At 45.9% G+C, this 144,179-nt stretch overlaps 1 pseudogene; it reads right to left on the reverse strand.

Moving 5' to 3' along the window:
* Positions 1–5,344: 5,344 nt before the first annotated feature.
* On the reverse strand, positions 5,345–120,581 carry LOC109759590 (chaperone protein dnaJ C76, chloroplastic-like; annotated as a pseudogene).
* Positions 120,582–144,179: the final 23,598 nt, after the last annotated feature.

Here is a 144,179-nt window from a genome sequence, read left to right on the forward strand (position 1 = left end):
GGTTGTGTTGTCTTGTAAGTTCACTGGTTTATGCCGCAAGCTAGGTGCCGCCCACACTGGGCTTCCTCTAGACTTCACTCTACTCCTGCCGGCGGCGAATGCAACAACGAGGTGGACATTCTTAGGTGCAACGGCGGGCAGTTAACGGCCCACCAGGGGTGGAACAAGTCATCACCATGGAGGTCGGCATGGCGCCAACATGGCATGTCACTGATGATGAAATATTACTGTTGGCGTCGGACACATGGCACGCCATCAATATTTGTATTACGAGTGGCTTGGGTTACCAACGTCACCACTGTTTTTATCAATGGCACCATATTGATAGTGTGGGGTGTCCATGCCACCAAGTCATTTTTTGCCACGCCACCAATGGGCTTTTCTGTACTTGTGTCATAAAGTGAAAACTAAACGTAACATAGATGGTTATGTTCCTTGTGGTCGAACTGGACCATCAGCGTTCAAGTCTTAGACTTGACACTCGTGGTCGCACTATTCTGAATTTATTTCAAACCTTTCGGCGATGTGTATTCATTGGGGGGGGGGGGGGGGGGCAGTTCCCGTCGACTATGTAGGCATCTTTGGCGAATTCATCAATCTCAAGATGTTATTCCGTCTCGGTATTTTAGAGGTGCTCAAAGGAATATTGTGTGTGTGTGTGCGTACATTCGTATGGTCGAGTATATGTGTGTGTTGTGTGAGCATCTGCGTGTTACGTACCGCTCTAAGATGATTCAATTATCTCTCTCATGATACAAATCTGAAGAAGTTTGGGGCGAGGACAGGAAGAATAGAGGGGGAGGCCAGGCGAAAGGAAGATTGGGAAGGGGAAAGAGCATTTCAGTCTTTACATCACCGTAACCCCACACACAAGAGCGTAGCTCCCAGGTGGCTAGGTCGAACCCGGAGCTGAACCTTCTCTCCTCTTAGGCCGTGCCACACCGGTAGTTACTAATGGGTCTTCATGTGTAGCCAGGGTCGTGACACTACGTTCGTAATGTGTTAAAAAATAAATTCATCGACTGTGACTCCATGCATGATGCTGGCGGATGAACACGTATAAATGTCGAAGAAGAAAAAAAATGGTGCGACCGAATCAAAGAACGAGGACAAGTCTGTGCGCGCGAGAGAGGAGGGTCAATACGTGCAGGGAACCAAAAGCCAGCCCGCGGAAACATGCTCTCGGATATCCAATGGAACAATAATTTCCTTTCTTTGTCACAGATCGCATCATCTTCCGCCTTTCCGCGATTCGGTTCCATCTTTATGCCATCAAAGGTATGTAGAGTGGTTGATAAGACATTCTTGTCTTAAGCCTTGCATATAATTTAGAGATGACAACAAAAGCATGTCTACAATGGTTATCTCTTAGCTTTATCTTAAATAACTAATTATTCCTAAAATCATGGTGAGACATGTTGTGCTATGAGATCATCTCTTAAATAAGAGAAGACAAGTTTTTTCTTATGATTTCTCTCTCCTTCGCCCTAACACCCTAATATTTATCCTACTTGATACTCATAAGATAACATCATTGTATGCCCTAACAAATCCGCGGGGCTTGTCTCTCTAAATTCGCTGGTCCAGAGAGGTGTTTGCGACAGAACAGTGACACGTCAAGATCCCCCTAAAAAAAGGCATGTCCAGCTTTGGATCACCGGCTCTCTTCTCATAATTGTTGTTGTTTACTTTGTTTTTTTATAGAGAGAGCGAGAGAAAGAAACAGGGTCCATTGAAATTGTCCAATATGCCCTGGCGCACACCAACTGGTGCATGGGCAAAACAACGGCCGAGCGCGTCCAGATGATCATCGACGGAGCAACTCCAGGCACAAGGAAGGGAACCAGATCGATGCTCTCCTTGGTGGCCTGGCACATTTGGCTCGAGCACAACGCATGCACCTTCAGGGGGAAGACTCCAAGCGTGAGAAACATCACTGAAGCGCGCTGCTGGGATATGGACTAATGGAGCATAGCCGGAGCAAAATGCATCGAGCACCCCTTCAGGGACGTACCATGAGAAATCGCGATCAGACAAAATCGCTAGCTTAGGAGCCCGTGAAGCTGGCAATGTACTTTTCTTTTTCAACCCACTGATCTCTTGATCAACACTTGTTTTCTGCTCTCTTCATGCTAATGAAATGAAAGCCAGCAATGGCCCTTTCAAAAAAAGTGTATTACATATTTTTAGGGATGAGACCGGATTGGATTCGGACAGGTAATCCTTTTACCGTATCATACTTCATATTTATTTTTGAATTTGGAAGCTGAATGAACGCGGATTCCAATACTGGATTACGTTGATTAACGCATCGTGCAGTAACGGAACAGTGTCAGATCGGAAATAATCATTTACCATATTCATATACAAGGAATACATAAATGCTTCTAATAAAATTATACATAAACACTAGATGGTATTAAAGTAAACCAAATAAATCACTAACAATCATTTGTCTTGTATCATAAACAGCATTCATGTATTGCTAGCTAATACTAAAAACTTCACCCATGAATCGGTTTAGGAATTTAAAAGGTTGATTACCCGGCTAGAAAAAAGGATTATCCTACTGCATCGTATATTAGCAAGAACATATCCTATACCGTATCCAGATCAGAATGTTGTCGGATGTCAAAATCTCTTACCGTATCCTATAAAAACGGATCCGGAACAGTTTCGAGCGAAAATTATCCTAATCACTTTGGAGTTGTGCCAAATAATAGTTGATTTTGCCATCACAACTGTTTTGTTGTTGTTGTGCTAAATCATACTTGAATTTGGTCTTTTATTTTATTAGATTAGTTTAAGAAAACATTTACAATATATTTATAGCATTAGTTCATAAATTATTTATACATCTGGATTTATTTATGTGCCCTTGTCCATAGTATTTGGTAGAGCATAATAGATTGCACAAATCAAATACATTGTTTGATACAAGTTTCTAGTGCAAGAGTATCAAATTTAGGAGTAACTAATAATGAATTCTAGTTCACTGCAACAAAAATTAATGAACTCTAGAGTGTATATGAGTTGCCAATATTAGGTTTCCCCTCAAGCTCCTTCTACGATCTCGCTCATTGGTGGTACTCCTTTGTACATCCAATTGCTTAATTAGGGGTCAACAGTTACTCATGGTCACATGCCTATTGTCCATTGTGTTTGTATGAAAATCTTTTTTTTGTAATAGGCCCATATATTTAGAATTGGAACAATAAATTATTGTAAGCTACCTACAATGTGTGGGGAATAATAAAGGCACGCGCTAGGTGCCGGTCATCCCTCGACCGTGCGATTAGCGCATCTTGTGTCGTTCAAATCTTACCCCCTCGCGCCCTGTTTTCCTCCTCGCGCCTTCTGTATACCCCGCTTCGCGCAGCAAACTCAATGTGGCACACCGCTCCTCTACACGCTCCCCTCGCCACTTGTGAGACCACCGCGGACCTCCACCCCTTGTCTTCGTAGGTCGTGATGGTCACGGCACCACACCGTCGTCGTTGGAGCACCAGCAGACCAAAATAAGTAAAATCTTCATACGTAGCTTAAAACAGACTAGCTTATGATATTTCTTGAGATGTTATCACTGTAATACTACACTTTGTACTATCACCTTCATTACTAAGTGTTTGACTATCAAGTATAGTAAATAAACATGTTATTGTTGTCACTTTTTAGTGTACTGCGAAAAACATTTTTTTTCGTAAGAGTGTTTTGTGTAGTGCAACTAAAATGTCACATAGGGGTGCGTTTCTCTATTTGAGATGCACAACACAAAAGGTTTCAACCAAATCACACAACCTGCGGTTTGAGTTAGGCCCTTGGCAATTTTTAAAGAAATTATAAGTTTGCCATTTACTCTATTTTCTCTACTTCTATCAAGTTGCTATTTATTATGCATTGCCTATTACCCACTTGAAACCAACCCAATCCTCCAGAAACCCAAGCGAGGGGGGGGGGTGTACGCATGGCCCAGTGGGACCCACTCAAATTTCACTAGAGTTAGCTTGTATTTCAAAGAAAATCGGAACTCAATATGGGTCTTAGGTCCACATGCTCCCATTACCTGAGCTTGAACTGTTGACATGTCATAGTTCTTTTTTGCAAGGAGATTTGTACAAGTAGTTGTCTCCACCAAAAACATACGAGTCCAAATGGCTTTCACTTTAAATTTAAGAAATATTTCAGCAACAACTGAATCACCGTAGTGAAATGAGTGATCTCCATTTGCATTTTGTCCAAAGGGCCAAAACATTCACTTGAATTCAACCAAATATTTGGAATTTCTTAAAAATATCTTGAAAAATATTGAAATTCCTGTGCACTACTGACATTTTTGGAATATTTTAACCGAAAAAGTGTTTTGTGTACTACCCATAATTAGATTGATACACAGAATTAGAGCTCGCATATCCTGCAAAAAGAAATAAAGCCAGGATCGCAAAGCTCTGGCTCATTGTGTTTTTGTACATTAGGTCGTCAAGCTTTCTGCAGGATGTTAGATTAGGACGCCGAATTAGAGACTAGCTTTTACGATTGTACTTAATGAAGCAGATCGACCAACGATATGCCATAACCTGATTTCTTAGCAGGTATCCAATTCTTCTTTACAAGAAATGAGGTTGACTTGCAATGCCCTCTCCTATTCAGCCTTGTATGAAGCATCATCCAGTCTAGGCCTGGCATTGTCCTAGAGTATATCCTCAGTTCGATCCTCATTGTGCTTTTGCAGCCAGAGCTGAGAAAGGTTGCAAAGGACGTTGTTGCCTTTCACCATGCAAGGCAAGAACGGGTATATATAAATGCCCCTGCTGCAGGGATCCCTAACCCTGTGTCCTCCCCATATGAAATAGAGTGCCACACGAGGGGGAGCAGGGATAGTTGGCAGTGAACCTGTGATCAAGATTGTGTAGATTGTAGAAGATGTGCAGCTGAATTGCTGGGCAGGGTCTCCTTTGGCAGATGTTGGCGCCGTCCGATACCTGTGTGTGTCAGGGGTTGCCGGTCGGGGATCTGCCAAAGGAAATTTGCCCCGGAATTCATCTGCACAAGCACAGACTGGAGAAGAGAAGATGGGTCTCAAGTTGCCTATGTGCGAATGTACATTATATATACTTGGTGTTACATTCTGAATGTATAACAGTTTGGTCCGTGTACTCTACAGGTCGTCAACATCAGCTACATCATCATTTACAGATGAAAAATGAGAAGCTTGGTAAAAAGAAAAAGGGAGCTACATCTTCTTGGTTATCTCTCTCTACGCACCATTAGACTATACTATGCAGGTAGCTAAATGTGATGAAACGGTATAAGTAGGAATCAGAATAAATATTCCTCTGTTCTGTTTTTACTCTTTGTTGCCTACGGCATCTGGAAGTTTGTATCTCGGAGGCCTGTCGGAACCTTTCCTTGAGTACTCTCTCCATCGCCTTGCAGCTGCTGCCGCGCTCCTTGCTCTCTCTGAAGCTTCTTCTTCATCTATTAGGTTTGGTTAATCAGAATCAGCAATATAAACCATATAGCAATAGACCGACAGTAAAGGGAACACGTTTGTTTTGAGGAAATATTAACCCATCTACTTCGTTGGGAAGGTGATGCGAATTTATCATGGTGTCGAGGTGTTGCTGCAATATATGTTATTTTCAGAAACATTACCGTTGCTTTGGTATCATGTTGGGGATCCCCACATATCACTCCAAGGGCTAGTCATGTCTGAATTATTTTGGTTCATCATCCGTGTTCTGATTTTTTCCTGTAAAAACACACAGGTTAACATACAAAACTTGTTTTAGCTCCCTTGCACTTCTTCAGTTCTGATCATACAATGAAAGTGGGAAATAATCATGAAATTCTCAAGAGCATATGGCATTATAAATATGAAAAAAATGGAAAGGAATTATACCAAAACTTTCGCTTGTCGCTTTTCCCAACTCGCACTTGCCTGCCAGGTAAAAGGTATATTAATAGCAAGTAACAACATATTAAAGCAGGCAGTATCTGCAGAACCCCAGATATTGAACAGAAGTAAACGGCATTTGTATTCAGGTAGCCTGAAGCCCTCGACATTGAGAAGGAATACATAATTTTGGGAGGATGCCTAAAGAGTAAATTTGATAAGAAAATAAAGTCACATGAATGAAGAGACTATTACCATACGAAATACGTTGGCTGAAACTCCCATCCCAGCATTCATCAGCCCAATCTGCCCAAATACGATACACACTTTGCATATTAGCGATTAAAAAATCATTTTCCCAATGCTGCTCATCCCTTTGTTATGGTCATGCCAAAATAGCTATGGGAGCAGGATTTTTTTTCTCAACTGACGTATGAAGCTTGGAGATAAATGAATAGAGATAGTTTGCATATTTATTTGCTTAGCTACATGCATGGATCACGGCATCACTCACACATCTAGCATATGTAAAGAGAGGACAGAGATATATATAATGGTAGACTAGCAGGTGCGGCTCTACACTCATTGTACAAAAATATTGAAGGGCAAAATAGTCATTGATTTTCATGTTTTCAAGTACAAGTACAGTGGTTGGCGTACCAGGCTCTCATCATGCAAGTGTTAAACATACCCATCGGCAATTCCCTCTGTCTCCGTCACATGCATCATCCTTAATTTGAGTTGCCTTCTTCAGCATATGCTAGTGGACGTCGAGCATATTCAAGATCAGTGATCGATTACAAGTTCACCAACACGAATGCTTGTAGAACGATCGAGCCCAGAATCGACAGCTAGCGGACCCAATCTCCTGGTCCGACGAACACTGCCTATATATTTGTCGGTCGAGAAGGAGAAACCTCGGACTTGAAGAGTAGGTGGCGTGAGTCTAACATGTGCAAGCCACGGCAAAGGGCCCAACGACCAATGTACGAGGCCATGCATTCCTGGGCGGGTCTCCTTTGGGAGTAGCCTGATCAAAAATCCAGCCACTGCCAAAGGAGACTTGCCCAGCGATGCAGCTTTTGCGCCCCCATATGGAAACATCATGCACGGTGTCTGGTTTGCATAGCCACGTAGTTGCTTCCTTCACTAGTAGAAAAAGGGCCTATTGTCCAGGTTCGTAAGGCCCATTTGTCCCGGTTGTTGAACCGGGACTAAAGGATCGTTACTAAAGTCCTAGGCCTTTAGTCCCGGTTCTTACACGAACCGGACAGATGGGCCTCCACGTGGCCGGTGCGGCAAGCCCAGGCAGGAGGGCCTTTGGTCCCGGTTGGTGGCACCAACTGTGGACCAATAGGCATCCACGCATCAACAGCTGTCAGGAGCTGAGTTTTTTTTGAAAGGGGGTGGGTTTAGGGGGTTTGGGGGGGGGGGGGGGGGGGGTAATAGGCGTCCACGCATTATTGTTTACGCACTTCATATTGTTCGTTAGAGTAGCCCTGCTCACAGGTTGTGTGGCGGATGGACTCGCAAACGTAGTATCCACAGTAATTATTCCCAGCTTCCTGCCACAACCACCTTACAAGAAATAGAGGTCAATCAAACTGATAAGCAAGCATGCTATAAATGGTATTGATGAAACTAGCGCTTGAATCACTAGGAGATGCGCAGAACATGCTAGTAGTACTTACTTTCGGGTGTCTAAATTGCAGCTTCTTCGGCAGTCTCGGAGCTTTTGAGGTGAATTTTGTCCAAACCCTGCCAGACAAAGAAACAATTACTTGATATCAGGAAATGAACAAAGTTGCCGATATAGTGCGATAATGATTGATTTAACTTACTTCTCGAGCATTTCAGTCATGTCCGCATACTCCTGGGGATCTTTTCGTCTCGAGTCTAAGACGGTTACTAGTCCCTGCTCAAGCTTAATCTCTAGGAGAATATAGTGGAACCTGCGCACGCATGCATAACTCATCAATTACATTACTATAACCTGGACTAATAAGGGAAACCGAATATGCACAAGACAGTAACACTCACTTGAAGTTGTAAGGAAAGAGTATTGTATCTTTGTTTTCATTTATTACCAACGATCGTAGCAAGTTGGCCTCGGTTTCTCTGGCCTTAAATTTAACCGTATATGCATCTATGAGATTTGTGTTAATGAACCCAATATCACCGATTTATCTTTTCTTCAATTCGGCGAACTTCAATCTGCATAATATAGTGAGGATAATTATATATACATGCAATGAAAGAGCTGACCTATATATAGAGACTTAATGACTGAAGTAGTACTTATAGACAATAGCAAGCGACCATTAATTTATCTAGGGCCTTTTGATTGAAAAACTGGAAAAACTCCTCAAATGGAACATTCAACAGATCAATTCCAACGAGGTCATGCTCCCCTTTAACTATCAGCGTCAAAATATTCATCCCCCAGGCTCTCTGCAGGTTTTCATGTACCAATCATGGAATCTTCGCATCATCGTTGTTAGAGATCTTTCATCTTTGACGAGAGGCTTTCCGTAATGGTATCTGTGTTCGTCCACCTCCAAGAAATCATAATGTACATCGTCGGGCAGGTAATCTTCAAGATTGGTATAACCGGGCACCATCCTCGGATCATTAGCGACGATATCGCTAGACACCTTCAGCGGGGGGCACGATTGGTTCGCTTGTTCGCCGAGCTGGGCAATTTTATTCCCAGCTCGTCGTTCTGCTAACCTTTAATCACTGATAGTACTTCCCGACCGCTCCGCTTCGATAAATGACTTTTCAATAATGCGCTCATAGTTGCCTTTCGGCGGAGACTTTGGTGGTTTCTTCAGGGCAGCCAGAGTGCGCTTCGCTTTCACCGGATCTATCTTCTCCTCCGGAGGTGGATGTTTCTTCGCTTTCACCCCTTCAAAGAAGTTCGTCACTTCGGCTTGCACGATCTTCGCGTTTTACGCCACGCTCCTCTCGTATGGTAACTTCTCCAGAGGCTTGAGAGATGGACCGAATCTGTATTGCCTTCCGCCTCTGGCTGTACTGCTAGACGCCGGAGCAGACGGAGCGGCTGCGGCTGTCTTCTTTCCTTGCTTACTTGGCGGAGGAGAAGGACTACGACGCGCCGGAGCGTGCATCGGTGTCACGTTGTTGTGTGTAACATGCATGCATGTAGTTGGCTGGTCATAGGTGGTTGCCGAGTCACTTGGATCAAGGAGTGAGTTTAGGCCGTTGCTAGTAGTGCATGCCGTGGGTTGTTAGGATAAGTGGTGCGTCCAAGTTGTTAGCTGGATGTGGATGTGGTTAGTTAGTTAGTGCGTGGAGTTGGGGCCGGCTCGCGTGTGTGTGCACCGGGTATAAAGACCATACCATGTACTCATCGAGGCGCTGTGGTGTGTTGCCGAGCCGGGGTATGTGTCCAATCTAAAGAAAAGTGAGGCCGTTCGTGCGGTCGAGGCGCCGTTTATCAGGGTGGTGCCGTTTGTGCGGCATTGTTGTTTGTCGCCTGGAAAATTCAGTGTGCTTCTCTTCTTTCTCCTACCTCCGTTCGAGCGTGAGTGCAACGCAAGAGAGAGAGCTAGAGTTCATCCCGGGTTTGTTCCCACACGTGCCTCGTCCAGAGCGCTGGGCCAATGTAAGCTTCTTCCTCGTGCACAATCTGAACAGCTCAGGGAAGAGCACGTCCAAGCTGGCATGAAGAAGCGGAGGTTCTTTCCACAAGCTGATCCGCTGCCCATTACCCAGATCTGAACAGCCAATGTCCTGATCCAAGGTGTGAGAAGCACTGATATGCATGCTATGCACCTACGTACGCCGGCTATCGGCCGGCACGCTTGCGAATGATATCAGTGGCTTGGACAGTTGACAGAGTGTTGCAATCATGTCCCAATTCGCATGCTGTCTGTATTCTGCACTGGTGGAAATTGTATGTTTTGCGATCTTTTTTGGCACATTTCTTATGGCACAAAATTAACCATCCTGATAAGTATGATTCACAAATGGGACATAATTGATGGAGCTCTGGCATAACTTCATGTCGTCTCCTTGGGCCGATGAGATTAGCATCTCTCATCATGCGTGCACGACGATGAGATTTGGTGGCATACACTATGGATCATTTAAGGGGTTCAACGACAACGACTACAACTCTGGTGTGCTGGTCCTTGGGGACACATGCATGAAGACCTCACGGTTGTCGTCAACAATGTCATGTTGGCTCCTGTAAGGGAGCAGCGACTGTGTCAACTCGACGGTTCATTTTGACAGGCAGTGCTTGTTGGTGGCCTGAAGATCTCGATGTAATTCTTATTATGTTTTGGTGCTTTCTACTTCCGATGAACCTTTATAATAGATCCGTGTCTTTGTTGCAAAAAACAAATATAATGATAATATAGAAACCCCAAAACTTTAGTCTAATAAAAATTGACACATACGAACACATCTATATATGATTGTGGAGTTTTCTTCTTTAGTTTTTGCACTTTTAATTGTGAATCTAGGGGGGGGGGGCTCTAGATCTCGGGCTCAAAACCATTTCTGCCTATAAATTTTTATTGAAAAATGTGACTAGTTGTGGTCTACATAGAAAAAACAAGTTTTAACTAAATAAACAGCACCATTTAAAGTGTTCCAGGAGCTAGATGGTAGTATTAAATTTGGTTTAGACTTTAAAAACTCGTATGGTACATGACAAAGCAAAATCATAAACGTTTTTCATAGTTTCTAAAAACTTCGACATGCCTCCACTGATATCCGGTCTATACAAGTTCGAAAATCTGCATTCCACAAAAATAAAAGTTCAAAAATCTACACACTCTGAAAGTTAACTTCGATGAAGCCCATGCGAGTGCGACCCCTCTCGTCCGTGCTCGGGGAGCAAGTCACGACCGTCAGATCGGAGAGACCGCAGACGAGTCTCCTCGAAATTGACGAAACAAGAACCACCGGGGGACATGCTCTGAGATATCCTACGAATCACCCGCCTTTCTTGCTAGTGCTATATTTCGCCTTTATTTATTCCAGTGGTCTCAGTCGGGAGGAATAAATATGCATAATCACTGGTAGAAAAAAGGCCTTTAGTCCCGGTTCGCAAAGGCCTTTAGTCCCGGCTGTGCAACCGGGACTAAATATGCGCGACTAAAGACCCCCCCTTTAGTCGCGCCTCTTACGAACCGCGACTAAAGGCTTTAGTCCCGGTTCTCGTGGCTAACCGGGACTAAAGGCCTCCTCCGCAGGTTTAAACCTGGTTGCGAATTTTTTTAATTTTTTTTATTTTCAAATTTCTGAATTATTTTAACCTCTAATCACTGCTCAATTTATCCTCTAATCTCTAATCACCCCTCATCACTGCTCAATTTATCCTCTAATCTCTAATCACCCCTCATCATTCCAAATCATCTAATTCTCCCTCGTTTCCAAGTCTACACTTGTTGTTTTCCTGACAATAGTAGGATGTCAATTCTATTAACCCTCAGGAATTTAGCTTGAGCATGAAGTGACACATTTCACTGTTTGAGTTTGAAACTATTGTTTTAAAAAACAATGATTATTTAGTAACACTAATATTTTTGGAATAATTAGTTTGACCATTGTTTGACCACTGTTTGACCAGATTTGACCAAAATTTAAAAAAACTGAAATAATTATTTAGTAACACTAATATTCTAGAATAATTAGTTTGACCATTGTTTGACCACAGTTTGACCACAATTTGAAATTTTTTTATTTTTTTGCCTCTCCAGATCTTAAAAGCCCCGTATCTTTTTTTCTGTTAGATTTTTGAGGATTTTGAAAATGTTTAACGGGGTTCCCCCGTTTAAATTCGGATGTAACTTCTCGAGTAGATGATTTTTCATATAAAAAACTTTTTCATCTGAGTTCGTATGCAAAAGTTATGCCCATTTTAAGAAATTCCAGAGAGATTTTGCAAATAAAGTCGAAATTCATATTTGTTAATTTTCCCAACAACTAGACCACATATCACATGGGAAACTTATTTTATTTTATTTTTTTGACATTTTCATCATTTTCTTTTGTTTTTTCTAAAACTGAAAAGGCGATCCACGGGGGGGAGGGGGGTAGAGTTTGAAAATGAGGCATTTAGTCCCGGTTGGTCTGGCCAACCGCGACTAAAGGACTAACCTTTAGTCCCGGTTGGTCTGGCCAACCGCGACTAAAGGACTAACCTTGGTCTGGCTAACCGCGACTAAAGGACTAACCTTTAGTCCCGGTTGGTCTGGCCAACCGCGACTAAAGGCCTTCGGGCCAGCCTGAGGACCTTTAGTCCCGGTTGGCCAGGCCAACCGCGACTAAAGCCCCTCCCGTCCGCCAGCCGTCGATCGAGCGCGCTGGGCCCAGGTAGTTGGTCGCGGGTCTCCTCCCGAACCGCGACTAAAGACCCCTTTGGTCACGGTTCGATTATTTTGGGGACTAATGGGGCGTATGGAAGCCTCTTTTTCTACTAGTGAATCTACCCCAGAAAGTAGCTAGCGTGGCTTAGGGATCAGTCTACTGCTAGATCCCGTTTACTTTGGTCCAAATCTGAATGTTAATCTTCAATGAAGTCTTTGGAGTAGTTCGCAGTATATCACTAAGAGCAAAGTTGCAGCGACCAAACCGAAGAGTGCACACGAGTCTCCACGCGCGAGATCGAGTAGGGTCCATCCAAAGAACATGCTCTTGGATGTCCAATTTCCTTTCTCGCTACCAGATCTTGTCGCCTTTCCGCGATTCCGTTCCAACTTTATGCGGTGTCTATGATATGGTGTCTATGATAACATAGAACAAATACAATGATACAATGATAATATAGAACCCACCCCCCCCCCCCTCTCCCCCAAAAAATGGTCAAATAGAAATTGAAAGATACATATAACGCATCTATATATGATGTGGTGTTTTTTTCCTCTAGCTTTTGCACTTTTAAATATATATCTAAAAAAAGGGCTCTAGAGCTCGGGCTCAAAAATATTTGTGCCTACAAATTGTTATTGAAAAATATGACTAGTTGTAGTCTGCATAGAAAAAACAAGTTTTAACTAAATAAATATCACCATTTGAAGTGTTCCAGGAGGTAGATGGTAGTATTAAATTTGGTTTAGACTTTAAAAACTCATATGTTACATCACAAGCAAAATCATAAAAGTTTTTTTAATTTTTAAAACTTCAACGTGCCTCCACTAATACCCGGTCTATGCAATTTCAAAAATCTGCATTCCCACAAGAACAAAAGTTCGAAAATCTGCACGCTGTGAAAGTTAACTTCGATGAAGCCCGTGCAAATGCGACCCTCTCTCGTCCGTGCTCTCCGTGCTCAGGAAGCAAATCACGACCGTCAGATCGTAGAGAACGCAAATGAGTCTCTACGAAACTGAGGAACCAAGAGCCACCGGGGGACATGCTCTCGGATATCCTAACCTATCACCTGCCTTTCTTGCTCGCGCTATATTCCGTCCTTATTAATTCCAGCGGTCTCAGTTCAGAGGAATAAATCTACAGAATCTACCTCAGAAAGTTGCTAGCGTGGCTTAGGGATCAGTCTGCTGCTAGATCCCGTTTACTTCGGTCCAAATCTGGATTAAATATTGCATTATGACAGAGTAAAGTCCAAATCTGAAAGTTAAAAGTCGATGAAGTCTATGGAGTATAGTTTGCAGTATATCACTAACACTCCTAAAAAAAGAAGTATATCATTAACCTGTAGTGTGAGCCAGGTCTGAACGCCGGAGCAAAGTTGCAGCAACCGAAGAGGGTGAACGAGTCTCCGCGCACGAGATCGAGCAGGGTCCATCCAAAGAACATGCTCTTGGATATCCAATTTCCTTTCTTGCTTCGCCTTTTCGCGATTCTGTTCCAACTTTATGCCGGTGAGGTGATCTAGGGAAAATAATAAAGGCACGCTAGGCGCCGGTCAACCGGCCCAAAATTCGTCCGGCCACCCCTCGGCCGTGCGATTAGCGCATCCTGTACCATTCAGATCTTACCCCCTCGCACCTTCTGTATCCCTTGTGCCGCACAGCAAACTCAGCGTGCCGCTCCTCCTCGCGCTCCCCTCGCCACTCATCATATCACCATGGACCTCCACCCCTTGTCTGCGTAGGTTGCGATAGTCACGGCACCACACCGTCATCGTTGGAGCACCAGCAGACCGAAATACATAAAACCTCCATACATAGCTTAAAACAGACTAGCTTATGATATTTCTTGTGATGTTATCACTGTAATACTACACTTTGTACTATCACTTTCATTACTAAGTGTTTGACTATCAAGTAGAGTAAATAAACATGTTCTATGTTTTGTGCCAACATGCTTATGGATAAACATCGTTATTGATGTGACTTTTTAGTGTAACGCATAAAACACTTTTCTGGTCATGTGGGGGCGCGCCGGAGGGTGGTGGTGTGGGGGTGGGGGTGCGCATTTCTCTGTTTGAGATGCGCTACGCAAAAAGTTTCAACCAAATCACACAACCACTGCTGTTTGAGTTAGGCCTTCTTGGTGATTTTTAAAAGCAATTGCAAATTTGACATTTACTCTGGTTTCTCTATTTTATCAAGTTGCTATTTCTTATGCATTGCCAATTACCCACTTGAAACCAACCCAATCCGCCTGAAACCCGAACCGGGGGGGGGGGGGGGTCTACGCAGAGCTTGCTTGTAATTCAAAGAAAATCGGAACTCAATATGGGGCTTTGGTCCACATGCTCCCATTAGCTGAGCTTGAGCTGTTGAAATGTCACGGGTACTTAATATCTTTAGATTTATACAGTTCTTTTTTGCAAGGAGATTTGTACAAGTAACTGTCTCCACTAAAAACAAATGTGTCCATATTGTTTTCACTTTCAATTTCAGAAATATTTCAGCAACAACCGAAATCACCGCAGTGAATTTAGTGATCTCCGTTTTGCATTTTGTCCAAAGAGCTAAAACATTCACTTGAATTCAACCAAATATTTGGAATTTCTTAAAATATTTTGACAAATATTGAAATTCATGTGCACTTCCGACATTTTTGAAATATTTTAACCAAAAGGTAAATATTATAGTGTCTACTCAAGTTCAGTGAACTTCATTGACATCTCGCTGGAAGTGAAAACCATTTTGCATATTCACAGGCTACCAAAAATCAAACATCACCCCTTACATTATAGATGTACAATCCTGCTATATTGCTTGGACTTACTATTGATGTGCTAATAGTCATGGCCAGCCCTTTAATGATAACTAGCATAGTGTTTGCAAAATTGTGAGGAAAACTGTTCTAATTACCTTTGAACGAAGGTCTGGCATATTTACTTATTTGTGATTTTTGATAATCATGTGCAATAATAATTTATGGGAGACTACACATCATTAAAGTTAGCCCATGGAATTTACAGGATACTACCCATAATTAGATCGATACACAGAATTAGAGCTCGCATGTCCCGCAAAAAGAAATAGAGCAAGGGTCACAAAGCTCTAGCTGAATGTGTTTTCGTACATTATGTCGTCAAGCTTTCTACATGATGTTATATTAGGACGTTGCATTAGAGACTAGCTTTTACTATTATACTTAGCGAAGCAGATCGATCGAGGAGATGCCCAAAACCTGATTCCTTAGCAGGTATATGATTCTTCTTTACAGGAGATGAGCTTGACCACAGACCACCCATGCGTTGCAATTCCTTCTCCTATTCAGCCTTGTATGAAGCATCATTCAATCTAGGCTGGCGTTATAATAGAGTACGTTAGGTCGTCAAGCTGCTCCAAAGGACGTTGCTGCCTTGCACCATGCAAGACAAGAACGGGTATAAATGCCCCTGCTGCAGGGTGATCACTAACCATGTGTGCTCCCCAGATGAAACAGAGTGCCACACCAGGGGATAGGGGAGAGTTGGCTGGGATCATGATCAGGTAGAAGATGTGCAGCTGAATTGCTGGCCAGGGTCACCTTTGGCAGATGTTTGCACCATCTCATACTAGTGTGTGTGTTGGGGGTTGCCGGTCGGGGGTCTGCCAAACGAAAATTTCCCTGAAATTCATCTTCACAAGCACAGACTGGAGAAGAGAAGATGGGTCTCAAGTTGCCTATGTGTGAATGTACACTATATATACTTGGTGTTACATTCTGAATGTTTTACAGTTGAGTTCGGTTTGTGTGCTCTACAGGCCGTCAACATCATTATTGATAACTTGCCCAGAACCCTGACAAAACAAACTTAGTGTGGTTTATCCTTGTTGATAACTTGCCCATAACCCTGACAGAGCAACCTCATTATTGATTTCCAGTTTCAACTTGATGCATTGCTTCACACCTTCAGGACAATGGTTCACAAAAAATAGAGGATTTATCCTTTTTGATAACTTGCCTAGAAACCTGACAGAACAAACTTAGTGTGGAATCCAATGTAGCCATACTACGAGTATCACTTCTAGAAAATAAGATGTTGTCATCTACGAAAAAAGATGTGAAATAGGTGGACCAAAATGCCATTCCGGATACCATGTAGCTCACCACAACTCTCTTTACTAAATAACAAACTTGACAGACATTGCATAGAAGGAACTAGTAGGGACTTATAGGATCACCTTGCCGGATGCCCCGAGAAGGAACCACAGGATTAGTCAACTCACCATTAACTCTGACAATATATCAGACATTAGTGACAAATATCGTCATAGATTGAATCCATACCGAGGCAAAGCCAAGCTTGCAAAGACATATATGAAGATAATCTCATTCGACGCAATCATACGCCTTTATCATATCAATCTTCCGAGCAAAGAAAGGTTGTTTCGCATGTTGCCGACGAATACTGTGTAAGATCATTTTAGTGCAAAAGCAACCATCTTCGTCAGTGCGAAAACAACAAGTTTAAGTAAACATGGTGTATGTTAAAATCAACAGTTTGAAGAGATTTATACTGATTTTTTGTACTTCACTATAACCTATATTGTCACTAAATATATGTCATGTTCTATTGATTTTCATTCGGTTATCCATAAACATTTGTCACAAGCATAACTAATAGGAGTAACATTGCAATCACATTTTTTTAATATGAAGTTGTGTATTTTTCATACAATACTAGTAATATTTTTCATACAAATGTTCTATTGTTATTGTGCTAAATCAAAGTTGTATTTTGTATTTTATTTTATTTTTTAGTTAGTGTTAGAAAAAACATTTACAATCTATTTATGGCATTACATCATAAAATATTTATACATCTGAATTATTTATATGTGCCCTTGTCCATAGTATTTGGTAGAACATACTAGATTGTACTAATCTAATACATTGTTTGATACAAGTTTCTAGAGTGCAAGAGTATCAAGTTTAGGAGTAACAAAATAATAAATTCTAGTTCACTCCAACAACCATAAAATGAATTCTAGAGTGTGTATGAGTTGTCCATAGTAGATTCGTCTCAATCCCCTTATACGATCTTGGTCATTTGTGGTACTCCTTTGTTTGTCGAATTGTATATTTAGGGATGAATAGTTAGCCATGGGCACATGCCTATTGTCCATTGTGTTTGTATCGAAATCATAACTTTTTGTTATAGGCATGAGTATTTAGAACTTCATTACGATGTTATGTTCTCCACTTGATTTCTATTTTTTTGCACGGACAAATTATTGTAAGCTCCCCATGATGTGTACTCAGTCTAGAGATACCAGCAATTTTAGAATACCCACTTGAAATCAGGACATTCCTCCTGAAACCTAGGAGGGAGACAGGAGTCTATGCCTTCCCCAGCGGGATCCACTAAAATTTCACTAGAATTGGCTTGTATAAAGAGTACTTAATATCGTTAGATGTGTATAGTTATTTTTTTGTAGGGAGATTTATGCAAGTAGTTATCTCAACTACAAAAATCTAGTTCCATATGGTTTTCACTTTCAGTTTCAGAAATATTTCGGAAACAGCCAAAACCACGGTGATTTTTGTTTGCATTTCGGCCAAAGGGTCAAACATTCTCTTGAATTCAACCAAATGTTTGAAATTTTGTGAAAAATGTTTTGGAAAGTTATTTAAATTCCACTACAAAAATCTAGGTCCATATGGTGTACTACTGAATTTGTTGAAATATTTTAACCGAGGGTTAAATATTTTAGTGTCTATTGAAATTCAGTGAATTTCATTGACATTGCACTAGAAGTGAAAACCATCTGATGAAACCAACACACTAAGATTCTTATTCATAAGCTATACTAATATTGCTTGGACTTGCTATTACTGGACAAATATTCATGGCCATTTATTATGAACTAGCACGGTGTCCGCATAATCATGAGGAAAACACTTTTAATTATCTTCGACAAAAGGGTGGGTATATTTATTTAATTATGATTTTTTTATAATCATGCACAATAAGATCGATACACATCACTAGAGCTAGCCGATGGAAATTACAGGAGACTACCCATCATCAGATCGATACACATAATTAGAGCTTGCATATATCCCACAAGAAGAAATAGAGCGAGGGTGACAAAGCTCTGACTGGTTATGTTTTTGTACATTAGGTCGTCAAACTTTTTTGTACATGATTTTAGATTAGAATGCTGAATTAGACACTAGTTTTTACAATTGTACTGAGCGAAGCAGACCGATCGAGGATATGCCTATAACCTGATTTCTTAGCAGGTATCTGATTCTTCTTTACCGGAAATGAGCTTGACCACCCATGCATTGCAATGGCCTCTCTTATTCAGCCTTATATGAAGCATCATTCAGTCTAGGGCTGGCATTGTCCAAGAGTATATCCTCAGTTCATTCCTCATTGTGCCTTTGCAGCCAGAGTTCAGAAAGGTGCATAGCTGCTGCAAAGGACGCTGCTGCCTTGCACCATGCAAGACAAGATCGGGTATAAATGCCCCTGCTGCAGGGTGATCACTAACTATGTGTGCTCGCCAGATGAAACAGAGCGCCACACGAGGGGGAGCAGTGAGAGTTTGTTGTGAACCTGTGATCATTATTGTGTAGAAGATGTTCAGCTGAATTGCTGGGCAGGGTCTCCTTTGGCAGATGTTGGCGCCATCCGACACCAGGGTGTGTCGGTGGTTGCCGGCCGGGCTGCTGCCAAAGGAAATTTGCCCCGGAGTTCATCTGCACAAGCACAGGTAAAGCGAAGATGCATGGGTCTCAGGCCAAGGCGTGAATGTACACTATACACTTGATGTTACACTTTGAATGTTTTACAGATGGGTCTGTGTACTCTACAACTCTTTAACATCAGCTACATCATCATTTATAGATGAAAAATGAGAAGCTTGGCAGAAAGAAAAAGGGAGCTACATCTTCTTGGTTATCTATCTCTACACACCATGCATTAGATTATACTATGCAGGTAGCTAAATGTGATGAAACGATATAAGCAGGAATCAGAATAACTATTCCTCTATTCTGCTACTACTCTTTGTTGCCTACTGCATCTGGAAGTTTGTATCTCGGAGGTCTATTGGCACCTTTCCTTGAGTATTCTCTCCATCGCCTAGCAGATGCTGCCGCTCTGTTCACTCTCTCTGATGCTTCTTCATCTTCTGTTTGATTTTGATTAACCTGATTCCGTAATACAACCATATAGGAATGAACAGACAGTAAGAGAACACATTTGTTTTCAGTCAATATTGTTCTATCGGCTTCGTAGGAAAGTGATGCTAATTCATTATGGTACCAACTAAAGAGGTATCACTATAAGATATGTTTTTTAAAATGTAAGGATTTTATTGAGGATATGTTATTTGCAGAAACATTACCCGTGTTCTGGTATTGCGTTGGAGATCCCCAGATATCACTCCAAGGGCTAGTCGTGTCCGAATTATTTTGGTTCATCATATGTGTTCTGATTTTTTTCCTGTAAAAACACACAGGTTAACATACAAAACTTGTTTTAGCTCCCTTGCAACTCTGTTTTTAGTGTGATGTTTTTCGACTCTCGGATTAACTTCACATCACTTTTCCACTATGTAGCATATATATGATCCTTTTGAAGAAATCCAGTATGGTGTTTCCGATATCCAATGTCTAACTGTCCATGGCCGAGGATGGCTGTGGCATTCGGTCACAAGTCATTGTGATTAGGGAAAGCATGCGCCAGGAGTGAGGCATATCCTAGTAGCAAGGTAGAGTCATCTTGAGGCTAAAGTTTTGATGGTCGCTCAATCATTTTTCCCAATGATGCTCATACCTAAGGCATGGTCCTTTCAAAATAGCAATTGCTACAGGGTGTTATCGCACATCAAGAAATGAGGCTCGGGCGAACAGATGGATCGTAAGTTCACGACACGTGCATGCAGATCATCCAGCCCGCGATCGGCAGCTAGCAATCCTTGTCATTCAGCCGGTCACCCAATCGAAATGTGATGTACTAATGATTAGCTATGCACACAGGGCAGTCGAACAGTAGAGATAGACGTTTTGTTCTAGCCGGTCAACACATATACTTTGCAGGAGATCTTCCCTTTCTTTTACGTACCAGAAAAACTAGCTAGCATATTTTCGGATATATCTAGCTACCTTGTGCTCCGCATAATGCTGGTTCGGTCTCCTGGTCCGGAAAACATAGCCGTGCACACCCTACGCCTATAAATTTGTTGATCAATGAAGAGAAACCTCGAACAAGCATACAATGGTGAGCTTGTAGCACCCGAGAGCCGCGGCGAAGAGTCTGTCCGCCAATGTACGGGCCCATGCATTACTGGGCAAGTCTCCTTTGGCAATGACCTCGTCAAACAACCCACCACTGCCAAAGAAGACTTGCCCAGCGATGCAGCTTATGTGCCCCATGAAAAGATCATGCACGGTGTATGGTTTGCATAGCCACGTAGTTGCTTCCTTTCAATACGTTGTGATATGTGTAGTTGCAATTTCAAGTGTTACTTCCTGTCTGCAGACCTGAACGGTCTAGGACCTGATCAAGGTGTGAGAAGAATTGGTATGCTCCTATATGTACGCAAGCCGACTGTAGGCAGGTGCAGTCGCGGTTGATATCAGCAACTTGGACAAGTGACCCATTGTTGAACTAACATCTCAGTGTGCATGTAATCAGTATTCTGTACTAGTGGAAACTACAAATGTTTCCCAGATTTTTTATTACACAAACCATGCTAAGGTGTATGGTTAACCCATACAACGATAATGTAGACCTTTAAATTTTTTAGTGTAAGACATAGAGAACAAGTGCTACAAAAAAGTTTGACCGAAAGTGACTTTTGGCCCGTTTTATATATAAAGCAGCAACCAAGCACTACAACCAGCATTATGATATGACAGTGCACCACACAAACGACAAAGGAAACTGCAAGATATTACGGTGATGAGGATGGCAAGAAAGCCCAACACAACAAGCAAACAACAAAATAAAGATTAAAGCACCGCTTGGAGTCCTAGGAGCCCTTATCCACGATCACGTAACCGGAGCCGAGAATGGAGCCAATTTGAAAGGGGGACTAGCCGTCCCATGAGGATATCCCGTAGCCAAGTGTTTAGTTGGTCTTCTACCCGATTGACCTATGTTTAGTTGGGGCTGAGCAACCATTTAGTTCTTCTGCTCATGCAACACTAGCTTTGCATGTCAGTGTACGTTGCTAGTTATTGCCCTTATATAACCCAACTTCTTCTTTCTACCTATCAATGAGATGATACGCACTGTGTATTCGCGATAAAAAAATCCTTTTCCCCATGCCTCTCGTTCCTAAGTCATGGCCATGCCAAAATAGCGATGGGAGCAGGAATGTTTTTCTCAACTGACGATAAGAAGCTTGGAGAGAAAAATTAATAAAGAGATAGTCTGCATATTTGTTTCCTTAGCTACATGCATGGATCACGGCAGCACTCACATAGTCACATCTCTAGCATATGTAAAGAGAGGATAGAGATATATATATATGTCAAACTGACCATTCTACCAAAATTCTTCAAGGGCAAACTGACCGTTGGTTTTTACATTTCAAGTACAAGTACAATGCTTGGTACGGTGTACCGTGCCCGCATCACGCAAGAGTAAAACACACCCAACAGCAATTCCCACTGTCTTCGTCACATGTGGTATTAAGCTGCTTTCTTCAGCATATGCTAGTGGACTGTGGACGTCGAGCATATCCAAGATCAGTGATCGATCACAAGTTCACCTACACGTATGCATGCAGATTGATTTTTCCCAGGATCAACATCTAGCAAGCCAGGTTGACTGGTCACCGAATCAAAACAAAATATAGTACTACAATTGGCTGTGCAATGCGGAATCCTCATACAGACGAGAGAGATGTTAGCTAGCATGCACAAACTTCATGGGAAGATCTTCTTTTTCTTCCACGTACCGGAAACGCGAACATATCTTTAGATACAACTATCCAGCTTGTCTCGAGCATAATGCTGGTTCGATCTCCCGGTCCGGCGAACACGGCCCCACGTGCCATACTGCCACGCGCCTATATATTCGCAAGCTGAGGAGGATAAACCTTGATCTTGGAGAGTAGGTAGCGTGAGCCTAACATACGCAAGCCGCGGCGAAGGACCCAATGACCGACATATGGGGCCATGCTTTACTAGGCAGGTCTCCTCTGGTCCGTGCACGGGGAGCAAATCACGACTGTCAGATCACAGAGACCGTAGATGAATCTCTGCGAAGTTGAGGAACCAAGAACCACCGGGGGACATGCTCTTGGATATCCTACCTATCACCCGCCTTTCTTGCTCGTGCTATATTCCGTCTATTTATTCCAATGGTCTCAGTCGGGAAGAATAAATCTGCAGAGTCAACCCCAGAAAGCAGCAATCGTGGCTCAAGGATCAGTCTGCTGCTAGATCCTGTTTACTTTGGTCCAAATCTGGATTACATATTGCATTATTACAGAGTAAAGTACAAATCTAAAAGTTAAACTTCGATGAAGTCTATGGAGTATAGTTAGCAGTATACTATCACTAACCTGTCGTGCGTCCACGTCTGAACGTTGGAGCAAAGCTGCAGCGACCGAACCGAAGAGCGTGGACGAGTCTCCGCGTGCGAGATCGAGCAGGGTCCATCCAAAGAACATGCTCTCGGATATCCAATTTCCTTTCTCGCTAGCAGATCGTGTCGCATTTCGCCTTTCCGTGATTCTGTTCCAACTTTATGCCGGTGAGGTGATCTGGGGGGAATAATATAGGCACGCGCTAGGTGCCGGTCATCCCTCGACCGTGCGATTAGCGCATCTTTTGTCGTTCAAATCTTACCCCCTCGCGCCCTGTTTCCCTCCTCGCGCCTTCTTTATACCCCGCTTCGCGCAGCAAACTCAATGTGAAGCGCCGCTCCTCTACACCCTCCCCTCGCCACTCGTGAGACCACCGCGGACCTCCACCCCTTGTCTTCGTAGGTCGTGATGGTCACGGCACCACACCATCGTCGTTGGAGCACGAGCAGACCAAAATAAGTAAAACCTTCATACGTAGCTTAAAACAGACTAGCTTATGATATTTCTTGAGATGTTATCACTGTAATACTACACTTTGTACTATCACCTTCATTACTAAGTGTTTGACTGTCAAGTATAGTAAATAAACATGTTATTGTTGTCACTTTTTAGTGTACTGCGAAAAACATTTTTTTTTCGTAAGAGTGTTATGTGTAGTGCAACTAAAATGTCACATACGGGGTGTTTCTCTATTTGAGATGCACAACACAAAAAGTTTCAACCAAATCGCACAACCTGCGGTTTGAGTTAGGCCCTTGGCAATTTTTAAAGAAATTGTAAGTTTGCCATTTACTCTCGTTTCTCTACTTTTATCAAGTTGCTATTTATTATGCATTGCCTATTACCCACTTGAAACCAACCCAATCCTCCAGAATCCCAAGCGAGGGGGGGGTGGGGGGTACGCATAGCCCAGTGGAACCCACTCAAATTTCACTAGAGTTAGCATGTATTTCAAAGAAAATTGGAACTCAATATGGGTCTTAGGTCTACATGCTCCCATTACCTGAGCTTGAACTGTTGACATGTCTCCACCAAAAACATACGGGACCAAATGGTTTTCACTTTCAATTTCAGAAATATTTCAGCAACAACTGAAATCACCGTAGTGAATTGAGTGATATCCATTTGCATTTTGTCCAAAGGGCCAAAACATTCACTTGAATTCAACCAAATATTTGGAATTACTGAAAACTATCTTGAAAAATATTGAAATTCCTGTGCACTACTGACATTGTTGAAATATTTTAACCGAAAAAGTGTTTTGTGTACTACCCATAACTAGACCGATACACAGTATTAGAGCTCGCATATCCTGCAAAAAGAAATAAAGCCAGGATCGCAAAGCTCTGGCTGATTGTGTTTTTGTACATTAGGTCGTCCTGCTTTCTGCATGATGTTAGATTAGGACGCCGAATTAGAGACTAGCTTTTATGATTGTACTTAATGAAGCAGATCGACCAACGATATGCCATAACCTGATTTCTTAGCAGGTATCCAATTCTTCTTTACAGGAAATGAGGTTGACATGCAATGCCCTCTCCTATTCAGCCTTGTATGAAGCATCATCCAGTCTAGGCCTGGCATTGTCCTAGAGTATATCCTCAGTTCGATCCTCATTGTGATTTTGCAGGCAGAGCTGAGAAAGGTTGTAAAGGACGTTGTTGCCTTTCGCCATGCAAGACAAGAACGGGTATATATAAATGCCCCTGATGCAGGGATCCCTAACCCTGTGTCCTCCCCGTATGAAACAGAGTGGCACACGAGGGGGAGCAGGGAGAGTTGGCTGTGAACCTGTGATCAAGATTGTGTAGATTGTAGAAGATGTGCAGCTGAATTGCTGGGCAGGGTCTCCTTTGGCAGATGTTGGCGCCGTCCGATACCTGTGTGTGTCAGGGGTTGCCGGTCGGGGATCTGCCAAAGGAAATTTGCCCCGGAATTCATCTGCACAAGCACAGACTGGAGAAGAGAAGATGGGTCTCAAGTTGCCTATGTGCGAATGTACATTATATATACTTGGTGTTACATTCTGAACGTTTTACAGTTCGGTCTGAGTACTCTATAGGTCGTCAACATCAGCTACATCATCATTTACAGATGAAAAATGAGAAGCTTGGCAAAAATAAAAAGGCTGCTACATCTTTCTTGGTTATCTATCTCTACACACCATTAGACTATACTATGCATGTAGCTAAATGTGATGAAACGATATAAGTAGGAATCAGAAAAAATATTGCTCTGTTCTGCTACTACTTTTTGTTGCCTACTGCATCTGCATTTGCTTGTCTCTTTCCCCAACTTGCATTTGCGTGCCTGCCTGATAAAAAGCATCTTTAACAAATGTCGTCTTACATTCACCCTCTCTATTCTTCTGGTTTCATTCTTGAGAAGTGAATGTTGACGAGCAGAAGTCTAGCGAATACGGTCAACTGGGTTGTAAATATATAGAGATATCAGATATATAAGAAATTTCAGTACAACAACCTGAACATGTGCCCTACATCATGAAAATGCCAATAATATATTCAGTAAAATTATTCCGAATCCGAACGTCTTGCAAGAACTTCAATATAGTGGTGGGGATAATTGGTAGGCCACAAACTCCTAATGATAAAATAAAGTATCATGGTGGGCATTGTATTCTCACCAACTATCAATGGCATCCTGAATCAACTCCATGCTACCCGTCTAGGAATAGACTCTTGCCCTCCCAAACTCATCCCCAACTTGAAAGACATTGGGGCACACATTGGCACAAACTTTGCATCACACACTCAAAAGAATAAAAAATTGCATCCTAAAACAAAGTGAAATGAAAAAAAACCCAATACATGCGTCACTAGGAGAAAAAAACACCACAATACATTTGGTGACGAACTGCACCGAACACGATGTTTAACAGCAGAAAAAACACTAACACGTGGATCTAGAGACTGATTGGTTTGATGCCAAATATTGGCTAGTGCTTGGTTGGTTACCATGTTTACTTGCCAACCTCACAAGAAATTACCAATTTTTGGCAACTTTTGATATTGTCAATTGTTCGCTTGCCAAGTATTGGCAATGCCAAATGTTGGCATCAAACTGATTATCCTCCTAATTACTTTGGTGATGATTCTGACTGGTGGGGCCCGCCCATCAGGTTTGACAAAGAAAACTGCCATGCGGGCATGTTGACTTAGTCTTCTTATTCCTCCTCTTCTCTGGCAGGGGCATTACCTCAAGCACCATCCTCGCTCTCGTGCCCGACCTGATTGCTCCGGCGAGTCCAGGACGCCGCGTCCGTCCCTCTGCGTCATCAAATCCATGCACCCATCTGAGCAGCAAGAACTAAGGCCAAATACTCTGAGGGTGTGCACATCCATACGTCCATGGTTTGGACTCCAGGCACAGATGCATACGTGCACGGCTTGGCCATCCGTTACGGACCCAACTGCATCGCCACGTCTGTGACCCAACCACTCCGACACCGGCGAGCGACCAGGATGCAACGAGAAGCATTGGAATCATGTTCCATCACAAGTCAAAGTCATCGGTGCAAGCATGCGTCAAGGAGTGAAGCACATCCTGGTAACATGGGACAGACTTGAGGCTAAAGATGGGAAATCCCTAAAGATGTCATGGAGGTGGAGTCTTTTTTCCCAATGCCGCTCATACATAAACATGGTTGTGTCAAAATAGCAATTGCAACAGGGTTTTTTCTCACTTCCAAGACATGAAGCTCGGCAAACAGATGGAGAGACCGTCTGCATATTTGTTTATGTGGGTCATGTCACCACTCACGACTCTAGTATATAAACAGGACAAAGGTATATACGATGATAGGACTAGTAGGAGTTGCAACTTTACTGATTGCATCAGAAAAATGGAGGGCAAAAAATCCATTGTATTTACTTTTTCAAGTACAATGATTGCCACGTGTACCATGCTCATACCCACAAGGCTAAAACACACCCACCGACGATTCCCGCCGTCGTCTGCCGTATCTACGAAAGAGTTACGCTACAGCTATAGACTAAATCATTACTCCTACATAAAATGTTGGAGTATCTGGGGACATCGTGGGCGCGAGTGCCCTCAGTACCGTCCGTTCCCACGTGGCATGCTGCGGGGGCTTCTCGGGGTTTCTCTGCGGCGTCTGATTTGCCTAGACAGCACGCACTCGGGCGGCCCGCCTTGAAGGTCCATCACGGGTGTATCGCGAGCACGTGCGGGTCGACCATCGTGTGGGTTTTTCAGTGCATCCGCGTGTGAGGCCTCGTGCATGATCGACCATTCGGACCCGGCTATTGGCGTCTTCGGCCACGCCAGGCTAGTTCAGCCGCGACAAGTGGGGCGTGCGTCGCGCCACACTCACGTGTTGCCCCGTACACGCAGGGAGAGGCCATAGTCTTTTCCTTAAGACGGTTGTGTTGTCTTGTAAGTTCACTGGTTTATGCCGCAAGCTAGGTGCCGCCCACACTGGGCTTCCTCTAGACTTCACTCTACTCCTGCCGGCGGCGAATGCAACAACGAGGTGGGCATTCTTAGGTGCAACGGCGGGCAGTTAACGGCCCACCAGGGGTGGAACAAGTCATCACCATGGAGGTCGGCATGGCGCCAACATGGCATGTCACTGATGATGAAATATTACTGTTGGCGTCGGACACATGGCACGCCATCAATATTTGTATTACGAGTGGCTTGGGTTACCAACGTCACCACTGTTTTTATCAATGGCACCATATTGATAGTGTGGGGTGTCCATGCCACCAAGTCATTTTTTGCCACGCCACCAATGGGCTTTTCTGTACTTGTGTCATAAAGTGAAAACTAAACGCAACATAGATGGTTATGTTCCTTGTGGTCGAACTGGACCATCAGCGTTCAAGTCTTAGACTTGACACTCGTGGTCGCACTATTCTGAATTTATTTCAAACCTTTCGGCGATGTGTATTCATTGGGGGGGGGGGGGGGGGGGGGGCAGTTCCCGTCGACTATGTAGGCATCTTTGGCGAATTCATCAATCTCAAGATGTTATTCCGTCTCGGTATTTTAGAGGTGCTCAAAGGAATATTGTGTGTGTGTGCGCGTACATTCGTATGGTCGAGTATATGTGTGTGTTGTGTGAGCATCTGCGTGTTACGTACCGCTCTAAGATGATTCAATTATCTCTCTCATGATACAAATCTGAAGAAGTTTGGGGCGAGGACAGGAAGAATAGAGGGGGAGGCCAGGCGAAAGGAAGATTGGGAAGGGGAAAGAGCATTTCAGTCTTTACATCACCGTAACCCCACACACAAGAGCGTAGCTCCCAGGTGGCTAGGTCGAACCCGGAGCTGAACCTTCTCTCCTCTTAGGCCGTGCCACACCGGTAGTTACTAATGGGTCTTCATGTGTAGCCAGGGTCGTGACACTACGTTCGTAATGTGTTAAAAAATAAATTCATCGACTGTGACTCCATGCATGACGCTGGCGGATGAACACGTATAAATGTCGAAGAAGAAAAAAAATGGTGCGACCGAATCAAAGAACGAGGACAAGTCTGTGCGCGCGAGAGAGGAGGGTCAATCCGTGCAGGGAACCAAAAGCCAGCCCGCGGAAACATGCTCTCGGATATCCAATGGAACAATAATTTCCTTTCTTTGTCACAGATCGCATCATCTTCCGCCTTTCCGCGATTCGGTTCCATCTTTATGCCATCAAAGGTATGTAGAGTGGTTGATAAGACATTCTTGTCTTAAGCCTTGCATATAATTTAGAGATGACAACAAAAGCATGTCTACAATGGTTATCTCTTAGCTTTATCTTAAATAACTAATTATTCCTAAAATCATGGTGAGACATGTTGTGCTATGAGATCATCTCTTAAATAAGAGAAGACAAGTCTTTTCTTATGATTTCTCTCTCCTTCGCCCTAACACCCTAATATTTATCCTACTTGATACTCATAAGATAACATCATTGTATGCCCTAACAAATCCGCGGGGCTTGTCTCTCTAAATTCGCTGGTCCAGAGAGGTGTTTGCGACAGAACAGTGACACGTCAAGATCCCCCTAAAAAAAGGCATGTCCAGCTTTGGATCACCGGCTCTCTTCTCATAATTGTTGTTGTTTACTTCGTTTTTTTATAGAGAGAGCGAGAGAAAGAAACAGGGTCCATTGAAATTGTCCAATATGCCCTGGCGCACACCAACTGGTGCATGGGCAAAACAACGGCCGAGCGCGTCCAGATGATCATCGACGGAGCAACTCCAGGCACAAGGAAGGGAACCAGATCGATGCTCTCCTTGGTGGCCTGGCACATTTGGCTCGAGCACAACGCATGCACCTTCAGGGGGAAGACTCCAAGCGTGAGAAACATCACTGAAGCGCGCTGCTGGGATATGGACTAATGGAGCATAGCCGGAGCAAAATGCATCGAGCACCCCTTCAGGGACGTACCATGAGAAATCGCGATCAGACAAAATCGCTAGCTTAGGAGCCCGTGAAGCTGGCAATGTACTTTTCTTTTTCAACCCACTGATCTCTTGATCAACACTTGTTTTCTGCTCTCTTCATGCTAATGAAATGAAAGCCAGCAATGGCCCTTTCAAAAAAAGTGTATTACATATTTTTAGGGATGAGACCGGATTGGATTCGGACAGGTAATCCTTTTACCGTATCATACTTCATATTTATTTTTGAATTTGGAAGCTGAATGAACGCGGATTCCAATACTGGATTACGTTGATTAAGGCATCGTGCAGTAACGGAACAGTGTCAGATCGGAAATAATCATTTACCATATTCATATACAAGGAATACATAAATGCTTCTAATAAAATTATACATAAACACTAGATGGTATTAAAGTAAACCAAATAAATCACTAACAATCATTTGTCTTGTATCATAAACAGCATTCATGTATTGCTAGCTAATACTAAAAACTTCACCCATGAATCGGTTTAGGAATTTAAAAGGTTGATTACCCGGCTAGAAAAAAGGATTATCCTACTGCATCGTATATTAGCAAGAACATATCATATACCGTATCCAGATCAGAATGTTGTCGGATGTCAAAATCTCTTACCGTATCCTATAAAAACGGATCCGGAACAGTTTCGAGCGAAAATTATCCTAATCACTTTGGAGTTGTGCCAAATAATAGTTGATTTTGCCATCACAACTGTTTTGTTGTTGTTGTGCTAAATCATACTTGAATTTGGTCTTTTATTTTATTAGATTAGTTTAAGAAAACATTTACAATATATTTATAGCATTAGTTCATAAATTATTTATACATCTGGATTTATTTATGTGCCCTTGTCCATAGTATTTGGTAGAGCATAATAGATTGCACAAATCAAATACATTGTTTGATACAAGTTTCTAGTGCAAGAGTATCAAATTTAGGAGTAACTAATAATGAATTCTAGTTCACTGCAACAAAAATTAATGAACTCTAGAGTGTATATGAGTTGCCAATATTAGGTTTCCCCTCAAGCTCCTTCTACGATCTCGCTCATTGGTGGTACTCCTTTGTACATCCAATTGCTTAATTAGGGGTCAACAGTTACTCATGGTCACATGCCTATTGTCCATTGTGTTTGTATGAAAATCTTTTTTTTGTAATAGGCCCATATATTTAGAATTGGAACAATAAATTATTGTAAGCTACCTACAATGTGTACTCAGCCTAGATGATGCGGAGCATCCCTCGACCATCCCCGTGGACGTCACACCACCACCGCAAGCACGGAGTGGACCTAGGACGAGTGCACACGCATGTGCCGTCGAAACCGAGGTTAACTCTTTCCTCTTCGAGTTTCATTCAGATTCACACGAAAGTCGGATTCTACATCAAATGGAAACTGTATGCACTATTAGGTACCAAGAAGAAGACCGTGAAGAGGCGAGGACGGAGACACAAGAACCTATGGAGGAGGAGAAGAAAGAAGGATGCACGAGGCGCGAGGAAAGAGAGGTCTCGGACCTCCTCGGGTGCCCGGCCACCAAGGGCCCGGGTGCCCGCCACCCTCAGTCGCCGGCTGGCCTCGTTTCTGGACACCCCGGGTTCCCGGTCCTCAGCCCCGGGTGCCCGGCCTTTTGGCCCCAGGTGTCCAGCCCCTCGCCCAGCCGCCGCCTGGGCCTCGCCCCGGGTGCCTTGCCTTTGGCCCCGGGTGCTCGGCCTCCTCTCCTGCCGCCACCCCGGGTGCCCGGGCCATCACCCCCAGGTGCCCGGCCCCGTCCGCGCCTAGGCCTCGGCCCTCCTGACCGGTCCGGGTGCCCAGGCCATCAGCGCCCGGGTGCCCGGCCCCCTCCGGCCACCTCCACTCCGGGTGTCCGGGCCCCTTTACCCCGGGTGCCCGAACACGTCCGATATGTGCATGCGTGCACTAAGGGAAAATGACCCATGTACCCTTATTTTACCCTCAATTCGTCCCTAGCCTATATATACTCCTCACCTAGCTCATTAGAGGGGATAGCAAAGTAGTTGATAGACAATAGAGAGCTTTGCTCCTTGTATCCACTCCTCTAGGAGATCATGACCTCCTTGGAGAAGATCCCCTTCGGATTCAAGACCCCCTCTTGGGGAAGACTATCATCAAGACCTCATTCCTCATAGGATTGGGATGAACTAGTTACCTTGTATCTTTCCCTTTTTGTCCTTGAATCATTGTGACCCCTTGTATGTTCTTGGATCCACCATATGTGTGATTGGATCTAGTCAATTTGAGTGTTTCCCCTATGTTGTGTTCTTCGTGTTCTTTGGGATTTCCCCTCCAATTCGTGAAAGATCCCCATCTAGGGTTCTACCCTACAACATCTTGGTATCATGAGCCATGGTTTCTCACGAAATTAGAGGGCCCCTTCTTGTTCTCTAGCCTAATTTTGTTGTGTTCTTCCCCAATTTCGAAATTTCCCCTCCAAAAATAGCCCCAATTTTTTTGTGATTTGTTGGTTTCATGAGGTTTTGTTGGATTTGATCCATGGATTTGCTTGGTTTCAAGTGGATCTAGCCTTCCCCCCATCCATCTTCACCTTTTCCTCAACGAAATCCACCAATTTCTCCCATTTTCCCACAAATTTCCGCCCAATTCCGTGACCCCCGGGCACCCGGACCGCCCGCCCATCCCCGCTGACCACCCCGGCACTACTAGGAAAAGGCCTACTAGTGGCGCACCAGTTTTGCCTACTAATGGCGCACTACTGGTGCGCCACTAGTACCACGCCACTAGTATTAAATACTAATGGCGCACCACTGGTGCGCCATTAGTATCTGGTATACTAATGGCGCACCACGGAGTGCGCCATTAGTATAGGAGCAGGTGCGCCATTAGTATGGCCTCCCAGGGGCCATATATACCCATGTGCTTTGCCATAATAATGGCGCACTGCGGGGTGATGCGCCATTAGTATGTATATTAGGGATTTTTTTCTTTTCTGATATTTGCACAGACTACAAAATATATTATTGGACAGAATATAGACAGCACGACACAGCAACAGCGGATTCATCGAATACAATAGAAGATTAGTCTCCGAATACAATTCATCATATTAGTCTCCAAATTCAAAAGACCGAACAAAGATAGAACATTACAAGTCTCGAGACCGCGAGTAGCGAGTTTGTCTTCACATTACAAGTCGATATCGATCATCTAAACTACCATCACATAGTAGAGAGTTGCGGTCATCACGATGAGCATCATCGCGATGAAACTGGTCTTCATCCGGTTCCTCCAACGCTCCCTCCTCTCTCCCGCTAGATAGCGCGCGTATCTAGATTCCGCCTCCGCCCTAGTGGTGTACCCTTTGTAACTGTTACCGCTGAAACGGTGAACCTGTCTCCGACACTCCTCCCAGTCGTCGTAGACTCCGGGAACCTTACCCTTGTACACGACATACGACAGCATCTCTATGCACTAGCCAAACAACAGACAATACATAAGCAATATATAAGTATGCAACAAAAGGATCGGAAGAGAAAAGCAAGACATTAATAGCACGATTCATGGTCCTACTAATAAATAGCATCGATTACATCTAAGTTGAACGACTGTCCAAACCAAAGAGACATACAAGTTCATTAAAGTTTAATTACAACATGAGCTAATCGACGTTTCAGAACTACACATAGCATCACTACTTTCGACTCGACTCATGGGACCGGAGCGTGGATGAAGCCGCCGTCTGTCGTGATGGTCATGAAGTCGCGGGCGTTGTCAGCCTGCATTGGTAGCGTTGTGTCTATCTCACTATTGGACGGTTGATATTTGAGGTAGAACTGCCCCGAGGTACGAAGGACATCTTGATGGATGATTTCTGCAAACTCCGACTGGATGCGAAAGAATTCTTGTCGGATGTCCGCGTCCTGGATTGCCGCCAAGCTTGCGGCCCAATCTTTGAGATTATTTGGTAGCAGAAGGTGATTATGGTCCCGTACGATCGCCTGCATGTGATGGAGGGCGTAGTAGGCATCCTTCTGACCGCCAGGCGGCTGCTTGACGCAGGGGAACGTCGTATTGTGGGTGAACACGTGCCTGCCGTACCTACGAGCTGGCCTCTTAAAGGTGCCTCCAGATGCGGCGTAGCCAGGGAGAGCATCATCAAGAACTTGCTTGATATTTATGTAGTCTATCTTGGAGTCTAGGTCCGGGTCGACATACGTGGCCATGGAATATTTCGGGCTTAAGAGGATGAGTGTGCAATGTGTGTCACTGCACAGAACACAGAATGTTAGAAAAAAAGAACGATCGAAATCTAAGAAATCATATGTTACGGGGCGGTTAGGGGATGACTTACTCGGAAAAGTAAGGCACGAGGAAGTTATCCTTATCTGGGTTTGCCAGAATGATGCCTTCGAGGTGTGAACTCGCGACTTGCCGGTCCCCAGCGCTGCCCAAGATCTTGGCACGCATGTAGAAGGGGTCGACTATCACAATGTCCGGGGTCTTGTCTCTAATGATCCGCATCTCCATACTCAGCGAAAACAGCCGAACGAAGGTGTAGTGCAGCGGATGATGGTTAAACATAGCAAAGATGTCATCAAACCGCAGGACGATCGTACCCTCGACGGCACTATCCACAAAGCCCTTGCCCTCTAGCACCTTGGCCACGAAAACCGGGTATGCCACATCATTCTCTCTGAGACGCCGCTTCTCCAAAGAAAGAACACTGTCATGCAGACACCGCATAGCACCGGTTGCAGCATTGAGCATATTTGTCGGTAGCATCGCCCTACCCGCCACATGCACCCTCCTCGAGATATCCTTAGGTGAAGGTGGCCCGTCCTGAGCACGGATCGTACTCGGTGCCGGCTGGCTCGCACAGGCGCCCTTGTTAGTCTTTTGTTTCCGTCCCTTCTTCCTGATCTGCTGTAATGGGATCGAGTTCTGCTCACGGACCGCCTTCTTGAGCATGTTGGGGCTGATAATATTTCGCACCTCAGCTATCTGAGGCTCGGTGAAGGCGGCAGCTGGAGGCGTCTTCTGAGAACTGAACGCCAGACGACGCCTGTTGCAATTGGGTTTCTCCGCCGTACCAGCTAGAACACGGTCGTCTTTTTCAGGGTTGAGTTCTTGAGAAGGAGGCCCGCAGAACTCGTCACCGTACCCATGTTCGGCAAAGTACTTATCGATGTTGGTAAATGTACCGTCGTCGTTGTCGTCGTCGTCTGGATCCTGTGCCATATGCATGTCCGGATCCTGTGCCATAGGGATGTCCGGCATGTCCGGTAGCGTTGCGGCGTTCTTGCCATGGCTTGGCGCTGGCACGACTGGCGGTCTTGTCTGTGGGGTGCTGTCCCCCGCCCCCAAACGAATCTGGCTCTTCGGCCAAAGCAGGGGCCAGCTTACGCAGGCGCTGAGGGTCATCACATCATCTTCGTCAGCCCTAGCGGGTCGAATCGGAGGTAACAACTCGTCGCAGCCTGGCAGCACCTGAACCAGTTCATCCCTATACAAGGTGGGTGGCATCGGATTACCGTGGAACACGCAGTTGCCCGGTTGAACGATTCTGCCCTTGGCGACATCGACCAACTCGCCGCCCACGAAGTGCAGGAGAGTGCAAGGAACGTCGGCGGCGCCCTGCGAAAACATGTAGGGCGTCAGGGATGCCCAGTCAAAGTCAAGGAGATGAAGTCATCGGCCGAGAGGCTTAGTTACCGTGATGCCGTCGAGCTCGGCTAATGTCGAGGCACCGCCAACGGCGGGCGTGCAACTGACAGAGGGGCCGCTTGCTGGCGAGGTGCCGACCGGCGTACACCCGGGTGCATTAAGCTCCAATGCCCGTGCCGGCGCTGGAGACACGAATACCGCCTCCGTCGGAGACACCAATGACGCCGCCTGCGCATTGTGCGAGTTGCTGGCCGTGAAGCTGGGAACCGGGGGAGGCCCCTGTTGGCCGCTCGCAATCCACGTCGTCAGCCCCTGAATCAAGGTAGGCACCATGGCGGTGAGCGTCGTTCCCAGTTGTTGTTGCACTTGCTCTTGGACAATCTCCGGAATCCGCGCCACTTGTGCCTTGAGTTCTTGAACCTCGCGCGACTGGCTTTCCAAGCTGGATTTTTTCTCCTTTCGCCCACCAGCGGTATAGTACGACGACCATTTTGTGGACAAGCCTTTGTCGGCCACACGACCAGCTGACGACGGCTTACTGAGCTTATCCTTGTTTTTCATTATGTTCAACGCCCTATTTAAAGGGGTGTCAAAAGGGGAGCTCTGAGGCGACCCCGCGCTACTGCTTTCAGCCTCCTACGGAAGGAATGTGAATCATTTAGAAATTTGGCTTCATTAATTAGAATGCAACCATATGGAGCTAATTACGCGGGGGTGTATTCCTTACCAGAACAAGCTCCAGCGCCCTAGTCTTCGGATCCGTGGTAAGCTCCTTTGTTACCGGGTCCTCCTTGTACCGGGCCCTGACAAAGTTCCTGGTCTGCTTGTCACGGAATTTCTCAAAGCGGGGCGGTAGGCCTTGCTCGGCACGTCCGCGTCCTCCTTGTCCCATATAGGCTCCGCCACTCTATAACCGCCGGGACCGAGTTGGTGGACCCCTAAGTTCAACTGTCGCATTTCTTTCCCCCGCTGACTTGGTTCGGAGGTTCCGCTGCTCTCACACTTGATCTTGAACTCCTTGTAGTCATCTTCGCTCATCAAAGGATATTTCGCCTTGATCTTCTCATAACTATCACCTTTTTAATCATTGCCTTCACCGTGCTTCTCCATGTAGACAGGGCCGTGCTCATCCTCGTGAGGGCGGCACTGTTCACTTTATTCCCTGAGAGGCCTGTGTTTGCAAACTCACCAGGGAACTTGTATCATTCGTGCAGCTTCGTGAAGAGGAGGCTGCGCAAATTCCCTCGGTCCTTATGCCTTAGGTTCTCGGTGTTGATCGAGACGGTGCTCCGGAGAATGCACCCGAGATGAACCGAGTACCCCTTGGCTACTTGTTTGGGCGCCGTTGGATGCCCGTCGGAGTTCACTTCAGTAAATTCCTCCTTGACGGTACCGAGCACACTCGGGCGCCGGTCCTTCCATTGCCTCTTCGGTTGGCTGCCATCTGTGCGCGCGCTGCCATCATCAGTGGTGGCATCCTCGGCGGCACCATCAGTGGTGTCATCCCCGACGCCACTAGGGGTTGTGTAGTCAGGATCGGTGTCTTCCGCGGCGTCCTCATAGCGGTGAGGTTCTTCCTCCAGCTCCTGGGACAGCTCCCAGAATTGCTTGCCGCCCGAACCGTTGGCCTCATCATTGTGGGCCATGTTTCGCTCTAAATAGGAAAAAAGTTTGGTCAAAAAGTTGGTTATTGTCAAGGAACAAGATCATGGTCTCATCATTTAGGGTTTGTCGACACCGAGAGGCATCCTAAAAGCTAAGCTTTTATCATTTAGGGTTTGTCGACGCCAAGGCACCCTAAAAGCCTAAGCTTTCATCATTTGGGCCTAATCACTTGGCTCTATTGCCACCTATGGTTTAATGCAGCAAGAATAAAGGGGCAATTGATCCTACTTAATTAAGTACTAAGATACCCCGGCCCATGCATTAGTCGCAAGTACCCCATATGTCCTATTTTTAGCAAAGTCATGCTAAAATTCACGGAAAATTTCAGCATGACCTTTGCTGAAAATAGGACATATGGAGTACCCGAATTTGCCGGAACGGAAGTTAATCGACATTCCGGCAAACTCAAGGGCCTCTCGGGGTACCTGCAAAATCATCACGGCACGATGGTCGGAGACAAAACCCAGCAAACTAGCACCACAATGTGCCTCTACATTCATATGGTTGAAAAGGCCACAGACCATATGGTCCTCTGCTTTCATATGGACAAAAAGCAGCTCAACTTATGTGAGCTTCCATTCCAGATCTAATAGGTCACCCAACAAAATCAGCTGAACTTAGACTGTGAGCAAACTACCTATTGAAGCAAAGGCAAATATCTCTGAAGTCTGAACTAAAGCACGGTTTCCTTGCTAATGATCCACAGTCCCACACTACTGAATGGGTTTTTGCAGAAACAAAACAGACATCACAGGAGAGAAGTCCCAGTGGACAAGTCAGAATGGCATAAAAACATGACTGCATACATTAGAGCAGATGTGATTTTGGTACAGCTACACTACTGCAGGCTGCATACATTCAGTCATTCTAAAATTTATTTTAGTCTACTACTAAAATTCAGCGCTAGCATATCTTCAACACTCCAATTTCTTTCAGTTTTGGCAGTTTATTTCCAGCTTCAAAATGGAAAATACACATCTTCAATACTGCAATTTTACAAACAGTTGGTGTGACTGTACAAATTACTCTACTGATACATGATACATGTGTCATGTGCGTGTGCTCTGCTGTCTGTGATTCACAATGTGCCTCTATATGTATGTGTGTGCTGTCTAGATGCCAGCCACAGATCACAGAAAAAATCTGGAGTCACCAAGCTGGCTAACAAACTCCCAAAGTCCCCTAGCAGATCCAAGATCTAATTCTATTACACACAACATAGCAATTTAAGAGAATTAGAATAAGGATAGTAGGAAATGAAAAAGAATTATGCTCAAAGAACAATGGTAATAGCAAAATATTGAAACCTTTGGTAAGCATTATATTACAAAAAAAATATATGCAGTACTATACAATATCCATAACCAGAAAACAAGACATGCATAGGCTATATTTGAAACAAGATATTCTGCCAATCTTAGTTAACTGAAACTATCTACAATTCATGTGTTCAAAAATTCAGTTACATTCAGCTGTTGTGCAAAAACTATCCTCACTTTGCTTGAGCACTGCAAAATACCTTTGCTATGCAGCAAGAGAAAGCTGTAAAGCAGGTGATCTCACCTGCAAGGCACCAGGGTTGAGAAGCAACACACAGATGCCTTCTTTTGGGGAGGAAACAACAGCCCAATTAGTAGTGCCTCATTGTTAAGGTGTTGTTCAAGATTCTTATATGGATGAGATGGTATGATTTGTGGTCCTAGGAGATTTAGTTTGGGGGTCATAATCTCCAACCTCATCACAAAATACTACTACTACTGCTGCATATGATTCATGCCCTAAGCACAATATACTACTACTACTGCTGCATCATATCATAGGAAATAATTGCCACTGATATCATTCCAGCCTCTCAAGTGGAAGATGACCCAGCTAACTGAATTTAGTTTCAGTAAGGTTTTCAGTAAAGCCAAATTAACTGAATTTTCAGTGAATTTAACAACAGGAATTTTCTTGCTGGCATATCTGAGAAACTTTAATTTCTCATAATTTATCAGCTTGCTAGTCAACATTAAAGCTCTCCTTGTTTCGAAAGTAACTAGAACAACAATTGTGCAGACCTCGCAATTTTTTTGCACTACAAATTCACACTGGCATTGCAAATCGTCAGGTGTAGTACTGGCATTGCATTGCAAATTCACCATAATCCCTCATGACAGTTAGATGGAGTAGCACTCTTGATTAACAGGACAGGAACATGGTGGCAGCACTGTTAGATGGAGTAGCAACTAACAGGGTGTGTTTCAGAATTAACAGGAACAGGGTGCATCTCTAGACTTTGTGTACTCTTGATTGCAGTGACTTTGGTAGATGGTGTACTCCAGCAACGACATCTAGATACACAAAATCTTCAGATCCTACTACTCCACATGTACTCCATAAATTATAGTTTCAGAATTAACAATCTGACATTAAGAGTTAAGATTTACTGAACTCGGTGATGGTGGATCAAAATCTCAGTGTGGCACTGATTTGTAAACATCTGAATTACAACACATATGCCTAAAATTCACCCAACAAGTCCTAAAATTTACACAACTGGAAAGTACAGAGCTAAGAATAGCATGAAAACAACAAGGATTTTAATTGCCTATAGCAGCGGGGAGTTTGCAGGCTGCGTTTGCTGCAGGATGGTGGCGAATTTCCTGGTGTGGAGCGCGTCGAAGACGAGGTGGGGCGGCGGGTAGACGGGCACCTTGGCGTGCAGGCGCTCGACGGCGACGAAGCGGCAGAGGTCGAGCGCGTAGGGCTTGAGCAGCTCCCCGGAGAGCGCCTCCAGCCACGTCTCCTCCACGAGCAGCTCCGGACTCGGCGAGGCGGAGGTTGCGGCGCACGCGGGCGAGGGCGAGGTTCGTGTCGGCCCTGCGACGCTGCTCCGGCGAGAGTGGGGTGGGGTCGGAGGGGAGGAAGGGGAGGATGGGGAGAGGGAGGCGGCGGGGGCGCGGATTGGGAGCGGATGGTGGTGCTCCCTGGATCGTGGGTCAGGTGAGCGCGCGGGTGGACTGGCGAGGGAGAGGGACGAAGGGGAACTGGCGAGGGAGAGGGAGGAATTAGCTAGGGGGAAACTTACTAATGGCGCACCCCGAAGCGGTGCGCCATTAGAATGTTTTTTAGATAGCAATGGCGCACCCACGATCGGTGCGCCATTAGTAATCTTTTTTTTATATAGCAATGGCGCACCAGCCAGAGGTGCGCCATTAGTAATCTTTTTTATATAGCAATGGCGCACCAGCCAGAGGTGCGCCATAAGTAATTTATTTTTTATTTTTTGTTGCATCTAATAATTTTTTAGAAAATGAATATGAATATGAAACAGTAATAATTTTTTATAAAAACAGTAATAATTTTTTAAAAAATATCATCAAATTTGTTATTTGAAAATATTTATGAATATGAAAAAATATCATCAAATTTATTATTTGAAAAAATCATCAAATTTGTTATTTGAAAATATAATCAAATTTGTTTTTTTTTGCAATTTTAGTTAAATTCATTTGTGACGGTGGAGCGGGCCGGGGAGGGTGCGGGGGGTCGTCGGCGGCGGTGGAGCAGGGGAGGATGTGGTGGGTCGTCGGCGGCGGTGGAGCGGGGGAGGGTGTGGGGGGTCGGCGGCGGCGGACGGTGGAGCGGTGTAGAGGGTGCGGGGGGTGCTCGGCGGCGAGGGGGACCGGATCTGGCGAGGTGGGATAGCGATCGAGATGGAGGGGGATCGAGATCGAGTGTCCATGAAATTTAAAAATATTCATGAGTTCAAAAAGTGCCCATGAAATACAATCGAGAAATGAAGGCTACAATTTAAATACAATCGATCTTAGCTAGCTATCTGTTCACAATCTTCTTGCCCTTATGTTTCGTAAATGGAGTTCTTCTCTTGAACGGACGTTCTTTAGGTAGGGTGGTCCTGCTTCTTCTTGTGGTGTATGCTGATACTTCATCGTCGTCGTCATGTTCTATCTTCGGGTCGCCGTACTTGTCGAAGTCTTGCTCATTGGCGACTGCATCCATTCCGATTATCTTCCTTTTGCCTCTCCTCACGACAACACGACTGGGCTTTGACGGGTCAGTAATGAAGAAGCATTGGTCCACTTGGGAAGCCAGTACCCATGGCTCATTTTTCGCGGTGACGTTCGCGCCTGCGGTCTTGGATTTGGCTTCGGGTATAACCATGGTGGTGAAATACCGGTCTTCTTTTATGACGCTCTTGGCCCATCTGACACGGAACATCGGGACCTTCTCTCCAGCGCAGCTCAGCTCCCAGATCTCCTCGATCCTTCCGTAGTATCTGTCCTTGTCTTTACCGGTGTAGGATTCCATCGTTACCCCGGAGTTTTGATAACCATCGCTCTTCATGTCCTTGTCCTCGGTGTAGAATGTGTAGCCGTTGATATCGTACGCCTCATACGTCATCAGGTTGTGCTCGGTGCCCTGTGACAAGGCGAATATGAGTTGTTCTTCCGCGGAAGAATCCTCATGTAAAGGGTACGACAAAAGCTTCTGCTTGAACCAACGCGTGAAACATGAGTTGTTCTCTTTGATTATATCTTCGTCCGTCCTCTGTTGGCCTCGGTCATTGTACGTCTTCTTAATAAAGGTTTTGTGCTCTACCACCCAAGGACCGACCACGTCTATGTGTTGTAGGGCGACTAGGTTTGCTCTTTCAAAGTCGGCGAGTCGACCCTCGAAGTCGACATGCATTTCGCGGCGACCCTCACGGTGACCCCATCCAGCGAGCCTGCCGAGGTGCCTGTTGACGGGCAGACCAACGGGGTTCTCGATGCCTAGATAATTCGTGCAGTAGGAGATGGACTCTTCGGTCAGAAAGCCCCTGGCTATGCTTCCCTCTGGACATGACATGTTGCGAACGTATCCTTTGATGACACCATTCATCCTTTCGAATGGCATCATGCTGTGCTGGAACGTCGGCCCGAGTTGGATGATATCCTCCACGATATGGACCAGCAGATGCACCATAACGTCGAAGAATGCGGGCGGGAAGTACATCTCAAGCTCGCATAGTATCACCACGATCTCTTCCTGTAGCCTTCTGAGTTGCCTCACGCCAACCGACTTCCGAGAGATGACGTCGAAAAAGTTGCATAGGCCAAATAGCGTTTCACGGACGTGCGCGTCCATGATCCCACGGATTGCAACTGGTAGTATCTGCGTCATCAGCACGTGACAGTCGTGAGACTTCATCCCGCTGAACTTCTGCTTCGCTGAGTCTAGGTATCTGCTTATCTTCCCCACGTAACCGTAAGGAAGTTTTACTCCAACGAGGTAGGTGAAAAACTGATCGATCTCCTCCTGACTTAGAGTGAAGCACGCGGGAGGGAAGTCATTTCCAGTCTTCTTGGCCTTTTTGCCTTTGCGACGACTTTTCGTGTCCTGCTTCGCCTCATCATCATCATCATTAGCGTGAAGCTCCTCCCTGATGCCCATTGATTTCAAGTCTGCCCTTGCTTTCGGCCCATCTTTGGTCCTCTGTGGCATGTTGAGCAGGGTACCAAGCAGACTCTCGCACACGTTCTTCGTGATATGCATGACATCAAGGCTGTGAGGCACACGGTGGATCTTCCAGTACTGCAAGTCCCAGAAAACAGACCTTGTTTTCCATACCTTCAGCAGCGGCTCTGGCGCCTTTCGCTTCTTTCCCGGCTCTGGCGCCTTTTGCTTCTTTCCCGGCAGTGGGCAATCTTTCCAATTTTTCAACAACTCATCTATTTCCTCGCTGCTCCTCGTACGCGGGCGTCTTAGGGGTTCGGTTTCACCATCGAACAGATCCTTGTGTTTCCTCCACGGGTCATCGTCGCGAAGCCACCTTCGATGTCCCATGAACACGGTTTTCGAAGACCCGGGATCTCTATCTAGCTGGCAATACGTTGTGTCATCCATGCACCTGACGCATCCAGAAAATCCGTGGACCACCTTCCCCGTGAGATATCCGTAACCGAGATAGTCGTGCACCGTCGTGAGCAGTGCGGCTCTCATAGGGAAATATTCTTTCTCTGCGGCGTCCCACGTATTGGCTGGCGTTTTCCATAGCGTGTCTAGCTCCTCTTTCAGCAGCCCCAGATACAGATTGCTGCCGTTCCCTGGTTGTTTCGGCCCGTCAATTAGCATACTCATGTGAATGTACTTCCTCTTCATGCACAACCAGGGGGGAAGGTTGTACATCCACACAAACACAGGCCAGGTGCTATGTGTGCTTCTCTGGCTGCCCAACGGATTGACTCCATCGGTGCTCGCGCCCAGCACGATGTTCCTTGGATCCTTCCCAAATTCTGGGTGTTCGAAGTTCAACGCTTGCCACTGGCTCCCATCCTTAGGGTGACTCAGCATCTTGTCTTTTTTATTTATCTCCGGATCATTTGCATCATCTTCTTGCTTCTTCTCCTCCCTATCCGCGTGCCAACGCAGGAGCTTTGCTACCTTAGGGTCTGCGAAATACCGCTGCAGACGAGGAGTGATCGGAAAGTACCACACCACTTTTCGAGGAGCTTTCTTCCTCTTCTTCTATCGAGTGATGCCGCACACCGGACATATGGTAGACTCCGCGTGCTCGTCCAGATAAATGATGCAATTGTTCATGCACACATGGTATTTCACGTGCGGTAAATCCAGAGGACACACGATTTTCTTCGCCTCCTCAAAACTGGTCGGGCACTTGTTCCCCTTGGGAAGACGTTCGTGCCAGAATGACATGTTCTCGTCGAAGCATGCGTCGGTCATTTTGTGTTTTACATTCATCTCCAGAGCCATGAGCGTTACTTTCAGGCGGGTATCCTCGGGCCTGCATCCTTCATACAATGGAGTAACCGCGTCTATCTCCAGTTGATCCAGCTTGGGTTTCTCTCGGGCGGCAGCTCTTGCGTTATCCATCTGCTTGAGAAGCAGCTCTTGAATATGAGGGTCCTGCACCCAGCCCATCGATGGTCCATCGTCGTCTGCTCCGCCGGCATCTTCATCTTCATGATCATGCCCTTCGTCTGCTCCCGCATCTCCTCATCATCATGTCCGGCATCTTCCACATGATGACTGTGTACAGCATCACCGTCGTGATCATGTCCTGGAGATTCTTCGTCTTCTCGCCCGCCCGAGCCGCGGTGGTTGTCTTGCTGCCCTTCCCCATTTCTTGCCCGGCCCCCATGGACGACTTCATAGTCATCTTCATCACCTTGCCACCGATAGCCATCCATGAAACCACGCAAGAGCAGGTGGTCCCGCACCTGCCCGGAATCCGGGTCCGCAATAAGGCTCTTCAGCTTGCATCTTCGACACGGACATCTTATCTCCATCTCGTTCTTTTCAAGCATCTCGGCCTTCGCGGAGCTCAAAAACCTGTTCACGATGCCTTCGGTCATCGTGCGGACCATGGTCGCCTGTGGGGTAGAGCAAAACGTATTTTAGAACCAAGAAAAAATTTGGCATGACTTTCCCTAAAAATAGGACCAAAAAGAATGCATAGTGCCAAAATTCTCGCTGAAACGGAAATGAATCAACATTCCGGCAAAATATTGGCAACTATCACATTTCAAATACCGGTACCTGCAAACACAAACATATATGCAACACCACAAACATATGCAACACCACAAACATACATAGATCTAGCTAGGCCATAAAAAGTGCATGTGCACGTTGTTGGAGGGAGAACAACATAAACATAGCTTCCCCCTTACTTACCTATCAAAAAAAGGTAATTTAACCACTTAATTTGGATGAATTTATGGTGCAAATGAGGTGAGGAGGAGGAGGCAGCCGAGACAAGCTTGGAGGAGGAGGTGGAGAGAATGAAGTGGGGAAAGTGAGTGGGTAGGTGTGGCTGTCCAAAATATCTAACTGGCCCCAGGTTACTAATGGCGCACCACCTACAAATGCGCCATTAGTAACCCTGGTTACTAATGGTGCACCCGCTGGTGGTGCGCCATTAGTAGTTTTGCAAAAAAAAATACACTAATGGCGCACCAGGGCACAATGCGCCATTACTAGTTTAAACTCGTAATGGCGCACTATACACTGGTGCGCCATTAGTAGTTTTGCACAGAAAAAATAGTAGTGGCGCACTATGAGGCTGGTGCGCCATTACTAGTTAGAACTAGTAATGGCGCACTGTGCCCTGGTGCGCCATTAGTATGTTTGGAAAAATAATTAAAAAAAATTGTTACTAGTGGCGCACCGTGTGTCTGGTACGCCATTAGTGTCTTTCACACTAATGGCGCACCAACACATGGTGCGCCACTCCTATATAGTAGTGGCGTACCACATGTCTGGTGCGCCATTAGTGGCCATTTCATCTATAGCCCTTTTCCTAGTAGTGCGGGTGGCCGCACCCCTTCCCCCCGGGCACCCGGACCCCCGGGCCACTTCTTCCGCCCAACCCCGCTAACCACCCCGGGTGCCCGCACGTCCCACCCCCGGGCACCCGCACCTCCCAGAATTAGCCCACCAACAAAAACCGTTTCGGCCATAACTTTCACTCCCGGAGCTCGATTTTGATGTTCTTTAGCTCGTTAAGTAGCTACTGAGGTCCCCCATCCATCTAGATAGGTTCCAACACCATTTGAATCCATCAAAATGTTAGCATTTTAGCATCTTTGCCTAGGCCATCCACCATATCATCCGCAAAACCACCATAGCTTTCCGCAACCTAACCCATTTTGATCCATATAGCATTTGTGGTTGCTTGAGGGGTGACTTGAGTCTCCTGAGGTGTTTCGGCTACTTAGGGACGGTTGATTCTTCATCAACCATCGCCACCACTTCCACATTGCTAACTCCGGAACCACCAACGCATTCCGCTACCACCATTTGACATTTTCCTTTGAGATTTTGAGTTTGCGGTTTTTCCGTTTCCTAGGGTGTTTCGTCTAACTAGGAATGGTTCGATTTCGACAACACCGCCGCTCACCTTCGACAAGGATTCGACATCGACCAATTCACCATTTTGACACCCTAACCGTAAGCAAGAACTGTAACCTCTATATCATCTTGTTATCGTGGTATCCCATCATTGTACATTCTTGCCATTACATTGTTAACCCCTTAGCCCATTTTTCGTCACTTGCCTATCGTGACTAGCCTTTGAGTATTGCCGGCAACGTTACTTGTGCACATTACTGATCATTGATCTACACCTTCCATTGCATACATACCATATATATCATATTGCTATCATCTTGGTATCATATCATCCCTTGTGTCACAAGATTGTTCCCGCATATACACAATTGCTATCTTGGTTTGTACATTTCGCATAAGTGGCCATACAAAAACAAAAGAGAATAAGCTTTTAAGCAAAAAACAAACAAAAACAAAGAGCTTGTAAGCAATAGCCATAGCATCGCCACATTGCGTATCATACTACCATATTGATCATCTTGGATCATCGTGTGCGAAACATCGGAACATCATACATATATAGCATATTGGGATAGAAAGTTGCTACATTTGGCATCTAACTTCCCGGCCGGTCACCCATCCTCTCACTACTCCAGCCTGAGCACGCTTTAACTTCGGGTTCTATTCCCCCTCGTTTCCAAGTCTGCACTTGTCGTTTTTCTGACAATGGTAAGATGTCAATCCTATTAACCATCAGGAGTTTAGTTTGACCATGAAGTCACACGTTTCATTCTTTAAGTTTGAAACTATTATTCTAAAAAACAATAATTATTTAGTAACACTAATATTTCTTGAATAAGTAGTTTGACCATAGTTTGACCGCAGTTTGACCACAGTTTGACTGGATTTGACCAAAATTCAAAAAAACTAAAATAATTATTTAGTCACACTAATATTCTTGAATAATTATTTAGTAACACTAATACTTTTTGAATAAGTAGTTTGACAATAGTTTGACCAGATTTAACCAAAATTCAAAAAAATTGAAATTTGAGCATAAGTTTTTTTTCCTTTTAGAATTTGAGGATTCTAAAAATTTGCAAATAGGCCTACGACAGTCAAAATTGGATGCGGATTTTCATGCTCAACATTTTGATATATTGTACGTTTTTTCAGACATCGTATGCAAAAGTTATAGCCGTTTTACTTTTTCATAACACTTTTTTGCAAAACATGTCCAAATATAAGTTTTTAAATTTTCCTAACTAGTAGATGTAGTAATATAACTACATCTCGAAGGATTTTATTTTTTGAAGTTTTTATCATTTTCTTTTGGTTTTTTCAAAACTGAAATGGCGATAAGGGGGGTAGAGTTTGAGACACGAACCCCTTTAGTCCCGGTTTGAGACACGAACTGGGACTAAAGGGCATCGCACCCTTTAGTCCCGGTTCGTGTCTCAAACCGGGACTAAAGGTCTAATCTTTAGTCCCGGTTTGAGAAACGAACCGGTACTAAAGGGCATCACACCCTTTAGTCCCGGTTCGTGTCTCAAACTGGGACGGTTCGTGTCTCAAACCGGGACTAAAGGTCTACCAGGACTAATGCCTTTAGCTGCTCGAACCGGGACTAATGCTCACATTAGTCCCGGTTCGTAATGCAACCGGGACTAATGTGTATATTGAGCTGTGACCAAAGCCATGTTTTCTACTAGTGATTGATGGCAATCATACCAGGCTGATTAACGTGACCCGAAGATGGAGCATGATTATGGGAAATCAAATGATCTGATGCAGATCTGGAAGTGCTATGATTTTGAGTGGAGTAGATACCTGGCGATCTAAGAGCTTGGAGGTATGATTTCCTAGGACGTTTACGGAAGATATGGGTCCATTCATCCTCCCTTTCTTGAATATATTGATCTAGCTCCTAGGCGGAGTTAGGACCCCCATTACCCCATAGTAAGAAATTGAAATTTAGGATGGGGAGTGATATGTTACCTCCTTTGATGATAGAGAAACCCACTTCCTTCAATAAGACAGAGAATTTGAAGTACCAGTTCTGAAGGCGTTGGACTTTGAAAAGGGATCCTCTACCTCCAAAACATGAAAGCATAATAGTGCCAACGGACTATTCAGTGAGTCGAATTTGAGAACGAGTGAATTCGGTGAGCAAGAGGAACTCCTCAAGATCTTTACCTTCTTCATAGTTGATCCGGACTCCCCACTTATTCCAAACTTCTGCTGCAAAGTCCTGACTGTTGTCAAAATTGAGATCTGCCAGCGCCATGAGGAGTTGATGAATCCAATGTGAAATGTTGTGGATATGGGTTGGGGAAAGGGAGTGTCCGGCAAACTCCGGCGGAGTTTTTTGTGGACGCCGGGGCCGGAATGGCCACTGGCGGGCTGCGTCTGGGGCGCGGGGCTAGGGTGCTAGATTTTTTGGAGGGTTAGTGGAGACATCAGCTGGAACTCCCCCTGTTTACTTGTTCAATCTGCAGAATCTCTATCCAAGAAAGTAGCTATCGTGGCTCACAGGGATGAGTTTGCTGTTATATTCCGTTTACTTTGGCCCAAATCTAGACTACATATTGCATTATTACAGAGTAAAGGCAAGTATGGCCTTATTAAGTCAAAGAGATGAGATTATATGGTAACATGATCTCTTTTTAGTTAGCACCTAGCAGTATATCAGTAACCTGTCTGAGAATGTGCACATCGATGTGTCGTGCGTGTACGCTGGCGTGCAGACACGTCTGAACGTCGGAGCAAAAGTTGCAGCGACCGAACCGAAGAGCGGGGGCGATTCTCCGCAAGCGAGATATAGCCTGGAGCATGCTCTTGGATATCCAGTCGTGATTTCCTTTCTCGCTCGCAGATCGCATCATGTTTCGCCTTTCCGCGATTCCGTTCCATCTTTATGCCGGTGTGTTAATCCGAGGGTAATAACAAATCTGCAGGCCTGTCTTTCTTAAATCACGAATCTGGAGAGGCGTTTGCGACAAACCAGTAACCTGTCCAACTCTGGGTCACCGGCTGGTGGGTGGGTTTCACTTACTAGCCTCCCTAAGATCAGCTCTCTTCTCATTAGTGTTGTTGTTTACTTCGTTTTTCGTAAAGAGGCGGAGAGGACCTTGTACCGCAAGAGATGTTCTCGCCATGTCAAGTGTGAGCCCGTTCACACTACTCTCTGTAAATTGTTGTAAATGGAACAAAATATGTTGCTGTTGAAAATAACAGTTCCATTGAAACTCTCCAATATTTGTATTACATATTTTGGAGTAGACGCTCATAGTTACATCTTTCTTGACTGAGCGATCTGACCCATCTGATCTGAAACTACAGCTTTGACTGAGCCATCTGAAGTTAAACTACCCCCTTGATTCCAGAACATATATTTAATTCTGGATTTCCAAATTTGTTGCTAGGATGCAACGTTCTTCAACTTTGACTATTTCGCTTCCATTTACACTATGTGCAAGTGATTTTCTACAAGAGAGCACCATGGACTGAAGCACATAAGGTGACACAACTGAGTTGTACATCCACACTAAGTTGAATCATTTTTCCCAATGCCGCTCATCCCTAAGTCACGGTCAGGCCAAAATAGTGTTTCGAGCAGAGATTTTTCTCATATAAAAATATGAAAGTTGGACTTGCCGATAAAATGGTCTGCTTATTTATTTGCTTTGGTCACGTCACCCTTCACATCTCTAGCATGTAAAGAGGGAATGCTCAAGAGGGAAAGAATAGCCATATATAAAGACACACACGCGCGTGCGTGTGTATATATGATGGAACGTAGTAGGCGTGGCTTTACTCATTGCATTATCAGGGGTACAATAGCCATTAATTGATTTTTTACTTTCACAAGTAAAGTGGTTGGCATACTGCTAATACCCGCGAGGGTAAAACACAACACCCATCGGCGATTCAGACTGCCCGTCACACGCATCAACCTTACTTTGAGCTGCTTTCTTCAGCATATGCTAGTGGGCATAGAGGTTATCCAAGATCTATGATCGATCACAAGTTCACAACTCATGCATGCAGATCATCTAGCCCGGGATCCACAGCTAGCGAGCCTGATCTTTCAGCCGGTCACCCAATCCAAACGTGATCTACTAATGATTAGTTGTGCACACAGGGCCGTCGAACAGTAGAGATAGACGTTTTGTTCAAGCCGGTCAGCACATATACTTTGTAGGAGATCTTCCCTTTCTTTTACGTACCAGAAAAACTAGCTAGCATATCTTCGGATATATCAAGCTACCTTGTGCTGCGCATAATGTTGGTTCCATCTCCCGGTCTGGAAAACACGGCCGTGCGCACCCTACAGCTATAAATTCCTTGATCAATGAGGAGAAACCTCAAAGCATACAATGGTGAGCTTGTAGCAACCGCGGTATGGGCCCATGCATTACTGGGCGGGTCTCCTTTGGCAGTGGCCTCATCAAATAACCAACCACTGCCAAAGGAGACTTGCACAGCCATGCAGCTTTTGCGCCCCATGGAAAGGTCATGCACGGTGTATGGTTTGCATAGCCACATAGTGCTTCCTTTCAGTATTTTGTGATATGTGTAGTTGCAATTTCAAGTGTTGCTCAGGCCTGAACAGTCTAGAACCTGATCAAGGTGTGACAAGAATTGGTATGCTCCTATACGTAGGCAGGCCGGCTGTAGACAGGTGCGGTTGCGGTTGTTATCAGCAACTTCGACAAGTGACACATTGTTGAGCTAACATCTCAGTGTGCATGTAATCAGTACTTTGTACTAGTGGAAGCTACAAACGTTTCCCAGACTTTTTGTGATACAAACCATGCAAGTTGTATGATTAACACATACGACAATAATGGCGACCTCTAAATTTGTGAGTGTAAGACATAGAGAACAAGTGCTACAAAAATGTTTGACCGAAAGTGACCCCGCAAAAAAAAGATTGCCGAAAGTGACTTTTGCCCTGTTTTAAATATAAGCAACAACCAAGCATTACAACCAGCATTATGATACCAGAGTGCACCACACAAACGACAAAGGAAACTGCAAAATATTACAGTGATGATGATGGCAAGAAAGCCCCAAAACAACAAGCAAACAACAAAATGAAGATTAAAGCACCGCTTGGAGTCCTAGGAGCCCTTATCCACGATCAGGTAACCAGAGCCGAGAATGGAGCCAATTTGAAAGGGGGACTAGCCGTCCCATGAGGATATCCCGTAGCCAAGTGTTTAGTTGTTCTTCTACCCGATTGACCTATGTTTAGTTGGGGCTGAGCAACCATTTAGTTCTTCTGCTCATGCAACACTAGCTTTGCATGTCAGTGTACGTTGCTAGTTGTTGCCCTTATAACCCAACTTCTTCTTTCTACCTACCAATGAAATAATACGCACTCTGTGTATTCGTGATAAAAAATCCTTTTCCCAATGCCTCTCGTTCCTAACTCATGGCCATGCCAAAATAGCGATGGGAGCAGGATTTTTTTTCTCAACTGATTATATGAAGCCTGGAGAGAAACAGTAATAAAGAGATAGTCTGCATATTTATTTCCTTAGCTACATGCATGGCTCACGGCAGCACTCACATAGTCACATCTCTAGCATATGTAAAGAGAGGATAGAGATATATATATATACAGCTTTACACTCATTCTACCAAAATTCTTCAAGGGCAAACTGACCATTGGTTTTTACATTTCAAGTACAAGTACAGTGCTTGGTACGGTGTACCATGCTCTCATCACGCAAGAGTAAAACACACCCAACAGCAATTCCCACTGTCTTCGTCACATGCAGCATTAAGTTGCTTTCTTCGGGATATTCTAGTGGACGTCGAGCATATCCAAGATCAGTGGTCGATCACAAGTTCACCTACACGTATGCATGCAGATTGACTGGTCACCGAATCGAAACAAAATATAGTACTACAATTGGTTGTGCAATGCGGAATCCTCAAACAGAAGAGAGAGATGTTAGCTAGCATGCACAAACTTCATGGGACGATCTTCTTTTTCTTCCACGTACCGGAAACGCCAACATATCTTTAGATACAACCATCCAGGTTGTGTCGAGCATAATGCTGGTTCGATCTCCCGGTCCGGCGAACACGGCCCCACGTGCCATACTGCCATGCGCCTATATATTTGCAAGCTGAGGAGGATAAACCTTGATCTTGGAGAGTAGGTAGCGTGAGCCTAACATACGCAAGCCGCGGCGAAGGACCCAACGACCGACATATGGGGCCATGCTTTACTAGGCATGTCTCCTCTGGTCCGTGCACGAGGAGCAAATCACGACCGTCAGACAACAGAGACCGCAGATGAATCTCTGCGAAGCTGAGGAACCAAGAACCACCGGGGGACATGCTCTTGGATATCCTACATATCACCCGCCTTTCTTGCTCGTGCTATATTCCTTCTATTTATTCCAATGGTCTCAGTCGGGAGGAATAAATCTGCAGAGTCAACCCCAGAAAGCAGCAATCGTGGCTCAAGGATTAGTCTGCTACTAGATCCTGTTTACTTTGGTCCAAATATGGATTACATATTGCATTATTACAGAGTAAAGTCCAAATCTAAAAGTTAAACTTCGATGAAGTCTATGGAGTATAGTTACTAGATCCTGGTCACTAACCTGTCGTGCGGCCACGTCTGAACATTGGAGCAAAGCTGCAGCGACCGAACCGAACAGCGTGGACGAGTCTCCGCGTGCGAGATCGAGCAGGGTCCATCCAAAGAACATGCTCTCGGATATCCAATTTCCTTTCTCGCTAGCAGATCGTGTCGCATTTCGCCTTTCCGCGATTCCGTTCCAACTTTATGCCGGTGAGGTGATCTGTGGGGAATAATAAAGGCACGCGCTAGGTGCCGGTCATCCCTCGACCGTGCGATTAGCGCAACTTGTGTCGTGCAAATCTGACCCCCTCGCGCCCTGTTTTCCTCCTCGCGCCTTCTTTATACTCCGCTTCGCGCAGCAAACTCAATGTGGCGCACCGCTCCTCTACACGCTTCCCTCGCCACTCGTGAGACCACCGCGAACCTCCACCCCTTGTCTTCGTAGGTCGTGATGGTCACGGCACCACACCGTCGTCGTTGGAGCACCAGCAGACCAAAATAAGTAAAATCTTCATACGTAGCTTAAAACAGACTAGCTTATGATATTTCTTGAGATGTTATCACTGTAATACTACACTTTGTACTATCACCTTCATTACTAAGTGTTTGACTATCAAGTATAGTAAATAAACATGTTATTGTTGTCACTTTTTAGTGTACTGCGAAAAACAATTTTTTTCGTAAGAGTGTTTTGTGTAGTGCAACTAAAATGTCACATAGGGGTGCGTTTCTCTATTTGAGATGCACAACACAAAAAGTTTCAACCAAATCACACAACCTGCGGTTTGAGTTAGGCCCTTGGCAATTTTTAGAGAAATTATAAGTTTGCCATTTACTCTAGTTTCTCTACTTTTATCAAGTTGCTATTTATTATGCATTGCCTATTACCCACTTGAAACCAACCCAATCCTCCAGAAACCCAAGCGAGGGGGGGGGGGGGGGGGGGGCTGTACGCATAGCCCAGTGGGACCCACTCAAATTTCACTAGAGTTAGCTTGTATTTCAAAGAAAATCGGAACTCAATATGGGTCTTAGGTCCACATGCTCCCATTACCTGAGCTTGAACTGTTGACATGTCATAGTACTTTTTTGCAAGGAGATTTGTACAAGTAGTTGTCTCCACCAAAAACATACGAGTCCAAATGGCTTTCACTTTAAATTTCAGAAATATTTCAGCAACAACTGAAATCACTGTAGTGAAATGAGTGATCTCCATTTGCATTTTGTCCAAAGGGCCAAAACATTCACTTGAATTCAACCAAATATTTGGAATTTCTTAAAAATATCTTGAAAAATATTGAAATTCCTGTGCACTACTGACATTGTTGAAATATTTTAACCGAAAAAGTGTTTTGTGTACTACCCATAATTAGATCGATACACAGAATTAGAGCTTGCATATCCTGCAAAAAGAAATAAAGCCAGGATCGCAAAGCTCTGGCTCATTGTGTTTTTGTACATTAGGTCGTCAAGCTTTCTGCAGGATGTTTGATTAGGATGTCGAATTAGAGACTAGCTTTTACGATTGTACTTAATGAAGCAGATCGACCGACGATATGCCATAACCTGATTTCTTAGCAGGTATCCAATTCTTCTTAACATGAAATGAGGTTGACTTGCAATGCGCTCTCCTATTCAGCCTTGTATGAAGCATCATCCAGTCTAGGCCTGGCATTGTCCTAGAGTATATCCTCAGTTCGATCCTCATTGTGCTTTTGCAGCCAGAGCTGAGAAAGGTTGCAAAGGACGTTGTTGCCTTTCACCATGCAAGACAAGAACGGGTATATATAAATGCCCTTGCTGCAGGGATCCCTAACCCTGTGTCCTCCACATATGAAACAGTGCCACACGAGGGGGAGCAGGGAGAGTGGCAGTGAACCTGTGATCAAGATTGTGTAGATTGTAGAAGATGTGCAGCTGATTTGCTAGGCAGGGTCTCCTTTGGCAGATGTTGGCGCCGTCCGATACCTGTGTGTGTCAGGGGTTGCCGGTCGGGGATCTGCCAACGGAAATTTGCCCCGGAATTCATCCGCACAAGCACAGACTGGAGAAGAGAAGATGGGTCTCAAGTTGCCTATGTGCGAATGTACATTATATATACTTGGTGTTACATTCTGAATGTTCTACAGTTTGGTCCGTGTATTCTACAGGTCGTCAACATCAGCTACATCATCATTTAGAGATGAAAAATGAGAAGCTTGGTATAAAGAAAAAGGGAGCTACATCTTCTTGGTTATCTATATCTACACACCATTAGACTATACTATGCAGGTAGCTAAATGTGATGAAACGATAGAAGTAGGAATCAGAATAAATATTCCTCTGTTCTGTTTTTACTCTTTGTTGCCTACTGCATCTGGAAGTTTGTATCTCGGAGGCCTGTCGGAACCTTTCCTTGAGTACTCTCTCCATCACCTTGCAGCTGCTGCCGCTCTCCTTGCTCTCTCTGAAGCTTCTTCTTCATCTATTAGGTTTGGTTAATCAGATTCAGCAATATAAACCATATAGCAATAGACCGACAGTAAAGGGAACACGTTTTTTTTGAGGAAATATTAACCCATCTACTTCGTTGGGAAGGTGATGCGAATTTATCATGGTGTCGAGGTGTTGCTGCAATATATGTTATTTGCAGAAACATTACCGTTGCTTTGGTATCATGTTGGGGATCCCCACATATCACTCCAAGGGCTAGTCATGTCTGAATTATTTTGGTTCATCATCCGTGTTCTGATTTTTTCCTGTAAAAACACACAGGTTAACATACAAAACTTGTTTTAGCTCCCTTGCACTTCTTCAGTTCTGATCATACAATGAAAGTGGGAAATAATCATGAAATTCTCAACAGCATATGGCATTATAAATATGAACAAAATGGAAAGGAATTATACCAAGACTTTTGCTTGTCGCTCTTCCCAACTCGCACTTGCCTGCCAGGTAAAAGGTATATTAATAGCAAGTAACAACATATTAAAGCAGGCAGTATCTGCAGAACCCCAGAAATTGAACAGAAGTAAACGGCATTTGTATTCAGGTAGCCTGAAGCCCTCGACATTGAGAAGGAATACATAATTTTGGGAGGATGCCTAAAGAGTAAATTAGATAAGAAAATAAAGTCACATGAATGAAGAGACTATTAACATACGAAATACGTTGACTGAAACTCCCATCCCAGCATTCATCAGCCCTATCTGCCCAAATACGGTACACACTTTGCATATTAGCAATTAAAAAATCATTTTCCCAATGCTGCTCATCCCTATGTTATGGTCATGCCAAAATAGCTATGGGAGCAGGATTTTTTTTCTCAACTGACGTATGAAGCTTGGAGATAAATGAATTGAGATAGTTTGCATATTTATTTGCTTAGCTACATGCATGGATCACGGCATCACTCACACGAACCGGACAGATGGGCCTCCACGTGGCCGGTGCGGCAGGCCCAGGCAGGAGGGCCTTTGGTCCCGGGTGGTGGCACCAACCGTGGACCAATAGGTGTCCACGCATCAGCAGCTGGCAGGAGCTGAGTTTTTTTTGAAAGGGGTGGGTTTAGGGGGTTTGGGTGGGGGGGGGGGGGGGGTAATTTGGGTGTTTCATATATTGTGTTAACTAGCTAATTAATAGAGAAGTGTCCTGTCTTATCTCCGTGCTTGGTCGACGCTACGTGCTATACGTATAGAGAGGACTCCACACGCTAGCTAGTAAGCAAATGAAGGAAACAGAAGATCGTCATGAACATATGCATACAGACAGAAGTGATATCGACCTCTCCTTTCCCGAGAGATTGGTCGAACAACAAGTTTTTGCATATCTATTCGACGCTACTGGCTACATATATACAATATAAGATCTCTTTTAATATAATCCCCTAATTATATATGAACTCAGGGTCCACATGGTGTTCTCCATCTTTATTGATCACCTGGTCAAGAAAGAATGCCGCCAATTCCTCTTGAATTGCTCGCATGCGATCTGGTGGAGTTCATCTCGCATCCGAAACATCTAATTCGAAGAAGGTGGTCAATACATATATATGAATAAATGAAACTCAACACAAATGATGGTAATAAAATAAAATTATGAATATTATTGCTTACGCACTTCATATTGTTCGTTAGAGTAGCCCCGCTCACAGGTCGTGTGGCGGATGGACTCGCAAACGTAGTATCCACAGTAATTATTCCCGGCTTCCTGCCACAACCACTTTACAAGAAATAGAGGTCAATCAAACTGATAAGCAAGCGTGCTATAAATGGTATTGATGAAACTAGCGCTTGAATCACTAGGAGATGCGCGGAACATGCTAGTAGTACTTACTTTCGGGTGTCTAAATTGCAGCTTCTTCGGCAGTCTCGGAGCTTTTGAGGTGAATTTTGTCCAAACCCTGCCAGACAAAGAAACAATTACTTGATATCAGGAAATGAACAAATTTGCCGATATAGTGCGATAATGATCGATTTAACTTACTTCTCGAGCATTTCAGTCATGTCCGCATACTCCTGGGGATCTTTTCGTCTCGAGTCTAAGACATAGTCCCTGCTCAAGCTTAATCTCTAGGAGAATATAGTGGAAACTGCGCACGCGTGCATAACTCATCAATTACATTACTATAACCTGGACTAATAAGGGAAACCGAATATGCACAAGACAGTAACACTCACTTGAAGTTGTAAGGAAAGAGTATTGTATCTTTGTTTTCATTTATTACCAACGATCGTAGCAAGTTGGCCTCGGTCTCTCTGGCCTTAAATTCAACCGTATATGCATCTATGAGATTTGTGTTAATGAACCCAATATCATCGATTTATCTTTTCTTCAATTCGGCGATCTTCAATCTGCATAATATAGTGAGGATAATTATATATACATGCAATGAAAGAGCTGACCTATATATAGAGACTTAATGACTGAAGTAGTACTTACAGACAATAGCAAGTGACCATTAATCTATCGAGGGCCTTTTGATTGAAAAACTGGAAAAACTCCTCAAATGGAACATTCAACAGATCGATTCCAACGAGGTCATGCTCCTCTTTAACTCTCAGCGTCAAAATATTCATCCCCCAGGCTCTCTGCAGGTTTTCATGTACCAATCATGGAATCTTCGCATCATCGTTGTTAGAGATCTTTCATCTTTGACGAGAGGCTTCCCGTAATGGTATCTGTGTTTGTCCACCTCCAAGAAATCATAATGTACATCGTCGGGCAGGTAATCTCCAAGATTGATATAACCGGGCACCATCCTCGGATCATTAGCGACGATATCGCTAGACACCTTCAGCGGGGGGCACGATTGGTTCGCTTGTTCGCCGAGCTGGGCAATTTTATTCCCAGCTCGTCGTTCTACTAACCTTTGATCACTGATAGTACTTCCCGACCGCTCCGCTTCGATGAATGACCTTTCAATAATGCGCTCATAGTTGCCTTTCGGCGGAGACTTTGGTGGTTTCTTCAGGGCAGCCAGAGTGCGCTTCGCTTTCACCGGATCTATCTTCTCCTCCGGAGGTGGATGTTTCTTCGCTTTCACCCCTTCAAAGAAGTTCGTCACTTCGGCTTGCACGATCTTCGCGTTTTACGCCACGCTCCTCTCGTATGGTAACTTCTCCAGAGGCTTGAGAGATGGACCGAATCTGTATTGCCTCCCGCCTCTGGCTGTACTGCTAGACGCCGGAGCAGATGGAGCGGCTGCGGATGTCTTATTTCCTTGCTTACGAGGCGGAGGAGAAGGACTACGACACGCCGGAGCAGCCGGAGTGGCGGCGGGACTCTTCCGCCCTTGCCGACGAGGCGGAGAAGGAGGCTGGCTGCTCGGGCGCGCCGGCGCAGGCGGAGTGCCGCCACACGCCAGAGAAGGAGGCTGAGTGCCCAGATCAGTCACCGGAGGAGGAGGCGGAGGAGGAGGTAGAGTGCCCTGACTCGCCGGAGGAGGATGAGGAGGAGTAGGCGTCCAGTTCGGAAGGTTGATGAGGTCCTTCCGCCATAGGCATGGAGTCTTCAGAGAAGAACCCAGCCGAGTCTCCCCTTTACCCGTAGGGTGGTCAAGCTCGAGGTCCTCAAATCCGTCCGTTATTTCATCCACCGTCACCCTAGCATATCCTTCTGGAATCGGCCGACAGTGAAAAGTTGCGCCAGGTTCAGGAGGTGCAACAGAGCCAACAACCGCCTTGACTTTAAATTTCATCCATTGCATCATAAGGTGGCAAAGTTGAGACTCCGTGGTAGCATCCACGGGGTAGCTAGCAGGAGCCGTGAAGACAGGCTCCAGCTGAAGCTGCTCGGTGGAAGCCATGCTGCTTCTCCGCTGAGATGGCGGGGTAGCTTCAGGGGAAGCTTCGGCAGGTCGTTTCCTGCGATCTGCTTCTCGTTCCTCTATCGCTTGTACCCTTGCGTGCAGCGCCTGCAGCTGGGTATGCTCCACTTTCTTCCTCCTCTCCTGGCATTTGTAACCGCCTGCGTCCGGAAACCCAGCCTTCCATGGAACGGAGCCTGGCGTGCCTCGTGTCCGTCCAGGGTGCTCAGGATTCCCGAGGGCCATTGTGAGCTCGTCGTTCTCTCTGTCTGGAACGAACGTCCCTTCTTGCGCTGCATCGATATACTCCTGAAGCCTCGTGATGGGTATTCTCAGTTGCTTGTTCGTCCAAACGCACTTCCCTGATACAGGGTCCAAGGTTCTGCCAACCCCGAAGAACCAAGTTCGGCAATGTTCTTGCCAGTTCAATGTCTCTGGTTCAACCCCTTTATCAACCACGTCATTCTCAGCCTTGGCCCACAACGACCGGGCTTTGAGGTAGCCACCTGACCCCGTGCGATGGTGAAGCTTCTTCTTCGCAGCATTTTTCTTGTTTGTCACTGACATCTTCCTACTCTTGTCCGATGTCTTGTGGGACACAAATGCGGGCCAGTGATCTCTGATCTTCTCATACCGGCCGATGAATTCTGGTGTCTTTTCTTTGTCGACAAACGATGTTTTCAGCTCATTCTTCCACCTCCGGAATAGTTCTGCCATCTTCTTAAGAGCATGAGACTTGATTAATTGCTCTTTAACTGGCTTCTCCGGATCCTCCTCTTGTGGTAGGGTGAAATTTGCCTTCAGCGCGGTCCGAAGATCATCTTTCTGCATATCGTCGACATAAGACACACCTCAGGGCCTTCCTTCTTAGGCTTACACCATTGGTGGATGCTGATCGGGATCTTGTCCCTAACAAGAATCCCGCACTGAGCAGCAAATGCTTCCTTTGTCCGGATGGGTTCGATTGGCATGCCATCGCGCGCGATTGCTGTGATCTCAAACCTTTCATCCGAGCGCAACTTTTTCTTCGGGCCTCGTCTCTTTACCGAAGTTGTGCTTGATCCGGAGGGCTAGAAAAAAAGAAGAAATTAAGACGAGAGTTAATTAATATGTGTACATACCAAAACAATGAATGCACTAATTAGCTAGTCAGCACAGGCTTAACTAATATATATACCTGGCCGGACTCGGTTCGGTCACCGGAGCCGTCATCACGGTCTCCTTCTTGCACCGGCATTGGGTCACCGGAGCCATCATAATCATGTCCTTCCTCCTCCATTGTTCGATCATCGTAGCCTACTTCTTCACCCTGTCCTTCCAGACCATCGGTGTCGTTGAGAATGACAAGACGACATCACTTCCGGCTGCGATTATGTCCCCCAACACCACTTCTGTTGCTTCGTCTCAGAGGTGCTCCATAGTTTCTGCAAATATTTACAACATGGCAATTATTATTCAAACATGACAGATGGATATATTAGTGGCAAACGTAGAACTAGCTAGCTAATCACAATAAGGAATGATATTAGTGGCTTCGACGCTGCTTCTCTAGGGTTTGGGGTGGCCTCGGCAACGCTTCAAGGGTTTGGGGTGGCCTCGACAACGCTTCAAGGGTTTGGGGTGGCCTCAACGACAACGCTCTTTTAACTTGGTAAATTTTGGTAGCCTCGAGAGAGTTTGTCGGGTAGGGGCGCGATGGGAGGGGGTAGGAGACCGACATCGTTTTTTTCTAGGGTTTCTAGAAAAAGAACAGGGTGAAGAAGAGGCTTTTTTTCTTTTTCTTCTCCTTTTTTTTTCTTTTTCTTCCTCTTCTTATATTTTTTCTCCTCTCCTTCCTCTCCTCTTCTTCTCTTCTTCTTCTCCTTCTTTCTCATCTTATTTTTTTCTCCTCTTCTTCTCTTTTTTCTCCCCTTTTTCCTCTCCTTCTTTTTCTTCCCTTCTTCCTTCTTCCAAGATAAAACTTTTCTAAAAATGTAACTTTTGTATATATAAAAGTTCTTCTTATTCTTCCTTTCTTCCTACATAGATATATAAAACTTTTCTAAAAAATGTTATCGGGGAGTTGGTATATCGACCTCCCCTCATGTCGAAGTTATCGGAGAGGGGTTATATCGACCCCCCCCCCTCATGTCGAAATTATCAGGGAGGGGGTATATTGACCCCCACCCCCGTCATCATGCATATATAGCTACCACATACATATATACATTGAATTTTTTTACATATATGCAACAAAAACATTAATACACATATGAACAAAAAATACATATATGAACAAAAACATGCTCTGAAAAAAAAATTAATCTAATAAGAAATTAATCTAATAAAAAACATGCTCTGAACTTACATATAGCCACATACATACAAATATACATTATATATATGAACAAAAAATTAATGTAATACAAAATAAAAAACAGAGCCGGGGCGGCGATGGCGACTGTGGGGGAGGCGAGGGGGCGGGCCGCGGGCAGGGGCTCGGGCACGGGGCAGGGGCCGGCGCGGCGACGCCGTGGTCGGGGGCAGGGGCGGCGCGGCGACGGTGTCGGAGGCTGGGGCGGCGCGGCGACGGCGTCGGAGGCAGGGACGATAACGGCGACGGCGACGAGGAGCAGCGCTGGGGCGTCGGGCACGAACTGACGATGAAATTGTGAAAATTTCCGAAGTGTTGCTTATATAGACAGAGCACTGGTCCCGGTTGGTGGCACCAACCTGGACCAATGCACCCTTTAGTCCCGGTTGGTGCCACCAACCGGGACCAAAGGTCAATTTTCAGTAGCCCAAAGGGCGGGAAGCGGCCGCCTTTGGTACCGGTTGGTAGCACCAACCGGGACTAAAGGGGGTGCACTGGACCCGGTTGGTGCCACGAACCAAATCCAATGCACACCTTTAGTCCCGGTTTGTGGCACCAACCGGGACCAAAGGCCTCTTGCTGCCCGCATCGCGGCCATAAGTTTAGTCCCTCCTCGCTAGTTGAGAGGGCTCGAGAGTGGTTTATAAGCGCTGCTGCGCCCACCCTCTCGAGCTCCTCTCAACTACAGGCTTTCGGGCCTAATATGTACTATGTGCTTGTGGGCCTACTGGGCCTCCTGCGGGCCTGAATCCTGGCCCATGGATGGGTTTCTAGTCGTATTCACGCCGCGTTGGCCCAGTAGTTGGCACTTTTTTTGTTTCCTTTGTTGCTTTATTTATGTTATTTTGTTTCTACTTACAACAAAATACTTACTGTTGCTATTTTTATTTATTTTATTAAAGTTTATTTATTTTACTTTATTAAAGTTTATTTTGTTTCTACTTATTTATTTTATTTTATTATATTTTCTTTCTACTTATTTATTTTATTAAATTTTAGTTTATTTTATTTTTTCTACTTAATTATTAAAGTTTATTTTCTTTCTTTCTCCTTTTCATGTTTTTGAATAGAAAATACTTATAATACTAGAGGTTTATAAAAGCTTTTTAGTTGATTCCTTTTGCTGTTAGAGTTTTATAAATGCTTTTTAGTTGATATTCTTTTTGCTATTAAAGAATATTATAGTTTTGTTTTAGTTGATCATAACAGAATATTTTAATTGATTATTTTTGAGCTAAATGATGTGGCTTTTTAGTTGATTAGGGTTTCATATGGAAACTCATCTGTTACAAAGGGATTTCATTTTTTAAAATTATTTGAATTCCATACTTTTTGTGTGTTCAAAATGCACCATTCAAAGCCACATCATCAATTTTTAACCCTTTCTGACTTTATTTGTTATTTTTCATGCATTTACTGATTATTTTGAGCTATAAGACCCTGAAATTCAAAAGCATTTCAAATGAACTCTGAAAAGGTTGAAAGTTCGCATAATATCATCATTTCACCCACATAGCATGTGCTAAACAGTTGAGAGGGTTACGGCAAAAACTAGATGCACTTCGTGTACAAAATGGACAATCTCTTTCGAAGTATCAGGGTTTCATACGGAAACTCATCTGTTACAAAGGGATTTCATTTTTTTAACTTATTTGAACTCCAGACTTTTTGTGTGTTCAAAATGCACCATTCAAAGCCACATCATCAATTTTCGACCCTTTCTGACTTCATTTGTTATTTTTCATGCATTTACTGATTATTTTGAGCTATAAGACCCTGAAATTCAAAAGCATTTCAAATGGACTCTTAAAAGGTTGAAAGTTGGCATGGTATCATCATTTCACCCACATAGCATGTGCTAAAAAGTTGAGAGGGTTACGGCAAAAACTAGATGCACTTCGTGTACAAAATGGACAATCTCTTTCGAAGTATCAGGGTTTCATACGGAAACTCATCTGTTACAAAGGGATTTCATTTTTTTAACTTGTTGGAACTCCAGACTTTTTGTGTGTTCAAAATGCACCATTCAAAGTTGGCATGGTATCATCATTTCACCCACATAGCATGTGCTAAAAAGTTGAGAGGGTTAGCCTCAGCCACTTCGAGAAACATAATTATGTGTGTCTGTCACATTAAAACCAAAGTACATACATAAGTTCACATGGATAGATAAGTGACCAAATCAATAGTAGTTCATCATCACATTAAAACCAAAGTACATACATAGTTCAAATTGAAGAACATATAGCTCTCCAGAGCATCTAATTAAACCATACATTGAAACTATGTAAAACCTTTCAATGCAACAACAAATGCGATCAGAATCACAACCAAGGTAACAATTGATCCAACGGCATAATGATACCAAGCCTCGGTATGAGTGGCATATTTTCTAATCTTTCTAATCTTCAACCACATTGCATGCAACTTGATCTTGTGATCATCGACGACATTCGCAACATGCAACTCCAATATCGTCTTCTCCTCCTGAATTTTTTTATTTTTTCTTTCAAGTAATTGTTTTCTTCTTCAACTAAATTTAACCTCTCGACAATAGGGTCGATTGGAATTTCCGGTTCAACAACCTCCTAGATAAATAAAATCTATGTCACGTTGGTCGGCATAATTGTCATAAACAATAAATGAACCAAATAATCATAAAAAGATAATATATATACCACATCCGAATCATAGACAGGACGAGGGTCGACGGGGGCGGATACCAAAACCATCGCACTATATAATAACAAGGAATAATAAAAGTAAAAAAATTAGACAAGTATCTATCTGAAGTAAGAATTTTTTGTTTCAGAAAGAAGATAGGAACAAGAGGCTCACCACGGTGGTGCCGGTGACGAGATCGGCGCGGGCGATCGACGACGGTGAAGACGGGGACGGGACGTGATGGACCGCTAAACCTAGACAAATCTCGGGGAAAATGGAGCTCGGAGGTCAAGTTTCGAGAGGATAAAGATTAACTAGTGTGGCTCGGACATTTCATCGAACACCTCACACTACCAGAATAACTGGCGATGCCGACGGCCGAACCTATGCCGATGGCCCCCGTCGGCATAGATTGGCCTATCCCGACGGCCCAGCCCAAGCCGTCGGCGTATATCCATCTATGCCGACGGCCCCCGTCGGCGTCGCGAGAAATATGCCTATGGCGGCCGTCGGCATAGAGGAGCCCGTCGGCATAGAACGTGGGCCCGGCTACCAGGGCGGAAGGGCCTTTTGACGGCGTCAGTCTACGCCGACGGGCTAACGGCGGCCGCCGGCATAGCCCCCACGTCATCGATCTGCGTCGCCCGCCACGGCATCGATCCGCGTCGCTCGCCGGTCCGTGGGGTGGCAAATCTATGCCGACGGCCTGGCCGTCGGCGTACGCCTGGCCCATGGATGTTGCCACGTCATCGATCCCCGCCTTTGCCACGTCATCGATCCATGGCCGTGTGCGCAGGTATGCCGACGGCCCGTCGGCATACCTCTATTTTTTATTTTTATTTTAATTTTTTTAATTTTTAATTTATATTATTTACCTTTTCCTGTTTTTTTCACCACATAAATTTGTCTTATCTAACAAAAAAACATACACCGATGGTATATCGATTGCCCCCCTCACGGACGTTGCTGCCGCCGTGCCCCACAGGGACGCCGGTGAGGGGGGGCACATCCCGGAGCTGCGTGCCGGGTGCCTGCGCCAGCCACCACGCTTCCACAACCGTAGGAGGGCCCAAAGCAACACCTAGCGACATTGCTACCCCCCCCCCCCAGGTACACCGTCCCGTCTAACCGGGCCCTCATACATGCGGGGCGGTGTGGTGCCATGTCTGAATAGGCGGGACGGGGGCCCTGGGGGGATAGCAATACCACCGGAGCGTCGCACCGGGCCCTCATCCATGCGGGGTGGTGTGGTGCCATGTCCAAAGAGGCGGCGCGCATCTCCGGGGTGTGCCCCCCTCACGGATGGCGGCGGCGCCGCCACCTGGAGGGGGGAAACGGACGCGTCGTGTCTACACGGACGGGATCTTGCTGTGGGTCTGGCCCGGATGTTGCTCCAAAGTGTTCCTATGGGCTGACCTAACACAACCGGGTGGAGAGTTCCACTGGTCAAAGCCCGTCCGTGAAAAGTCAAAGGGCTAGATCTCGTGGTCTAACGCTACAGGGTTAGGCGGGACGGGGTCCCTGGGGGTAGCAATGCCACTGGAGCGTCGCATCGGGCCCTCATACATGCAGGGTGGTGTCGTGGCATGTCCGAAGAGGCGGCATGCGTCTCCGGGGTGTGGCCCCCCTCACGAACGGCGCCGCCGCCGGCACCTGGAGGGGTGAAACAGACGCGTAAGGTCTCCACGGAGGGGATCTTGCTGTGGGTATGGCCCGGATGTTGCTCCAAAGTGTTCCTATGGGCTGACCTAACACAACCGGGGGGAGAGTTCCACTGGTCAAAGCCCGTCCGTGTAAAGTCAAAGGGCTAGATCTCGTGGTCTAACGCTACAGGGTTAGGCGGGACGGGGGCCCTGGGGGTAGCAATGCTACCGGAGCGTCGCACTGGGACCTCATACATGCGGGGTGGTGTGGTGGCATGTCCGTAGAGGTGGCACGCGTCTCCGGGGTGTGGCCCCCCTCACGGACGGCGCCGCCGCCGGCACCTGTAGGGGTGAAACGGACACGTCGGGTCTACACAGAGGGGATCTTGCTGTGGTTTTGGCCCGGATGTTGCTCCAAAGTGTTCCTATTGGCTGACCTAACACAACCGGGGGGAGAGTTCCACTGGTCAAAGCCTGTCCGTGTAAAGTCAAAGGGCTACATCTCAAAGGATAACATCCGGGCCAGGCGCACAGCAAGATCCCCTCCGTGTAGACCCTATGCGTCCGTTTCCCCCCTACAGGTGCCGGCGGCGGCGTCGGCCGTGAGGGGGGGCACACCTCGGAGACGCGTGCCGCCTCTTCGGACATGCCACCACAACACCCCGCATGTATGAGGTCCCGGTGCGACGCTTCGGTGGCATTGCTACCCCCCAGGGCCCCCGTCCAGCCTAACCCTGTAGCATTTGACCACGTGATCTAGCCCTTTGACTTTGCACGGACGGGCTTTGACCAGTGGAACTCTCCACCCGGTCGTGTTAGGTCAGCCCATAGGAACACTTTGGAGCAACATCCGGGCAAAAGCCACAGTAAGATCCCCTCCGTGTAGACCCGACGCGTCCGTTTCCCCCCACCAGGTGCCGGTGGCGGCGCCGTCCGTGAGAGGGGGCACACCCCGGAGACGCGTGCCGCCTCTTCGGACATGCCAACACACTGTACGGCATGTATGAGGTCCCGGTGCGACGCTCCAGTGGCATTGCTACCCCCCACGGCCCCCGTACCGCCTAACCCCCCAGGGTCCCGGTGTCACGGGCGTCGCACCAGGTACCGGGTCCCATACAGACGGTAAACTAAAAATCTAAAAATGTAATAATTGAATTGATTAAAAACTCCGGTATTCATCATTGAAAACGTACTATCACTTTGAAACCTTTAGTGCCCGGGCACCTGGCCGGCTATCCGGGCACTGAAAGTTTCACAGTAATTGTCCGTTTTCTTCATATAAGTCGACATATGTCCACGTTATCCACTCCCCCCGGGTTGTTGACATGTGGGCCGAGCCTATGCCGACGGCCATGCCGTCGGCATAGGGCCAACCTTATCCCCTCGGCCACCCTCCTCCTCCACTCATTTCTCTCCCTCACCGCACCCGACCTCGACCCCTACCGCCGCCGCCCACCTCCTCCGCCGCCCGCCCTGAGCACGCCACCGCCCGCGCCGCCCCGCCCCAAGCACGCCGGCGCCCGCGCCTCACCACTCCGACCCGCGCCGCCCCACCCCGAGCCCACCGCCGCCCGCGCATCCCCGCCCTGACCCCGAGCCACCCCGCCCCGACCCCGGGCCGGCCGCCCCGCCCCGACTCCGCGCCGCCCCGCGCCGGCCGCCCCGCCCCGACCCCCCCTCCGGCCTCCCCGCCCTGACCCCACGCCGCCCCGCCCCGGCCCCCCTCCGGCCGCCCCGCCCCGACCGCCCTCCCGCCTCCCCGCCCCGGCCCGACGCCGGCCGCCCCGCCCCGACCCCCCGCCGGCCTCCCCGCCCCGACTACGCGCCTCCCCGCCCCAACTCCGGCCGACCCTCTCGAAGGTGAAATTTTTATGTATTTTTAGTGTTTTTTAGTAATTTTGTAGCTAGTTAGATAGGTATTTAGATAGATATTTAGATAGTTAGATACATAGTTAGATGGATAGTTATATAGATAGTTAGATAGGTAGATAGTTAGATAGATAGTGAGATAGGTAGTAAAAAAATTGGTTAGATGAGATGCTATATGTTGCATATCTTGCAAAAAAAATTGGTTCGATGAGATGAATCAATGATTATGACGAATAGGTGATAATGATGATGATGAATATGTGATGACGATGATGAATATATTGTTAATGTTGTTAGTTTATTTGCCTACATCATGCAAAAATAAATGAATGCATGTTTAAATGTTTTAAATATGCTCTATTAGTTGTGATGTTCTAATTTTTTGTCGCGATGGAATTTGCAGGCTTTGTGGTGTCGCATTTCATCGGAGTGACCGTTGTCCGACGCGTTGGTTCCCCTGAGCATCCCTCTGCTGTTCGACTACTTCCTCTATAGCCGAGGGTGAGCTACAAGTCCATCTCCTCCCTTTTTTCATATCACTAGATTTCATTCTCAAGTCACCTGGCGTAACCTAGGCGTCTCCCGTCCGAAAGGGTTGCATCGATAAATATGCATTCAATTGCATATTTATCACCGCAGCTCTTTCGGATTGTCCAGCGTTTTCCACGGACAGCCCGAGGATGTGTAGATTGGGTATGTTCTCCATGTTCTACACTGTTTCGAGACAGGATTTCGGCGGCGCCTCCCCATTGTTCTCCGGAGCACATTCTCTCGGCTATTTGCCGAGACGTGTATCTGGAGAACAACGGGGAGGTGCTGCCGAAATTTTGTCCCGGAACTGGGTAGAATGGAGAACGTACTCAATCTACACATCCTCGGGTGGGATTAGGACCCATCTTTACCTATTAGAGATGTAGGTGGATTCAACGCGGTAGAAACTGAAAATTTGATGTGATTAATTTAAGTGAATCCTTAATTATGTTGTGTGGCTTGCAAAAAAGCAGAGGATGGTAGATAATCAGTGGATGTAGAGTGATTTTATCTGTCGGAATCGAGTAACATCAGAGTGGATCATGAAAACCGATGTGTATTTGAAGGAGATATTCCGTCGTCCAATGAGAATTATCCCACCATGCCCCTGTGCGAGATGTGCCAGACGTCACCGTAGAAATCAGACGCACATGAGTGAGCACCTTCGCACGCACGGATATATGCCAAACTTTGACATGCCGCCGATAAACATAGCCGAGCAGGACCGTGGTAGAGAGGAGGTGATGCGACAACGTATCGATGGATATGAGGACGACGGGGTCAGGGACATGCTAGATGATGTCATTGTTGCAGAAACGGCAAATGCGACACCTTCAGAGAATGAACCGGAGGAGCCGGAGGCAACCGCAAAGGCCTTCTTGGAGGTCTTGGCCACGTCGAAGAAACCTCTTTATGCGGGTGCGAAAATATCTCAGCTGGATGCCATCTCGCAACTGATTGCAGTCAAGGCTGAGTACGGATGTAGCCAAAAATGCTTTGAAGCATTCTTGGGAGTATGGGCTAACAGCCTCCCGGAGGGTCATGAACTGCCGAAAAGCATGTACGATACAAAGAAAATCATGAAGGCACTCTCTATGGATTATGAGAAAATAGATGTTTGCCCGAAGAATTGCCTTTTGTTTAGGCACGAGTATGCGGATGACAAGTACTGTAGGCAGTGCGGTTCGTCTCGGTACATTGAGGTGGTCGGTGAGGATGGTGAGAAAAAGCAGCTAACCATCCCCATTAAGGTTCTTCGGTATCTTGATTTTATAAAAAGACTGCAGCGCCTTTTCATCACGAAGGATTCTGCCAAAATGATGAAGTGGCACAAGGAAGGTATAAGGTACAATCCAAAAAAAATCGTACATCCATCGGAAGGGGATGCATGGAAGTCGTTCGATGAAGAATACCCCGAGGAAGCAGCCGAGGCTGGGAATGTCAGAATAGCCATATCAGGTGATGGGTTGAATCCATATGGTATGTCGTCCAATCCATACAGCTGCTGGCCCGTGTTTGTAATTCCGCTCAATCTTCCTCCCGGTGCCCTAATGCAACGCAAGACCATGTTCTTGTCGCTCATCATTCCGGGGCCTGATTATCCGGGGAAGCAATTGGGTGTGTTTATGCAGCCGGTGGTGGATGCTTTGCACCATTCTTGGTACTTTCCGACGTTGACATACGACCGGGATCTGTAGAGAAATTTCTTGATGAAAGTTTGGTTGCACTATTGCATGCATGACTTTCCCGGCTATGCTCTATTCTGCGGATGGTGTACAAGTGGGAAGATGCCATGCCCAGTGTGCATGCAGGCTCTGCGAATGATTTGGCTGAGTAAGGGTGGCAAGTATGTAGCTTTTGACCTGCATCGACGGTTCCTCCCTCCAGACCATCCAGGTGGAGGAGGAGGACGAGGAGGAGGAGGATGTGGAGGAGGTTGGGGAGGGGGAGGCAGGCGAGGAGGAGGGTGGTGGCGGGGATGATGGTGGTGGAGGGGAGGGGGTTGACAACAAGGGGTGGCTGCGTTAACGCAAAGCTACCAAAGCAGGTTCCTGCTACTGAGGAGCAGAACTTGCTCATTGAGCCCACGGGGAAAGAGTAAGTGCCACTTTATAATAATTTCATTATTTTGCTTGTCACATGCTCATTCCGGTTTGTATTTATTTTGCTTGTCACATGCTAATAGTTCATTCTTTTGCAGCAACTGGATATATTCTAAAGGGGTCCGTATTCCCAACGGCCTCATCACCGTCTTGCTAAAGTTACACTGGCCGGGGTTGTACTGTCCGGATCCAGTCAAGCACCCGGACCATCGGGTCTTGGCCACGAGCTGGGAGCACTGGAAGCGGCCCTCCACGCGGACCATGGGACCCATGCCAAGGCTGTGATCACCACTTTCTGGGTGAGTTCTCTTCAGAAGCACAAGTCCATTCTAGTTTCATGAATGATTTAACTCATGGCTTCTTCCCTTCTTGTTTCATGCATGATTGTAGAAATTCTATCGAGTTCTTCCGGAGCACAGGGCTAGAGTGGACCAGATCGTGCTGCGCCAATGCAAGAAGAAGGCCCGCCAGATGCAGTACGAGGTGCGCTATGTGGCCATCTCGACATACCATCACGACTATCTTGTTGTGAAGATGACCAAGGAAGATGCGCGGAGGATGGGCATTACCTTGGAGAGGGACGAGTTCTTGAAGGTAAGTATAAAAGATTTCATTATGCTTTCATTATGCTTTCATTACCTTGTGGTACATTTCATCGTTTCGTGTTGACATGCCATTATGCTTTCATTATGTAGGTGTTACCAAATTGGTGTTATGGAAAAGACGAGTCCTGGGTGGCATTGGTGGATCTTTGGTAGTTCTATTAAAGGAATAACCCTATCTGCCCTAGGTTGTGAAGCAACCTATATTTCCATCACTCCTAAAATTCCCAAATAATTCTCATAAATTGTTTGGATCATATCTTCCTCAAATGTGGCAAAATATTTTATTGGCCATGTCTCCCATCATCCTCAAATAATTCTTTTCATATTCTGTCCTGAATGGCAGATTGTGAAGCAAGTTCCATTTATCTTTTGCCAATTGACTCTAAACTTCTTGGACAACTTTTCATGTCCAAATAATTGCCTCATGAAAAATTTCAACTTAATTTGCCTAGTAAATATTCCTGAGCAATTTTTCAAAGTTCATGTCTTAGGGAATTAGTTGTAAAGGAAGTACTAGCTAGGTTAATCCAATTGAGTTGAATTTTTGCATGGTCTTTCATATCATCAAATAAAAGCTCTCCACAAGATTTGAGCTCATGCAATGCATCTATGTGAGCTGAGCATCAATTCTTTGGTTCTGTCCAAATTCTCAGTTAGTGAAGCAAGTATATTTTATCTTGCTCCATTATGGCTGTAAATTTTCCTAGGCCTTCTCTTATTCATATATCCTATCTCCACCCAATTTGGGCATATTTCATCTAGCCATTTTGCCTCTAGAATTTTTGCAAGTTTCTAGTCAGTGGAAATGTTTGTGAAGGAAGTACCATTTTGGTTTATTCAATTGGTATGAAACCTTTTGCAGCATCTTCATATGGCCAAATAACCCTGCCTTGCCAAATTTCAGCTCAAGTGGCTTCTCCATTTGAGTGCACCATCATGATCTTGATTCTAGACCAAATATTCAGTTGTGAAGCAACTATGATTTATCTTGGTCCATTTCCCCTAAAAGTCTCCAGGATTGTAGTCTTTCCTATCTTAAACCTCCCAGACATATCATTTGGCTCTAATCTCACCTCAGTTGATCACTGTTTCATGATCAAGTTTACAACAGCAAACTTCAGACGATCACACACTCCTCTCCTTGGCTCCTTCTCTTGATCTATCAACTCCCTCGGCCTCTATTATGCAGGGACTAGTCAATAGACAGCTTGCTGCAGCCTCTTGCGTCGCTCCTTGCCGGTCACAGTGGTGACCACCGTTTTGGCATGGTGTTTCTCGTGCTCTAGCGCCTCTGTCTTCTTCTCGTTCGTTGCGCGCTTGTCCCCCCCGTTGCCTAGCTATGTCCGGAACCTTCCCCGAGCAGTCGTCGTCCCTCTGGAGCCCTTGCCCCCCCCCGTCTTCTTATCCGGTGAGCAGTCCCCCTCGCCGCACAGTGCACGCCCGTGACCGCCTCGCCTTCCTCCTCTGTGTCTTCTTCCTCCATTGTCCCCGAGCTTTGCCTCGTCTCCATGAGCTCTGCTACTCGCTCGTGCCCTCCCTCTCCTCCTGGCCACCACTAGAGACCTCCACCACACCCCTAGATCCTCCCCGCCGTTTCCCTCCTCCTCTGGTAGCCCCTGGCCGCGATACCCAACCCCACCCGAGGCCATCTCCGCCGGAGTCCAGGCCCTAGTCGCTCCGGTCCTCCTCGGCGTCCGTGTCCTTGCTGACTGGATGCGCCTCGTCACGCTGAGTTCGCCGGGGGGTCGCACGCCACGAGAAGTGGCCGGGATCGCCAGCGAGCCTCGTCGGGGTGAGCTCCCCTCCTCGGCCTGATGCGTCCAGGCGGGAGGAAGAAGACAACCCCAGGCCAGGCTGGCCCCACCTTCCGCAAGGCCCACCCGTCAGCCGCACGAGGGGTTGACCCCGGGCACTGACGTGGATAAGTGGCCGCGCATTTCGCGAAATAGGCTTTCACCAAATCAAAAGCGTGTTTTCCCTCTGCTTCAGCTCAAAGTACATTTTCGTTATTCTGAAAGCATATTCCTCTCTGTTTCAGCCCAGAAAACGTTTTCTTAGTCAAAAAGCGTATTTCTAATTTTGCGCCTCTATCACTCAGGGACCCGGCTGTGAATATTATTTTTACAGAAAGTCCCTGATGTTGCAACCCTCGTATCTCCGCTATCGTAACTCCGATTGAGGTGAATCTAGAGCCCACTTCTTCGTCTCGTCGAGCCCAAACTTTTGGTATCATTTTCACTATGTTTGCACATTCTGAAAATGACCACTTTGCCCTTGCCCTAATCAGCCCCCTCCGAGAGAGTACCTTTTTCGGTGATTCTTTCCGCGGTCGTTCCGCACTTCTCCTCGGAGCCTTCTTTATCCCCAGGCAAGCCACAACCACCATTTGCATGATAGCCATGCAGAAGCATTGGTTTTCAACTTGAATCTTTAATAATTGTTTGATTGTTTTGCTACTGTTGTCGTTATTTCGGTTATGCTTATGGATCGGTGTTTACCGTCATGTTTTCTTGCACTCTGTTATTATGTTCTTCATGCTAGTATTACGTTAATATTGGCAATGCTTGGTAATAGTACATGTTGGTGATGGTCTTCGGTGCATGACTATCGTCTGTCCCGAGTACCGTTGTTATGCATGTTCCTTTGCACCCAGTTGGTAAAATGCTTGCATGGTAGTTTATCGTTATGTTATTGCATGGTATTTATTGTTGATGCTAGTCATGTTATGTTTTGAGTAGTGTTCTAGTTGTGATATTCATGCGCGTCAGTATGCCATGCTCATCTGGATAAATGATTAAATGTTGTTGTTATGCTCGTTGATTATGCTGCACCTCCATGCTTATTTTGATATCATGTTCATGCATCATGTTATTTCATCATGGATCAGCATATTGCATTCAAGTTTAACCGGATTAAATTGAACTTGAACAACTGTTGGCTGAGTCATGGTGCCACCATATTGATCTGACCAGTGCAACCACGCTTACCCTATGGGGGGGTCCTAACTGGGTCTATTGTCATGCCTCTCACCGGTGCCTCCCGCGAGGGAAGGTTATGCGTGGGCGCTACCCTGATCAGGTAGGACGGCATAAGCCATGTGTGCCCGTTGTTGAATATGGATCCTTGTCCCTGTTTGGGACCATTTTGCCACGACGGTGGCCGTTGGTGCCTTTGGTAGGCACGGGGCCACCCAGGACTTAGCCCAAAGGGGAGTTGGTCGGAGTGGTCGGGATCGAGAGTGTCATGGCAGTAGGACGGTTTTGTCGGAACGCTTTGGTCCACCCGAATGGGAGTGCGAGGCCAGGGTTCCGTGGTGTGGGTAAAGAGTGCTAACCTCTGCAGAGTGTGTGTGTTAAATCTATCGATAGCTGCACCCGCGGATATGGGCCCAGTTCATAGTTAGTCACACTGTGGGTCAACAGTAATAACAATGTGCTTAATAACAACCCCGGTTCGATGATGAAAGAGGTTGTTTGATATTTATGTGATCGTAAGAGGATCACTGTGGTATCGTGACTACCGACTCGTTGTATATTTGTGGTGTTATGCGAGAGTCAAGGGTAAAAGTCAAGCTCCTTGTGGTCATAAATGATTACTACGGTATTGTTAATAACAAGCTTGATTGGATCCTGAGATGATCGTGTGATGTCCGTGATGGTAAGTGATGGTTACGAGATAACCCGAGCAGAGTAAGTTGGTGCATGATAGTTGCATGCTAGTCTCATCATGTTCATATGTTTATGCCATGCTCGTATTGTTCTAGCTGTATCGTCTTGTTCATGCTATGATTGATCTGATAGTATCATGTTCATATGTTAACCTGTAATTGCCATGCTATTGTTTCTCTTGATTTCTTTGGTTGCTGTGAGCTTGCAAGTACATTCCATGTAATGACCTGGAGTGTCATGCCAATTTGCAGGTCATGCCTGATATGATTGCTTGTTTGCCGTGGATCCGTTGTTTGCGCGCTAGCATAAGCGTTCCAGCCAGAGTCCCTGCGGAGTGGAGTTCATCACTGCCGTCGTTGTTCCGCTGCCCATAGTCATTCCGCTGCGTCGAGTTGTTCTGCTGTTTACATAGAGCAACCGTGGCAGACGTAGTGTCGCCGTGCCGATGTAATCCCCTTGTACCCAATATAGCTTGTAATAAAGAGCTAGTTTGTTCTATGCTATGCATTGTCGTATTCCAGAAGACGTCTCCTTGATCTCTAGGCTGGAATACGGGGTGTTCCGGTTTCTCTGAGCCGGGATGCCACAAGCTTGGTATCAGAGCAGGTCTGGCTGTAGGATGCCCTAGCCCGCACGAACGTTAGAAAGGGTAGTATTGACCCTAGTTGGTTTGTTGCACTTGATTGCTTGTTTGTTGCATAGCATGCATATAGATTAGTATCTTGTCGCTAACGGTTAATCTTGTGAGTGTAGGTGGTATCGGTTTCGATCCACTACCTGCACCCTCCTTCTTTGCATGCCTGCTCTTTGGTGTTTGGCGTCATCTCTGTCCCAGCAGAGTGATGCCCTGGTACCAAGTGTTTGCTACCTCTTGAGCACTGCGTTGCCCTTGAAGAGGAAAGGGTAATGTAGTAAAGTAGCGTAAGTATTTCCCTCAGTTTTTGAGAACCAAGGTATCAATCCAGCAGGAGACCACGCTCAAGTCCCACGCACCTACACAAACAAATAAGAACCTCGCAACCAATGCGATAAAGGGGTTGTCAATCCCTTCACGGTCACTTACGAGAGTGAGATCTGATAGATATGATAAGATAATATTTTTGGTATTTTTATGATGAAGAGTAAATAAAGATGCAAAGTAAAATAAAGGGTAATAGAAATAGCTAAGTGTTGGAAGATTAATATGACGGAAAATAGACCCGGGGGCCATAGGTTTCACTAGTGGCTTCTCTCAAGATAGCATAAGTATTACGGTGGGTGAACAAATTACTCTCAAGCAATTGATAGAATTGAGCATAGTTATGAGAATATCTAGGTATGATCATGTATATAGGAATCACGTCCGCGACAAGTGGACCGAAACAATTCTGCATCTACTACTATTACTCCACACATCGACCGCTATCCAGCATGCATCTAGAGTATTAAGTTCATAAGAACAGAGTAATGCTTTAAGTAAGATGACATGATGTAGAGGGATAAACTCATGCAATATGATATAAACCCCATCTTTTTATCCTTGATGGCAACAATACAATACATGCCTTGCTGCCCCTGCTGTCACTGGGAAAGGACACCGCAAGATTGAACCCAAAGCTAAGCACTTCTCCCATTGCAAGAAAGATCAATCTAGTATGCCAAACCAAACTGATAATTCGAAGAGACTTGCAAAGGTAACCAATCATACATGAAAGAATTCAGAAAAGATTCAAATATTGTTCATAGATAATCTTGATCATAAACCCACAATTCATCGGATCTCGACAAACACACCGCAAAAGAAGATTACATCGAATAGATCTCCAAGAAAATCCAGGAGAACTTTGTATTGAGATCCAAAGAGAGAAGAAGTCATCTAGCTAATAACTATGGACCCGAAGGTCTGAAGTAAACTACTCATACATCATCGGAGAGGCTATGGTGTTGATGTAGAAGCCCTCCGTGATCAATGCCCCCTCCGGCAGGGCGCCGGAAAAGGCCCCAAGATGGGATCTCACGGGTACAGAAGGTTGCGGAGGTGGAATTAGGTTTTCGTGGATGCCCCTAATGGTTTGGCGGTACGTATTTATATATAGGAGGAAGAAGTAGGTCGGTGGAGCCACGAGGGGCCCACGAGGGTGGAGGGCACGCCTGGGGGAGGTGGGCAGGCCCCCCTACCTCGTGCCATCCTCGTTGATTGCTTTACGTAAACTCGAAGTCCTCTGGATCACGTTTATTCCGAAAATCACGTTCCCGAAGGTTTCATTCCGTTTGGACTCCGTTTGATATCCTTTTCCTTCGAAACACTGAAATAGGCAAAAAAACAGCAATTTGGGCTGGGCCTCCGGTTAATAGGTTAGTCCCAAAAATAATATAAAAGTGTATAATAAAGCCTAATAAACATCCAAAACAGAATATAATATAACATGGAACAATAAAAAATTATAGATACGTTGGAGACGTATCAAGCATCCCCAAGCTTAATTCCTGCTCGTCCTCGAGTAGGTAAATGATAAAAACAGAATTTTTGATGTGGAATGCTACTTAGCATAATTTTCAATGTAACCCTCTTAATTGTGGTATGAATATTCAGATCCGAAAGATTGAAGATAAAAGTTTAATATTGACATAAAAGTAATAATACTTCAAGCATACTAACTAAGCAATTATGTCTTCTCAAAATAACATGGCCAAAGAAAGTTCATCCCTACAAAATCATATAGATTGGTCATGCTCCATTTTCGTCACACAGGAATGCTCTCATCATGCACAGCCCCGATGACAAGCCAAGCAATTGTTTCATACTTTAGTAATCTGAAACTTTTTTCAACTTTCACGCAATACATGAGCGTGAGCCATGGATATAGCACTATGGGTGGAATAGAATATAATGATGGGGGTTATGTGGAGATGACAAAAAAGGAGAAAATCTCACATCAACGCGGCTAATCAACGGGCTATGGAGATGCCCATCAATTGATGTTAATGTGAGGAGTAGGGATTGCCATGCAACAGATGCACTAGAGCTATAAACGTATGAAATCTCAACAAAAGAAACTAAGTGGTGTGCATCCAACTTGCTTGCTCACGAAGACCTAGGGCATTTGAGGAAGCCCATTGTTGGAATATACAAGCCAAGTTCTATAATGAAAAATTCCCACTAGTATATGAAAGTGACAAAACAAGAGACTCTCTATCATAAGGATTATGGTGCTACTTTGAAGCACAAGTATGGAAAAAGATAGTAGCATTGCCCCTTTTTTTGGGCCTTTCTTTTTTCCTTTGGCCTTTCTCTTTTTTTTGGGACAATGCTCTATGAATGATGATCATCACACTTCTATTTATTTACAACTCAATGATTACAACTCAATACTAGAACCAAGTATGACTCTATATGAATGCCTCGGGTGGTGTACCGGGAATGAATCAAGAGTGACATGTATGAAATAATATGCATGGTGGCTTTGCCAAAAATACGATGTCAACTACATGATCATGCAAGGCAATATGACAATGATGAACGTGTCATGATAAACGGAATGGTGGAAAGTTGCATGGCAATATATCTCGGAATGGCTATGGAAATGCCATAATAGGTAGGTATGGTGGCTGTTTTGAGGAAGATATAAGGAGGTTTATGTGTGATAGAGCGTATCTTATCACGGGGTTAGGATGCAACGGCGAAGTTTGCACCAACTCTTAAGGTGAGCAAGGGCAATGCACGGTACCGAATAGGCTAGCAATGATGGAAGGGTAAGAGTGCGTATAATCCATGGACTCAACATTAGTCATAAAGAACTCACATACTTATTGCAAAAATCTACAAGTCATCAAAAACCAAGCACTATGTGCATGCTCCTAGGGGGATAGATTGGTAGGAAAAGACCATCGCTCGTCCCCGACAGCCACTCATAAGGAGGACAATCAAAGAACACCTCATGTTTCATATTTGTTACACAACGTTTACCATACGTGCATGCTACGGGATTTGCAAACTTCAACACAAGTATTTCTCAAATTCACAACTACTCAACTAGCACAACTTTAATATCACTACCTCCATATCTCAAAACAATCATCAAGCATCAAACTTCTCTTAGTACTCAACACACTCATAAGAAAGTTTTTACTATTCTTGAATACCTAGCATATTAGAACCAATTTCACAATTAAAGCAAATTACCATGCTGTTTTGTAGGACTCTCAAAATAATATAAGTGAAGCATGAGAGAACAATAGTTTCTATAAAACAAATCCACCATCGTGCTCTAAAAGATATAAGTGAAGCACTAGAGCAAAAACTATATAGCTCAAAAGATATAATTGAAGCACATTGAGTATTCTAATAATTTTCGAATCATGTGTGTCTCTCTCAAAAGGTGTATATAGAAAGGAAGGTTGTGGCAAACTAAAAAGCAAAGACTCAAATCATACAAGACGCTCCAAGCAAAACACATATCATGTGGTGAATAAAAATATGGCTCCAAGTAAAGTTACCGATAGACGAAGACGAAAGAGGGGATGCCTTCCGGGGCATCCCCAATCTTTGGCTTTTTGGTGTCCTCAGATTACCTTGGGGTGCCATGGGCATTCCCAATCTTAGGCTCTTGCCACTCCTTGTTCCATAATCCATCAAATCTTACCCAAAACATGAAAACTTCACAACACAAAACTCAACAGAAAATCTCGTGAGGTCCGTTAGCGAAAGAAAACAAAACACCACTTCAAGGTACTGTATTGAACTCATTCTTTATTTATATTGCTGTTAAACCTAATGTATTCCAACTTCTCTATGGTTTATAAACTATTTTACTAGCCATAGATTCATCAAAATAAGCAAACAACACACGAAAAACAGAATCTGTCAAAAACAGAACAGTCTGTAATAATCTGTAACTAGCGCAAACTTCTGGAACTCAGAAAAATCTACCAAAATAGGACGACCTAAATAATTTGTCTTCTGATCTACTTCAATTGGAATCAGTATTTTTTCACATTCTGGTGATTTTTAACAATTGTTTTCGTGAACAGAAAGTTTCTGGAATTTTCAGCAAGATCAAATAACTATCATCCAAGAAGATCCTATAGGTTTAACTTGGCACAAATACTAACTAAAACATAAAAACAAATCTAACCAGAGGCTAGATCAAATATTTATTCCTAAACAGAAGCAAAAAGCAAAGAAACTAAAATAAATTTGGGTTGCCTCCCAACAAGCACTATCGTTTAACGCCCTTTAGCTAGGCATAAAAGCAAGGATAGACCTAAGTATTGCCATCTTTGGTGGGCAATTCTTCAATAAGACACCTATAACCCCTAGGAGTTTCTTTCTTTTTATTAATTATCAAAATCCTAGGCACAAAGTCAAGAAAATCATTTGTAGCAAACGGCTCCTTAATGATAGTAAAAAGATTGGGATGAACACTTATTGATTTTAAATCTGCAGTTTCCTTACTAGAGGATTCACCCTTATTTTTAGGAACATAAACAAGCTTGGCAATTTTGGTAGGAGGATTTGGAGTATTTTTAACGGAAGAAAAAGCGGACCCCAAGTTGGTGATAATTCCCTCAAGTTTATCGATTCTAGTAGAATCTTGATCTATTCTTTCATTAACTATGGGTTCTTTTTCCTTAAAACTTTTCAGAGTAACTCCCACCTTAGATCCATATTGGGTAATTCGGTTATGGATCTTTTTATCCAAATTCTCAATCAACTCTACAATAGCAACTTTATTTTCAATAATTTCAAGCCTTTGCATCACATGTTCCAAAGTTAACACAGTTCCATTAACCAAAAGAGGTGGTGAGCCAAACAAATCTATCATAACATTATAAGAATCAAAAGTATGGCTACCCAAGAAATTCCTTCCGGTAATGGTATCAAGAATATATCTGTACCAAGGAGTAACACCTACATAAAAATTGCGGAGAAGAATGGAAGTAGATTGCTTCCTGGTAGATCTATTTTGAGCATTGCAAATTCTATACCAAGCGTCTTTTAGATTTTCTCCCTCCCTTTTCTTAAAATTAAGAACTTCATTCTTGGGAGACAATGGAGAAGATAAGGGACTAGCCATAACGACAAGGCAAGCAAGAAAGCGACGAACGGAAAAGAGAGGGCAAATAAAATGGCAAGGGTGAAGTGGGGGAGAGGAAAACGAGAGGCAAATGGCAAATAATGTAATGTGAGGGATAAGAGTTTGTGATGGGTACTTGGTATGTCTTGACTTTTCCGTAGACTCCCCAGAAACGGCGCCAGAAATGGCTCATTGCTGGGAGTCAAATCTTGACTTGACTTGGCGTGAATCTCCCCGGTAACGGCGCCAGAAATGGCTCGTTGCTGGGAGTCAAGTCTTGACTTGACTTGGCGCGAATCTCCCCGGCAACGGCGCCAGAAATCCTTCTTGCTACCTCTTGAGCACTACGTTGGTTTTCCCCTGAAGAGGAAAGGGTGATGCAGTAAAGTAGCGTAAGTATTTCCCTCAGTTTTTGAGAACCAAGGTATCAATCCAGTAGGAGACCACGCTCGAGTCCCACGCACCTACACAAATAAATAAGAACCTCACAACGAACGCAATAAAGGGGTTGTCAATCCCTTCACGGTCACTTACGAGAGTGAGATCTGATAGATATGATAAGATATGTTTTTGGTACTTCTATGATGAAGAGTAAATAAAGATGCAAAGTAAAATAAACGGTAATAGAAATAGCTAAGTGTTGGAAGATTAATATGATGGAAAATAGACCCCGGGGCCATAGGTTTCACTAGTGGCTTCTCTCAAGAGAGCATAAGTATTACGGTGGGTGAACAAATTACTGTCGAGCAATTGATAGAATTGAGCATAGTTATGAGAATATCTAGGTATGATCATCTATATAGGCATCACGTCCGCGACAAGTAGGCCGAAACGATTCTGCATCTACTACTATTACTCCACACATCGACCGCTATCCAGCATGCATCTAGAGTATTAAGTTCATAAGAACAAAGTAATGCTTTTAAGTAAGATGACATGATGTAGAGGGATAAACTCATGCAATATGATATAAACCCCATCTTTTTATCCTCGATGGCAACAATACAATACGTGCCTTGCTGCCCCTGCTGTCACTGGGAAAGGACACCGCAAGATTGAACCTAAAGCTAAGCACTTCTCCCATTGGAAGAAAGATCAATCTAGTAGGCCAAACCAAACTGATAATTCGAAGAGACTTGCAAAGGTAACCAATCATACATGAAAGAATTCAGAAAAGATTCAAATATTGTTCATAGATAATATTGATCATAAACCCACAATTCATCAGATCTCGACAAACACACCGCAAAAGAAGATTACATGGAATAGATCTCCAAGAAAATCGAGGAGAACTTTGTATTGAGATCTAAAGAGAGAGAAGAAGCCATCTAGCTAATAACTATGGACCCGAAGGTCTGAGGTAAACTACTCACACATCATCGGAGAGGCTATGGTGTTGATGTAGAAGCCCTTCGTGATCAATGCCCCCTCCGGCAGGACGCCGGAAAAGGCCCCAAGATGGGATCTCACGGGTACAGAAGGTTGCGGCGGTGAAATTAGGTTTTCGTGGATGCCCCTAATGGTTTGGGGGTACGTAGGTATATATAGGAGGAAGAAGTAGGTCGGTGGAGCCACGAGGGGCCCACGAGGGTGGAGGGCGCGCTTGGGGGAGGTGGGCGTGCCCCCTGCCTCGTGCCCTCCTCGTTGATTGCTTTACGTAGACTCCAAGTCCTCTGGATCCCGTTTGTTCCGAAAATCACGTTCCCGAAGGTTTCATTCCGTTTGGACTCCGTTTGATATCCTTTTCCTTCGAAACACTGGAATAGGCAAAAAAACAGCAATTTGGGGTGGGCCTCCGGTTAATAGGTTAGTCCCAAAAATAATATAAAATTGTATAATAAAGCCCAATAAACATCCAAAACAGAATATAATATAGCATGGAACAATAAAAAAATATAGATACGTTGGAGACGTATCAAGCATCCCCAAGCTTAATTCCTGCTCGTCCTCGAGTAGGTAAATGATAAAAACAGAAATTTTGATGTGGACTGCTACTTAGCATAATTTTCAATGTAACCCTCTTAATTGTGGTATGAATATTCAGATCCGAAAGATTCAAGATAAAAGTTTAATATTGACATAAAAGTAATCATATTCAAGCATACTCACTAAACAATTATGTCTTCTCAAAATAACATGGCCAAAGAAAGTTCGTCCCTACAAAATCATATAGCTTGGTCATGCTCCATTTTCGTCACACAAGAATGCTCTCATCATGCACAACCCCGATGACAAGCCAAGCAATTGTTTCATACTTTAGTAATCTCAAACTTTTTTCAACTTTCACGCAGTACATGAGCGTGAGCCATGGATATAGCACTATCGGTGGAATAGAATATAATGATGGGGGTTATGTGGAGAAGACAAAAATGGAGAAAGTCTCACATCAACGCGGCTAGTCAACGGGCTATGGAGATGCCCATAAGTTGATGTTAATGTGAGGAGTAGGGATTGCCATGCAACGGATGCACTAGAGCTATAAATGTATGAAAGCTCAACAAAAGAAACTAAGTGGGTGTGCATCCAACTTGCTTGCTCAAGAAGACCTAGGACATTTGAGGAAGCCCATTGTTGGAATATACAAGCCAAGTTGTGTAACGAAAAATTCCCACTAGTATATGAAAATGACAAAACAAGAGACTCTCTATCATAAGGATCATGGTGCTACTTTGAAGCACAAGTATGGTAAAAGATAGTAGCATTGCCCCTTTTTTTTGGGCCTTTTTTTTTCTTTTGGCCTTTCTCTTTTTTTGGGACAATGCTCTATGAATGATGATCATCACACTTCTATTTATTTACAACTCAATGATTACAACTCGATACTAGAACCAAGTATGACTCTATATGAATGCCTCCGGCGGTGTACCGGGAATGAATCAAGAGTGACATGTATGAAATAATATGCATGGTGTGGCTTTGCAACAAATACAATGTCAACTACATGATCATGCAAGGCAATATGACAATGTTGAACGTGTCATGATAAACGGAACGGTGGAAAGTTGCATGGCAATATATCTCGGAATGGCTATGGAAATGCCATAATAGGTAGGTATGGTGGCTGTTTTGAGGAAGATATAAGGAGGTTTATGTGTGATAGAGCGTATCTTATCACGGGGTTCGGATGCACCGGCGAAGTTTGCACCAACTCTCAAGGTGAGAAAGGGCAATGCACGGTACCGAAGAGGCTAGCAATGATGGAAGGGTAAGAGTGCGTATAATCCATGGACTCAACATTAGTCATAAAGAACTCACATACTTATTGCAAAAATCTACAAGTCATCAAAAACCAAGCACTATGCGCATGCTCCTAGGGGGATAGATTGGTAGGAAAATACCATCGCTCGTCCCCGACCGCCACTCATAAGGAGAACAATCAAAGAACACCTCATGTTTCATTTTTGTTACACAACGTTTACCATACGTGCATGTAACGCGATTTGCAAACTTCAACATAAGTATTTATCAAATTCACAACTACTCAACTAGCACAACTTTAATATCACTACCTCCATATCTCAAACCAATCATCAAGCATCAAATTTCTTTTAGTATTCAACACACTCATAAGAAAGTTTTTACTAATCTTGAATACCTAGCATATTAGAACCAATTTCACAATTAATGCAAATTACCGTGCTGTTTTGTAGGACTCTCAAAATAATATAAGTGAAGCATGAGAGAACAATAGTTTCTATAAAACAAATCCACCACCGTGCTCTAAAAGATATAAGTGAACCACTAGAGCAAAAACTATATAGCTCAAAAGATATAAGTGAAGCACATAGAGTATTCTAATAATTTCCGAATCATGTGTGTCTCTCTCAAAAGGTGTGTACAGCAAGGAAGATTGTGGCAAACTAAAAAGCAAAGACTCAAATCATACAAGACGCTCCAAGCAAAACACATATCATGTGGTGAATAAAAATATAGCTCCAAGTAAAGTTACCGATAGACGAAGACGAAAGAGGGGATGCCTTCCGGGGCATCCCCAAGCTTTGGCTTTTTGGTGTCCTTAGATTACCTTGGGGTGCCATGGGCATCCCCAAGCTTAGGCTCTTCCCACTCCTTGTTCCATAATCCATCAAATCTTTACCCAAAACTTGAAAACTTCACAACACAAAACTCAACCGAAAATCTCGTGAGCTCCGTTAGTGAAAGAAAAAAAAACACCACTTCAAGGTACTGTATTGAACTCAATTTGGGCTGGGCCTCCTGGTAATAGGTTAGTCCCAAAAATAATATTAAAGTGTATAATAAAACCCAATAAACATCCAAAACAGAATATAATATAGCATGGAACAATCAAAAATTGTAGATACGTTGGAGACGTATCAGTATTCCAGACACCATTTGCGGGAGTTATGCTCAGGTATCGCGTCGATATATTTCCGCCACACCCCCCCCCCCCCCCCCCCCCCCCCGGTATTATTTCGGTGATAGCCATGCCTCTATCCCGAATCGTGCCATCCATCTCGTCCCTTTGGCAATCCTTACTGGTACCTGTTATCAGAAAAGGGCAATGCCATCAAGCCTTGCTTTTCCTCCACTATATTGCCCTGTCATTCCATTGTTCGGACGTGTACAGTTCCCCTTCGTACGCTTGATGACGACGTGGTCGTGACCTTATATCTCGCTACTTGATCACCAAGTCCGTCCTCGCCCCGTATCCATCTGGTTGCGACCGGTGTTCAGCCAGCGCTTGGTGTAGCCTTGGTTGCGCCAACTCTTTCCACACACAGACTCACTTTCGTGCACACCGCCACAGCATATTAGACCATAGTACCAGAGCTTCAGCGGCAATTGTGTGCTTAGGTATGCATGCATATTATTGTGTGAGTAGCAGTAATATGTGATGTTGCTTGTTTATTTATATTATTTGTATGCTTGTGTGTTTGTTTTGTTGTTTTCTTCGTTTCTTTTGCTTCTTTCTTTGGGCCTTCGGTGTGGCATCATTTTCCCCTCATTAAAGTTGCTCGTCAACCGCCACCGGACCTGAAGAATCGGTAAGGAATTCAAATACTTGGAAGCTCAGATAAATGGAATGAAGTTATCAGCAGATTGCAGTGAAATTTGGAATATCTCGTCTGAATGCAAAAGGAATCTTGGATGGACAGTCAGTATCATGTTTGCATCAGCGTGCAGTCCTTACAACAATACGGATAATCAAGTTTGCCTCAGTGTGCGCTCTTCATGACAGAAATGATCAGATTAGCAAGAAGATAAGCTATGCGCAAGACCAACAGTGCAATTTCAGTCAAAGGTATGGTTCAGATACAAGTTTTGATTCTTCGTGAAGGATGATTTTGAAACATATGATATGCCTGGAAGAAGATATAATCCACAGCCGCACCCCGAGCACAGGCGGGTAAGAACCTTGCTCACACAACGGAGCCTCCAAGGATGGAATGACATAGTAGCGCCCCACCTTCACTACAAAACCATATTCTATATCCTTTGAAATACAAATATTCTACATGAATATGATTCTATTCCTGAGAGATAAACACCGGATTTGAGAGGACCCATCGTGTAGGTAAAATAGGGGGTGTTGGTAAGCCCGGAAGCAGCCTCTTCATCAAGCGTAGCTGAATCATTTTTCCCAGTGCCGCGCATCCCTATGTCAAGGTCATGCAAAAATGACGACCGTGACTGTTTTTCTCAATTGAAGATTTGAAGCTTGGACGAGCAGATAAAGAGGTAGTCTGCTTATTTGTTTTCTTGGCTATATTGGTCTCGTCACCCTTCACATCTTTAGCATGTAAAGAGGGCAATGATATATATGATGGTAGGCTAGTAGAGGCGCGGCTTTATGAAACTATCAGGGATACAATTGCCATTGATGTGGTTGGCATACCGCTCATACCCGCGAGGGTAAAACACAGCACCCACCGGCAATACAGAGAACCCGTCACATGCATCAGCCTTAATTTGAAAACGACTACAGCATATGCTAGTGGCGGTAGAGCATATCCAAGATCTGTGATCGATCACAAGTTCATTAATACGTGCTTGCAGATCGATCAAGCCCTAGTGAGCCCAGGATCACATAGTTCACCGAGTCGAGTCCTAACGTGATGTACTAACGATTGGTTGTGCACACAGAGCCGTCGAACAGATTGAAGAGAGAGACGTTTTGTTCAAGCCGGACTGTCTGCACACAGATACATCGTAGGACATCTTCCTTTTGTTTTAAAACGCTAGCTTATCTTCAGATATACCTAGCAGCTACCTTTGTGCTGAGCATCATGCTGGTTCCATATCCCGGCCCGGCAGGCAAACACGGCCGCATGCGTCCTGCACATATAAACTCCTCGATCGAGGAAGCAAAACCTCGAACGCACATAGAGTGGTTAGCTTGATCAGCCATAAGCCGTGATGAAGAGCCTATCGGCCGACGTACGGGGGCATGCTTTACTGGGCATGTCTCCTTTGGCAGTGGTTCTGATCAAACAACTAGCCAATGCCAAAGGAGACTTGCCCAGCAATGCAGCTTTTGCGCTGTTGCTTCCTTTCAGTACATTGTGATATGTGCAGTTCCAATTTTAAGTGTTGCTTCCTGTTGGAGAGTGAGCATAGCTTAACTGGTTGGGGGAGTGTATGTACAAACCTAACACCTGGGTTTAAATCCTCACATAGACGGGTTTAGGTTCTGATTTATTCTTGAGTACCTGTCTTTTCTGGTACTTGCGCATTTATCATTGATGACTAGGCTTGGTTCATAATTGATCGAGATTAAAAATCCTAATACTCATACTTAAAAGGTCGTATGCATCCCTAATTGATGCAATTGTATCCAAAGTTTGATCTGAATCCCATGTGTGTGACGCGCGAGCCCTCCTGTGAATAGGAACCCCCTCGTCGCTCCCGCACCGGACGACTCGGGCGGGCCGTTACCCTAGCCGCCGTCGAGCCCCGAACTACTCCCTTCTCTCCTCCCGTCGCCGTCGGGCTAAGCCCAGGGGGCAGATGACGGCGGCGGGGGTCTCTCCGTCTCTCACGTGGCTTGGGGTGGGGCAGGGCCCCTGGCTTGTGGAGGCGTTACTGGTCGGGTTCTGCAGCGCGGCGGCCGCTACTTCGTGACCGCGGAGGGCGACTCTACAGCCGATCGAATCCCGGATCGGCGGCGGCAGCATGGAGGTCCTGGTGGATGGACTGGCTATACATTTAATTTGGCTGCTGGTCTGATTAGGCCGGTGCGGCCTGCTCCATGTGCAACGGCGGTGATTGGTGACGGTCCCATGCACACAAGGCTGGCTGGAGGTTCCTCAAGTGGATCTGGGTGAAAACCCTGTTCTTGGCTTGTTGCTAAGGCCGGCCATGGCGGCGTTTTCTGCGTCGTCCCCTTCTTGAAGGTATCGTTGTGAAGAAGATCTAGACCCCCTATCTGCCACCTTCGGGTGAAACCCTAGATCAGTTGATCGAATGACGGCAGTGCTCTTGTACTGTTTCCCTCTTGAGGCATCATTCTTGGAGGTATGCATAGGCTCGAGGGACCAGTGGACGGCATCTGTGGTGGAGCCACGTTCCATGTGACGCATCGAAGATGTGGAGTCTCGACAGCGTGGCGCAGCAGGGCCTTGGTGACGGACGTGTGATGATGGGCACCAGTAGGGAGGATGTGTTGTCTGGCGCCGTGGTGGCATCGACAGCAGGCCTGCCAAGGTCGATGCATCAGTATTTACTCTGAAGATGCATTGATGGAAGACGGCGGCGACGATCTATGAGGGTGCATCGGACCGGTTTGTGCCCCAGACCTAGTATGTGGTTTGATTGGGGTCTCCGGCTTTAGATGTTAGGCAAAGGTGAGAGGTCTGAGTATTCGGCTCACACTTTCTACACAATGGATAGGAGTAGCGATTGATGTTATCAAGATGGCGGCTTCAAACATATTGATGTATTACTTTGTAAGGTTTTTGTGAATAATCAATAAAGAGGTTGCATGCATCTCTCAAATGTAGAGGCCGCGGGTCATCCTCCTTTTCAAAAAAAAATGTTGCTTCCTGTCTGCAGGCCTGAACAGTCTAGGGCCTGATCAAGGTGTGAGAAGAATTGGCATGCACTGCATGTACATAAGCCGACTGTAGGTGGGTGCGGTGGCAGTTGATATCAACAACTGGGACAACTGACACACCGTTGAACTCACGTCTCAGTGCATGTAATCAGTATTCTGTACTAGTGGAAACTACAAATGTTTCACATATTTTTGTGACACATTTCTCATGACACAAAACCAAGCTAAGTTGTATGATTAACACTTACAATGATACTTAAGACCTCAAATTTGTGAGTGTAAGAAATAGATAACAAGTGTTACAAAAGTTTGACAAAAAAAAAACCTTTTCCTTGCTTTATATATCAAGCAACAATCGAGCATTACAACACGGCACTGTACCACACAAACCACAACGGAATCAACAAGATACAACGGTGCCGAGGATGGCAATACAACTCGAAAACAACAAGCAAACACCAAAATAAAGATTAGAGCATCACTTGGAGTCCAAGGATTCCACGATCAGGCAACCGAAGCCGAGAACAGAGCCAAGTTGAGAGGGAGACTAGCCGTTGGAGGAGGCTATGCCAGAGCCAAGGGTTTAGCTATTCTTTCCCCGGTTGACCTATGTTTAGTCGGGGCTGAGTAACCCATTTAGTTCTTCTGCTCATGCAACACTAGCTTTGCATGTCAGTGTACGTTGCTAATTGTTGCAATTGTAATCCAACTTCTTCTTTCTACATATCAACGCACTTTGCATATTAATAATAAAAAATCATTTTTCCCAATGCCGCTCATCCCTAAATCATGGTCATGCCAAAATAGCTATGCTGGGAGCATGATTTTATTTTCTCAACTGACGATCTGAAGCTTGGAGAAAAAATAAATAGAGATAGTCTGAATATTTATTTGCTTAGCTAAATGCATGGATCACGGCACCACTCGCACCTCTAGCATATGTAAAGAGAGGATAGAGATGTATATAATGGTACACTAGTAGGTGCGGCACTAATCTCATTGTATGAAAATTACTCAAGGGTGAAATAGCCAATTTTTTAAATATCCATTTCTGAGCCCAGGCTCACCTACACCCGGGGAAGAGAAAATTCACAAAAAATATTTACAACAATTCAAAAGAATTTGTAAGTTTTTTTGCCTGAAAGATAATTTGTTGCGTGATGTACGCTCTAATTTTCAGATTGTTTGGACATATGAATAGCTCTCAGCAAAAAAGATAAATTGGGTCAGAATAATACATGAACAGTAAACCTTTTCACAGACCCCAAATTTGATTTTTTTGCCAAGAGCTACTCAGATGTACAAAGGATCAGAAATTTTGAGCGCACCTCACGCATCAAATTATTTTCCATGAAAAAAATCGGAATTTTTTTGAATTTTCTGTTCATCCCAAGTGCAGCTGAGCATGGGCACCAAATGCCATGGTCTTTGATTTTTTATGTTTTCATGTACAAGTACAGTGGTTAGCGTACCATGCTCTCATTGTGCAAGGGTAAAACATACCCATCGGCAATTCCGGCCACTGCCTCCGCCGTAGATAATATAAAGCCAATATGCGAAGTGTCACATGCAGCATCCTTAATTTGAGTTGCTTTCTTCAGCATATGCTAGTGGACGTCGAGCATATCTAAAATCAATTAATGATCGATTACAAGTTCATCAACATGTATGTAGTGGCGGAGCTTAATGGGGCTAAAGGGGTCATTGCCCTCCTACCCCTAATTAGGCTTGAATATCAAAGATTTCTCAGAGTTCATGTATAACTTATCTTCTTCGCCCCCTCAGCTCTAATTTGCCCCCTCAACAATCGTTATCAAGCTGTGCCATTGCACGAAGGCATGCAGAGTGATCGTGTTAATTAAGAATCAACAACTAGTGAGCCCGGTCGGCCGGTCGCTGAAGCCAAACAAATGTAGATCTAATGTTTGGTCATGCAACGCGGAGTCGTCGAACATAAGAGACAGACGTTGTGTCCAAGATGGCAAACAAACTTCATGGGAAGATCTTCCTTTTCTTTCACGCACCAGAATCGCCAACATGTCTTCAGATACATCTATCTAGCTTGTGCGGCGCACAATGCTAGTTCGATCTCCTGGTCCGACGAACAAGGCCTGCGCAGCATGCGCCTATATATTCATCGGCCGAGAAGGAGAAACCTCGGACTTGAAGAGTAGGTGGCATGAGTCTAACATGTGCAAGCCACGGCAAAGGGCCCAACGACCGACATATGAGGCCATGCATTCCTGGGAGGGTCTCCTTTGGGAGTAGCCTGATCAAACAACCAGCCACTGCCAAAGGTGACTTGCCCAGCGATGCAGCTTTTGCGCCCCCATGGGAAGGTCATGCACAGTGTATGGTTTGCATAGCCACGTGGTTGCTTCCTTCCAGTATGTTGTGATATGTGGAGTTTGCAACTTCAAGTGTCACTTTCTGCCTGCATGCCTGAACAGTCAAGGACCTATTCAAGGTGTGAGAAGAATTGGTATGTGGCCTGCATACGTAAGGCCAACTATCGGCAGGTGCGCTCACAGTTGATACCAGAAACTTGGATGACTACACATTTTTGAACTCACATCTTAGTGTGCATGCATGTAATCGATATTCTGTACTAGTGGAAACTACAAATGTGTCATCGATTTTTGGTGACATATTTCTTATGACAAAAAACAATGCTAAGTTGTATGATTAACATATACAATGACAATGTAGACCTCCAAATTTCCGAGTGTAAGGCATAGAGAACAAGGGTTACAAAAAAGTTCGACCGAAAAAGGCTTTTGCCTCACTTTATATATAAAGAAACAATTGAGCATTACTAGACGACACTACACCACACAACGACAAAAGAAACAACAAGCTACAACGGTGGCGGGGATGGCCAGAAAGCCCCAAACAACAAAAGAAAATTAGAGCACCGTTTGGAGTCCTAGGAGCCCTCATCCGCGATCGGGAAATCGGAGCCAAGAATGGAGCCAATTTGAGAGGGAGACTAGCCGTCGGAGGAGGCTATGCCATCGACAACACCTAGAAGTCAAACACCACCATGCCAACCAGCTCCATCGTCGAAAGGACATCCCCCTGCGCCCTTGCCCTGGATCGAAGGGTGCCACATCGTTGGAGGATGAAGACACTCAGCCCAGAGCTGACTGGGAACGGATGATTGATTCCCAAGTTGAGGCTGCCGAACATAACTCCTCGCCGAACTAGGTCACCATGGGAGCATAGCAGGCGCGTCCATAGAACCCTTAACACAAAGAGAAGATGCTATAATCCACAACCACACACCAACCACATGCGGGTAGGAACCTTGCTCACACAACGGAGCCTCCAAGGACGGAATGACGCCGTAGCGCCCCCACTGTCAACACAAAACTATATTTACTATCCTTTGAAATACAAATCTTGTACATTAATATGATTTTATTCCTACAAACCAAAGGGTTCCAAAGGCATGTAAATCCTATTCTTTAGAATTCTTACAAAATTTCTCAAAATCAAAGGACACCTAAAATATGGTTCTTGATCCAAGTTAAGCAATGAACTATATAAAATCATCGATATACTAGCAAGACAACAGAAATGATAGGCTTGTTTGGGGTTCTGTTTAATTTAGTATCTCAAGGTTCCAAATTAATGAAGTGCAAAGATTCATGAAATCTCAGAAACGCTGATTATGTCTAGGGTCATGAACACAATAGTGTAGCAAAAATTCAACTATTTCATTCTACTTGGGACATGAACTAGGAAGAAGAAATCGTTTGTGCTAGCAAGACACATGAAACCGGCAGCTTTTTCGTGTGTTTTGATTAGTTTTGTGCCTCTCGTGATTCCAAGATAATAATATTACACCCGAACATAATAGTGTAGGAAATTCAACTATCTAATTCATATGAGAACAGGCTTACGCGTACAAAGTGTATGCATTAATGAACATTCATAAAGTGCGTGACAGCGATGTCACTGTGGTGTGTAGATACATATAGACCGTCGTAACTAGCAAAAGCTACGCACAACTAGAAGAGCGCACAGCCTCCGTGCGCAAAATGGCAGCACGGATCATGCTCTTGGATATCCTGTCCTTCCCTTATCTCACTAGTTTGTACTAGATTGCAGCGCCTTTGGCCTTATCATGATTCGACCTTTATTCCGGCCGGTGGTCTCAGTGGAATAAATATAGATGATATTTACATTTACTCTGTCAAGTTTCTGCACTGTATGGACTAGTACTACTGTACTACTGTGTTGCTTGTAGGTTGCATCGATCGAGCTGAAGCAAACTGCAAAACGCAGATGTAACAGCTAATGATTTCGCAGCAGGCGCCTGATGCTGCTTCACATGCACGTACGAATCATCCTAGTACTCCCTCCGATCCATATTACTTGTCGCTCAAACGGATGTATCTAGCACTAGATTAGAAAAAATGACACCCGCCGAATCGAATCGAATAGCGCATATATACGAGCCTCTGCGTGCGAAACTCGGATTCGAAGAGAGGAACATGCTCCGGGATATCCACACCCTTCGTTTTTCTAGGTAGCTCGCAGATTGCAACGGGCGCCTTTGGCCTTTCCGTGGTTCCATCTTTATTCCTGAGGTCTCAGGGCAATAAAGATTAAAGAGATTTGCGTCTGCTCCGCCCAGTTTCTGCAGCACGCATCCATCCTCGTTTAGCCTGGACTATCATGCATGCAATGTACTGCTGTGACCTCTCACATTTAGCCTTTGTTCTTGGCTCTCCTTCCGGGTATCGTCGTGCGGCATATCCATCCATCCTCGTCCAGATTTTCTGCCCTAGCAGCAGGGTCGAGGAGATCACATGGGCTGAGCGTAGCTGCTGCATTCCATATCGTGCAAGCTGAGCAGAGCTAGTGGGTATAAATACCCCTGTTGCGCCGCCGTGATCACTAACCCTCTGTGCTCCATGCATGAGACAAGGTGGCACGCAAGGCGGGGAGGGAGAGTTGGTTGTGATCATGATCAAGTAGAAGATGTGCAGTTGAATTTCTGGGCAGGATCTCCTTTGGCAGATGTCGCCACCGTCCGACACCGATGTGTGTTGGGGTTCGCCGGCTGGCTGCTGCCAAAGGAAATTTGCCCCAAAATTTCAATGCACAAGCACAGACGGGAGAAGAGAAGATGGGTCTCAACTCTCAAGTTCCCTAGGTTTCATTCCGAACGTTTTACCATTCAGTGTGTACTTTGCAGGTTACGAAAAAGGGTTTCTCCCTGCTTTATATTACAAAGCAACCAACCGATACAGCCAATGATAGATGCTGAGACGGAAGCAGCACAAACACACTAAAAAAACGAGAGAGAAAATACAAAAAAAAAATGCCGACAACGACGGATCGACAAAAACACGAAGAAGCCTCGCGACCACTGCGCCCACCGGATATCTCCCATCAAGCTCCTAGACTCCGAAGCGCCGGTACCAATCAACACCTCCAAAAAGGGACGCGACGATGCTGACGCTGCTCCCAAGGGTTTCCCCCGGTACGCAACGAGGAGAGAAGAAGGGTAGCCACCGATGCCCTTCAGGAAGGTCCGGCAGCACCCTCAGGCGCCACCGCGTCGGTGTCGGCCAGGCCGACAGGGATTTCTCCCGATCCCGACCTTCACCTCGGGCGCTCTGAAGCCCGCCACCGAAACCGACCACCACCATGCGCCACCATGGTCTTGAAGCTTCTCACGCCGTCTCACCACGACACCACGAAGAGAGGTCTGCATACCGAAGAAGAGGAGCCGGGACAGAGGCAACAACATTGTTAGCACGTGGGAGGGCTCAACCTCCACCATCAACGACGGTAGCCGACCGGACGCAATAGCAGGAGCACACCAGGCCCGGTCGGGCCACCCAAGGCCCGTAAAGCTCCCGCCTTCGCGCTGCAGCAAGCACGTCGACCACGACGCCGCCCCTGGTCCCAGCTGCTCCATGTCCGCAACACGCAGAAGACAACGAAGCCATGCCGGTAGCCGACCCGCTAGGACCCAGATGGGACCCGCAGGCCTTAGATCTGGGCCGGGGGCGCGCCGCCGGCCACCCCGCGCAACCAAGCTGCCCTGCCGCCAGGAGCAGCGCCTCCACCACGTCTGCCGCCGGCCACCGCCGCCGGGTCACCGGACCGCCGCCTAGCCGAGCAACACCGCCGCCGCCCCCCGCCCCGGGCAGGGAGGAGGAGGATGCACGCGCGGGGAGAGAAGATCCCGCCGCCGCCGACACCACCCGGGCCAGAGCCCGGGGCGCCCGCCGCGGCAGGGAGGGACAAGGCGAGGTGGAGGATGAGGCGAGCAGGCCCGCTGGTCACCCCGGCTGCCTCTTGGGGAGGCAGCGCGAGGGCGGAAAAGGGGATGGAGACCCGGATTTGGCCGCGCGCTGACTGGGCTCGCCGGATCCGGCCGGGATCAGGAGGGGGAGGTGGTGGCGGCGACGGGGGTTAGGAGCAGGGGGACCCTGGAGCACCGATATTAGCTCCGGGATATCGTACTCTGCAGGTTCAGCCACAATACCATTTTCCGATGAGAAATGAGAATCTTGGCTGAAGAAAGTGGGAGCTACATCTTCTCGTCTACCTATACAAACTGTTAGACTATCTATACAGGTAAGCAAAATGATCAGATGATGTAAGCAGAAATAAGAATAAATATTAAACTGATCTGTTATTAATAATTGTTGCCTAAGGCATCAGGAAGTTCGTATCTTGGAGGTTTATCCATACCTTCCCTTGAGTACTCTCTCCATCGCCTAGCAGCTGTTGCCGCTCTCTTCGCGCTCCCTGATGCGTCTTCTTATGTTATATTTTGGTTACTCGGACTCAGCAATATTACAATACAGGAATAGACCGATAGGAAACAGAGAACAATTTTCTTTTGAGGAAATATTGTTCAATCAGGGAAGTGATGGAAATTCATTATGGTACCAAGGTATTGCCAAAAAATACTTTTTAAGGAAATGGAAGCATCTTAACGATTATATGCTATTTGCAGCAACATTACCATTGTTTCAGTACTGCATTGGGGATCCCCTAATATCACTCCAGGAGCTAGTCGTGTCTGAATTATTTTGGTTCATCATTTGTGTCCTGATTTTTTCCAATATAAACAAACATAATTGCAGATAAAAACATGTTTTAGTTTGTCGAGGGTATATCCGCATATGGCAGTATAAAGATGAACAAAAGGGCAAATTATACAAGACTTTAGCTTGTCTCTTTTCCTAACTTGCACTTGCGTACCATATAAAAAGCATCATAATAACAGAAGTCATCTTACATTCACGCTCTCTATTCTTTGTGTTTCATTCTTGAACAGTGAAAGTTGTGCAGCAGAAGTCCAGTGAATACAGCCAATTGGGTTGTAAATGGAAATATAAGAAAGTTCAGTGCAACAACCTGAACATGTGCATCACATCATGAACATGTCAATAACACATTTCGTAAAATTATTCTGAATCTGAACATCTTGCAAGGACTTCAATACAGTGGCGGGGATAATTGGCCGGCCATAAACTCCTAATGATCAAATAAAATAGTAAAGTGGGCTTTGTATTCTCACTAACTACCAATGGCATCCCGACACTAGTAGGAAAAGGGGCTTTTACCCCGGTTTGTAAGGGCCTTTTGTCCCGGTTTTCGAACCAGGACTAAAGGGTCGTTACTAAAGCCCTAACCCTTTAGTCCCGGTTCTTACACGAACCGGGACAGAAGGTCCTCCACGTGGCCGCTGCTGCCAGCCCAGGCAGGGGGGCCTTTGGTCCCGGTTGGTGCCAACAATCGGGACTAATAGGCAGGGCCTTTTGTCCCGGTTGGTGTCACCAACCGGGACCAATAGGCAGGGCCTTTTGTCCCGGTTGGTGTCACCAACCACTAGTAGAAAACGGGGCAAAGGTCACAGGGCAGTTTTCACATTAGCCCTGGTTCAGTCACGAACCGGGACCCATGGGGGCATTCGTCCCGGTTCGTGAGCCCAGGGGGCCGGCCGGGGCCTCGTGGGCATTGGTCCCGGTTCGTATGGAACCATTTGTCCCGGTTCGAGCCACGAACCGGGACTAATGGTCCTCACTCCTGACCCACAACTATTTGTCCCGGTTCTTGGCATGAACCGGGACAGAAGGCCCGGATTTAGTACCGGTTCATGCCACGAACCGGGACCAATGAGGTGCCTATATATACCCCTCGCCCGCGAGCAGAGCACTCCGGTGCTCTATTTTTCTCTGGCCGGCGAGGGGAGGGCTTTGTGGTGCTCTAGCTCACCTCCTATGCACATGAGGTGTTCGATGAAATGCCCGAGCCACACTAGTTAAGCTTTGTCCTCTCGAAGCTCGACCTCAAAGCTCCATTTTCCTCGAGATTTGTCTAGGTTTAGCGGCCCGTCACGTCCCATTCCCGTCTTCACCGCCGTCGACCGCCCGCGCCGATCTCGTCGCCGGCACCACCGTGGTGAGCCTCTTGTTCTTATCTTCTTTTTGAAAAAAAAAATCTTACATTAGATAGATACTTGTCTAATTTTCTTACTATTTTATTCCTTCTTATTACATAGTGCGATGGTTTTGGTATCCGCCCCCGTCGGCCCTCGTCCTGTCTATGATTCGGATGTGGTATATATTATCTTTTTATAACTATTTGATTCATTTATTGTTTATGACAAATATACCGACCAGCGTGACATAGATTTTATTTATCTAGGAGGTGGTTGAACCGGAAATTCTAACCGACCCTATTGTCGAGAGGTTAAATTTAGTTGAAGAAGAAAACAATTACTTGAAGGAAAAAATAAAAAAATTGAGCAGGAGAAGATGATATTGGAGTTGCATGTTGCGGATGTCGTCGATGATCACAAGATCAAGATGGATGCAATGCGCTTGAAGATTAGAAAGATTAGAAAATATGCCATTCATACCGAGGCTTGGTATCATTATGCCGTTGGATCAATTGTTACCTTGGTTGCGATTATGATCGCATTTGTTTTCGCATTGAAATGTTTTACATAGTTTCAATGTATGGTTTAATTAATTAGATGCTCTGGAGAGCTATATATATGTTGTTAGATGAGAACTATGTATGTACTTTGGTTCTAATGTGATGATGAACTTCTATTAATTTGGTCACTTAATTATCTATTCATGATGTTCTGTAATGGTTTTTGACACACTTAATTATATATAATGCACGCAGATGAACCGGCAATGGATGTACGGTGACAGACACACCTCCGAGTACATTAAGGGCGTGCATGATTTTCTCGAAGTGACTGAGGCAAACAAGCAGAATGGTTTTATGTGTTGTCCATGCCCTATATGTGGGAATACGAAGTCTTACTCTGACCGGAAAATCCTTCACGCCCACCTGCTTTACAAGGGTTTCATGCCACACTATAATGTTTGGACGAGGCACGGAGAAATGGGGGTTATGATGGAAGACGACGAAGAAGAAGAGGACGATGACAAATATGTGCCCCCTGAATACGGTGATGCTGCAACGGGGGAAGCCGCTGAAGATCAGGAGGAACCAGACGATGTGCCCAATGATGCTGCAAGGGGGGAAGCTGCTGAAGATCAAGAGGAACCAGTGCCCGATGATGATGATCTCCGCCGGGTCATAGTCGATGCAAGGACGCAATGCGAAAGTCAAAAGGAGAAGCTGAAGTTCGATCGCATGTTAGAGGATCACAAAAAAGGGTTGTACCCCAATTGCGAAGATGGCAACACAAAGCTCGGTACCGTACTGGAATTGCTGCAGTGGAAGGCAGAGAATGCTGTGCCTGACAAAGGATTTGAGAAGCTATTGAAAATATTGAAGAAGAAGCTTCCAAAGGATAACGAATTGCCCGACAGTACATACGCAGCAAAGAAGGTCGTATGCCCTCTAGGATTGGAGGTGCAGAAGATACATGCATGCCCTAATGACTGCATCCTCTACCGCGGTGCGTACAAGGATCTGAACGCATGCCCGGTATGCGGTGCATTGCGGTATAAGATCAGACGAGATGACCCTGGTGATGTTTACGGCCAGCCCCCCAGGAAGAGGGTTCCTGCGAAGGTGATGTGGTATGCTCCTATAATACCACGGTTGAAACGTCTGTTCAGAAACGAAGAGCATGCCAAGTTGATGCGATGGCACAGTGAGGACCGTAAGAAAGACGGGAAGTTGAGAGCACCCGCTGACGGGTCGCAGTGGAGAAAAATCGAGAGAAAGTACTGGGCTGAGTTTGCAGCTGACCCAAGGAACGTATGGTTTGGTTTAAGCGCGGATGGCATTAATCCTTTCGGGGAGCAGAGAAGCAATCACAGCACCTGGCCCGTGACTCTATGCATGTATAACCTTCCTCCTTAGATGTGCATGAAGCGGAAGTTCATTATGATGCCAGTTCTCATCCAAGGCCCTAAGCAACCCGGCAACGACATTGATGTGTACCTAAGGCCATTAGTTGAAGAACTTTTACAGCTGTGGAATGGAAACGGTGTACGTACGTGGGATGAGCACAAACAGGAGGAATTTAACCTGCACGCGTTGCTGTTTGTAACCATCAACGATTGGCCCGCTCTCAGTAACCTTTCAGGACAGACAAACAAGGGATACCACGCATGCACGCACTGTTTAGATGACACTGAAAGTATATACCTGGACAAAAGCAGGAAGAATGTGTACCTGGGCCATCGTCGATTTCTTCCGACCAACCATCAATGTCGAAAGAAAGGCAAGCATTTCAAAGGCGAGGCAAATCACCGAAGAAGCCCGCCATGCGTACCGGTGATCACGTACTTGCTATGGTCAATGATTTACACGTAATCTTTGGAAAGGGTCCCGGCGGACTAGCTGTTCCGAATGACGTTGAGGGACACGCACCCATGTGGAAGAAGAAATCTATATTTTGGGACCTACCCTACTGGAAGGAGCTAGAGGTCTGCTCTTCAATCGACGTGATGGACGTGACGAAGAACCTTTGCGTGAACCTGCTAGGCTTCTTGGGCGTGTATGGGAAGACAAAAGATACACCTGAGGCACGGGAGGACCTGCAACGTTTGCACGAAAAAGACGGCATGCCTCCGAAGCAGTATGAAGGTCCTGCCAGCTACGCTCTTACGAAAGAAGAGAAAGAAATCTTCTTTGAATGCCTGCTCAGTATGAAGGTCCCGACTGGCTTCTCGTCGAATATAAAGGGAATAATAAATATGCCAGAGAAAAAGTTCCAGAACCTAAAGTCTCATGACTGCCACGTGATTATGACGCAACTGCTTCCGGTTGCATTGAGGGGGCTTCTACCGGAAAACGTCTGACTGGCTTCTACCGGAATACTGCTTCTGGTTGCATTGAGTTCATCTAGTCGACGAGATTGTCATTCTGGGGCCCGTATTTCTACACAATATGTTCCCCTTTGAGAGGTTCATGGGAGTCCTAAAGAAATATGTCCGTAACCGCGCTAGGACAGAAGGAAGCATCTCCATGGGCCATCAAACAGAGGATGTCATTGGGTTTTGTGTTGACTTCATTCCTGGCCATAAGAAGATAGGTCTCCCTAAATCGCGGTATGAGGGGAGACTGACTGGAAAAGGCACGCTTGGAGGGGACTCAATAATATGCAGGGACGGATATTCTTGGTCTCAAGCATACTACACAGTTCTACAGAACTCTACCTTGGTGACCCCGTATGTCGATGAACACAAGAACAGTCTGCGCTCCAAACACCCGGAGCAGTGTGACGACTGGATTACATGTGAACACATCAGGACTTTCAGCAGTTGGTTGGAAACACGTCTCAGAGGTGACACCACTGTTTGTGATGAGTTGTACTCGTTGTCCAGGGGACCATCTTCGACTGTATTGACTTACAAAGGATACGAGATAAATGAGAATACATTTTACACGATCGCCCAAGATCAAAAGAGCACCAACCAAAACAGCGGTGTCCGCTTTGATGCAGCAACCGAGAGGGGAAAGGACACATATTATGGTTACATAATGGACATATGGGAACTTGACTACGGACATGATTTTAAGGTCCCTTTGTTTAAGTGCAAATGGGTCAATCTGTCAGGAGGCAGGGTACAGGTAGACCCACAGTACGGAATGACAACAGTGGATCTGAACAATCTTGGGTACACTGACGAACCGTTCGTCCTAGCCAATGATGTGGCACAGGTTATCTATGTGAAGGACATGTCTACCAGACCGAGGAAAAGAAAAGATAAGGAAGCGAATACATCATACGATGAGCCAAAGCGGCACATAGTTCTTTCAGGAAAAAGGGACATTGTGGGAGTGGAGGGCAAGACAGACATGTCTGAAGATTATGAAAAGTTTCATCAAATTCCTCCCTTCAAAGTCAAGGCTGACCCAAGCATCCTGATAAACGATGAAGATTATCCATGGTTACGGCGCAATAAGCAAATGACACAAGCGAAGAAAAAGTGAAGACTTTCTCCCGCAACTATTATGATGATAGCATGCCAACTTTGTAATAGACAAGTATGATACCATTGTCCGTTTTGTACAAGAAGTGCATCTAGTTTTTGCCGCACCTTATAAACAGGTGCGTCTCTCTCTTAGCTAGCGAGGTGGGACTAAACTCACCACCACGCCGCTGTGCAAGGCCATTGGTCCCGGTTGGTGGCACGAACCGGGACCAATTCCACCCTTTGGTCCCTGTTGGTGCCACGAACCGGTATTAATGAGGCTGTGGCCCCACGAGCACCTTTAGTACCTGTTCGTGGCACGAACCGGTACTAGAGTTTCTTACTAGCTAAGCAGTTTTTAGTCCCACCTCACTAGCTAAGAGGCACTAGGAGCGGTTTATAAGCCCTGAGTGCAGAGACGATGAAGAAGAGGCGCAATGCTCATGTTGCTTAGCTTCAAGCCTTGAGGAATAAGGTAGACTGCATCGAGCTATGTGCAGTGCAGTCTACACTATTCCGAAAGGCTTGAAGCAAATCAACGCGCATTGCGCCTCTTTTTTATTTTTAATCATTAAAAGCAAAAAGAATTTTCATAAAGAACTTTTTTGATAGAAACTTTAATAGCAGGAAGAATTATCATAAAGTAAAATAAATAAGTAATTGGAAACAAAATAAAATAAAATAAATAAGTTTTTTGTTGTAAGTAGAAATAAAACAAAATAAATATAGCAAAAAAGAAAATAAAAAAACTAAATACAGCAAAAAGAATTTTCATAAAGAACTAATGGCACTAATAGAAAGTTTATATGTTTTCTAAAACTAATGGCACTAACAGACAGTTTATAATTTTGCTGACCTAAAAGCAAAAAGAATTAAAAAATAAAGCAAAAAACAAAAGAAAATAAATAATGCAAAAAATTTAAAAAACTGCCACCTATTGGGCCACCACGGCCTGAATACGACTAGAAACCCAACCTGGGCCAGTATTCAGGCCCGCAGAAGGCCCAATAGGCCAACAGACAGCATAGTGTGACATTAGGCTCGTAAGCCTGCATTTGAGAGGAGCTCGAGAGGGCAGCCGCAGTGGAGCTTATAAACCACTCCGAGCCCCTCTCAACTAGCGAGGTGGGACTAAACTTTTGGCCGCGGGCAGCGCAAGGCCTTTGGTCCCGGTTGGTGGCACCAACCGGGACCAATGCCCCCCCTTTAGTCCCGGTTGGTGCCACCAACCAGGACCAAAGGCCGCCGCTTCCCGCCCTTTGGGCTGCTGAAAAGAGGCCTTTGGTCCCGGTTGGTGGCACCAACCGGGACTAATGCCCACCTTTAGTCCCGGTTGGTGCCACGAATCGGGACTAAAGGCTTTGCTATATAAGTCCACACTTAGGAAATTTTCGACATACCTCGCCAGTTGCCCCCGACGCCGCCAGGCTGCCCGTGCTCGCAGTCGCCGCCCGCTCCTCATCGCCGTCGCCCCGCGCCCTTGCCTCGACGGGTCGCCGCCCGGTGCTCGTCGCCGTCGCCCTGCCCCCACGCGCCGCCCCGCCACGTGCTCCCCTGCTCGCGCGCGCCGCCTCGGCGCCCCGAGCCCCCCTGCCCGGCCCGCGCGTGCTCGTCGGCGCCCTCGCCCCGTCCCGGCCCCGTGCGCCGGCGCCCTCGCCGCCCCCGCCCCCGCCGTCGCCATCGTCCTAGCTGCCCCTGCTGTGAGAGCCGCCGCCCCGGCTCTGTTTTTTTATTTTTATTAGTTTAATTTTTTTGTTCATATGTGATGTATATGTGAACAAAATTTTTTTTGTATGTATGTAGATGTTCAAAATGTATGAATATATATGTCAAAAATGTTTTTTTGTTCATAGAAAGTTTTTTGTTCATATATAGAAAGTTTTTATATATGACAATGGATATATATTCGATATATATGAGAAATGATGATCCACATGGAAAAGTTTTATATATGCAAAAGTTACAATTTTAGAAAAGTTTTATATATCTAGCTAGGAAGGGAATAAGAAGAAAAAGAAGGATAGGAAAGAAGAAAATAAGAAGAGGAAAGAAAGAAGAAGAGGAGAGGAAGAAGAGGAGATATAAATAAGAAGAGGAAAAAAGAAGAAAAAGAAGAGGAGAAGAAGAAAGGAATAGAGGAGAAGAAGAAAAAATAGAATATTTTTTTTTCTTCTCCTCTATTACTTTCTTCTTCTCCTCTTTTTTTTTCTTCTTTTTTTTTCTTCTTTTTTTTCTTCAATCCTCTCCTCTATTCCTTTCTTCTTCTCTCCTCCTTTTATTTCTTCTTCGTTTTCTTATGTTTTATCGGGTCTGTCGTCGTCGATATATACCCCCTCCTGATAACTTCAACACGTGGGGGGGGGGGGTCGATATACCCCCTCCCCGATAACATTATTTTCCCGTGTATGTATGTTGTCGTTGTCGATATTACCCCCTCCCGATAACTTCAACACGAGGGGGGATATAACTTCAACACGAGGGGGGGTCGATATATACCCCCTCCTGATAACTTCAACACGTGGGGGGGGGGTCGATATACCCCCTCCCCGATAACATTATTTTCCCGTGTATGTATGTCGTCGTTGTCGATATAAAATCCCCTCCCGATAACTTCAACACGTGGGGGGGTCGATATATACCCCCTCCCCGATAACATTATTTTCCCGTGTATGTATGTCGTCGTTGTCGATATATATAACTCCCTCCCAGATAACTTCGACATGATGGACGGTCGATATGTATACCCCCTCTCGACCGTGATAACTTATACCACGGGAGCACCCCCCGGCCCTCTCGCTCGACCAAAACTCTCGAGGACACCCAAACCCTAGAAAAAAAACGATGTCGGTCTCCTACCCCCTCCCGCCGCGCCCCTACCCTTGAAGCATTGCCTAGGCCACCCCAAACCCGGAATAAGCTAGGTCTACGTTTGCACTAATATATCCACCTACTGTCATGTTTGTGTAATAATTGCCATGTTGTAATATTTGCAGAAACAATGGAGCATGGACGAGATGAGAAAGCAGAAGAGGTGTTGGGGGACATAATCTTAGCCGGAGGTGATATCTTGTCGTATCTTAACGACAATGATGGTCTGGAAGAACAGGGTGAAGAAGCTGGCTGCGGTGATCGAAGAGTGGAGGAGGAAAGACATCATTATGATGGCTCCGGTGACCCAATACTGGTGCAAGAAGGAGCCCGTGGTGACGGCTCCGGTGACCGAACAGAGTCCGGCCAGGTAAATATATTAGTTAAGCCTGTGCTGACTAGCTAATTGATGCATTCATTGTTTTGATATGTACACATATTAATTAACTCTCGTCTTTCTTCTTTTTTCTAGCCCTCCGGATCGAGCACAACTGCGGTAAAGAGACGAGTCCCGAAGAGAAAGTTGCGCTCGGATGAAAGGTTTGAGATCACAGCAATCGCGCGCGACGGCCAACCGATTGAACCCCTCCGGACAAAGGATGCTTTTGCTGCTCAGTGCGGGGTTCTAGTTAGGGACAAGATCCCGATCAGCATCCACCAATGGTATAAGCCTAAGAAGGAAGACCCTGAGGTGTCTTATGTCAATGATATGCAGAATGATGATCTTTGGACTGAGCTGAAGGCAAATTTCACCCTACCGCCAGAGGAGGATCCGGAGAAGCCAGTTATAGAGCAATTAATCAAGTCTCGTGCTCTTAAGAAGATGGCAGACCTATTCAGGAGGTGGAAGAATGAGCTGAAAACATTTGTCGACAAAGAACAGACACCTGAATTCATCGGCCGGTATGAGAAGATCAGAGATCACTGGCCCGCATTTGTGGCCCACAAGACATCGAAAAAGAGTAAGAAGATGTCAGCGACAAACAAGATGAATGCTGCGAAGAAGAAGCTTCACCATCGCACGGGGTCAGGTGGCTACCTCAAAGCCCGGCCTACGTGGGCCAAGTCTGAGAGGGATCTGCTTGATAAAGGGATCGAACTACAGACAATGAACTGGCCAGACCGTTGCCGGACTTGGTTCTTCGGGGCTGGCGGAACCTTGGACCCTGTATCAGGGAGGTGTCGTTGGACGGACGAGCAACTTGCAATACCCGTCAAGAAGATTCAGCATTATATCGATGCAGCGCAGCAAGGGACGTTCGTTCCAGACAGAGAGAACGACGAGCTCACAATGGCCCTCGGGAATCCTGAGCACCCTGGACGGACACGAGGCACGCCAGGCTCCGTTCCGTGGAAGGCTGGTTTTCCGGACGCGGGCGGTTACAAAACCCAGGAGAGGAGGAAAAAAGTGGAGCAGATCCAAATTCAGCGTCTGCACGAAAGGGTTCAAGTGCTAGAGGAACGAGACATCAATAGAGATGCCGAAACTGCCCCCGAAGCTACACCGCCATCTCAGCGTAGAAGCAGCGTGGCTTCCACCGAGCTGCCTCAGCTGGAGCATGCGGCTACTCCTAGCTACCCTGTGGATGCTATCACGGAGTCTCAACATTGCCACCTTATGGCGGAATGGCAGAACTTGAAAGTCAAGGCGGCTGTTGGCTCTGTTTTACCTACTGAACCCGGCGCAACCTACCACTGCCGGCAGATTCCAGATGGATATGCTAGGGTGATGGTGGATGAAATAACGGAGGGATTTGAGGACCTCCAGCTTGACCACCCTACTGGTGAAGGGGAGACTCGGCTGGGTTTAGCTCTAAAGACTCCATGCCTATGGCGGAAGGAGCTCATCAAGCTTCCGAACTGGACGGCTCCGGCGAGTAAGGGCACTCCGCCTCCTCCTCCGCCTCCTCCTCCGGCGAGTGATCAGGGCACTCAGCCTCCTTCTCCAGCGCGTGGCGGCACTCCGCCTCCTCCTCCGGCGAGTGATCAGGGCACTCATCAGCCTCCTTCTCCGGCGCGTGGCGGCACTCTGCCTCCTTCTCCGCCAGCGCCGGCGCGCCAGAGCAGCCAGCCTCCTCCTTCTCCGCCTCGTCAGCAAGGGCGGAAGAGACCCGCCGCCGCTGCGGCTGCTCCGGCGCATCGTAGTCCTTCTCCTCCGCCTCATAAGCAAGGAAAGAAGACAGCCACAGCTGCTCCGTCTGCTCTGCCGGCGTCTAGCAGTACAGTTGCCAGAGGCAGGAGGCAATACAGATTCGGTCCTTCTCTGAAGACTCCAGAGAAGTTACCATATGAGAGGACCGAGGAGGAGAACGTGAAGATCGTGCGAGCTGAAGTGAAGAACTTCTTTGAAGGGGACAAAGCAAAGAAACATCCACCTCCAGAGGAGAAGGTAGATCCGGTGAAAGCAAAGCGCACTCTGGCTGCCCTGACAAAACCACCAAAGTCTCCGCCAAAAGGCAACTATGAGCGCGTTCTTGCAAAGGCATATGCCGAAGCGGAGCGGTCGGGAAGTACTGTCAGTGATAAAAGGATGAAAGAACGACGAGCTGGGAAAAAAATTGCCCAGCTCGGCGAACAAGAGAACCAATCGTGCCCCCCGATCTTGGAGATTACCTGCCCGACGATGTACATTATGAAATCATGGAGGTGGACGAACACAAATACCATTACGGGAAGCCTCTCGTCAAAGATGTCAAATCTCTAAGCACGATGATGCGAAGACTACATGATTGGTACATGAAAACCTGCAGAGAGTCTGATGGGATGAGTACTTTAACGCTGAGAGTTAAACCGGAGCATGGCCTCGTTGGAATTGAACTGCTGAATGTTCCATTTGAGGATTTCTTCCAGTTTTACAATCTAAAGTCCCTCGATAAAACAACGATCACTTGCTACTGTCTGTAAGTAGTACTACTTCTGTCATTAAGTCTCTCTATATAGGTCAGCTCTTTCATTGCATGTATTTATACTTATCCTCACTATATTATGCAGATTGAAGATCGCCGAATTGAAGAAAAGACAAATCGGTGATATTGGGTTCATTAACACAAATCTCATAGATGATTATCAGGTTAAATTCCATGCCAAAGATACCGAGGCCAACTTGCTACAATCGTTGGTAATAAATCAAAACAAAGATATAATACTCTTTCCTTACAACTTCAAGTGAGTGTTACTGTCTTCTGCATATTCGGTTTCCCTTATTAGTCCAGGTTATATGGTAATGTAATTGATGACTTATGCATGCATGCGCAGCTTCTACTATATTCTCCTAGAGATTAAGCTTCAGCCGGGAGTAGTAACCGTCTTAGACTCGAGACGAAAAGATCCCCAGGACTATGCGAACATGACTCAAATGCTCCAGAAGTAAGTTAAATCGATCATTATCCACCGTATCAGCAACTTTGTTCATTTCCTGATATCAAGTATTTGTTTTCTTTGTATGGCAGGGTTTGGAGAAAATTCACCTCAAAAGCCCCGGGACTGCCGAACCAGCTGCAATTTAGACACCCGAAAGTAAGTACTATAGTAGCATGTTCCGCGCATCTCCTAGTGATTCAAGCGCTAGTTTGATCAATACCATTTTAGCATGCTTGCTTATCAGTTTGATTGACATCTATTTCTTGTAAAGTGGTTGTGGCATCAACCCGGGAATAATTACTGTGGATACTACATTTGCGAGTCCATCCGCTACCATACCTGTGAGCGGGGCTACACTGAAGAACAATATGAAGTGCGTAAGCAATAATATTCACAATTTTATTTTATTACCATCATTTGTGTTGAGTTTCATTTATTCATATATATATGTATTGACCCCCTTCTTCAAATTAGATTTTTCGGAAGCGGGATCAACTCCTAGCAGAAGATCGTATGCTAGGAATTCAAGAGGAATTGGCGGCATTCTTCCTTGACCACGTGATCGCTGAAAATGGATAATACTATGTGGACCCTGTGTTCCTACAATATAATTAGGAGATTGTATTGTAAGAGATAATTATTGTATATATGTAGTCGGTAGTGTCGGATAGATATACGAGAACTTGTTGTTCGACCAATATCTCGGAGAAGGAGAGGTGGTCGATATAACTTCTCTCTGTATGCATACGTTCATGACGATCTTTTGTTTCCTTCATTTGATTACTAGCTAGCGTGTCTACTCCTCTCCATACGTATATACTACGTAGCGTCGACCAAGCACGGAGATAAGAGAGGACACTTCTCTCTATTAATTAGCTAGCTAACACAATATATGAAACACCTAAATTAACCCCCCAAAACCCCTAAACCACCCCATTTAAAAAAAACAAAAACCTCAGCTCCTGCCAGGTGCTGACGCGTGGATGCCTATTGGTCCCGGTTGGTGGTACCAACCGGGACCAAAGGCCCTCCTGCCTGGGCTCCTCGCACCGGCCACGTGGACGGCCTTTAGTCCCGGTTCGTGTAAGAACCGGGACTAAAGGGCTAGGGCATTAGTAACGACCCTTTAGTCCCGGTTCCAGAACCGGGACTAAAGGCCCTTATGAACCGGGGTAAATGCCCCTTTTCCTACTAGTGAACCGGGACCAATAGGCATCCACGCGTCAGCATTTCAGGGGCTGGAGTTTTTGTTTTTTTGGGGGGGGGGGGGTTGGGGGGTTTTGGGGGGTTAATTTAGGTGTTTCATATATTGTGTTAGCTAGCTAATTAATAGAGAGAAGTGTCCTCTCTTATCTCCGTGCTTGGTCGACGCTACGTAATATATACGTATGGAGAGGACTAGACACGCTAGCTAGTAAGCAAATGAAGGAAATAAAAGATCGTCATGAACATATGCATGCAGAGAGAAGTGATATCGACCACCTCTCCTTCTCCGAGAGATTGGTCGAACAACAAGTTCTCGTATATCTATCTGACACTACCGGCTACATATATACAATAATTATCTCTTACAATATAATCTCCTAATTAAATTGTAAGAACACAGGGTCCACATAGTATTCTCCGTTTTCAGCGATCACGTGGTCAAGGAAGAATGCCGCCAACTCCTCTTGAATTGCTCGCATACGATCTTCTGCTAGGAGTTCATCCCGCATCCGAAACATCTAATTTGAAGAAGGGGGTCAATACATATATATATGAATAAATGAAACTCGACACAAATGATGGTAATAAAATAAAATTGTGAATACTAATGCTTACGCACTTCATATTGTTCGTCAGAGTAGCCCCGCTCACAGGTCGTGTGGCGGATAGACTCGCAAACGTAGTATCCACAGAAATCATTCCCTGGTTCCAGCCACAACCACTTTACAAGAAATAGAGGTCAATCTAACTGATAAGCAAGCATGCTAAATGGTATTGATGAAACTAGCACTTGAATCACTAGGAGATGTGCGGAACATGCTACTATAGTACTTACTTTCGGGTGTCTAAATTGCAGCTCCTTCGACAGTCCTGGAGCTTTTGTGGTGAATTTTCTCCAAACCCTGCCAGACAAAGAAAACAATTACTTGATATCAGGAAATGAACAAAGTTGCTGATATGATGGATAATGATCGATTTAACTTACTTCTCGAGCATTTGAGTCCTGTCCGCATAGTCCTGGGGATCTTTTCGTCTCGAGTCTAAGACGGTTACTACTCCCTGCTCAAGCTTAATCTCTAGGAGAATATAGTGGAAGCTGCGCATGTATGCATAATTCATCAATTACATTACCATAACCAGGACTAATAAGGGAAACCGAATATGCACAAGACAGTAACAATCACTTGAAGTTGTAAGGAAAGAGTATTATATCTTTGTAATGATTTAATACCAACGATCGTAGCAAGTAGGCCTCGGCTTCTTTGGGATGTTTTTCAACCGTATATGCATCTATGAGATTTGTGTTAATGAACCCAATATCACCGATTTGTCTTTTCTCAATTTCGGCAATCTTCAATCTGCATAATATAGTGAGGATAATTATAAATACATGCAATGAAAGAGCCGACCTATATAGAGAGACTTAATGACAGAAGTAGTACTACTTACAGACAGTAGCAAGTGATCGTTGATTTATCGAGGGCCTTTTGATTGTAAAACTGGAAGAACTCCTCAAATGGAACATTCAGCAGTTCAATTCCAACGAGGTCGTGCTCCGGTTTAACTCTCAGCGTCAAAATATTCATCCCATCAGACTCTCTGCAGGTTTTCAGGTACCAATCATGTAATCTTCGCATCATCGTTGTTAGAGATCTTTCATCTTTGACGAGAGGCTTCCCGTAATGGTATTTGTGTTCGTCCACCTCCATGATTTCATAATGTACATCGTCGGGCAGGTAATCTCCAGGATTGCTATAACCGGCCACCATCCTCGGATCATTAGTGACAATGTCTTTAGACACCTTGAGCGGGGGGCACGATTGGTTGGCTTGTTCGCCGAGCTGGGCAATCTTTTTCCCAGCTCGTCGTTCTTTTATCCTTTGATCACTAACAGTACTTCCCGACCGCTCCGCTTCAACAAATGTCTTTGCAATAATGCGCTCATAGTTGCCTTTCGGCGGAGACTTCGGTGGTTTTGTCAGGGCATCCAGAGTGCGCTTCGCTTTCACCGGATCTACCTTCTCCTCCGGAGGTGGATGTTTCTTTGCTTTCACCCCTTCAAAGAAGTTCTTCACTTCGGCTCGCACGATCTTCGCGTTCTCCTCCTCGGTCCTCTCGTATGGTAACTTCTCTGGAGACTTCATAGAAGGACCGAATCTGTATTGCCTCCCGCCTCTGGCAGCTGTACTGCTAGACGCCGGCAGAGCAGACGGAGCGGCTGTGGCTGTCATCTTTCCTTGCTTACGAGGCGGAGGAGAAGGACTACGACGCGCTGGGGCAGCCGGAGCGGCGGCGGGTCTCTTCCGCCCTTGCTGACGAGGCAGAGAAGGAGGAGGCTGGCTGCTCTAGCACGCCGGCGCGGGCGGAGAAGGAGGCGGAGTGCCGCCACGCGCCGGAGAAGGAGGCTGATGAGTGCCCTGATCACTCACCGGAGGAGGAGGCGGAGGAGGAGGCGGAGTGCCGCCACGCGCCGGAGAAGGAGGCTGAGTGCCCTGATCACTCGCCGGAGGAGGAGGCGGCGGTGGAGTGCCCTTACTCGCCGGAGGCGTCCAGTTCGGAAGGTTAATGAGCTCCTTCCGCCATAGGCACGGAGTCTTCAGAGCTAAACCCAGCCGAGTCTCCCCTTCACCGGTAGGATGGTCAAGCTGGAGGTCCTCAAATCCCTCCGTTATTTTTTCCACCATCACCCTAGCATATCCTTCTGGAATCGGCCTAGAGTGGTAGGTTGCACCGGGTTCAGGAGGTAAAACAGAGCCAACAGCTGCCTTGACTTTCAAGTTCTGCCATTGCGCCATAAGGTGGCAATGTTGAGACTTCGTGATAGCATCCGCGGGGTAGCTAGCAGGAGCCGTCAAGACATGCTCCGGCTGAAGCAGCTCGGTGGAACCACCATGCTTCTCCGCTGAGATGGCGGGGTAGCTTCGGGGGTAGTTTCGGCATGTCGATTGCCGTCTCGTTCCTCTAGCGCTTGAACCCTTTCGTGCAGCTTCTGAATTTGGGTCTGCTCCATTTTTTCCTCCTCTCCTGGCTTTTGTAACCGCCTGCGTCCGGAAAACCAGCCTTCCACGGAACGGAGCCTGGCGTGCCTCGTGTCCGTCCAGGGTGCTCAGGATTCCCGAGGGCCATTGTGAGCTCGTCGTTCTCTCTGTCTGGAACGAACGTCCCTTCCTGCACTGCATCGATATATTGCTGAATCTTCTTGACTGGTATTCTCAAAAGCTCGTTCGTCCAAACGCACCTCCCTGATAAAGGTCCAAGGTTTCGCCAGCCCCGAAGAACCAAGTCCGGCAACGGTCTGTCCAGTTCATTGTGTATGGTTTGATCCCTGTTTCAAGCAGATCATTCTCAGCCTTGGCCCACTTAGGCCGGGCTTTGAGGTAGCCACCTGACCCCGTGCGATGGAGAAGCTTCTTCTTCGCAGCATTCTTCTTGTTTGTCACTGACATCTTCTTACTCTTTTTCGATGTCCTGTGGGCCACAAATGCGGGCCAGTGATCTCTGATCTTCTCATACTGGCCGATGAATTCTGGTGTCTCTTCTTTGTCGACAAACGTTTTCAGCTGATTCTTCCACCTCTTGAAGTCTACCATCTTCTTAAGAGCATGAGACTTGATTAATTGCTCTTTAACTGGCTTCTCCGGATCCTCCTCTGGCGGTAGGGTGAAATTTGCCTTCAGCTCAGTCCAAAGATCATCTTTCTGCATATCATTGACATAAGACACCTCAGGGTCTTCCTTCTTAGGCTTATACCATTGCTGGATGCTGATCGGGATCTTGTCCCTAACTAGAACCCCGCACTGAGCAGCAAATGCATCCTTTGTCCGGATGGGTTCAATCGGTTGGCCGTCGCGCGCGATTGCTGTGATCTCAAACCTTTCATCCGAGCGCAACTTTCTCTTCGGGCCTCGTCTCTTTACCGCAGTTGTGCTCGATCCGGAGGGCTAGAAAAAAGAAGAAAGACGAGTGTTAATTAATATGTGTACATACCAAAACAATGAATGCATCAATTAGCTAGTCAGCACATGCTTAACTAATATATTTACCTGGCCGGACTCTGTTCGGTCACCGGAGCCGTCACCACGGGCTCCTTCTTGCACCAGCATTGGGTCAACGGAGCCATCATAATCATCTCTTTCCTCCTCCACTCTTCGATCACCGTAGCCTGCTTCTTCACCCTGTTCTTCAAGACCATCATTGTCGTTAAGATACGACAAGATATCACCTCCGGCTAAGATTATGTCCCCCAACACCTTTTCTGCTTGCTCGTCTCGTCCGTGCTCCATTGTTTCTGCAAATATTACAACATGGCAATTATTACACAAACATGACAGTAGGTGGATAGTGCAAACGTAGACCTAGCTTATTCCGGCTTTGGGGTGGCCTCGGCAACGCTTCAAGGGTAGGGGTGCGGCGGGAGGGTGTAGGAGACCGACATCGTTTTTTTCTAGGGTTTGGGTGTCCTCGAGAGTTTTGGTCGAGCGAGAGGGCCGGGGGGTGCTCCCGTGGTATAAGTTATCACGGTCGAGAGGGGGTATAAATACGACCATCCATCATGTCGAAGTTATCTGGGAGGGAGTTATATATATCGACAACGACGACATACATACATGGGAAAATAATGTTATCGGGGAGGGGGTATATCGACCCCCCCACGTGTTGAAGTTATCGGGAGGGGGTTATATCGACAACGACAACATACGTACATGGGAAAATAATATTATCGGGGAGGGGGTATATCGACCCCCCCTCGTGTTGAAGTTATCGAGAGAGGGGTATATCGACGACGACAGACCCGATAAAACATAAGAAAACGAAGAAGAAATAAAAAGAGGAGAAGAAGAAAAGGAATAGAGGAGAAGATCGAAGAAAAAAATAAGAAAAAAAAAGAGGAGAAGAAGAAAGGAATAGAGGAGAGAAGAAGAAAAAAATAGAATTTTTTCTATTTTTTCTTCTTCTCTTCTATTCCTTTCTTCTTCTCCTCTTCTTTTTCTTCTTTTTCCTCTTCTTATTTATATCTCCTCTTCTTCCTCTCCTCTTCTTCTCCTTTCTTCCTATTTCATCATTGTTCATATTTCATTGTTCATATTTCATCATGTTCATATTTCAAAAAAAAGTAAAGGTTTTGCCTAATGCATTGTTCATATTTCATCATGTTCTATGAACAAAAAAACATCATATTTCCTCCACATCCATGCATACATCATATATGTGATCATCTATGAAAAAAACATCATATTCTGTAAAAAAAATCATTACATATATATATATATATGAACAAAAACAATTATGATAACCAGCATATATATCATCATATATATAAAAAACAAGCATATATATATGAAAAAAAACAAGAAACAATTCTAGGGAGGGCGCCGCCCGGACCAAGGTGAGGAGGACCGCGGGGTCGGCGGCGAGGATGGCGACGGGGCAGTGGGCGCGAGCTCGGGGTAGGGGGCGACGGCGGCGAAGGGCGGGGCTGGGCGATGGCGACGACGAGGACGGGCCGAGGCGGCGCGCGTCGGTGCAGGGGCGCGGCTGACGGCGAGGGCGCGGGAAATGGTGACGGCGACGACGGGCACGGGCGACGGCGACGGCGACGGCGGGGTCGGTGGGCGGCGTCGGGGCAGCCTGGCGGCGTCGGGGCGGCGGGCGGCGTCGTCGGTGCAAACTGCAGATGAACTCTGAAAAATTTCCTAAGTGTTTGCTTATATAGCAAAGCCTTTAGTCCCGGTTGTGGCACCAACCAGGCCTAAAGGTAGGCATTAGTCCCGGTTGGTGCCACCAACCGATACGAAAGCCCTCTTTTCAGCAGCCCAAAGGGTGGGAAGCGGCGGCCTTTGGTCCCGGTTGGTGGAACCAACCGGGACTAAAGGGGGGGCATTGGTCCCGGTTGGTGCCACGAACCGGTACCAATGCACCCCTTTAGTCCCGGTTGGTGGCACCAACCGGGACCAAAGGCGCTCCGCGTCGCGGCCAAAAGTTTAGTCCCACCTCGCTAGCCGAGGGGCGCCCGCACCAGTTTAAAAGCCCCGGCGCGGCTGCTGTCTCGAACTCCTCTCTATAGCAGGCTTCTAGGCCTAACTTTGGCGCACTGCCCGTTGAGCCTTCTAGCCCTTCTGGGCCTGTATTTACAAACCTGAGGGTTGGAAGGCCCAGCGGGCAGCGCCCCAACAATTTTTTTTGTTGTATTCAGTTTTTTTGTTTTCTTTTTTGCTTTATTTATTTTGTTTTGTTTCTACTTACAACAAAAAACTTATTTATTTTATTTTATTTTGTTTTTAATTACTTATTTATTTTACTTTATGATAATTCTTTTTGCTATTAAAGTTTCTATCAAAAAAAGTTCTTTATGAAAATTCTTTTTGCTGTATTTAGTTTTTTTGTTTTCTTTTTTGCTTTATTTATTTTGTTTTGTTTCTACTTACAACAAAAAACCTATTTATTTTATTTTATTTTGTTTCTAATTACTTATTTATTTTACTTTATGATAATTCTTTTTGCTATTAAAGTTTCTATCAAAAAAGCTCTTTATGAAAATTCTTTTTGCTTTTAATGATTTTGAACAGAAAATACTTCGATAATTTTAGTTGCATCAATTTTATATGATTTTAGTTTCAATAATACTAGAGGTTTCTTATAATGTTTTGAACAGAAAATACTTTGTTAATTTTAGTTTCATAAATTTTATTAAAGTTTATTTTATTTTGTCGTAACACAAGAAGTCCGGAGTTGTAATAAGTTATTAAAAATAAAAAAGAGGCGCAATGCTTGTTGATTAGCTTCAAGCCTTTCGGAATAGTGTAGACTGCACTGCACATAGCTCCATGCAGTCTACCTTATTCCTCAAGGCTTAGTAAGAAACTCAGGTAGCGAGGTGGGACTAAAAAACTGCTTAGTAAGAAACTCTAGTACCGGTTCGTGCCACGAACCGGTACTAAAGGTGCTCATGGGGCCACAGCCTCATTAGTACCGGTTCGTGGCACCAACCGGGACCAAATGGTGGAATTGGTCCCGGTTCGTGCCACCAACCGGGACCAATGGCCTTGCACAACGGCGTGGTGGTGGGATTTTAGTCCCACCTCGCTAGATGAGAGAGAGCCGCACCTGTTTATAAGGTGCGGTGCGCCTGAGCTGTCGAGCTCCTCTCTAAAGCAGGCTTACGGGCCTAACCTCTCTGTACATGCCTGTGGGCCTACTGGGCCTTCTGCGGGCCTAAATCCTGGCCCATGGATGGGTTTCTAATCGTATTCAGGCCGTGGTGGCCCTGTAGGTGGCATAATTTTTAATTTTTGGCCTGTTATTTTTCATGCATTTACTAATTATTTTGAGCTATAAGACCCTAAAATTGAAAAGCATTTCAAATGAACTCTGAAAAGGTTGAAAGTTGGCATGGTATCATCATTTCATCCACATAGCATGTGCAAGAAAGTTGACAGGGTTACGGCAAAAACTAGATGCACTTCGTGTACAAAACGGACAATGGTATCATACTCGTCTGTTACAAAGTTGGCATGGTATCATCATAATAGTTGCGGGAGAAAGTCTTCACTTTTTCTTCGCTTGTGTCATTTGCTTATTGCGCCGTAACCATGGATAATCTTCATCGTTTATCAGGATGCTTGGGTTAGCCTTGACTTTGAAGGGAGGAATTTCATGAAACTTTTCATAATCTTCAGACATGTGTGTCTTGCCCTCCACTCCCACAATGTCCCTTTTTCCTGAAAGAACTATGTGGTGCTTTGGCTCATCGTATGATGTATTCGCTTCCTTATCTTTTCTTTTTCTCGGTCTGGTAGACATGTCCTTCACATAGATAACCTGTGCCACATCATTGGCTAGGACGAACGGTTCGTCAGTGTACCCAAGATTGTTCAGATCCACTGTTGTCATTCCGTACTGTGGGTCTACCTGTACCCTGCCTCCTGACAGATTGACCCATTTGCACTTAAACAAAGGGACCTTAAAATCATGTCCATAGTCAAGTTCCCATATGTCCATTATGTAACCATAATATGTGTCCTTTCCCCTCTCGGTTGCTGCATCAAAGCGGACACCGCTGTTTTGGTTGGTGCTCTTTTGATCTTGGGCGATCGTGTAAAATGTATTCCCATTTATCTCGTATCCTTTGTAAGTCAATACAGTCGAAGATGGTCCCCTGGACAACGAGTAAAACTCATCAAAAACAGTGGTGTCACCTCTGAGACGTGTTTCCAACAAACTGCTGAAAGTCCTGATGTGTTCACATGTAATCCAGTCGTCACACTGCTCCGGGTGTTTGGAGCGCAGACTATTCTTGTGTTCATCGACATACGGGGTCACCAAGGTAGAGTTCTGTAGAACTGTGTAGTGTGCTTGAGACCAAGAATATCCGTCCCTGCATATTATTGAGTCCCCTCCAAGTGTGCCTTTTCCAGTCAGTCTCCCCTCATACCGTGATTTAGGGAGACCTATCTTCTTAAAGCCAGGAATGAAATCAACACAAAACCTAATGACATCCTCTGTTTGATGGCCCATGGAGATGCTTCCTTCTGGCCTAGCATGGTTATGGACATATTTCTTTAGGACTCCCATGAACCTCTCAAAGGGGAACATATTGTGTAGAAATACGGGCCCCAGAATGACAATCTCGTCGACTAGATGAACTAGGACGTGCGTCATGATATTGAAGAAGGATGGTGGGAACACCAGCTCGAAACTGACAAGACATTGCGCCACATCACTCCTTAGCCTTGGTATGATTTCTGGATCGATCACCTTCTGAGAGATTGCATTGAGGAATGCACATAGCTTCACAATGGCTAATCGGACGTTTTCCGGTAATTCCCCCTCAATGCAACCGGAAGCAGTTGCGTCATAATCACGTGGCAGTCATGAGACTAGGTTCTGGCACTTTTTCTCTGGCATATTTATTATTCCCTTTATATTCGACGAGAAGCCAGTCGGGACCTTCATACTGAGCAGGCATTCAAAGAAGATTTCTTTCTCTTCTTTCGTAAGAGCGTAGCTGGCAAGACCTTCATACCGCTTCGGAGGCATGCCGTCTTTTTCGTGCAAACGTTGCAGGTCCTCCCGTGCCTCAGGTGTATCATTTGTCTTCGCATACACACCCAAGAAGCCTAGCAGGTTCACGCAAAGGTTCTTCGTCACGTGCATCACGTCGATTGAAGAGCGGACCTCTAGCTCTTTCCAGTAGGGTAGGTCCCAAAATATAGATTTCTTCTTCCACATGGGTGCGTGTCCCTCAGCGTCATTCGGAACAGCTAGTCCGCCGGGACCCTTTCCAAAGATTACGTGTAAATCATTGACCATAGCAAGTACGTGATCACCGGTACGCATGGCGGGCTTCTTCCGGTGATCTGCCTCGCCTTGAAATGCTTGCCTTTCTTTCAACATTGATGGTTGGTCGGAAGAAATCGACGATGGCCCACGTACACATTCTTCCTGCATTTGTCCAGGTATATACTTTCTGTGTCATCTAAACAGTGCGTGCATGCGTGGTATCCCTTGTTTTTCTGTCCTGAAAGGTTACTGAGAGCGGGCCAATCGTTGATGGTTACAAACAGCAACGCGTGCAGGTTAAATTCCTCCTGTTTGTGCTCATCCCACGTACGTACACCGTTTCCATTCCACAGCTGTAAAAGTTCTTCAACTAATGGCCTTAGGTACACATCAATGTCGTTGCCGGGTTGCTTAGGGCCTTGGATGAGAACTGGCATCATAATGAACTTCTGCTTCATGCATATCCAAGGAGGAAGGTTATACATACATAGAGTCACGGGCCAGGTGCTGTGATTGCTGCTCTGCTTCCCGAAAGGATTATTGCCATCCGCGCTTAAACCAAACCATACGTTCCTTGGGTCAGCTGCAAACTCAGCCCAGTACTTTCTCTCGATTTTTCTCCACTGCGACCCGTCAGCGGGTGCTCTCAACTTCCCGTCTTTCTTACGGTCCTCACTGTGCCATCGCATCAACTTGGCAATTCTAGTACGGTACCGAGCTTTGTGTTGCCATCTTCGCAATTGGGGTACAACCCTTTTTTGTGATCCTTTAACATGTGATCGAACTTCAGCTTCTCCTTTTGACTTTCGCATTGCGTCCTTGCATCGACAATGACCCGGCGGAGATCATCATCATCGGGCACTGGTTCCTCTTGATCTTCAGCAGCTTCCCCCGTTGTAGCATCGTTGGGCACATCGTCTGGTTCCTCTTGATCTTCAACAGCTTCCCCCGTTGCAGCTTCACCGTATTCAGGGGGCAGATAGTTGTCATCGTCCTCTTCTTCTTCGCCGTCTTCCATCATAACCCCTATTTCTCCGTGCCTCGTCCAAACATTATAGTGTGGCATGAAACCCTTGTAAAGCAGGTGGGTGTGAAGGATTTTCCGGTCAGAGTAAGACTTCATATTCCCACATATAGGGCATGGACAACACATAAAACCATTCTGCTTGTTTGCCTCAGCCACTTCGAGAAAATCATGCACGCCCTTAATGTACTCGGAGGTGTATCTGTCACCGTACATCCATTGCCGGTTCATCTGCGTGCATTATATATAATTAAGTGTGTCAAAAACCATTACAGAACATCATGAATAGATAATTAAGTGACCAAATTAATAGAAGTTCATCATCACATTAAAACCAAAGTACATACATAGTTCTCATCTAACAACATATATATAACTCTCCAGAGCATCTAATTAATTAAACCATACATTGAAACTATGTAAAACATTTCAATGCGAAAACAAATGCGATCATAATCGCAACCAAGGTAACAATTTATCCAACGGCATAATGATACCAAGCCTCGTTATGAATGGCATATTTTCTAATCTTTCTAATCTTCAAGCGCATTGCATCCATCTTGATATTGTGATCATCGACAACATCCACAACATGCAACTCCCATATCATCTTCTCCTCCTCAATTTTTTTATTTTTTCCTTCAAGTAATTGTTTTCTTCTTCAACTAAATTTAACCTCTCGACAATAGGGTCGGTTAGAATTTCCGGTTCAACCACCTCCTAGGTAAATAAAATCTATTGCACGTTGGTCGGTATATTTGTCATAAACAATAAATGAACCAAATAGTTATAAAAAGATAATATATACCACATCCAAATCATAGACAGGACGAGGGCCGACGGGGGCGGATACCAAAACCATCGCACTATGTAATAAGAAGGAATAATAAAATTAACAAAATTAGACAAGTATCTATCTAAAGTAAGAATTTTTTTCCTTTCAGAAAGAAGATAAGAACAAGAGGCTCACCACGGTGGTGCTGGCGACAAGATTGGCGCGGGCGATCGACGGCGGTGAAGACGGGGACGGGACGTGACGGACCACTAAACCTAGACAAATCTCGGGGAAAATGGAGCTCGGAGGTCGAGTTTCGAGAGGAGAAAGATTAAGTAGTGTGGCTCAGACATTTCATCGAACACCTCATGTGCATAGGAGGTGAGCTAGAGCACCCAAATGCCCTCCCCTCGCCGGCTAGAAAAAACAGAGCACTGTGGAGTGCTCTGCTGTGGCGATGGGGTATATATAGGGAACTCATTGGTCCCGGTTCGTGGCACCAACCGGGACTAAAGGTCATTGGTCCCGGTTCGTCCCGGTTGGTGCCACGAACCGGGACCAATGACCCCCTTTAGTCCCGGTTGGTGGCACCAACCGGGACCAAAGGCCTTGTGCTGCCCCGCGTCAAAAGTTTAGTCCCACCTCGCTAGTTGAGAGGGCTCGAGAGTGGTTTATAAGCGCTCCTGCGCCCACCCTCTCGAGCTCCGCTCAACTGCAGGCTTTCGGGCCTAACCGTTCTCTTTGCCTGTGGGGCCTACTGGGCCTTCCGCGGGTCTGAATCCTGGCCCATGGATGGGTTTCAAGTCGTATTCAGGCCGTGGTGGCCAAGTAGGTGGCATAATTTGTTTTGTTTTATTTGTTTTGTTTCTACTTACAACAAAAAACTTATTTATTTTATTTCTAATTACTTATGTATTTTACTTTAACTATTTTATTTTTATTTATTTTAGTGCTGCTATTTTTATTTATTTTACTGCTGCTATTTTTATTTAATTTATTCAGGTTTATTTATTTTAGTTACTATAGTTTATTTTATTTTATTTTATTAAGGTTTATTTATTTTATTAAGGTTTATTTATTTTATTTACTATAAAAAAATGAACATAGATGCGCCTATAGAGAAAATTCAACCTAAATTCATAATAAATTTCTATGAAATTCAAAGAAATTTACTGTGAATTTAGGTCAAATTCCCTGTATAAGGGCATCTATTTTCACTTTGAGAGGAGCTCAACAAGGCAGAGAGGGACGGGCTTATAAACTGGTGTCAGCGCCCGTCGGTTGGCGAGGTGGGACTAAACACTGGCCGCAACTAGGACCAGCCCTTTAGTCCTGGTTTGTGGTATGAACCGGGACTAAAGGGTGGTGGGCCAGGAGCGTGGCCCATTGGTCCCGGTTTGTCCCACCAACCGGGACCAAAGGGGCCGGACGAACCGGGACCAATGCCCCCACGAGGCCCGGCAGGCCCCCTGGCCGCACGAACCGGGACCAATGCTCGCATTAGTCCTGGTTCGTGACTGAACCGGGACTAATGTGAATATTGCCCTGTGACCAAAGCCCAGTTTTCTACTAGTGTGAACCAGCTCCATGCTACCCATCTAGGAATAGACTCTTGCCCTCCCAAAGTCGTCCTCAATTTCAAAGACATTGGGGCACAAATGTTGCATCCTAAAACAACATGAACGAGGTAAAATACACAGATTCTACACCAACTCTCTTACAAATAACTAAATGTTCAATGAAATAATCATCAGTACCTATGCAAGTAATATCATCTAAGAACACATGATCCTTGACTACACTATCATCAACGAAAGGATTGTTCGTTGTTGCCGTGTACCCATGTTGCACTGGATCGCTCAACACCATATGTTCAATTCCACACTCTTGTTAGCTTTGTCAACAAAGACCATTTCAGTGCAAAAGCAAGCATTTTCGAGAAGATATGCATGTTAAGTACAAAAATATAAACATTGTTGTTCACTGAACATTTTCAATGGAACACGTACTAAGTAAATGATGTAATCATCAAATATTATGTCTCTATGATACACATAATATTTTTCATCTATAACTGAGAATATGATGAGAAGCATTGGAATCACATTTCAATTTATAATATATACACCTAAACTAATACTTTATTTTGATCAAACAGGTAGTATATATGGAAGTATATATTCAAATATAGCATGCAATATGTTATAGAGAAGGAGGAGGCGCCTTTGTCACTTGGCGTGGGCCAGCTGCAGCATGGCCGCACCTAATGTGTGGCGCATATATCCTATTTAGTTTGTTAGAGATAGGTCTCCTGTTTAAGTAATTCTATCTCTTCTCCCGATTCTCTCTGTAACCTCCCCTCTTGGTTTGGCAACCTCCACCGAGACATGTACCTATCGATACCCATCGATCATCCTATCAATATAAACCTGCGGGCTCTCGTGTATGAGAGTTGAGATGCTTCCATAATCTTTACATGGTATACAGAGCAGGCTCTTCCATCTCATCTAGCTAGTTCTTCTTCCTCAACCCTCCACCCAACCCCTCATCATGTCCACCTCCGCTGCACCCATCCAATCCAGCCTCAACTACAACACCTCTGAGCCACTTACCCGGATGAATTATGTCCTTTGGAAAGCCCAAGCAAGATCCCAGATAATGGGCGCCGGCTTGTACGGCTACATCGACAACACCATTGAGGAGCCTCCCAAGATCATCACCACCAAAGACAAAGATGGCAAGGATCAGGTCATCCCCAACCCTGCCTATGCCCCCTGGCTTGTACAGGATCAACAAATTGTTGCTTACCTCTTGCGCGATCTGTCCAAGGAGGTTCTTGTCCGGGTTCCATCTCTTGAGACGTCAAATGTGATCTGGACAACCTTGGCCACCATGTTCTCCGCGGTGTCGCTGTCCCGCGCCAACAATCTTCACGCCGCCCTCACGAACGCCCAGAAGGGCTCCCTGTCGGCCTCGGCATACTTTGGTCAGATGCGTTCCCTCTCCGATGAGCTTGTGGCTGCGGGCAAACCACTCGGGGACAGGGAGCTCATCTTCTTCATCATCGCCGGCCTCGACATGGACTATCAACCCATCATTTCGGCACTGGACGTCCGCACTGAGCCCATCACCGTCGACGGCCTTTTCTCTCTCGTGGCCAACTTTGACCAGTGGGTTGAGATGTTCCACGGCAACGCCGGCTTCAAGTCATCTGCTAACGCAGCCTTGCGCGGCGGCCGTGGTGGTGGCGGCAAGGGTGGCTACCGCAAGGGCGGGGGCTATGGTGGCTCTCACGGCGGCTATGGTTCAGGCGGCGGCGGCGGCTACAACGCTGGTGGTGGCAGCGGCCACGGCACCGGCGGCGGCTACCACAACCCTAACCCTAACTCTAGCGGGGGATATGGCTTCCAACAGAACAATGGGGGGGCTATTCAGGTGGTGGCAGTGGCGGCCACTATCAACAGAACAACCACGGTGGTGGCTACAACAACAATCGGCGCCCCCCGGCAACAACAATCGGGGGCGCAATTTCCAAGGTATGAAGGTTATGAAAATAAGTGCCAAAATTGTAAGAAAACAAATCATATTGCGATTGGCGCTACGCCAATGACAACATTGCCAGAAAAAGAAAATTTCAGCTGCAGCTGACGTGTCCTATGGAGTAGATACCAACTAGTATATGGACACAGGCGCCACAAATCACATCAATGGAGAACTGGATAAGTTGACAATGCACAAAAATACCGTGGCCATGATCCAGTCTACACTGCAACAAACAGTGCAGGTATGGAGATAAGTCATGTTGGTCAATCTTTTACCAAAAGCCCGCACAAAAATCTTGAACTCAGTGACATCTTGTGTGTTTCTAATGTTTCCAAAACCTTGCTATCCGTTCATCGTATTGCACTAGTAGGAAAAGGGGCTTTTACCCCGGTTCATAAGGGCCTTTAGTCCCGGTTCTGGAACCGGGACTAAAGGGTCGTTACTAATGCCCTAGCCCTTTAGTCCCGGTTCTTACACGAACCGGGACTAAAGGCCGTCCACATGGCCGGTTCGGGGAGCCCAGGCAGGAGGGCCTTTGGTCCCGGTTGGTGCCACCAACCGGGACCAATAGGCATCCACGCGTCAGCACCTGGCAGGAGCTGAGGTTTTTGTTTTTTTAAAGGGGGTGGTTTAGGGGTTTTGGGGGGTTAATTTAGGTGTTTCATATATTGTGTTAGCTAGCTAATTAATAGAGAGAAGTTTCCTCTCTTATCTCCGTGCTTGGTCGACGCTACGTACTATATACGTATGGAGAGGAGTAGACACGCTAGCTAGTAATCAAATGAAGGAAACAGAAGATCGTCATGAACATATGCATACAGAGAGAAGTGATATCGACCACCTCTCCTTCTCCGAGATATTGGTCGAACAACAAGTTCTCGTATATCTATCCGACACTACCGGCTACATATACAATAATTATCTCTTACAATACAATCTCCTAATTATATTGTAGGAACACAGGGTCCACATAGTATTCTCCGTTTTCAGCGATCACGTGGTCATGGAAGAATGCCGCCAATTCCTCTTGAATTCCTCGCATACGATCTTCTGCTAGGAGTTCATCCCGCTTCCGAAACATCTAATTTGAAGAAGGGGTCAATACACATATATATGAATAAATGAAACTCAACACAAATGATGGTAATAAAATAATATTGTGAATATTATTGCTTACGCACTTCATATTGTTCTTCAGTGTAGCCCCGCTCACAGGTATGGTAGCGGATGGACTCGCAAACGTAGTATCCACAGTAATTATTCCCGGGTTGCTGCCACAACCACTTTACAAGAAATAGAGGTCAATCAAACTGATAAGCAAGCATGCTAAATGGTATTGATGAAACTACCGCTTGAATCACTAGGAGATGCGCGGAACATGCTACTATAGTACTTACTTTCGGGTGATTAAATTGCAGCTTCTTCGGCAGTCCCGGAGCTTTTGAGGTGAATTTTCTCCAAACCCTGCCAGACAAAGAAAACAATTACTTGATATCAGGAAATGAACAAAGTTGCTGATATGGTGTATAATGATCGATTTAACTTACTTCTGGAGCATTTGAGTCATGTTCGCATAGTCCTGGGGATCTTTTCGTCTCGAGTCTAAGACGGTTACTACTCCCGGCTCAAGCTTAATCTCTAGGAGAATATAGTGGAAGCCGCGCATGCATGCATAAGTCATCACTTACATTACCATAACCTGGACTAATAAGGAAACCGAATATGCACAAGACAGTAACACTCACTTGAAGTTGTAAGGAAAGAGTATTATATCTTTGTTTTGATTTAATACCAACGATTGTAGCCAGTTGGCCTCGGCTTCTTTGGGATGTTTTTCAACCGTATATGCATCTATGAGATTTGTGTTAATGAACCCAATATCACTGATTTGTCTTTTCTTCAATTCGGCGATCTTCAATCTGCATAATATAGTGAGGATAAGTATAAATACATGCAATGAGAGAGCTGACCTATATAGGGAGACTTAATGACAGAAGTAGTACTACTTACAGACAGTAGCAAGTGATCGTTGTTTTATCGAGGGCCTTTTGATTGTAAAACTGGAAGAAATCCTCAGATGGAACATTCAGCAGTTCAATTCCAACGAGGTTTTGCTCCGGTTTAACTCTCAGCGTCAAAGTACTCATCCCATCAGACTCTCTGCTGGTTTTCATGTACCAATCATGTAGTCTTCGCATCATCGTGCTTAGAGATCTGACATCTTTGACGAGAGGCTTCCCGTAATGGTATTTGTGTTCGTCCACCTCCATGATTTCATAGTGTACATCGTCGGGCAGGTAATCTCCAAGATTGCTATAACCGGGCACCATACTCGGATCATTAGCGACGATGTCTTTTGACACCTTGAGTGGGGGGCACGATTGGTTCGCTTGTTCGCCAAGCTGGGCAATTTTTTCCCAGCTCGTCGTTCTTTCATCCTTTTATCACTGACAGTACTTCCCGACCGCTCCGCTTCGGCATATGTCTTTGCAAGAACGCGCTCATAGTTGCCTCTCGGCGGAGACTTTGGTGGTTTTGTCAGGGCAGCCAGAGTGCGCTTTGCTTTCACCGGATCTACCTTCTCCTCCGGAGGTGGATGTTTCTTTGCTTTCACCCCTTCAAAGAAGTTCTTCACTTCGGCTCGCACGATCTTCGCGTTCTCCTCCTCGGTCCTCTCATATGGCACTACTAGGAAAAGGGCTATCGATGGAATGGCCACTAATGGCGCACCAGACATGTGGTGCGCCATTGCTATGTAGCAGTGGCGCACCGTGTGCTGGTGCGCCATTAGTGTGAAATACACTAATGGCGCACCAGACACGCGGTGCGCCATTAGTAACAAATTTTTTTATTTTGCCAGACATACTAATGGCGCACCAGGACATAGTGCGCCATTACTAGTTGTAACTAGTAATGGCGCACGAGCAACATAGTGCGCCACTAAAATATATTTTTTATTTTTTACTTTTTTGCAAAACTACTAATGGCGCACCAGGGGCAGTGCGCCATTACTAGTTTAAGCTAGTAATGGCGCACTGCTCCCCCGTGCGCCATTAGTGTTTTTTTGCAAAACTACTAATGGCGCACCACCAGCAGGTGCACCATTAGTAACCAGGGTTACTAATGGCACATTATGTGGTGGTGCGCCATTAGTAACCTGGGACGAGCTAGATATTTTGGACAGCCACACCTACCCACTCACTTTCCCCACTTCATTCTCTCCTCCCTCCTCCAAGCTTGTCTCAGTTGCCTCCTCCTCCTCACCTCATTTGCACCATAAATTCATCCAAATTACGTGGTTAAAGGCCCTTTTTTGATAGGTAAGTAAGGGGGAAGCTATCTTTATGTTGTTCTCCCTCCAACAACGTGCACATGCACTTTTTATGTCCTAGCTAGATCTATGTATGTTTGTGGTGTTGCATATGTTTGTGGTGTTGCATATATGTTTGTGTTTGCAGGTACCGGTATTTGAAATGCGATAGTTGTCAATATTTTGCCGGAATGTTGATTCATTTCCGTTTCGGCGAGAATTTTGGCACTATGCATTATTTTTGGTCCTATTTTTAGGGAAAGTCATGCCAAATTTTTTCTTGGTTCTAAAATATCGTTTTGCTCTACCCCGCAGGTGACCATGGTCCGCAGGATGACCGAAGGCATCGTGAATAGGTTTTTGAGCTCCGCAAAGGACGAGATGCTTCAAAAGAACGAGACGGAGATAAGATGTCCGTGTCGAAGATGCAAGCTGAAGAGCCTTATTGCGGACCCGGATTCCGGGCAGGTGCGGGACCACCTGCTCTTGCGTGGTTTTATGGATGGCTATCGGTGGCAAGGTGATGAAGATGACTATGAAGTCGTCCATGGGGGTCGGGCAAGAAATGAGGATGGGCAGCAAGACAACCACCGCGGCTCGGGCGGGCGAGAAGACGAAGAATCTCCAGGACGTGATCACGACGGTGATGCTGTACACAGTCATCATGTAGAAGATGTCGGACATGATGATGAGGAAGATGCGGGAGCAGACGAAGCGCATGATCATGAAGATGAAGATGCCGGCGGAGCAGACGACGATGGACCATCGATGGGCTGGGTGCAGGACCCTCATATTCAAGAGCTGCTTCTCAAGCAGACGGATAAAGCAAGAGCTGCCACCCGAGAGAAAGCCAAGCTGGATCAACTGGAGATAGACACGGTTACTCCATTTTATGAAGGATGCAGGCCCGAGGATACCCGCCTGAAAGTAACGCTCATGGCTCTGGAGATGAAGGTAAAGCACAAAATGACCGACGCATGCTTCGACGAGAACATGTCATTCTGGCACGAACGTCTTCCCAAGGGGAACAAGTGCCCGACCAGTTTCGAGGAGGCGAAGAAAATCGTGTGTCCTCTGGATTTACCGCACGTGAAATACCATGTGTGCATGAACAATTGCATCATTTATCGGGACGAGCACATGGAGTCTACCATATGTCCGGTGTGCGGCGTCACTCGATACAAGAAGAGGAAGAAAGCTCCTCGAAAAGTGGTGTGGTACTTTCCGATCACTCCTCGTCTGCAGCGGTATTTTGCGGACCCTAAGGTAGCAAAGCTTCTGCGTTGGCACGCGGATAGGGAGGAGAAGAAGCGAGAAGATGACGCAAATGATCCGGAGATAAATAAATAAGACAAGATGCTGAGACAAGACGCAAACAAGGATAAGCTCAGTAAGCCGTCGTCAGCTGGTCTTGTGGCCGGCAAAGGCTTCTCCACAAAATGGTCGTCATACTATACCGCTGGTGGGCGAAAGGAGAAAAAGACCAGCTCGGAAAGCCAGTCGCACGAGGTTCAAGAACTCAAGCCACAAGTGGCGTGGATTCCGGAGATTGACCAAGAGCAAGTGCAACAACAACTGGGAACGACGCTCACCGCCATTGTGCCTACCTTGATTCAGGGGCTGACGACGTGGATTGCGGGCGGCCAACAGGGGCCTCCCCCGGTTCCCAGCTTCACGGCCAGCAACTCGCACAACACGCAGGCGGCGCCATTGGTGTCTCCGGCGGAGGCGGTATTCGTGTCTCCGGCGCCGGCACGGGCATTGGAGCTTAATGCACCTGGGTGTACGCCGGCCGGCACCTCGCCAGCAAGCGGCCCCTCCGTCGGTTGCACGCGCACGCCCGCCGTTGGCGGTGCCTCGACATTAGCCGAGCTCGACGGCATCACGGTAACTAAGCCTCTCGGCCGATGACTTCATCTCCTTGCCTTTGACTGGGCATCCTTGATGCCCTACATGTTTTCGCAGGGCGCCACCGATGTTCCTTGCACTCTCCTGCACTTCGTGGGTGGCGAGTTGGTCGATGTCGCCAAGGGCAGAATCGTTCAACCGTGCAACCGCGTGTTCCACGGTAATCCGATGCCACCCACCTTCTATAGGGTTGAACTGGTTCGGGTACTGCCAGGCTGCGACGAGTTGTTACCTCCGATTCGACCCGCTGGGGCCGACGAAGATGATGTGATGACCCTCAGCGCCTGTGTAAGCTGGCCCCTGCTTTGGCCGAAGAGCCAGATTCGTTTGGGGGCGGGGGACACCACCCCACAGACAAGACCGCCAGTCGTGCCAGCGCCAAGCCATGGCAAGAACGCCGCAACGCTACCGGACCTGCCGGACATCCCTATGGCACAGGATCCGAACATGCATATGGCACAGGATCCGGACGACGACGACAACGACGACGGTACATTTACCAACGTCGATAAGTACTTTGCCGAACATGGGTATGGTGACGAGTTCTGCGGGCCTCCTTCTCAAGAACCCAACCCTCAAAAAGACGACCGCGATCTAGCTGGTACGACGGAGAAACCCAATTGCAACAGGCGTCGTCTGGCGTTCAGTTCTCAGGAGACGCCTCCAGCTGCCGCCTTCACCGCGCCTCAGATAGCTGAGGTGCCAAATATTATCAGCCCCAACACGCTCAAGAAGGCGGTCTGTGAGCAGAACTCGATCCCATTACAGCAGATCAAGAAGAAGGGACGGAAACGAAAGACTAACAAGGGCGCCAGTGCGAGCCAACCGGCACCGAGTACGATCCGTGCTCAGGACGGACCACCTTCACCTAAGGATATCTCGAGGAGGGTGCATGTGGCGGGTAGGCCGATGCTACCGACAAATATGCTCAATGCTGCAACCGGTGCTATGCGGAGTCTGCATGACAGTGTTCTTTCTTTGGAGAAGCGGCATCTCAGAGAGAATGATCTGGCATACCCGGTTTTCGTGGCCAAGGTGCCAGAGGGCAAGGGCTTTGTGGATAGCGCCGTCGGGGGTACGATCGTCCTGCGATTTGATGACATCTTTGCTATGCTTAACCTTCATCCGCTGCACTACACCTTCGTTCGGCTGTTTTCGCTGAGTATGGAGATGCGGATCATTAGAGACAAGACCCCGGACATTGTGATAGTCGACCCCTTCTACATGCGTGCCAAGTTCTGGGACAGTGCTGGGGACCGGCAAGTCGCGAGTTCACACCTCGAAGGCGTCATTCTGGCAAACCCAGATAAGGATAACTTCCTCGTGCCTTACTTTCCCGAGTAAGTCATCTCCTAACCGCCCCATAACATATGATTTCTTAGATTTCGATCGTTCTTTTTTTTCTAACATTCCGTGTTCTGTGCAGTGACACACATTTCACACTCATCCTCTTAAGCCCGAAATATTCCATGGCCACGTATCTCAACCCGGACCGTGACTCCAAGATAGACTACACAAATATCAAGAAAGTTCTTGATGATGCTCTCCCCGGCTACGCCGCATCTGGAGGCACCTTTAAGAGGCCAGTTCGTAGGTACGGCAGGCACGTGTTCACCCACAATATGACGTTCCCCTGTGTCAAGCAGCCGCCTGGCGGTCAGAAGGATGCCTACTACGCCCTCCATCACATGCGGGCGATCGTGCGGGACCATAATCACCTTCTGCTACCAAATAATCTCAAAGATTGGGCCGCAAGCGTGGGGGCAATCCAGGACGCGGACATCCGACAAGAATTCTTTCGCATCCAGTCGGAGTTTGCAGAAATCATCCATCAAGATGTCCTTCGTACCTCGGGGCAGTTCTACCTCAAATTTCAACCGTCCAACAGCGAGATAGACACAACGCTACAAATGCAGGCTGACAACGCCCGCGACTTCATGACCATCACGACAGACGGCGGCTTCATCCACGCTCCGATCCCATGAGTCGAGTCGAAAGTTGTGCTGCTATGTGTAGTTCTGAAACATTCATTAGCTCATGTTGTAATTAAACTGTAGTGAACTTGTATGTCTCTTTGGTTTGGACAGTCGTTCAACTTAGATGTAATCGATGCTATTTGTTAGTAGGACCATGAATCGTGCTATTAATGTCTTGCTTTTCTCTTCCGATCCTTTTGTTGCATACTTATATATTGCTTATGTATTGTCTGTTGTTTGGCTAGTGCATAGAGATGCCGTCGCATGTCGTGTACAAGGGTAAGGTTCCCGGAGTCTATGACGACTGGGAGGAGTGTCGGAGACAGGTTCACCGTTTCAGCGGTAACAGTTACAAAGGGTACACCACTAGGGCGGAGGCGGAATCTAGATACGCGCGCTATCTAGCAGGAGAGAGGAGGGAGCGTTGGAGGAACCAGATGAAGACCAGTTTCATCGCGATGATGCTTATCGTGATGACCGCATCTCTCTTCTATGTGATGGTAGTTTAGATGATCGATATCGACTTGTAATGTGAAGACAAACTCGCTACTCGCGGTCTCGAGACTTGTAATGTTCTATCTTCGTTCGGTCTTTTGAATTCGGAGACTAATATGATGAATTGTATTCGGAGACTAATCTTCTATTGTATTCGATGAATCTGCTGTTGCTGTGTCCTGCTGCTTATTTTCTGTCCAATAATATATTTTGTAATCTGTGCAAAAATCAAAAAAGAAAAAATATCCCTAATATACATACTAATGGCGCATCACGCCAACATGCGCCATTAGTATGCCAAAGGATACTAATGGCGCATCCCAGAGCAGTGCGCCATTAAGCAGTGCGCCATTAGTATGCCGAAGGATACTAATGGCGCATCACACTGCAGTGCGCCATTAGTATGGCAAAGCACATGGGTATATATGGCCCCCTGGGAGGCATACTAATGGCGCACCGTGGCCTATACTAATGGCGCACTGCCCGGTGCGCCATTAGAGTACCAGATACTAATGGCGCACCAGCGGTGCGCCATTAGTAAAAATTACTAGTGGCGTGATGCTAGTGGCGCACCAGTAGTGCGCCATTAGTAGGCAAAACTGGTGCGCCACTAGTAAGCCTTTTTCTAGTAGTGTGGTAACTTCTCTGGAGTCTTCAGAGAAGGACCGAATCTGTATTGCCTCCCGCCTCTGGCAGCTGTACTGCTAGACGCCGGCAGAGCAGACGGAGCGGCTGTGGCTGTCTTCTTTCCTTGCTTACGAGGCGGAGGAGAAGGACTACGACGCGCCGGAGCAGCCGCATCGGCGGCGGGTCTCTTCCGCCCTTGCTGACGAGGCGGAGAAGGAGGAGGCTGGCTGCTCTGGCGCGCCGGCGCTGGCGGAGAAGGTGGCAGAGTGCCGCCACGCGCCGGAGAAGGAGGCTGAGTGCCCTGATCACTCGCCGGAGGAGGAGGCGGAGGAGGAGGCGGAGTGCCCTTACTCGCCGGAGCCGTCCAGTTCGGAAGCTTGATGAGCTCCTTCCGCCATAGGCATGGAGTCTTCAGAGCTAAACCCAGCCGAGTCTCCCCTTAACCGGTAGGGTGGTCAAGCCGGAGCTCCTCAAATCCCTCCGTTATTTCATCCACCATCACCCTAGCATATCCTTCTGGAATCGGCCGGCAGTGGTAGGTTGCGTCAAGTTCAGTAGGTAAAACAGAGGCAACAGCCGCCTTGACTTTCAAGTTCTGCCATTCCTCCATAAGGTGGCAATGTTGAGACTCCGTGATAGCATCCACGGGGTAGCTAGCAGGAGCCGCATGCTCCAGCTGAGGCAGCTCGGTGGAAGCCACGCTGCTTCTCCGCTGAGATGGCGGTGAAGCTTCGGGGGCAGTTTCGGCATCTCGATTGCCGTCTCGTTCCTCTAGCGCTTGAACCCTTTCGTGCAGCTTCTGAATTTGGATCTGCTCCACTTTTTTCCTCCTCTCCTGGGTTTTGTAACCGCCCGCGTCCGGAAAACCAGCCTTCCACGGAACGGAGCCTGGCGTGCCTCGTGTCCGTCCAGGGTGCTCAGGATTCCCGAGGGCCATTGTGAGCTCGTCGTTCTCTCTGTCTGGAACGAACGTCCCTTGCAGCGCTGCATCGATATAGTGCTTAAGCTTCTTGACGGGTATTGCAAGTTGCTCGTCCGTCCAACGAAACCTCCCTGATACAGGGTCCAAGGTTCCGCCAGCCCCGAAGAACCAAGTCCGGCAACGGTCTGGCCAGTTCATTGTCTCTGGTTCGATCCCTTTATCAAGCAGATCCCTCTCAGACTTGGCCCACTTAGGCCGGGCTTTGAGGTAGCCACCTGACCCCGTGCGATGGTGAAGCTTCTTCTTCGTAGCATTCTTCTTGTTTGTCGTTGACATCTTCTTACTCTTTTCCGATGTCTTGTGGGCCACAAATTCGGGCCAGTGATCTCTGATCTTCTCATACCGGCCGAAGAATTCTGGTGTCTCTTCTTTGTCGACAAACGTTTTCAGCTCATTCTTCCACCTCCTGAATAGGTCTGCCATCTTCTTAAGAGCATGAGACTTGATTAATTGCTCTTTAACTGGCTTCTCCGGATCCTCCTCTGGCGGTAGGGTGAAATTTGCCTTCAGCTCAGTCCAAAGATCATCTTTCTGCATATCATTGACATAAGACACCTCAAGGTCTTCCTTCTTAGGCTTATACCATTGGTGGATGCTGATCGGGATCTTGTCCCTAACTAGAACCCTGCACTAAGCAGCAAAAGCATCCTTTGTCCGGAGGGGTTCAATCGGTTGGCCGTCGCGCGCGATTGCTGTGATCTCAAACCTTTCATCCGAGCGCAACTTTCTCTTCGGGCCTTGTCTCTTTACCGCAGTTGTGCTCGATCCGGAGGGCTAGAAAAAAGAAGAAAGACGAGTGTTAATTAATATGTGTACATACCAAAACAATGAATGCATCAATTAGCTAGTCAGCACAGGCTTAACTAATATATTTACCTGGCCGGACTCTGTTCGGTCACCGGAGCCGTCAACACGGGCTCCTTCTTGCACCAGCATTGGGTCACCGGAGCCATCATAATCATGTCTTTCCTCCTCCACTCTTCGATCACCGTAGCCTGCTTCTTCACCCTGTTCTTCCAGACCATCATTGTCGTTAAGATACGACAAGATATCACCTCCGGCAAAGATTATGTCCCGCAACACCTCTTCTGCTTGCTCATCTCGTCCGTGCTCCATTGTTTCTGCAAATATTACAACATGGCAATTATTACACAAACATGACAGCAGGTGGATATATTAGTGCAAACGTAGACCTAGCTTATTCCGGGTTTGGGGTGGCCTAGGCAACGCTTCAAGGGTAGGGGCGCGGCGGGAGGGGGTAGGAGACCGACATCGTTTTTTTCTAGGGTTTGGGTGTCCTCGAGAGTTTTGGTCGAGCGAGAGGGCCGGGGGGTGCTCCCGTGGTATAAGTTATCACGGTCGAGAGGGGGTATACATATCGACCGTCCATCATGTCGAAGTTATCTGGGAGGGAGTTATATATATCAACAACGACGACATACATACACGGGAAAATAATGTTATCGCGGAGGGGGTATGCGACCCCCCCACGTGTTGAAGTTATCGGGAGGGGGTTTTATATCGACAACGATGACATACATACACGGGAAAATAATGTTATCGAGGAGGGGGTATATCGACCCCCCTCGTGTTGAAGTTATCGGGAGGGGGTAGTATCGACAACGACAACATACATACACGGGAAAATAATGTTATCGGGGAGGGGGTATATCGACCCCCCCCCCCCCACGTGTTGAAGTTATCAGGAGGGGGTTATATCGACAACGACGACATATATACACGGGAAAATAATGTTATCGGGGAGGGGGTATATCGACCCCCCCTCGTGTTGAAGTTATCCCCCCTCGTGTTGAAATTATCGGGAGGGGTATATATCGACGACGACAGACCCGATAAAACATAAGAAAACGAAGAAGAAATAAAGAGAGGAGAGAAGAAGAAAGGAATAGAGGAGAGGATTGAAGAAAAAAAAAAGAGGAGAAGAAGAAAGGAATAGAGCAGAAGAAGGAAAAATAGAATATTTTCTATTTTTTCTTCTTCTCCTCTATTCCTTTCTTCTTCTCCTCTTCTTTTTCTTCTTTTTTCCTCTTTTTATTTATTTCTCCTCTTCTTCCTCTCCTCTTCTTCTTTCTTTCCTCTGCTTATTTTCTTCTTTCCTATCCTTCTTTTCCTTCTTCTTCCCTTCCTAGCTAGATATATAAAACTTTTCTAAAATTGTAACTTTTGCATATATAAAACTTTTCCATGTGGATCATCATTTCTCATATATATCGAATATATATCCATTGTCATATATAAAAACTTTCTATATATGAACAAAAAACTTTCTATGAACAAAAAAACATTTTTGACAAATATATTCATACATTTTGAACATCAACATACATACAAATTTTTTTTTGTTCACATATACATTATAGCCATATACACATATACATCACATATGAACAAAAAAATTAAACTAATAAAAAAACATATAGCCACATATGAAAAAAAACATATAGCCACATACATACACATATACATTATATATATATGATCAAAAAACAATTAACTAATAAAAAAATAGAGCCGGGGCGGCGGCTCTCACAGCGGGGGCGGCTAGGATGATGGCGACGGCGGGGCGGCGAGGGCGCCGGCGCGCGGGGGCAGGACGGGGCGGGTGCGGCGAGGGCGCCGGCGAGCACGCGTGGGCCGGACAGGGGGGCTCGGGGCGCCGAGGCTGCGCGCGCGAGCAGGGGAGCACGAGGCGGGGCGGCGCGTGGGGGCAGGGCGACTGCTAGATGAAAAGTGAAAATTTCTAAGTGTTTGCTATATATACATGAAGCATTGGTCCCGGTTCGTGCCACCAACCGGGACCAATGCCCCCTTTAGTCCCGGTTGGTGCCACCAACCGGGACCAAAGGTGCCTTTTCAGCAGCCCAAAGGGCGGGAAGCGGCGGCCTTTGGTCCCGGTTGGTGGCACCAACCGGGACTAAAGGGGGGGCATTGGTCCCGGTTGGTGCCACCAACCGGGACCAAAGGCCTTGCGCTGCCCCCGGCTAAAAGTTTAGTCCCACCTCGCTAGTTGAGAGGGGCTCGGAGTGGTTAATAAGCCCCACTGCGGCTGCCCACTCGAGCTCCTCTCAAATGCAGGCTTACGGGCCTTATGTCACACTGTGCTGTCTGTGGGCCTATTGGGCCTTCTGCGGGCCTGAATCCTGGCCCAGGTTGGGTTTCTAGTCGTATTCAGGCCGTGGTGGCCCAATAGGTGGCAGTTTTTTAAAAAATAATCCAGTTTTTTGGTTCTGTTTTTTGCATTATTTATTTTCTTTTGTTTTTTGCTTTATTTTTTAATTCTTTTTGCTTTTAGGTCAGCAAAATTATAAACTATCTGTTAGTGCCATTAGTTTTAGAAAAAATATAAACTTTCTATTAGTGCCATTAGTTCTTTATGAAAATTCTTTTTGCTGTATTTAGTTTTTTTGTTTTCTTTTTTGCTATATTTATTTTGTTTTGTTTCTACTTACAACAAAAAACTTATTTATTTTATTTTATTTTGTTTCTAATTACTTATTTATTTTACTTTATGATAATTCTTTCTGCTATTAAAGTTTCTATCAAAAAAAGTTCTTTATGAAAATTCTTTTTGCTTTTAATGATTAAAAATAAAAAAGAGGCGCAATGCGCGTTGATTTGCTTCAAGCCTTTCGGAATAGTGTAGACTGCACTACACATAGCTCGATGCAGTCTACCTTATTCCTCAAGGCTTGAAGCTAAGCAACGTGAGCATTGCGCCTCTTCTTCATCGTCTCTGCACTCAGGGCTTATAAACCGCTCCTAGTGCCTCTCAGCTAGCGAGGTGGGACTAAAAAACTGCTTAGCTAGTAACAAACTTTAGTACCGGTTCGTGCCACGAACAGGTACTAAAGGTGCTCGTGGGGCCACAGCCTCATTAGTACCGGTTCATGGCACAAACAGGGACCAAAGGGTGGAATTGGTCCCGGTTCGTGCCACCAACCGGGACCAATGGCCTTGCACAGCGGCGTGGTGGTGAGTTTAGTCCCACCTCGCTAGCTAAGAGAGAGCCGCAACTGTTTATAAGGTGCGGTGCGCCTGAGCTGTCGAGCTCCTCTCTAAAGCAGGCTTACGGGCCTAACCTCTCTATACATGCCTGTGGGCCTACTGGGCCTTCTGTGGGCCTGAATCCTGGCCCATGGATGGGTTTCTAATCGTATTCAGGCCGTGGTGGCCCAGTAGGTGGCATAATTTTTAATTTTTGGCTTGTTATTTTTCATGCATTTACTAATTATTTTGAGCTATAACTAAAATTGAAAAGCATTTCAAATGAACTCTGAAAAGGTTGAAAGTTGGCATGGTATCATCATTTCATCCACATAGCATGTGCAAGAAAGTTGAGAGGGTTACGGCAAAAACTAGATGCACTTCTTGTACAAAACGGACAATGGTATCATACTCGTCTATTACAAAGTTGGCATGGTATCATCATAATAGTTGCGGGAGAAAGTCTTCACTTTTTCTTCGCTTGTGTCATTTGCTTATTGCGCCGTAACCGTGGATAATCTTCATCGTTTATCAGGATGCTTGGGTCAGCCTTGACTTTGAAGGGAGGAATTTCATGAAACTTTTCACAATCTTCAGACATGTCTGTCTTGCCCTCCACTCCCACAATGTCCCTTTTTCCTGAAAGAACTATGTGGCGCTTTGCCTCATCGTATGATGTATTCGCTTCCTTATCTTTTCTTTTCCTCGGTCTGGTAGACATGTCCTTCACATAGATAACCTGTGCCACATCATTGGCTAGGACGAACGGTTCGTCAGTGTACCCAAGATTGTTCAGATCCACTATTGTCATTCCGTACTGTGGGTCTACCTGTACCCCGCCTCCTGACAGATTGACCCATTTGCACTTAAACAAAGGGACCTTAAAATCATGTGCGTAGTCAAGTTCCCATATGTCCATTATGTAACCATAATATGTGTCCTTTCCCCTCTCGGTTGCTGCATCAAAGCGGACACCGCTGTTTTGGTTGGTGCTCACTTGATCTTGGGCGATCGTGTAAAATGTATTCCCATTTATCTCGTATCCTTTGTAAGTCAATACAGTCGAAGATGGTCCCCTGGACAACGAGTAAAACTCATCACAAACAGTGGTGTCACCTCTGAGACGTGTTGCCAACCAACTGCTGAAAGTCCTGATGTGTTCACATGTAATCCAGTCGTCACACTGCTTCGGGTGTTTGGAGCGCAGACTGTTCTTGTGTTCATCAACATACGGGGTCACCAAGGTAGAGTTCTGTAGAACTGTGTAGTGTGCTTGAGACCAAGAATATCCGTCCCTGCATATTATTGAGTGCGCCCCTCCAAGCGTGCCTTTTCCAGTCAGTCTCCCCTCATACCGCGATTTAGGGAGACCTATCTTCTTAAGGCCAGGAATGAAGTCAACACAAAACCCAATGATATCCTCTGTTTGATGGCCCATGGAGATGCTTCCTTCTGGCCTAGCGCGGTTACGGACATATTTCTTTAGGACTCCCATGAACCTCTCAAAGGGGAACATATTGTGTAGAAATACGGGCCCAGAATGACAATCTCGTCGACTAGATGAACTACGACGTGCGTCATGATATTGAAGAAGGATGGTGGGAACACCAGCTCGAAACTGACAAGACATTGCGCCACATCACTCCTTAGCCTTGGTATGATTTCTGGATCGATCACCTTCTGAGAGATAGCATTGAGGAATGCACATAGCTTCACAATGGCTAATCGGACGTTTTCCGGTAGAAGCCCCCTCAATGCAACCGGAAGCAGTTGCGTCATAATCACGTGGCAGTCATGAGACTTTAGGTTCTGGAACTTTTTCTCTGGCATATTTATTATTCCCTTTATATTCGACGAGAAGCCAGTCGGGACCTTCATACTGAGCAGGCATTCAAAGAAGATTTCTTTCTCTTCTTTCGTAAGAGCGTAGCTGGCAGGACCTTCATACTGCTTCGGAGGCATGCCGTCTTTTTCGTGCAAACGTTGCAGGTCCTCCCGTGCCTCAGGTGTATCTTTTGTCTTCCCATACACGCCCAAGAAGCCTAGCAGGTTCACGCAAAGGTTCTTTGTCACGTGCATCACGTCGATTGAAGAGCGGACCTCTAGCTCTTTCCAGTAGGGTAGGTCCCAAAATATAGATTTCTTCTTCCACATGGGTGCGTGTCCCTCAGCGTCATTCGGAACAGCTAGTCCGCCGGGACCCTTTCCAAAGATTACGTGTAAATCATTGACCATAGCAAGTACGTGATCACCGGTACGCATGGCGGGCTTCTTCCGGTGATCTACCTCGCCTTTGAAATGCTTGCCTTTGTTTCGACATTGATGGTTGGTCGGAAGAAATCGACGATGGCCCAGGTACACATTCTTCCTGCTTTTGTCTAGGTATATACTTTCAGTGTCATCTAAACAGTGCATGCATGCGTGGTATCGCTTGTTTGTCTGTCCTGAAAGTTTACTGAGAGCGGGCCAATCGTTGATGGTTACAAACAGCAACGCGTGCAGGTTAAATTCCTCCTGTTTGTGCTTATCCCACATACGTACACCGTTTCCATTCCACAGCTGTAAAAGTTCTTCAACTAATGGCCTTAGGTACACATCAATGTCGTTGCCGGGTTGCTTAGGGCCTTGGATGAGAACTGTCATCATAATGAACTTCCGCTTCATGCACATCCAAGGAGGAAGGTTATACATACATAGAGTCACGGGCCAGGTGCTGTGATTGCTGCTCTGCTCCCCGAAAGGATTAATGCCATCCGCGGTTAAACCAAACCATACCTTCCTTGGGTCAGCTGCAAACTCACCCCAGTACTTTCTCTCGATTTTTCTCCACTGCGACCCGTCAGCGGGTGCTCTCAACTTCCCGTCTTTCTTACGGTCCTCACTGTGCCATCGCATCAACTTGGCATGCTCTTCGTTTCTGAACAGACGTTTCAACCGTGGTATTATAGGAGCATACCACATCACCTTCGCAGGAACCCTCTTCCTGGGGGGCTCGCCGTCAACATCACCAGGGTCATCTCGTCCGATCTTATACTGCAATGCACCGCATACTGGGCATGCGTTTAGATCCTTGTACGCACTGCGGTAGAGGATGCAGTCATTAGGGCATGCATGTATCTTCTGCACCTCCAATCCTACAGGGCATACGACCTTCTTTGCTGCGTACGTACTGTCGGGCAATTCGTTATCCTTTGGAAGCTTCTTCTTCAATATTTTCAATAGCTTCTCAAATCCTTTGTCAGGCACAGCATTCTCTGCCTCCCACTGCAGCAATTCCAGTATGGTACCGAGCTTTGTGTTGCCATCTTCGCAATTGGGGTACAACCTTTTTCTGTGATCCTCTAACAGGCGATCGAACTTCAGCTTCTCCTTTTGACTTTCGCATTGCGTCCTTGCATCGACTATGACCCGGCGGAGATCATCATCATCGGGCACTGGTTCCTCTTGATCTTCAGCAGCTTCCCCCCTTGCAGCATCATTGGGCACATCGTCTGGTTCCTCTTGATCTTCAGCAGCTTCCCCCGTTGCAGCATCACCGTATTCAGGGGGCACATAGTTGTCATCGTCCTCATCTTCTTCACCGTCTTCCATCATAACCCCTATTTCTCCGTGCATCGTCCAAACATTATAGTGTGGCACGAAACCCTTGTAAAGCAGGTGGGTGTGAAGGATTTTCCGGTCAGAGTAAGACTTCGTATTCCCACATATAGGGCATGGACAACACATAAAACCATTCTGCTTGTTTGCCTCAGCCACTTCGAGAAAATCATGCAAGCCCTTAATGTACTCGGAGGTGTGTCTGTCACCGTACATCCATTGCCGGTTCATCTGCGTGCATTATATATAATTAAGTGTGTCAAAAACCATTACAGAACATCATGAATAGATAATTAAGTGACCAAATTAATAGAAGTTCATCATCACATTAGAACCAAAGTACATACATAGTTCTCATCTAACAACATATATATAGCTCTCCAGAGCATCTAATTAATTAAACCATACATTGAAACTATGTAAAACATTTCAATGCGAAAACAAATGCAATCATAATCGCAACCAATGTAACAATTGATCCAACGGCATAATGATACCAAGCCTCGGTATGAATGGCATATTTTCTAATCTTTCTAATCTTCAAGCGCATTGCATCCATCTTGATCTTGTGATCATCGACGACATCCGCAACATGCAACTCCAATATCATCTTCTCCTCCTCAATTTTTTTATTTTTTTCTTCAAGAAATTGTTTTCTTCTTCAACTAAATTTAACCTCTCGACAATAGGGTCGGTTGGAATTTCCGGTTCACATACCTCCTAGATAAATAAAATCTATGTCACGTTGGTCGGCATAATTTTCATAAACAATAAATGAACCAATAGTTATAAAGATAATATATACCACATCCGAATCATAGACAGGACGAGGGCCGACGGGGGCGGATACCAAAACCATCGCACTATATAATAAGAAGGAATAATAAAAGTAACAAAATTAGACAAGTATCTATCTGAAGTAAGAATTTTTTTTTCAGAAAGAAGATAAGAAAAAGAGGCTCACCACGGTGGTGCTGGCGACGAGATCGGCACGGGCGATCGACGGCGGTGAAGACGGGGACGGGATGTGATGGACCGCAAAACATAGATAAATCTCGGGGAAAATGGAGCTCGGAGATCGAGTTTCGAGAGGAGAAAGATTAACTAGTGTGGCTCAGACATTTCATCGAACACCTCATGTGCATAGGAGGTGAGCTAGAGCACCCAAATGTCCTCCCCTCGACGGCCAGAAAAAATTGAGCACTGTGGAGTGCTCTGCTACGGCGATGGGCTATATATAGGCAGCTCATTTGTCCCGGTTCATGGCTAGAACCGGTACTAAATCCGGGCCTTCTGTCCCGGTTCAAGCCAAGAACCGGGACCAATGGTTGTGGGCCAGGAGCGAGGCCCATTAGTCCCAGTTCGTGCCTCGAACCGGGACAAATGATTCCATACGAACCGGGACCAATGCCCACGAGGCCCCGGCCGGCCCTCTGGGCTCACGAACCGGGACGAATGCCCCCATGGGTCTCGGTTCGTGACTGAACCGGGACTAATGGGCTTGCCATGCCCGAACGAAAGCCCTGTTTTCAACTAGTGCATTCTTCTTTTTGATCAAGGATCGGGTCACGGAGAAGGTTCTCCATAGGGGTGTGTGTGTTGAAGGCCTCTATGCTTTGCTTCCCAAGTATTGCCAGTACAATAAACAAGTGTATGGTGCCATCAAGCTTTGTACTGAGAGGTGGCATAATCGCTTAGGTCATTCGTCTTTTTCTACTGTTCATCAGAATCTTAGCAAAAATAACCTCCCAGTTGTTGGTGAGAGAGATTTAGAAACCATATGTGATTCATGTCAAAGAGCAAAAAGTCATCAATTACCCTATCATGTGTCTACTAGTGTATCTACCAAGCCATTACAACTTATTTTTTCTGATGTCTGTGGTCCCGCCCCCACCTCTGTTGGTAGAAACTCTTATTACGTGAGCTTCATTGATGATTACAGCAAGTATACATGGACCCATCTCCTTAAGAAACGTGCTGATGTGTTTCATGTTTTCCACAATTTCCAAGCTCTTGTTGAGCGTAAATTTGATAGCAAAATTATCTCAATACAGCCAGACTGGGGTGGTGAGTATGAGAAACTAAATTCTTTCTTCTAGAAGATAGGTATCTCACACCATGTTTCTTGTCCACATGCACACCAACAGAATGGCTTTGCTGAACGCAAGCATAGACACATCGTCGAAGTAGCCCTTGCTATTTTAGCTTCTGCTTCTATGCCACTGAAATTTTGGGACGAAGCTTTTCTCACCGCCGTGCATCTCATTAACATGTGGCCCAATCGTACTATTTCCAATGAAACACCCACTGAACGCCTACTTCATGTCACACCAAATTAAACCACACTTTGAGTTTTTGGGTGTGCCTGTTGGCCAAACCTTCATCCCTACAACACTCGTAAGCTTAGTTTCCGCTCTAAGCAATGTGTTTTTCTTGGGTATAGTGCTAAACACAAGGGCGTCAAGTGTTTAGGTGTTTCCACCAGATGTGTTTATATCTCACGTGACGTCGTCTTTGATGAAACTCGATTTCCCTTTGAAAACCTTCATCCAATGCTGGTGCGCTTCTTCGGAAGGAAATTCTTCTCCTTCCTCCTCATCTCTCCGGCGTTCCGTGTGAGGGTTCTGATAATTGTACTGACCCAATATTGACTAATCCATCTCCTGCTGCCCCTGAGTTTTATGTTACAGAAAACAGTGCAGAAAATACTATACCGAACAGTATAGAAGAGGACAGAGACGATCAGGGCGGATCTCCCTCGGGATTGGTGCCCCTGGCTGAGTCAGGTCCAGCCATATCACCCTCGGGAATGGGCAGCCCGTCTCGCTCCACCACGTCGCGCCCCTCCATGGACCCGGCAACCCCGAGCGTCGCGCGCCAATCCGCGCCAGGGGACAACCCGACCGGGCGGTACGCACCGACCCCACGTGTCTACTCCACGCGGGCCCCTGCGACAGCGACAGCAGGGTCGAACGCGGGATCCGCGCCAGGCCTGTCCCGTGCTCCCCGCCTGCATGGATCTTCTGCGGCTGCGTCTGCTGCTCCCTCCACGTCCCTCCCTACAGACGATCCCGTGCGATCTAGTGGGTCTGCTCCCTCGAGATCGGGTGGATCTCCTCTGTAGCATCCTGCTGCTGCGCCTGGATCTTCTGCGGCTCCACCAACGGCACCCCGCACGCGGCATCCGGCAGGAACTATTCAACCTGCAAAATATTGCTTCTGATACGTCTCCGTCGTATCTATAATTTTTGATTGTTCCATGCCAATATTATACAACTTTCATATACTTCTGGCAACTTTTTATACTATTTTTTGGGACTAACATATTGATCCAGTGCCCATTGCCAGTTCCTGTTTGTTGCATGTTTTTTGTTTTGCAGCAAATCCATATCAAACAGAGTCCCAACGGGATAAAAACTGACGGAGATTTTTTTGGAATATATGTGATTTTTGGGAAGAAGAATCAACGCGAGACGATGCCCGAGGGGGCCACGAGGCAGGGGGCGCGCCCTGGGCCCTTGTGGCCACCCTGTAAGGCGGTTGATACCCTTCTTTCGCCGCAAGAAAGCTAATATCCGGATAGAGATCATGTTAAAATTTCGGCCCAATCGGAGTTACGGATCTCCGGGAATATAAGAAACGGTGAAAGGGCAGAATCTGAGAACGCAGAAATAGAGAGACACAGAGAGACAGATCCAATCTCGGAGGGGCTCTCGCCCCTCCCACGCCATAGAGACCATGGACCAGAGGGGAAACCCTTCTCCCATCTAGGGAGAAGGTCAAGGAAGAAGAAGAAGGAGGGGGGCTCTCTCCCCCTCGCTTCCGGTGGCGCCGGAACGCCGCCGGGGGCCATCATCATCACCGCAATCTACACCAACACCTCCGCCATCTTCACCAACATCTCCATCATCTTCCCCCCTCTATCTACAGCGGTCCACTCTCCCGCAACCCGCTGTACCCTCTACTTGAACATGGTGCTTTATGCTTCATATTCTTATCCAATGATATGTTGCCATCCTATGATGTCTGAGTAGATTTTCGTTGTCCTATCGGTGATTGGTGAATTGCTATGATTGATTTAATTTGCTTGTGGTTATGTTGCCCATCATATGAGTGCGCGCGTGGATCACACCATAGGGTTAGTTGTATGTTGATAGGACTATGTATTGGAGGGCAAGAGTGACAGAAGCTTCAACCTAGCATAGAAATTGATGCATACGAGATTGAAGGGGGACCAATATATCTTAATGCTATGGTTGGGTTTTACCTTAATGAACGTTAGTAGTTGTGGATGCTTGCTAATAGTTCCAATCATAAGTGCATAGAATTCCAAGTCAGGGATGACATGCTAGCAGTGGCCTCCCCCACATAAAACTTGCTATCGGTCTAGTAACATAGTCAATTGCTTAGGGAAAATTTCGCAACTCCTGCCACCACTTTTCCACACTCGCTATACTAACTTTATTGCTTCTTTATCTAAACAGCTCCTAGCTTTTATTTACGTGCTCTTTATTATCTTGCAAACCTATCCAAAAACACCTACAAAGTACTTTTAGTTTCATACTTGTTATAGGTAAAGCGAACGTCAAGCGTCCGTAGAGTTGTATCGGTGGTCGATAGAACTTGAGGGAATATTTTTTTCTACCTTTCGCTCCTCGTTGGGTTCGACACTCTTACTTATCAAAAGAGGCTACAATTGATCCCCTATACTTGTGGGTTATCAAGACCTTTTTCTGGCGCCGTTGCCGGGGAGCAATAGCGTGGGGTGAATATTCTCGTGTGTGCTTGTTTGCCTTATCACTAAGTAATTTTTATTTGTTGTTCTTAGTTGTTCTCTATCTTTAGTTATGGTTATGGAACACAAAATAGAAAAAAAATAGGTTTACTTGCTACTCATGGAGATGGGGAACCTCCTAAAACCCTCGATGCTGGTTATGTGAAAAATATTATGTACTACTTTGATAATCTTCAGAAAACCCCATTCAATTATGTAATGGGAGACACGTTGGATCAACGTGAATACT

Source organism: Aegilops tauschii, chromosome 1 (genome assembly GCF_002575655.3).
Source record: "Aegilops tauschii subsp. strangulata cultivar AL8/78 chromosome 1, Aet v6.0, whole genome shotgun sequence".
In the NCBI taxonomy this organism is placed as follows: domain Eukaryota; kingdom Viridiplantae; phylum Streptophyta; class Magnoliopsida; order Poales; family Poaceae; genus Aegilops; species Aegilops tauschii.